The 118,859-nt window shown below is 38.6% G+C and overlaps 4 protein-coding genes across 15 annotated transcripts; 1 reads left to right on the top strand and 3 right to left on the bottom strand.

Annotated features, from left to right (window-relative positions):
* Positions 1-276: 276 nt before the first annotated feature.
* EOGT (EGF domain specific O-linked N-acetylglucosamine transferase) lies at positions 277-35,288 on the bottom strand. 7 transcript variants are annotated; one of them, XM_023619809.2, is made up of 19 exons: positions 35,132-35,270; positions 34,097-34,316; positions 33,397-33,452; positions 31,500-31,723; positions 30,278-30,378; positions 29,538-29,646; positions 27,379-27,477; positions 26,880-26,974; positions 26,431-26,535; positions 23,119-23,225; positions 19,639-19,742; positions 13,447-13,539; positions 13,022-13,093; positions 12,789-12,875; positions 12,202-12,270; positions 7,520-7,581; positions 4,764-4,883; positions 2,968-3,070; positions 278-2,405 (listed from the first exon to the last, which is right to left on the bottom strand). In XM_023619809.2, exons 4-19 carry the CDS (start codon positions 31,707-31,709, stop codon positions 2,259-2,261), a joined length of 1,683 nt encoding a protein of 560 aa, XP_023475577.1. In that variant the 5' UTR covers positions 31,710-31,723; positions 33,397-33,452; positions 34,097-34,316; positions 35,132-35,270; the 3' UTR covers positions 278-2,258.
* Positions 35,289-39,737: 4,449 nt separating this feature from the next.
* Positions 39,738-69,486, bottom strand: TMF1 (TATA element modulatory factor 1). 4 transcript variants are annotated; one of them, XM_001498669.6, is made up of 17 exons: positions 69,002-69,486; positions 65,043-66,253; positions 63,246-63,349; positions 62,469-62,595; positions 59,862-59,967; positions 54,952-55,094; positions 54,547-54,713; positions 54,092-54,248; positions 51,023-51,115; positions 50,200-50,356; positions 46,979-47,171; positions 46,376-46,445; positions 46,047-46,139; positions 45,035-45,136; positions 44,593-44,745; positions 43,317-43,442; positions 39,738-42,581 (listed from the first exon to the last, which is right to left on the bottom strand). In XM_001498669.6, the coding sequence occupies exons 1-17, from the start codon at positions 69,141-69,143 to the stop codon at positions 42,438-42,440; spliced, it is 3,288 nt and encodes a 1,095-aa protein (XP_001498719.2). In that variant the 5' UTR covers positions 69,144-69,486; the 3' UTR covers positions 39,738-42,437. The 4 variants fall into 4 exon arrangements, with proteins under 4 accessions (XP_001498719.2, XP_070094746.1, XP_014586951.2 ...); XM_070238645.1 differs by having other exon boundaries at positions 68,312-69,366; XM_014731465.3 differs by having other exon boundaries at positions 68,611-69,366.
* A 1,749-nt stretch (positions 69,487-71,235) lies between these two features.
* UBA3 (ubiquitin like modifier activating enzyme 3) lies at positions 71,236-96,626 on the bottom strand. Of its 3 annotated transcripts, none has more exons than XM_023620098.2 (18): positions 96,490-96,626; positions 93,498-93,539; positions 91,522-91,642; positions 90,104-90,184; positions 86,339-86,421; positions 83,664-83,744; positions 79,779-79,822; positions 79,362-79,426; positions 78,872-79,027; positions 77,947-78,049; positions 77,695-77,808; positions 73,988-74,041; positions 73,436-73,472; positions 73,269-73,350; positions 72,704-72,804; positions 72,517-72,580; positions 72,364-72,418; positions 71,236-72,028 (listed from the first exon to the last, which is right to left on the bottom strand). In XM_023620098.2, exons 3-18 carry the CDS (start codon positions 91,639-91,641, stop codon positions 71,940-71,942), a joined length of 1,329 nt encoding a protein of 442 aa, XP_023475866.1. In that variant the 5' UTR covers position 91,642; positions 93,498-93,539; positions 96,490-96,626; the 3' UTR covers positions 71,236-71,939. The 3 variants fall into 3 exon arrangements, with proteins under 3 accessions (XP_023475866.1, XP_023475864.1, XP_023475865.1); XM_023620096.2 differs by lacking the exon at positions 96,490-96,626 and adding an exon at positions 93,726-94,212; XM_023620097.2 differs by lacking the exons at positions 93,498-93,539; positions 96,490-96,626 and adding an exon at positions 93,726-94,225.
* Positions 96,627-98,884: 2,258 nt separating this feature from the next.
* Positions 98,885-118,458, top strand: ARL6IP5 (ADP ribosylation factor like GTPase 6 interacting protein 5). The gene is given in 3 exon segments (NM_001308942.1): positions 98,885-99,173; positions 114,233-114,450; positions 116,814-118,458. Coding segments are annotated over 3 exon segments (567 nt in total). The 5' UTR covers positions 98,885-98,997; the 3' UTR covers positions 116,987-118,458.
* The last annotated feature ends 401 nt before the right edge of the window (positions 118,459-118,859 follow it).

Below are 118,859 nucleotides of genomic sequence, written 5' to 3'. Positions count from 1 at the left end.
AAGACCTGTGATCTTGAGGGAAGTCCCTTAAACAGCATCTGACTTCCTTCACATGAAAAATAGAAACACTAATTCTTACATCATTTTTGTAAGGATTATGCAATGTAACGCTTGTGAAAGCATCATATAATAAACTGCTAAATAAACGTAAGGTATAATTTTTGCTTAAACTGAATTCTTCATCAGTGAGCTCCTTAATTTTGTAACCTAGAGCTACCAGATTGCCCAAAAAGTAAGATACACACTCAAACACAGAAATCTTCAAAATGGTCTCCTATTCAAATAAAATATAAAGATTTATTCCAAAGCCATACCCCAAATTTACAACGAAATGCATCTTTTTAAAAAAGAGCAGTCTCTACATTTTAAATTTTATAACAATTTGAAGATCTTCTTTTGCTCCCATAACAAAATCTGAAAAAAGTTAATTCCATCAAGTGTCAAATGTACTTTCTTGTTTATATAAAATGTATTCTCTTTTTAAATGCAAAGTGTTCAATATAATAGTTTTATTATGAAATTTTTCTCAATTTCCGAAATTCTATCTATAGAATCATATTTGCATACACATCTTAAAATGGGGTAAGAAGATAATTTTTTTTTCAGATAATTTTTTCAGGTATTTATACCTCTCTGACTAAAAGTGCAACATGGCCTTTATGATTCCTTCGATGTGGAATATTATCTCGGGGGTACTTAGCACTGCGCAAAGAGCAGCAGTAATCCCAGCCATCTAAAACTTAGGTTGTAATTCTTTTCAAACAATTTTAAGACCCAAATCAAAGCTATTGCTACAGTGATCCACTATTTTCTTTATAGATATTTTAATAAATATTCCTAAACTCTAGAAGACTGTTCATAATCCTCTAAAGCAGAAGTCAGCAAACTTATTCTGGAAAGGCCCAGATAATAAATATTTTAGGTTTCTCCGGCCATTCCCATTGCATGTTCTCCTTTTTTAATTTTTACACCTCTAAAATGTAAAAAAAAAGTTCTTAGCTCTGCTGTAGAAGCTTCTAGGTACTTTAAAAAATAGAAGTCCTTAGTCTCGGAATTCGACTACTCAAGTGTTAATAAAATGTAAACTTCACATTCTGCAGTAAAATAAACTCATGGTTTTTTTACCGCTAAAAAGAAAGTTCATCAACAAAAAGAAATGAATCCCATTCAAAGTGTGGGACTGCATTTTAGATATTCTTTTTAGTCAATGGCACTTTCTTATGGTTTCTTTTTCATTTTGAATTGGATCATGCACATGTATCTTAAGTTTTTGGCTTTACTTTTCTATGGGGAAAATTTCTCTTCATGCGGCTAATTGGAAGTTTGTGAACTCAAAGGTAGGACTATTTCCATGCTCGAGAGGTAGATGCACACACGTGGCATATGCAGTTACAAACACATAAGCAACGGAAACCACTGTTTGATGTATTAATGGTCTCCACAGCTAAAAAAGACTCGGTGGAGACCGGCTAGCAGGTACACAGTCCCACAGAATGTTCTAATGTGTTTTTATCATAGGTAGTTGTTACATTTTGCAAAAACATGACTTGCATATGAAATATGTGAGTATAAATTAATACAGCAGCATGGTTTCTTCAGGTTCTTGATGCAGATAACACGGAGCATCTTTTTATATCTACAAAGATACAGCAGAGAATTCAGTGGAAGTTAGTTTGGACTCTGACTAATAGAGTAAATCAGATCTGTTCACAACACTGTTTGATCCAAAACATGGTCCTATAGCTTGGTACTGAGAATCACAACTCTGTGTGTGTGTGTGTGTGTGTGTGTGTGTACGCGTGCGCACAAGTTTTCCTTTCTTACCACAAAGAGTGTTATGAACAGATTATGGCAAATAAAAGAGCTGCTGTGAATTTACTCAGAGACATCATAAATAAGTGAAGTTACAATCCCACGGGATTCTACAAAAACATTTACAAATTCTAAAGCTAAGAAAGTTGCAAACTTTGGTATCCCTAAAAAGAAAGCTCAATTACACCAGCGAGCCCATGCTCAATTTTTGAACCATAAAAAGTAAAACGTTCAGTGCAAAAATAGTATCTGGATAAATAGCAATGACACAAAAATCACATGAAACAGTTAAAGACTATAAAATACACAAGTAATATCCTGAAGGCATGTTTTGGTACAGAAAAGGTAATTTGGGGCTAGGAAATGACAGGTTGTTGACTGATTTAACTGTGAGTCTGGGTGATGGAGTATCTGAACACTCCCTTTTTGCAAAAGTTTCAACGTAGTTATAGCTCATCACGTTTTTTCTTAAATGGCCACTTTGGGTGTTGCAACACGTAGTCTGCAGCCTGAAGGACGAGGTACATAAATTCTTCTACATCAAAAGAGTAGTTGGTAAATTTTGGATGCTCCCCCAGAGTTGGGTGGTGGCCCTGCAAAAATGAACCAAAACACAAATCCATAAGTCATTGAGGACATGGTTTTCTAACAGGAAGAAAATTATTTTACTTTGGCCAAAGCAACTATTTCAAATTTATGCTCTACATCAGAGGTCGGCAAATTTTTTCAGTAAAAGGCGAAATGACATGTATCTTCAGCTCTGTGGACCACATAGTCTGTGCCACTGAAGTGCACAAGCAGCCACAGACAACACATGAACAGAGGAGTGAGACTGTGTCTCAATAAAACTTTATTTATAAAACCAAGTGGTGGGCCAAATTTGACCCACTGGTCTATAGTTTGCTGAGCCTCTCTATATGTAATTTATTAGATCTTTCTAGGCTCAAATTTCATGAAGTTGTCTTATCAACATTAAAGAGGTAGAGTGATTAATTTCCCTTTCCCCTCACTTTGCAAAGACAAAATCTAAAAACCCACTATTTCAGAGAAGAACAGTTTGTCTTTAAAGTTCAATGCTAGTTTTTCACGTTAATAATTAGACACTTTAAACCAATTAAAAAGTAAAACAAAGTGATTTTTGTCATTGAACTTTACCTTGTCTTGAGGAAAGACTTTGTTCTGCCTTCGCCAAGTGATGTAGTGGACGCCTCTGAGCCTCGCCAGGTCTAAGTAACAGCGCTCGTCTTCACAGTTGTACCTGAGGACACGAGGGCATCCACACGTGAGGCTTTGGTCTGGGGTTTTTGCCCAGTCAACAATTCTCTGGGAAAAAAATGCACCTCCCAAATATGTTCTTGCAAAAGCCTTTGTAAACAGTAAACAAGACAGAGGGAGACTATTTTCAAAATATTCTCATAACTAGACTACCTTAACTTTTAAAAACAAAATAGGAATAAGGAATGGAGGGGACTGACCTTTCCCAATAGGGCCGACTGCCTATGAACTTGATATTACCTCCTAACACCCTGGTCTTCATATGTATGGAAGTGGACTTGGGGGAGGGAAGACGTCCAAGGTCACATAGCTAACGAGTGAAGGAAGTAGAGATTGAACCCAGGTCTGTTGGACTCCAAGGCCTGAGCTTTCTCAGTTACATTTCTTTCCTTCCCACCTCTGGGAGAAACGAAGAATTGAGATAGAATCCACAATTATCTGGCTATTTCTCTAACAAAAATTTTTTTGAATGTTTTTGTAGGGTTTTGGAAGTTCAGGACAACTTTTGTCTAAACAGTCTCTCATTTAAACACTAAGTCAAGTCATTTTTAAAGTGAAACCACAAAATCAAGATATTTAGGTGTAAAGGGGCAAATCAGGTAACAGTAATTGCCACTGGTGTGTCAAGAACTAACTAAGATGGAAAAAAAAAGAACTAACTAAGATGGGCCATAGTGTCCAGAGTGGAATTATTAAGGGAGAGAAGGCCACATCTCCATAACCAACCAGCGAGTTAGACAAACACGCCAGGAAAACCATTTTCACTTTGAGGACTTTAGTGTCCCTGTGTATGGAATCTGAGAACTAGGTGAAGTGGTTGGCTTGTGTTTTGGAGCCCTGTTCTTCTCGAGACGTGTAAGTGCTCGATCTCTCTCTCTTTTTTTAAATGTAGTCGAGAACATATAACATCAAATTTACCATCTTAACCATTTTTAAGTGGACAGTCCAGTAGAAAGTACATTCTCATTGTTGTGTAACCAGTCTCCAGAACTGTTCCATCTTGCAAAACTGAAACTCTGTGCCCATTAAACAAGTCCCATTCTCCCTCCCCACAGCTCCTGGAAACCACCATTCTACTTTCTGTCTCTAAGATTTTAACTACTCTAGGTACCTTATAGAAGGAAAATCAACAGTATTTGTCCTTTTGGGAATGGCTTATTTCACTTCGTATAATGTCCTGAAGGTTCATCCATATTGTAGCATGTGTCAGAATTTCCTTCCTTTTTAAGGCTGAATAATACTCCACTGTATGTACATACCACATTTCCTTTATCCAATCATCTGTCAGTGGACATTTGGGTTGATTCCACATCTTGGCTATTGTGTATAATGCAACACACAGGTTCTCTTTAACATAATAATTACACCGATTGTAGGGAGACGCCCACAGTTTGAAAGGCACACAGGAATGAACTCAGAGTAAGGAAATCACAGATTCAAACTTCCCGAATCATGCTGAGATGGGGGACGGAGGGACAGTTTGCTCATTAAGGGCAGTGGCAGGCTCAGACATCACATTTTTAGCTTTAGGTCTTTTTTTTCTTTCTAGATGCCTATATGTTACAACTTCCCGTAATGATGAAATATTAAGCCTTCTGATGCTCTGAGTGAAAGTCTCAGCATGCATAAAAAGCATTAAAAGCTGCCTCCATGTCTAACTGTCCCCAAACACTTACAGTTCAAACACAGCAGCCCAGTCTGGAAGGAAAAGTAAATGGGTAAGTCCAGCTCCATGCATTCCAATAAATATGTCCGTGTTATGAGTGATCCTTAGCTGATCTAAAAACCCAAGCTGCCTGTGAACAGATAGAACACAAGACCGATGGGGAGAAGAAAGAAGTATTAAGTTGAGTTAGCTCATGACTCATGGTAACAATATTTATATAAGCGTCTTTCCCAATTTAAATCATATGCCACTGTGATTTTTTTGCTAATTTCAAGCCTACTCCCATAGTTAATAACTAATTACTCAATAACAACTTTTTTTTAAGTAAGCCCACCTTTTTTTCTTAACTTAAATGCACTTATTTTAAAAGAAAACTTTTATAGCTGTCTTAAGTGGAAAACCAGTAACACATGACATTAAAAAAAATCGTAAAAATAGATATAATCAAACTAAAAAGTATTATTCTAATCTAAGTAGATACCATTGCAAGGCAAAGCTCTGAGCCTGAGGCCTGCTCTCTCTTTATGAACAAGCAAAATTAGCAAGCATTAAAGAGATGTCATGATATACTAGCACCAAATTGAAAACTATTTCCTTAAGATAACAAAAGGATTTTTTTCTTAAAGAAAATAAATTCCTCCCTGTGTGATCTGGGTTATTCAATGCCATATGGGTACACCTAAAATTATCTCGGGTACCACCAGGCGATTTTTCGGTCCTTGACTATTCTACAATTTCATGCACGTTAAGATTGTGAAAGTGTTTTTTGAACTCAACACACTGAAAGATGTGCAAACTCAGAACTGAAAATCAGTGCCAAACAAAGTTCATCGAAGTGAGGCTGGGAAGAAACGCTGGAGTAAGGATAACACCCTGAATAAACATAACGGAATTAATCTCCCACTTACTGAAAGTAAAGAAAAATAAATGACCAAGATTATTTTGGATCTAAAAAGGGAAAGCAAATTCCCTCTTAATCAGCTTCTCCTCTTTAAAGAGCTTCCTGTCACAGTAGAACAGAAACCCCACCTAGAGAAAGTAAGACAATGGCACCATGTGTGTGCCCCAGTTTCTCCAGGAATGCCAACTGATACCAAGGGGAGGACGGGCATTTGGCCAGGTGAATGTACCCCCAGAGTCGTCAGTTGGGGGAAATACCTGTGGATCAGGACTCACAAATCTCCATGCTATTGTGTTACTATTGTTTTCCTCAGATTGGCAAAGTGTGAATTTATTGTCATTCTTCCATCATGTGGGAAAATCTTTTAGCTGCTGTTAATACTGTTGAATGAATTCTACTCCTAGCGACCCTGTGCACAGCAGAGCGGCACCCTGCCCAGTCTTTTTGCACCATCCTCTCACCTTCCGGTGCTGTATCAGACAATGCTCCACTGCAATTTATAGGGTTTTCATGGCCAATTTTTTCAGAAGTGAGTGGCCATGTCCTTCTTCCTAGTCTGTCTTAGTCTGGAAGCTCCACTGAACTCTGTCCGCCACGGGTGACCCTGCTGGTAATTGAAATACCAGTGGCATGGCTTCCAGCATCACAGCAACACACAGCCACCACAGTATGACAACCGACAGACGGGAAACCCCCTGTGCCCTTAGAAGCCAATCAGCGGCAGAGCCTCTGAGGTGCCCTCCCCAGTTCTTTCAGCCTGATGCCCAGCCCTTTTCTTGGTTCCCACATTTCCTCATGTATTCCTCATACATTACCATGGTATAGTGTAATTTGTAAAACGGAAATAGCTTTGCCAACACCACAAGACTGTTGGAAGAGTGAGATGAGATAAAGCAAGTAAATTACAATAGTAAGTCTCAATAGATGGATAGATGGTCGCCGTTCTTACGATTGCTATTAATTTGTATCCAGTGTCTGAGGTCCTCAAGACATGAACCATGCTGTCCTCCATAACTGGATTCCTACTGCAAAGCCTGTGACCAGCTCACGGTAGGTACCCAATAAAGATTTGTCGTATAAATGAACGAATGTAAGATGAATGAGGTGCAAAACTCCCACGCTCAGCAGTGAGGGTAAACCTATCTACATTACACACCCATATGCTGGGAAATGGGTACTTTTTAACATAGAAAAAAGCTGTTTGTAGTATTCAGTTTGGAAAACAAGACTAGGATTGTGGGTGGATGAGCAGGGGAGACAAAAGTTTTCGCCTTTCCTCTGGAACTTTTTGATGCTTCTTGACTTTTCAACCAGGAATGTGTACTACCTTCACAGCATCACTGCTCACATATCAACAAGCGTTCCCTAGACAGTAAGTGATGGGCGTAGTCTGTCTTTCTAAGCCTTTTTACTTGTACCAGAATTCTAAAAGAAATGTAAATACTTTATAAGATGTTTAGAAACCTCATATTATTCTGTGACCCTCAAACTAATCCCACATAACTAATTTCAGATCAGAAATTGAAACCTGGCAGCTGGCAGGGCAAATCAGACCTACATTTTGTTTTTTTAATCCAAAATGAGTTGCCAACTTTTAAAAATTCAGAAATTTCAAATGAAAATCTGGATTCATCACTTCTCTTGAAAAACGGGATGGTGTTGCAACATCAGGCCCCGTACAGCTGAAGAGCAACTGCCCCCTGTGCCCGGGTCCCCACCTGCCCACTTTGTTCACTGATGGTGCCTGCTTGTCGCTTCTAGATCTATAAATGCCAATCGCTCCCATTCGAAAAGTGCTGTCCCTGCCCTCTTAACTCATCCAAGCAAAAGACGACATCATCTGCCCCAGGGTGGGTATTACTTACTTGTACTTGTAATCGACAATCTGGACCTCAAACGTAGATACTGTTTTCAGTGCATTTACAAGCTGGGAAGAAAAGAGAAACATTTAGAATTTCTTTTTCTTCTTTCTCTTCTGTTTTGCTTTCCTTTGAGTTTTAAAATTTCTTATTTTTCATCAAAATATTTTTCAGGTATTTAATATCCTTCAGGTCTATTGTTTTAACCCTTAACTGAGTTCAAAGGCAGGCTCCACCCCTTGGACATTCTACTTCCCTAAAATTCCACCACACAGGGTGGTTAGGAGGCTGAAAGGAGATAATTCGTGGGAGCAAAGTGCTCAGCACAGGGACACACTAAGTGTTAGTTGTTACTGTGACCATGTGCTAGTTATTCCGTCAACTCTTAACATGCATTTGCCGGGCACCTCCTGTGTTCCAGATATTACGTTAAAGGTTTTCTTTCCATCCATCATCTCATTCCAGACAAACCACTCGTGCTTTGGACCTCATCCTCTGAAAACATTTGGCAGAAAAACATTTTCAATATTTCTACACAGAAAAACAATTATCCCTTTAGCAAACAGAAAGTAATGAGCACAATTAATCTACTATCAAAAATACAGCCATCGGGAGCCGGCCCCGTGGCCGAGTGGTTAAGTTTGTGCGCTCTGCTTCGGCGGCCCAGGGTTTCGCCGGTTCGAATCCTGGGTGCGGACATGGCACCACTCATCAGGCCATGCTGTGGCAGCATCCCACATGCCACAACTAGAAGGACCCACAACTAAAATACACAACTATGCACCGGGGGGCTTTGGGGAGAAAAAGGAAAAGTAAAATCTTTAAAAAGATAAAATAAAAAAAATACAGCCATGGTTCTCTATGTCCCTCACATTAGACCATCTTAATATAGCACTGTGAGTCACTGCTATCTAGAAACTTCTGAACTTGTAACCTGCTGCCTTGGTGCTACAACAACAGCAATGGTTACAAAAGCATCATTTTTTATGCACTTAAATTGTGCTGATTTTCTAAGTGTTTTAGGTGTATGTCAATTGATCCCCATAAAAATCATACCAAGTGAGTATTATTACTACGTCCACTTTATAAATGATACAATGGTAGGTTAGAGAAGTTGTACAACTTTCCCAGAATCTCCTAGCCGGCCAATGGCAGAGCCAAAATTAAATCAAGGTCATCTGACCCCAGAACCTGTGTTCTTGGCCAGTACACTCTACTCTCCTGCTTATAAAAACAACAGGCAGTGACCCCGCCCCCAGTTGCACATACACATGCATACACACACACACACACACAGAGTCATATAATGGAAATTTCTCCCTAGACAGCCCCTGGACTCCCATGAGTATACTGCTTATATTAAGGAGTTGAAGAAGTGAGGGTAGAAGATTAGAATTCTTTCCAGGAGAAAATTAATGAGATAGCATGAGCCCTGGTTTTGTAATGAGATGGGCCCACATAAAAGGAATTGTGTGTCTCTAAGAGTCCCTCGGCAAGCACACTCTTTTTCTAGTCACACCAGAGAGGTGGCCATATCTCTTCTGACATGATCATTCCAACCCTGAGGTTGGGTGGGATTGCACAAACCATCTTTTTTTATTTTTGGCAAGGAAGATTGTCCCTGAGCTAACATCTGTGCCAATCTTCCTCTATTTTGTATGTGGGATGCCGCCACAGCGTGGCTTGATAAGCCATGTGTAGGTCCACACCTGGGATCCGAATCCATGAACCCCGGCCCACCAAAGCAGAACATGCAAACCCAACCACTACACCATTGGGCCAGCCCAATGCCCAAACCATCATTTAATGAGGGTATCTGGGTTTTATTATCTATTCACTAATCAAGGTAGAATTGAAGGTACTTTCTTCTCTGTCTAGTAGCTGCCTTATCAAGTGATGCCAACCCTCGGGAGAAAAGCAGCCAGTTGGGTGCTCTTTGGCGTGGAGTTGGGAGCTGAATTACCAAATCCCACCTTTGGGCAACACCATTTGGGCTATCTACATGACTGGATGTAAAAACTTCCATGGCTGCACTGTAGCACCCATTGGCAATGCCCCTTTCTACTGGACTTTTTTCCAGCAGCTCGGTGCTGTTCCTTAGGCCATCCCTTCCCAATGAGATCTTTCGGTGTGAGAACAGCAGAGCGCTCTGGTTAAGAAGCAGGCTCAGGCCTTGACCACCTTGGCTCACACCCCATTACTCTGCTCACCAGCTGGGTGACCTTGGGCATGTGTTTTAACCTCTAAGCCTCAGTGTCCTTGTCTAGAACGGAGAATAATAATAAAATACCTACCACGTGAGTTTGCTGGGAACACTGGGGGACATGCATGGGAAGCACAGAGTAATACGCTTGGAACATAATTAGCATCCACTATGTGTTACCTCTACCAATATATACTATTCATCTGCCTGCTCATGAGCCTTCCCATCCATCCACCCCAACATTGCATTACTTGATATATTTTTATTTCCAGGTCTTTAAAACACACACATACAATTGCTCATTCCTTCCATCATATAGCTTACAATCAACGCCTCATTACACCATATGTTCACGTCCTCCATAATCCATATGGAAATCAAGAAGAGATGCTAATTACATAATTTTGATCAGTCTGTTAGGCATCCAAATTAATCCGTGTAAAACATTTTACCTATCAAAACCTGCCCCTGACTGCCCTCCTGCTAATTTCCCAACTCAATTGCACTGAGCTGCTCCAGCTGAAGGCCTAGGAGCTTGCACTGGATTCAACACCTTTCCTGGCCTTACCTAAGGCGACAGTAAGTATCCCAGGCTCTATCTCCAAGATACATCTTGAATCCATTTATCTTGTCATCTCTACTGTCATCACCTTCATCTACACTCTCATCGGGGCCATAGCAGCAGCTTTTAATCTCCCTGCTCCTACTCTTGCAGTCAGAGTGATTTAAAAACAAACAAATAAGTCAGTTGATGTCTCTCCCTGTGTATTCATCTTCTATTTGCCGCTATGACAAATTACCTCCAACTTCACTTCCTAAGACAACACAATTGATCCCCAGAATTCTGCAGCACAGAAGTCTGACACAGTAGACGGAGGTCTCTCTGGGATAAAATGGAGGTGTAGGCAGAGCTGCACTCCTTCTAGAGGCTCCGAGGGAGAATCCACTGCCTTGCCTTTCCAGCTTTTAGCCGCCATCTGCATTCCTTGTCTTGAGGCCCCCTTCCTCCATCTCCAAAGCCAACAACATTGCATCTCTCTGGCCCTGCTTCCACCATTATGTCTCCTTCTGTGACTCCCTTTTCTGCCTCCTCCTTCCACTTTTAAGGAAGTGCTGAACCGAGATCTGAGCCCAGCTAAGGAAAGAGCTTTCCAGGAGGAGGCAAAGATTCTCTGGTACGGTGAGCTTAAGGACCATTTGTGATTATGTTAGGGCACCTAGATAATCCAGGATAATCTCCCTATTCTAAGGCCTGCTGATCAGCCACTTTAATTCCATCTGCAACCTTAATTTCCCTTTGCCATGTAACCTAACCTATTCACAGGTTCCAAGGATAAGGGCATGCACATCTCTGAGGGGGCCACTCTTCTGCCTACCACACTCTGCCTAAAACTTCACAGTGGCTTCGCCTCGCACTGGAATAAAATCTGTCTTCTCATCAAGGTCTATGAGGATGATATGATATGTGGCCTGTCCCCATCATGCCCAACCTCTCTGATATCTTATCACCCCACCTCTCTCGCTATGCTACAGCCACATTGGTGTTCTCTCTGTTTCTAGAACACCTAAAGCTCTGGACACCAGAGGACATTTGCTCTTTCCTTGGCTAGCTTCCTCCCTGATCAGATCTCAGTGCAAGCAGCACCTCTTCAGACATCTTGCCTGACTGCCTTCCCCCTCTACTCGCATCCCTGGTCTCTATCACCTCACCCCATTTTATTTCCTTTGTAGCACCTATGGCTACCTGAAATCACCTTATTTACTGATTTGTTTACTTATTTCTTGTCTTTCTGTCTCACCTTGAGAGTGTAAGCTCCATGAGGGCAGGGACCTTACCTGTTTTGTTGTTTACTGGAGTTCCAGGGCCTAGAACATGGCCCAGCACATAACAGGGGCCGAATACATTTTTGTGGGATAAACCTTATTATTGCAAGAACATCTTCTGGCCATGCTATGGTAGGCAGGGGCCTTGCATGGTGATCTTATTGAGGTTAAATATAATTTATGAGTTAATGTTGTCGAAAGGAGTTGGGAGCCTAAATGGTGAACAATTTCTGAGACACACAGTCATAAAAAGGATGGAGACTTTTCCAACTTAACCTGCCGCTGGATGCCACAGTATTGCCACAGTCCATCAACCATCTCCCAAAAGATACTCTCACATTTCCACTGTTAATTTGTCCAGAGACAAAATGTTTGGCAGTCCATGTCAGTAAAGGCAGGACTTAGAGACAGATTTTATCTCTGTTTCCACTCTGTTGGTGCAGATGGACATTTACGGTGAGGCAAAGCTAGTTTGGCAACACGTGGTTTGATGACTTCCAGTAGAAACCCAATAAATGAGCTGGGCATAGCCACCAAACTTTTCTAAAAGCTAGTAATTCCAAATCAAAGCATTTTAATGCAATGTGAAAAAATAAAGCACATTAGTCATAGGAAGTTAAATTCAATATGATGATATTAAAAATGCATACCCAAAACTAACCTCATTTTGGTTTAGTATTTTCCGGTATTCTGTACTCCGTGCAAGAATGGTGACCCGAATTTTTCCATCCTGTAACCAAAAGGAAAAGGAAAAATATTGCTGTATATGCCAGGACACATGAATGGACACCTCAACCTAAAATGTCATTTTCACAAAGAGAAGAAACTCAGTAAGGATGCATTCATGGAACTATTCGATTTTAGCCTGATTCCTTCTCAGTTCTCTCAGGGAACAGAAATGCATCCACTTCGGTCTCAGAAGACAAAACTTGTTCATTACACTACTTTCGTTTGGCTGCTTGTGTGGATTTTTTGGCAGAGGTTGTGTGGGTTAGGTGTGAATTTGGGGGAGCATGGGGAGATACGGTGAAAGAAAGGGAAAAGAAAAAGGAAAAAGGCACATTCTTCCACTATCCATTAGCTTTTCTTTCAGAGGGTGTTGACATCTGATTTCAGATCACTCCAGATCAGAAATCATTCTCACAGAAAACCCTCTCTTCTGATTATTTCTTTTTCTGCAAAGGTGGTATTGATTTTTATTCGGGGTGAAAAGTCAAGCCCACCTCAGAACCATAATGTATCCATTACCTTGGGCCCCTCTTGTGTGATGTTCAGTCTGTGGAGTACATGCTGGGAAAATGCCCTGAATAATCCAGTATTCTGACAGCCAGATATCTAAAATAAAAACGCAAGTTCATATTACAATGAATATTTCTGCATTCCTATTTAAGACGTTCTCAAGTTCTATAGAAATGTTATTTCAAAATCGATCAAGAATAAATTCCATCAGGATGAATGTCAACAATCGATGACACACTTACCAGAGGAGTGTTATAAAACAGCCCGTACCGCATTCGAGGGAGCAACGAAAACACAGCTTCTTTAAAACATACCTAAGAAGGAAGATATTTGCAAAGATAAGAGAACATAATTTACATCCTTCACACCAAAACAGCACTTATAATTACAGAAAATAAATGTGAGCTAATCTCGATTTTGATTAAAATATTTGGAATAACAAATTATTTCACTCAAGTGAAATTCATGCTTTTGGAAAAGCTATCGGAAAAAATTTTTTCAAGCTATGTGGTTAATATCAATGAGGATTCTAGTTATAAAAAAAAGAAACTAAGAAGTCAGAAATCAATGGTAATAGCCAACAGAAATTCATATGAAATATTTATTTGATGAGCGAGTCATCTGCAATGACATTTATTTACAAACATTTCAGTCGAGTTTCCAGTACCCTTTTGGAATCGTAGGTCTTCAGATGGATAACATCATAATCAGTAAATGCTTTCCATGTGTCGGAGAACAGGTCACCATAGCCGTAGGAGCTCTGAACATGGAAATAAAGTAAGTTGGGGCGTTAAAAGGGCACAACATGGGTACAATATGGCTTTTCAAAAATGCAAGAAAATACCAGAATTCGCTTGTTAGCGTTAAGGACTAATGATCCTAAACAAGCTCCTAAAATCTACATAAGAAAAATGGATTTTCACCTTAGGCCTGAGCAAGTTACCTAATTTGATGTAATTTCATCAGAAATAATCATCACAATTATAAACTTAGTCTGCTAAAAGCGTTTTGTTTTTCGACCCCAGCCCTTTTTATTCTTGTGTCTGGAACTGTAGTTGTTGTGGGTTCTTTTCTGCGAATTTTCTGTGCAAATCACAGATACACACAACACATACATACACCACCATTTGTACACACTCTGACATGCTCAGTGAGCAAAAACCATCTGGGTAAATGGAATATGCTTTTGGAAAGAAATTTTAGAGTGAGCAAATGCCTTCAAAGTTTTAACATTAAAAAAGAATGAATGTTGGGGGCCAGACCCATGGCCAAGTGGTTGGGTTTGCGCGCTCCGCTTCGGCGGCCCAGGGTTTCGCCGGTTCAGATCCTGGGCGCGGACATGGCTCTGCTTGTCGGGCCATGCTGGGGCGGCGTCCTGCATGCCACAACTGGAAGGACTCACAACTAAAAATACACAGCTACGTACTGGGGGGCTTTGGGGAAAAAAAGGAAAAATAAAATCTTTAAAAAAAAAAAATAGAATGAATGTTATTCCATGAAATGATCTCCCCATTGACTAACGTGATAATTCTCCATTAACATTAGTAACAAGACTAATAATAATAGCACCTTGCATACTTCCTTATCCCAGGTACTATTCTAAGCACTCAATATTTTCTTTTTTTGAGGAAGATTAGCCCTGAGCTAACATTTGCTGCCAATCCTCCTCTTTTTGCTGAGGAAGACTGGCCCTGAGCTAACGTCCGGGCCCATCTTCATCTGCTTTATATGTGCGATGCCTACCACAGCATGGCTTACCAAGTGGTGCCATGTCCACACCTGAGATCTGAACTGGCGAACCCTGGGCCACCAAAGCAGAATGTGCGAACTTAACTGCTGTGCCACAGGACAGGCCCATCACTCAACATTATTAACCCATTAAACCACCCCACAAACTTAATAAGCTAGGTAATATCATTATCCCCATTTTACAGATGAGGAAACTGAGACACAAACGGAAATAATTTGCCTAAGTTATAGAGCTGGTGCGTTTGCAGGGTTAGGATTCAATCCAGTCTGTTCGGTTTCAGACTCCACACTTGTAACTTCTATACGGCGGCTGCCTCTCAGTTGGAACTAGTTCTTTCTAGTACACTTACCAAATGCATTTCGTTTTTGAAAAGTAGAAATTAATTATGTCCTCCCTCAGCTAAAGGAAGGAGATCAATTTGTTTTAAGATGGTATAACTTAGATTGAAAAATAGAAACATTTTATGCAGCCAATAGAAATGTGTATGTAGGATTACATTAAAGGTCTACAGTTGGTTATATATTATGTTCATGTATTTTTATCTTTCTAGCATTCTTTTTTCGTATTTTGAAAATTTATGTTGCACATATTAAAGTTATTTCAAAGTTATTGAGAACTGTTAGATATGGTGGTAAAAAAATTCTTTCTTTCAATGTTAGTCCAATGCCATCCTAATGAAGATCCTTGTCAACATCATAAAAAATGAAATGTCCCTGTTCTGGTTCAATAATAAATAAAGGGAATTAAAACAAGTGATTCTAGACAGTTTCTTGAGATAAAATAAGATACCTTTGAAAGGGAAATTTAATAATAAAATATAGTAATCCTGACTGATCCCTGTTCAGAGAAATCATGCATTATTCAGTAATAACCACCTCTAGAAGCTTCTTTTCCACATCCTTCAAATTCAAATAATCTGCCACAAGGGAAGGAAGGACTTCTTTCTAGTCTCATGTTGAAGAATATTTGGATATTCTTCTTTTTTATTTTGGCGAGGAAGATTGGCCCTGAGCTAACATCTGTTGCCAATCTTCCTCTTTTTGCTTGAGGAAGATTGTTGCTAAGCTAACATCTGTGCCAATCTTCCTCCATTTTGTGTGTGGGACTCTGCCACAGCACGGCTTGATGAGTGATATGTAGGTCTGCACCCAGGATCCGAACCCGCGAACCCCAGGCCGCCAAAGCAGAGTGCACAAACTTAACTACTTCACAACCAGGCTGGTTCCATGAAGAATATTTGGATATTCTTAAGGATGACATAAATTTCCTCCTGGGTATGTCTCAAATTTAAACATGCACATAACCTGTGACTTAGACATTCTCCTATAGGAATCTGTCGTACAGAAATGCTAGGATGAGTGTGTGAAGACATAAGTTTATGGAAGGGTTGTTCACAGAAGCATTTCAGTAAACAGCAAAGAACTGGAAACAAACTAAACATGAAGGGGTGAGGGCAGGAGATAAAACATGACTGAGGCATGCCCTGAATATCCTTAACGTCCCTCCAATGGAACACTATGTAACTACACAAAAATGATGACCCTAAATGTCCTGACTTGGAAAGATGGCCGTGATATAATGTTAAGGTAGCAATATGAAGGAAAGAGTATATTTTCTTTTTTTTTTTCCCCTGAGGAAGATTAGCCCTGAGCTAACATCTGCCAATCCTCCTCTTTTTGCTGAGGAAGACTGGCCCTGAGCTAACATCCGTGCCCATCTTCCTCTACTTTATATGTGAGACACCTACCACAGCATGGCTTGCCACATGGTGCCATGTCTGCACCTGGGATCCGAACCAGTGATAACCGCTGTGCCACCGGGCCAGCCCTGAGAGTGTATTTTCTATGAGGATATAAACATATCCTTATACAAACTTTATATATTATATACATATATCCTTATACAAATCCTTACATAAATTTTGCATAAGGATATATTTACATTTATTAAAATAAAGTAAGTCTTGCAAGGGACTCTCTCACACATGTTAAGGGCAGTTAGCTCTGAGGGAACTGGAACTGGAGAAGAAGAAGGAGACGTCCTCCAGGTATCATAAGCAGGTATCACTTGCATAATTAAAAATAATAAAACTATACTACTTCTCAGCATAAGAAAATGTGGAAAGCCTGCAGTAATCTCCCTTCTATTCATTCTGTTAATAAGAGCAGCCCTGCTGTGCCCAGAAATGCTCCTGCAGGAGTGGCCCTCAGTGCATCCTGGAGGTCGGTGGCCTCACTGAGGAAGCCATGTGCCTGCAGGGAGAGGCCGAACCGCTGAGCTTTGTGAGGATGAGAGGAAAGGCCTCGAGGCTTCTTTGTGGGGAGAGTTTGCAAAATGCCCCTAAGATCTGAACTTAAGCCACAGCTACCTCCCTGCTCTTCCCCTGGGCACACTGCTTGTCCAAGGCCTTCAGGACTGGCTCTGAGGCAACACCATCCCCTGTGGGGGACTCATATCCCAGTCAGCCTGGGGGTCACAGTGCTGCTTCATTCAAGGCCTTACTGGCAAAAGAGAGAAGTGAGAGGCCACACAACACCTTAACGCCATCTCCATCCAACCTACAGTATTCAGTGGGCCTGAATTCTGATGCAACCCAGCCGACTTGCCTATCTGGAGAACCTGAATGAGCAACTAGCAAAGGCGTCTCTGACCAAGAATGCAGGTTTAGGGGCAGGCCCCGTGGCATAATGGTTAAGCTAGGCACACTCCGCTTCGGCAGCCCAGGCTTCGTGGGCTTGGATCCCGGGTGCGGACCTACTCCACTTGTCAGTCATGCTGCGGCAGTGACCCACATATAAAGTGGAAGAAGATGGGCACAGATGTTAGCTCAGGGCTAATCTTCCTCGGCAAAAAAAGAAAAAAATAAGCAGATTTAAAATGGACACAGAGAGAGTAGCAAAGGGGGAAGGTCACAGCAGGGTGGCCAATCTGCTCAGCTAAATCCATCCTGCCTGTCCATGCCAGTCACAGTCAGACTGCCCTAACATCATGTGCCCAGTTGACTGAGTAACCTGGAGTCCACATGGTGGCCGTGCTTCCTATTTATCCATCCCAGCAGGCACAGAGAAGGGGAGGGTTGTAGACGTTGGTTCAATTTAACTTAGTCCACTTGAGGAGGACATGGAAAAGCATGTAACAAGATACAAGGAAGCTTCTGGAAAGTGTCTGGGAAACTTTGTGCCAACAGGTTCTGCAGGGAATTACAGGGAGGTGACAAAGCATTGTGGTTTCAGAGCACAGGTCTGCGGTCAGACTGTCTCGCCTGGCATCCTTGACTCCACCCCTCGCTGGCTGTTATCTTAGAAACCCGCCAGCTGCTCAGAGCCTCAGCTTCCTCATCAGTAAAATAAGCTAATAAAAACCCTAGTCCACGAGAGTTGTGAGCATTAAATCAGATAACAGCAGGTGTAATTTCTTAAAAAAGCACCCCAACCCTGAGTTAACCATTCGGGGCTTCTGACAGCTGGTGATTGTGGCCTAGAAGCACTTACACAAAAAGAAGAAAAGAAAGGGACTTTTGTTTCCTTTGCTCACAGCAACATTTCCAAGAAATGAAACTGTGGTGGCAGCAAAATGGGAACACATGAGGGAAACGTAAAAACACGCAAAGAAGGAAAGCAAAAGAGAGCATTAACATGCCAAGAATTAAAGGACCAATTCTCACCGTCTTCAAGTCAAACTGCAGGTCCAGGGAGCAGTGATAATGAAAACCTCTCTATGTAGCTTTACTACGAGCCTCATCTCTGTGAAAAAAGCGTCAGCAAAACCATTTCCCCTGCTGCACAAGAATTTGACCTTCAGTGAACTGTCTAGCTCTGTTCTCTGGAAACAAACACGCCAGACGTTGTGTGTGTTTCTAGGTAACATCGCTTATGATGTAAAAAGATGCTTGATGGGTAAGTTGCATCCGGACTGGGGAAGAGTACAATGGCTCTTGTAACTGGCTGTCTCTTGTGGGGATCCTGAGGGCTTGGCCAGGACAGTTGTTCCAGGAGATATCGGCCCCTGTGGGACATGAAGCACCTCTTCCTGCCCCAGGTGGATCCCATCTCCTTGCAGCTGAGCTGTCCTGTGCAGCTGCTGGAAGGACTCCCTCAGAAGAAAGGCCTGATGCTGCCCTGCCAGCCAGCTGTGGTTCATCTGCAATGTCGTTCTAAATAGACTCATGCCACGAGGGGGCCAGTGAGTATCTTGTCAGTCAGAATGTTTACTTGAACCTCAGCTAACCTCTAAGTGGGTGTTCCAACTCCCCAGTGTAGGCAGCCCTGCTCATGTATGCTATAAACCACTTGTTCTCCTTATCATTGTCATTGTCATAGTTAACATTCAGAGCACACAAGCTATGTGCCAGCCATTGTGACTGTTCACACACTATATGGTTCAGCCTGAAAATGACACTGAGGTAGATACTACAATAATTCCATTTCACAGGGGAGTGTCCTGGGGCAACTTTTGAGGTTACCCTGGCAGGTAGAGGGGTCAGATATGGGAAGAAGCAGGAAAAAGGCAGGCAAAGAAAGAGAAGGAAAAAAGACTGAGCCGAAAACAAGTAAGCAAACAGCAGGTGTAATTTGACAGATGAACTTGTGTGTGTGCTTAAGACTCGCCCTGGGTAGTGAGCTGACACACACACAATTTGGCATGAAGCAAGGAGCAAAGGGAAGCTGCACTTAAGCAGAGGAAGACAATAATTACAAGAGGCCAAACTGGAAACAGGCAAGCTCTCCCCACGTGGGTCATGTGGGGGTCACGGAGGTTGAACAAATGACCGTCTTCATATGTCTGTCTCAGAGGAACACTGAGCACAGGTCTTTGGTCTTTGGAGCTCCACCTGCCCAAAGAGGGGAAGAAGTCTTTCACTGCCTCATTCTAAACTTAAAAGAACTAAGGTATATGCATACATATGTATCTGCCCATATGTATACATGCATGAAAATGCATATACCCAGATATATTTACAGCTATCTGCATATGTATGCCTGTATGTGTGTATGTCTGTGTATATTTAAATGTGAGGGTCTTAGAAAATTCCATTTCACCACATTAGAGTCACATGTTTATTGAGCAAGGCCAAGACAGAGCTGAAGCACAGAGCACGTTCTTACTTACGGTGTCCCACATCACGATGTGCACATCGGTACTGAATGAATTATTAACGTGCTGAGTAATATACAGATTGATAAAATCACAGAAGTGGTGATACATGTTAACACCTAGTATTGGAAAAAAGGAAAACTATGTTAATTAACCCCAAAGAAAAAATAATTAATTTTTATTCTACCCTATATTTATAGTTTGGTGGACTTTTAGCTGAAATAAATGGGGAAAAGAAAGTAAGGGTTTTTCCAAACACAAAATAATCTATACACAGGTAGTCCTCAATTTACAGATTGATTGGGTTCAAAAATTCACTTTAAAATTAGTTATTTAGAAATTAAGTATGTATTTTCCCATATACGCTAAGTAACAAATGATCATTAAGTTCCCAGAAAAGAAAATAACAGAAGTCTATTTAGCTCAAAATGGGGTAGAACTAAAGGGCCATGAAGACTAATCTTATTTTTTATGATCATTTATTTTTTAAAATCAATTAAGCAACACCTGTTCATCACAGAAGTATTGGCAATGATGACAACTATTAACCTTTTGGTATTTCTCATTCCTGTCTTTTTTCTCTACTTAACCACTACTTATAACATTACTTCTTGGGAAAATATTAACCAACTATCATTTAAAAGAAGTGAATGTCTCATGTTCTAATTAAAGGAGTATGAACTTCGGAGTCAGAGGAACCGGGTTGAATCCCCGCTCAGCCATTCATGAGCAAGGTCCTCAGATAAGTTCATAAAGTCCCTAAGCTTCTCTAGTAGAAATAGGGAATCATTATAATTAGGTACAAGTTTTGTAAGGAGAAATCCAAAGATAATGTACCTAAAATCACCCAGCCCAGTGCCTGGGACATAGTGAAACCTTTATGAAGACTACCTGGGTCCTGCTGGGTCAAACAGAGCAAAGGGGAGTGCAGGAGCTGCTGTTTGTAATTTCCTAAATCCGTCACTGAAACGACACAGAACATGTGCGCGCTCTCTCTCTCCCTCTCTCTCTCTGTCTCCTCTCCCTCTCCCCTTAGGTATGCAGGACCCAGCAGCCAACCTGGAAATTTGCAAATCTAAATGGGATGAAATTCCAAGGGACATTTAAAACATGCACTTTAAGAGAGGGAAAATGTTAATTAAAAGAAAAACAGCGACTCTCAAAAAAAAAGCAGAAATCATAAAATATTCTGAGTGCATTCCCACAGTGAATAATAACACTGTGCACCAGAAAACCAGAGTGAGGGGCCGGCCCGGTGGGGAAGTGGTTAAGGTCGCACGTTCTGCTTCTCGGTGGCCCGGGGTTCGCTGGTTCGGATCCCGGGTGCGGACATGACACCACTTGGCACGCCATGCTGTGGTAGGCATCCCACATATAAAGTAGAGGGAGATGGGCACGGATGTTAGCTCAGGACCAGGCTTCCTCAGCAAAAAGAGGAAGACTGGCAGTAGTTAGCTCAGGGCTAATCTTCCTCAAAAAAAAAAAAAAGAAAAAGAAAGAAAACCAGAGTGAAAAACACTGAGTTGATGTAAGTCATTATGCTGTACACCTCAAACGGATACAGTGCTGTATGTCAATTATATCTCAATGAAACGGAAAGAAAGAAAAAAGAAAAAAATACTCAGTTCTTTTTAGACTGGTATCTTAGATTGATGTGTGTAGGGGCTCCTTTTTTTTTTTTTTTTTTTTTTAAGATTTTTTTTTATTTTTTCCTTTTTCTCCCCAAAGCCCCCAGTACATAGTTGTATATTCTTCGTTGTGGGTTCTTCTAGTTGTGGTATGTGGGATGCTGCCTCAGCGTGGTTTGATGAGCAGTGCCATGTCCGCGCCCAGGATTCGAACCAACGAAACACTGGACCGCCTGCAGCGGAGCGCGCAAACTTAACCACTCGGCCATGGGGCCAGCCCCCTGTAGGGGCTCCTTTTTACACATAGAAAATTCTTGGCAGCGAGCATATTTTGAAAAGAATAAGAAAAAGAAAGATCAGTGACAACACATCCCCTTTTCCCAGGTTAGCACCCAACACACATAGCTCTCTCATGTATCACTCAGCAAGTTTATAACATCTGTTGAGGAACGCGGCATGCACAAAACAAAGGTTGGGGTACGAGGATTTATAAATGGGGGGTAAACGCAGGCTCCATCCTCAAGAAAAGTGGCTCCTAGTGAGTCTTGTTCTGTAGAATGCTCATTCCCTCAAGGAAAGAGTTAACATGAAAAGGAAAACTGGATGACAGCATAATTTAGAAGAAAAAGGAGAGTTATGAATATAGGAACGAAATGGCACATGTCTACGCTAGCCTATTATTCCTACTTTACATACTTTATTGCATAAGTATCCACATAAATTTACCAGTTCACACGTATTCAAGTGTTTTACAGGCAGATCACAGGGTTTTCTTTGCCCCTTTTTAATTTGCATATTTTAAAAATGAGTCAGGACCTCGAACATAGCATTTTTACTTGCTCTTATTTCAAAAACCTAAACTTGTCTGACTTCTGAACCTAATACTTTGTAATATAAGAATTATGACTTCAGAAGGCAGAGCACATTAAAAATATGATCAATAAATTATAGTAATTCTGAAATATTCGTGACAGAGGGCTCTCCATATTTCATTGGCAGCCCAGCCTCTCATGAATTTTGATATAGTCTGGCACAGTAATCTTCAACTCTTATAATGAGAGAGGGAATGTGGCACAATTCATGTTTCTCCTCTCCAGGGCAACTGGTTCACAAAGTTAAAGCTATGCTTGCAAGTTGAGAGTTAGAAGCTATAGCCATAAATGGAAAAAAATTTTAATTTTAATTTTTTTCCAAGAATATACCTCAGTGCTAACTTTCAGATGAATTTTAAGCTCACTTTAGTCATGGAAACAATACCAGAAAGTTTGCCAGACGAGGTCATGGGCATTCCCTTCCTTCCCACAGTATACACAAGACTTTTACTTTTAAAGAATTTCTGTTGAAGCACAATCTAACTCAGGAGATTAGAGAAACCAGATGGGGTAAATTTAATTATAAAAGGTGTACATATACCTTCTTCTCTCATCTTTTGACTTTTTTTTTTTTTTTTGAGGAAGACTGACCCTGACTAACATCCGTGCCCATCTTCCTCTACTTTATATGTGGGACGCCTGCCACAGAATGGCTTGATGAGCGGTGTGTAGGTCCGCACCTGGGATCCGAACTGGTGAACCCCGGGCTGCCAAAGCGGAACGTGCGTACTTAACCACTGCACCACCGGGCTGGCCCCTCATCTTTTGATTTTGATTGAGTCCTCTGACAGAAATGCACCGGTTTCTTCTACAATACCAAAGGCATTAAATAATGGGAAGTTCAAACCAGTCCACTTCTTCAGAAGAAAGCAAATCCACTGTTTAATGTCGTACTGCTTCCCAAAAAGTCATAGGAAATCACTACATACATATATCAAAAATGAAACAAAGCCTCACTATTGAATAAATAAATAATAGACAAATAAACTTCTCACCTGCATCCAATTTCATGAAGTAGGTTGGCTTTTCAATAACAATGTCACATTTAGCATCTTCTATAGGTCTGAAGGGGAGCTGCGTGTAGCTTTGCAGCTCAGCAAACCTGGAATCATGAATTGGGAGAGGCTTTCAAAGTGAGCCTCCTGGACTTCCTACTGCAACATTGTAACTTTGGGTCTCTTCATTAGGGGGACTTGACTTCTAGAACATGCTCTTATGAAGACATATGGAACTTCCCCAAATTACTAACATTTATATAACTTGATATCGATTTTAATGTTGAGACAAGAAACAAAAATGATTTTACGTTTCAGCCTAATGTGAAAGATAAACCAAGAACTTTCCAGATAAAGAAGAAATTTATACACTGAGTTGGCTGAATAATGTACCAGTAAAGTGGGAAGATTCAAAAAGGTTTCCTACAGTTTGACAAGGCTGAGAAGCGACAATGACCCACAAATCTCTTGTGATGGACTTCTTGGATTCTGAGAAAGATGGCATCCCAAAAATTACCCAGTGCCTCAGAAAGACAGCAGACAGCCAAGCTTCCCGGAGAAAGGAAAAGTCTTTTTCTCAGAAACATCTTTGCACAGTTTTCTTCCATATTCAAGAAGACCACCACAAGCACGTGACAAGAGATATGTAGAGTTAACCTAAAGATCATTGGTAACTCTTCATCTTTGAGACCACATGTGATATAAAACAAATATTAAATAGATACCTGTGAAACACACACAACGCTGAAATACTGTGGTGGTTTCAAAAATATGTCCACAAATTCTTTGATACTTCTCTCTTCAAGAGGTAAAGTTGAATTCCCTCCCCTTGAGTGTGGGCTCAACTTAGGGATTCACTTCTAATGAAGAGGATGCAGCAGAAGTGATGATGTCTTACTTCTGGGATAAGGGGATAGAAAGACTAGGCCTCCATCTTGGAGCATGCTCTCTCTCTCTCTCTCTCTCTCTCTCTCTCTTTCTCTCAGACCATGTGCTCTTGGAGAAGCCAGCTGCATGCTGTGAACAGCACTAGGCAGAAGCCTGTGTAGCAAAGACATGACACCTCTGGCCAATAACCAGAGAGAAACTCAAACTTACAACAACATGAGTGAGCTTAGAAGCAGAATCTCCAGGCCCAGTTGAGCCTAGAGATGACTACAGCCCTTGTCAATGCTGAACTGCAACCTCATGAGAGACTCTGAGCCAGAACCACCCAGCTAAGCTGCTTCCCATCCTGACTGTCGAGAAACTTTGTGAGACAAAAAATATTTGTTGTCTTATCCTGCTAAGTTTTGGAATAATTAGTTAATTAGCAATAGATAATGAATACATATATACTCTGAGGAATATTTTTGTAGTAATTTGTTACGCAGCTATAAATAACTAATACAAATACACCCTAGGGAACTACCAGGTGGAATCGGATATCAAAATGTACTGGGAATCACAAGTGCCCACTGGAATACAGGAAATCCTACTACAGAACTCCATTAAGTCAAGGAAGATGCCGCACTGCAGACTGTAAAATGCCATACAAATGGATGCTAGATTATTATTCTGAAGGATCTGTTTAGCAGTAATGTTTGATCTGAAAAATTAACATTATTTAAGACTATCCTATGTGGCTTGTGATCCTGTGATTTATAATAAAAAATATATATTTGGTCTTTGTCCCCATTCCTGGCACAGAGTTCCTAAAACCCTTAGAATTTCCAAAGTGATGGGAGCCATAAAGGTGTCTTTTCTTATGTTAATGAGGTGACATTTGGACCACCTCTAAGGTTGGGGGCTGGTTGCCAGGAAAATCAACCATGTGATTAGAGGGTTGGAACTTTCAGTCACACCCCTTTACCTCCAGGGAGGAGAGAGGGGCTGGAGGTTAACTCAATCGACGTTGGCCAATGACTTAATCAATCATACCTACGTAATGCAGCCTCCATAAAAACCTAAAAGGGGGGGTTCGGAGAGCTTCCAGGTTGGGGAACACATGGAGATTTGGGGAGAGTGGCCCACCTAGACAGGTCATGGAAACTCTGCACCATTTCCCTACACCTCACCCTATGCATCTTTTCCATCTCTATCCTTTTATAATAAACCAATGATCTAGTAAGTAAAATATTTCTCAAAGTTCTGTGAGCCACTCTAACAAATTAATCAAATCCAAGGAGGGAGTCTGAAATGGGGTTAGGGGGCAATCTTGGTGGATTGGGGCAATCTCCAGGTAGACAGTGTCAGAATTGAGTTGAATTGTAGGACACCCAGCTAGTGTCAGAGAATTGCTTGGTGGTGTGGGAAAACCCCACACACACATTGGAACCGGGTGCCCAGAACCTTAGACTACAAAGGGGTAGCACGAGAGTTTCTTTGAGATGATAGAAGAGTTCCATATCAGGATTGTGGTAGTGTTACATGAACCTAAACATGTGATATAATTTCACAGAATTAGAATTTCATAGAACACAGAATTCCATAGAATTTCATGTATTATCAAAAAAAAATGAGAGCATACAAGCACTGGTGAAATCCCAATGTGTTTAGTTAATAATAATGTACCAGTGTCAATTTCCTGGTTTGGGTCACTGTGCTATGGTTACGCAAGATGTCATCAAGAGAGGAAGCTGGGGTAAGGGAACAATGGGCACTCCCAGTACTATGTTTAAACTTCTGTGAGTCTAAAATTATTTTGAAATAAAAAGTTTTTTAAAGTACCCTAAATCCTTAATTTCTAGAGATGGTCAATTTCTTGATAGACCATTGAACTAGTTCAATATGAAAAATGTTTTAAATCAAAATGTGTTCCCCAATTTATATAAAGTTCAAAAAGTTGATCGATGGTGGTGAAAGTCAGCGTGAAGATGGGGGTTGTCAGTGGGAGAGAGCCTGGGGTGCTGGTGATGGTCTGTTTTGGACCTGGGTAAGAATTACACAAGTAGGTTCGCTTTTTTAGAAACCAAACTATACACTTCTCTATATGCTTGTTATGTACTTCAATAAATGTGCATTTCTTTTAAAAATTTGTTCCCTAAGACACATGTAGCAATTATGAGGAGTGAACAAAAATTCATTTTTTAACTGCTTTTTTCTTTCTTAGCAAATGGTAAGTACTATATAATATATCCTAATATTTTATAAATGTATATTTAATTCAGATACAACTGACAGATTCACTCTGTAGCCACCACTCCCCGGAAGCTCGTGCCAAAACATCTACAAATGAAGCAACATTTCTCATTTGAAAGTTGCTACCAAAATCTTCAAGTGCCAGACATAAAGGCAAATATTTTAGAAACATATTTTTAAAAAAGATCTTACCAAGACTGCAGAGGGCTCTTGCGCTGACCTTCAGACATCAACGTACGAATATCAAGTTTACAGTGTCCTCCAATTTCGCCACTCTGGAAAAAATCTTCCTTAAATCTGATAGAAAACAAAAAATTAAGTTGAGTTCAGAAAATTTTTTCATGACTCAAGCACATGGGTTGTAACTAAGGTGGTTTACCAACTTCCAAAGCCAGTTTTTCATTAGAATTTAACTCGTTATAATAGAATATTTCAAATGTATACAAAAGTACCAGAATGGTATAGGAAACTGATGGACCCATAATCCAGCTTCCCAATAATCAACTTATGGCCAATGTAGGTCTTCCATCCCCCACCCCTTCCCCAACCTCATCACCATATTATTATGAAGCAAATCCAAAGCACACCCCTGGACCTGAAAATATTTCTCCATTAGATTTTAACATCAACCACTTAAGTACCTGTCGTGGTTTCTCTGGATGTTTCTTAAATCCAGATAGAGATTGGCTGCTCTGCAATACTGAAGATAACGGGAACATACCAGACTTGAGTCATTCTGAAAGAAGGTTGAGAAAAAAGAAAGAAAGAACTCCAAATATTAACATTTCAAGGACACCCCCAGACTTGCTAGACATGTTGACAGCATGTACACCTTCAGGTCCAAACCACACAATGTGAAGAGGAAAGCTCCCCAAACACTTCTCCTGTTTAAGGATTTCCTCCTCCCAGAAGACTGGCCAAGCATAGTTTTGCCAATTGGCACACTTTTAGGTTACTGTGAAGAAGTCCCAAATGTTCTATATATACTTTTATCTGCTCTGGATTTTATTTATAGATTTAAATACCATTTTATTATTTTTCCCATAACTCCCAATGAATACAAGGCCTTAATCTTGACCTGCATGGGGTTCTGAAATCCGGAGTTGATAATTGATCAGACTCTGATAGCACAAAACTTACCAAGGGAGATCTCGGCCAGGAAAGCATTCCACAAACCACCTTGGGAGAGGTGTGCACAGTGGGGTTGTGGCTCTTTCCCTGCCCTTCCCACAGGAACAGCTAGACTCCAGCCAAAGTATGCAACATACGAAACAACGTCTATTAGAGGCACTGTGCAGCAGTGCTAGAACTTGCTAGAACTGCTTAAAGTTTGATTACGTGACATCCTCCAAAAGCACTAGAGAGCATATATTCAGTTTTTTAATGCAAGTGAATTTAAAAACCTTTTTTTTAATTTTCTAGATTGCCTGGAGATAATGGAGACTCCTAAGATGTCAGAGACTTGGCCAGGGTTCAAGAACATTGGGAAATAATAGGCTTTGACAATAAGTACTGACAACTCCACAGACCTTTAAAAACTACTACTGAGCCCTCTGCTGGGAGCCAGGCCCTGCACTGAGCATTTCTATATGCAGAATCTCATCTCAACCTTACTACGAGCTATGAAACAGGCACAGCTTGAGAGCAGAAGAAATTGAAACATGGAAAGTTTGGGTGCCCTGTCCGAGAATCAGGATTTGAACCCTGCAGGGTGGAGCCTGCTCTTCTACTGACTACTCCAAAACTGCCTCTTGGCAACGTGTTCATCTTACCCACTGAGTGCCAGGTGGTATGGTTGAAGACACACAGAAAAGATCTGCATTTTAAATCTAGATGTCTAATTCTACATGGCAGCTGTGTGGTCTTGGGGAAGTTGCTAAACTTCTCTCAGGACCCTGTTTTCTTCTCTGGTCAAGTGGCATCATTAATACCTGCCCTGCCCATCTGCTATAATGCTTATGAGAATCAAACCAGCTAACATATACAAAAGCTTTTCGCAAATTGTAAAGTCCTAAACAAACATAGAGCAGTATGGTGGGGGTGTTTCATCTGTCCCAAACTACTCACGAGGGAATTTATAAAGATGCAATTTATCAGTTTATCTTCTGAACCCTTGTACACTGATGGTGGGAATGAAAACCGGTGCAGCCACTATGGAAAACACTATGGAGATTCCTCCAAAAATTAAAAATAGAGGGGCCAGCCCAGTGGCACAGCGGTTAAGTTCACACATTCTACTTCGGCGGCCCGGGGTTCACCAGTTTGGATCCTGGGTGCAGACATGGCACTGCTTGGCAAGCCATGCTGTGGTAGGTGTCCCATGTATAAAGTAGAGGAAGATGGGCACGGATGTTAGCTCAGAGGCACTCTTCCTCAGCAAAAAAGAGGAGGATTGGCAGCAGATGTTAGCTCAGGGCTAATCTTCCTCAAAAAAAAAAATTTTAAAATAGAACTACCATATGATCCAGCTATTCCACTCCTGGGTATTTATCCAAAGAACATGAAAACACCAATTCAAAAAGATATATGTCCCCTACATTCATTGCAGCATTTTTCACAACAGCCAAGACTTGGAAACAACCTAAGAGCCATTGACAGATGAATGGATAAAGAAGATGTGGTAGAAATACACAATAGACTACTACACAACCATAAAAAAAGACAAATCTTGCCATTTGTGACAATACGGACGGACCTTGAGGGTATTATGCTAAGCGAAATAAGTCAGACAGAGAAAGTCAAGTACTGTATGATTTCACTCATATGCAGAAGACAAAACAACAACAAACATATAGATAAAGAGAAGAGACTGGTGGTTACCAGAAGGGAGAGAGGGAAGGGGGCGGGCAAAAGGGGTAAAGGGGAACACGTATCCAGTGATGGACAGGAACTAGACTTTGGGTGGTGAACGTGACGTAGTCTATACAGAAGTTGAAATATAACGATGTATACCTGAAATTTATGTAATTTAATAAACCAATGTTACCTCGATAAAAAAAATAAAAGATGCAATTTATCAATTTATCTTCTTTAGCATATGTCAGAGGGAAAAATTCTAAACCTCGTAATATTTTTAACAACCTCAAAATATGACCATCTGATATATGTGTGAAAACAAGGACATGGCTTCCAAATGAAACAGAACAACTTGGTTTGGGAAGTTAAAGTTTTAAGCCAGTAAAACATGAGAGTGAGGGATTCCTTTCAGAGTGCCATCTATCTTGTTTTCACACTACGATCTAAACACTGTGAGTATTTTGAAATAAACGCACTCATTTACTAAGGGACTAAACACCCACCACTTCCTCAGGCCGGCAGAGCACGCGCAGTTCCCCCAGCCGCTCTCCGGCGTATCCAAAGTCAGCTTGTTTCCAGAATATGTCCTGGGCTGATTCAAGAGTGTCCGTCCTATTTGCAAACAAAATGATTCTGTGATTTTTTTCTTTTTACTTTTTCAGGACCTTGAATTTTCTTTCTAAACATTAAACTGCTAGAAGTCTGTCGTTGCTTTAATGTTTTTAAAGTAAACTATCATAATTTTCCTAAAACTATCCTCACTAAATGAAGTTACCAAAATAAGTTATTTATAGACTTACTCCCTCACAATAAAAATATACAATGGAAATGTACGAAGTTGGGATCATCTGGAACTGAAGACAATGAAATAACTACAGTTAATTACTGTATTTTCTTTACCCCATTAACGTTGCATGTACTGGAAATACTAATTATACTGAACTCTCCCCTCCAGAATGAAGAGGAAACCATCAATTTATCTTCTTAGTGTTTGTTGGGGGAAAATATTTTCTGTGATCCATACTGTCTTCTCCCTCTGGCAGAGGAAATGACAGATATTTCTGTCCCGGAGGTGACGGACGGGGGAGGTTAGTCAAGTTGAATTCATGACTGTGTAAGTAAATTAATAACTGAAGGAATTCCTGTCTAAAACCCAAAGAGTCTAGCTGGGACCTGGGGCATCAGCATACACGGCAGAGAAAGCTGACTTAAAGGGGAGAAGGGAGTCCATCTAGAAACTTACCATCCCATGTCGACATAGGTGCAAACAGGATAACCAAACCTGAACTCTGGTTTGCAGGATTTCTCATAACCCCAGCAGTACTTTAGATTTTCTAAGTGTTTCTAGAACATAAAACATGTACATTTAGACTGGTCTCTCTTCTTCCGACATTTAGAGAGGACTTAGATTTTTCCATGAAGAAAACAATTCCTTATAGAACTTTCATTTTCACATTTTACAATAGGTATTCATGTAATAAAAATAAAGAGAGTAAATTCTAAGAATAGCATCTCAAGGCTCTTAACAATTATCTTCAATCATCACCCCCCTGCCATGTCTGTCCCCTCACCAAAATTTGAGGCTTTACCTAGATAGACTACCAAAGACCACTTGAATTGGAATTTCTGGAAGTAGTTAATGCCTTTCTCAGTAGGCAAACTGATTCTAAAATCAGTCCCTAAAGAGTCAGATAAAATGGAATTTCTATCACCAAAAGAATCTTGGCTAAATTGAAGGGATCAGGAACTTTACTCATCAATCAAGATCAGCAGAGACCCCACAAGACAGTGACAGCTCTGCGGCCCTTGGAGGACACAGCAGCTGCTATTGGCCAGTGAGGTTAGAGGGCCCTTCAGCAAGGCCCAGGAGCAGCACTGGTCTGTTCCCAGGTCTGCTTCTCCATACGCTTCCTGTGCCAGCACCATGGGAAAGGAAGTGTCACACAATGCCTGGCTTTGATCTCTAAGGCCTCCCTAGACGTCTTAACAGGCTCCAATTTGAGGCCTTTCCAACAACTCCAAAACAGAAGGAAGGCCACAGGAACAGTCTTAATCACAGGGAGACAGAGGCGGAGGTGTTGTTACTGAAATTAAGTGCTAAGAGACCCTCTTCAGTGCCGTTTAAGAAAGAAGAGGTGTGACATTCTTTAGTTACCTTTAACTAGATATTCTTTTCTGTATAAAATCTAATTTGCTTCATTTACAGAGTATACAGATAATATTGGCCGCCTATTTATTTTACTAGTGATTTAGATTTTAAATGTCACTCTTGTGAGTGGGACATAATTTGAAGCAAAGTTTAGTCACTTAGAAGCGTTAGATGAAATACAATGATTGACTCCCGGTTACAACCAACAGATCAAATTCTATTTCCAGGTTCAAGTCACAGAACAGAACTAGTAAGCCAGCCTAAATGGCACCCTTTTAAAAATAAACAAATATTATTTCTTCAAATAATAACTTACCTTATAAGGACAGTGCGAGTCTTTCTTACAGACCGTGGCAATATGCCCATTATTGTGCAGAAAGAAGGGAATGTGCTCTTCGGGCAGGCGGATGCTGGCATAGTTAAACAGAGGTTCACCTGGAATGCCATCAGCCTCGGGGGAAGCCTCAGCTTGGCCACTCAGTGGGATGTCATGAAGTAATACTCCAAAGACAAGCAGCATTAACATAGCAACCTCCAAACCTAGAGATCAAATTGAAAACATCTTCGTTAACACAGAGCCTTTAAAAGTCAAAGGGTTCAAGGGCCAAGTATAATAGCAACAAATTTTGTTGCATCACCGAGTAATGTTCCTTTATTTAACCAATATTTATTGTGCATGTGTTATAAGCCAGGCACTGTGTTGGGAACCAGGTATACAGGGGTGAACCAAACAAGAAACCCCTGCTCTCATGGAGCTTATAACCTAGTGCAAGAGACATAAAAGAAACAATCAAATAAATAGACAACTTCAGATGATGACAAGAGCCGTGAATCAAATAAATCAGGGGCTGCCAAACTTTTTCTGGAAAGGGCCAGGCAGCAAATATTTTTGGCTTTTCAGGCCACACCGTCTCTGTGGCAACAACTCAACAGTGCCTTTGTCAGGAAAGAAGCCACAGCCTCTGCTAAAGGAATGGGGTGGCTGTGTTCTAAAAAACTAAATGGGAGGAGAGCCTTGAAATGACCCAGTTTGCTGATACCTGAATTAAAGTAAGGTAATATGATAGACAATATAGTACGGTGGTTAAGAATATGGACCTTAAAGCTAGACTCCTTAGGTTTGAATATAGCTGCAGCTTCCTAAGCTGTATGACCTTGAGAAAGTCATTTAACCTTTCTGTGCCTCCGCTTTTCCATCTGTAAAATGGGAATCATAATAAACCTTCCTCATAAGCCTGTTGTGAGTTAAATATTGATAAAGTGTTTAGATGTACCTGGCACATTAAATGCTATGTAAGTATATATTAAATAAATGTTTAAAGCTATGTGGGATGGGGTGGCGGTTGGGGTTGCTAAATAATAACATTTGAGCTGAGACTTGAATGATAAGGAGTGGGGAAAACATGCCAGGGAGAGAGAAGACGTGCGATGGCTCGGAGCAAGTGCGTATCTGCTGAATAAAAACTAATAATCACAATCAGTCTGTGAGTGTAAACTATGTGCTAGATACTCTTCAAAGAACCAGCGATGATGCAGTGAACGTGCAGTCGAGAACTAAACTGTGCCTTTGTGAAGCTTACATTCTGGTGGGTATAATAACAACCTATGATAATAATAACTAAGACTTAGAAAACTCCAAAAGTGAAACCCAGGCAGTGTGCCTCAGAGACGGTGCCCTTAAATTCCCCCCGTCCTGCCTTAGTCTTGTGAAAGGAGATAACGGCCATGGCTGTTACTGCATTTCTAACTCACTCCACAAGGATTAAATCTTAGACAGGATTTCTCCTAGAGATCACAGAAAATAATCATGCCTTTCTGGATTCACCTTAGTGGTATCTTTGCTCTATTCAAAAAAAAGAAAAAAAGTGCTCCCTCCCCTGGCTGACAGAACCATATTACACATTCGCTGTCACTGGGGCAAACTGGAAAACCCAGCTTTCAAAATCAGTCTTCGTTGACTATGGGCCATGACAACGAGGCCTTTAGAAATAGACTGCTACGTGTGAGAAGAAATCCTTTTCCCCTCTAGAGTGGTAAATATAGTTACTCTTCTTTTAGGTGGCTCTGAAGAATATATTATCTGTTGTAAAGGTGATCCAAATTAATATTTTTAGTTAGGACTTTAAGCCAACAGTGAGTTGATAGCAATTTTACAAAACTTAAAAATACATATTAATAGTAACAGTGACGCTCCTTAGACTGAAAATACTTACCTCTTTAATCCTCAGAACCACCCAGAAGCTGTTGTGAGGCTTCAGGCATTTACAACCTGTCAGAAATGAAACATATTACCTTAAAAGGATGCTACAGTAGACTAACATCCAGGTGATATTTTGAACTAAAGGAACTATTAAGGGAGAAAATAATTTAATGAGATAACATGTAAGCAGGGGGCCTGGCATTTATCGAGATCACGCCTACGCAGAAGGCGAAGCACGTGCTCATCTTTGCCTTAATGAATACTATACTGCTAAAAGTTACAGGACCACCCACAACGTGGTCACTTAGACTAGATTCCAAGGGTGAGCAGGAAGGAGACGGTCCTCTTTATACAAGCATCAGCCGGTATGGCCAACCCGACACTTCGCAGGTAAAGCATTCCCCGGAGCCAACGACTTGCCCTGAGCCCACTGTAGCAAACCTGCTCACCGAATCCCAGGGCTCCCTGGGCCTCACTCCTACCTGAGCCTGAAGGTTCTCCAGGCAGGAACTCTCCTTTGCTCATCCTTCCCAGTTATAAAGTCATTACTATGATCCAGCCCTAACCTCTGGTTATCCAAGTCTATTGTCCGCGACTGAGCTCTAGCCAGAACCAAACCCAGCGATCCATGGAGAAGGAGTAACGCTTAGGTCGTGGGAAAAAGCTAAAGACTGAGATCAGAAACTTGGCTTTGGCGGAGGGCAAGTACGCACTTGCATAAGCTAGGTGGAGGTGGCTGCTGGTGCACGAAAGCACAGCCCCGGGGCGGGCAGAAAGCCTTTCCGGGGCTGAGTCCTCTCGCTAGGCCCCGCAGGGATGGGTGGGTGCTCTTCTCCAGCAGATGGAAGCTGGAGCGGCGGAGCTACTTTTTCTTTCAGCTCCAAACAGCGGGCTCCCTCCACGTCTGTATTCCTTGACTGGATTTCCACAGGCCTACAAAGAGGGAAGGAAAAAGGGGAGAGCCTGAAGATGATGAGAGGTGAAAGCCCGAGGCTGATAGGGACCACAGCGCGTGAGACGGGGCAATGCTCTGCGACAGAGCTTGGAAAGTTTAAAGGCAGTGGACAGACGAAAAGTCAAACGCATCTGAGACTCACACCGGCTCGTAAACGGCTGGCCCCCACGAGTGCGTAGGTCTCAAGCTCAGGACAAGGCAGGGGGTGAGAAAGGGCTGGGTTGCCCCAGACGCCGAGGTGGAGTCACTAGCCATCTGCTAAAACGTCAGTCCGGGACCAGGGCGCCAGGGCAAGGGGCGCGCGCCCCTGTGCAGCCACGATGCCGTGTGGGGGTCTCCAGCCCAGGCGCCGCCGGGGCTGCTTCGGGGGTGCAGAGATCCTCGGCGACCGCTCGCCACCCGGCCCCGCACCCCGCCCCAGGTCCCCGCCGCGCCTGTGGGGAGAGCGGCTCCGCCCCGGCCTGGGAAACCGGTCAATGGGGCGCCGGCCGGGAACCGGCATCCTGCCCTGCGCCCGGCGGGCTCCCGGGAGCCCTGCGCGCCGCTGCAGCCCGGTGGAGGAGCCGAGAGCCCGGGGCCCGGGAGTGCCAGGGCCGGCTTCCCGACGCCCTCCTCCCCGGCCCGCAGGCGACGGGAAGGCGCTGGAGGATCCTGGAGAGACTACAGCCCGCCGGGGAGCCGCGCCGGGAGCGGGCAGAGCGCCTCCCGCGCGCCCGGGCGGGAAGGCGCGCCGAGTGCAGACCCGGCGGGAAGGCGCGGGCGAAGGCTCCGCGGATCGCCCGGCGAGTCCCACCTGGAGCCTGGGGAGCCGGGGCTACCGAGGAACAGCAGATGGCTTCGCTCGGGAGAAGAGTCGTCATAACCGGCTCCTGCCGCTCACCGGAAACCTCCGGCGCCGGCGCCGGGCCAGGGGGCGCCAGGGAGCAGCCGGGCCACCTTGGCCAGCCTGCGCGGGGAGGCGGGCCCGAGCCCCGCGAGGGGGCGGTCCCGGCGGGAGCCGGGTGACACCGGGCAGGGTAGGGACTCCGCGCGCGGGGCGGGACGCGGGGCCCGCAGGGAGGGGGCTGGGAGGGCCCTGTGCTTCTCCCTGGGCTCTGCCGCCAAGGTCACTGTCAGAACCTGGGAGCCGGCTACCTAAGCAGAGCTAGACAGATGGTGCAGATTCTCTGGAGTCCTCGCACATTGTATAGTAGTATCCTGGCTCTCTCCGTACCGTGCTCTCCCGAAACTCACCAAGTTCGAATGCTACCCTGTGGAGTTTGATTTTTATCGTTTTATTATTTTATGATTATTTGAATTATAATTGCTTATTTTTATTTTCTCAGGATTATTTGAACGCGTATCTCCCACACTGTCTTCTACTCTTGGCACCGTTGGTCCTGCTGTGCTGTCTAGTACAGAGCACAGTCGAGTTGATCATTAAATATTGATTCAACTTGAACTGGTTAAAGGAAGGTCGATACCATCAAAATAAATTTATGCTCAGACATATAAAGTCACCAGATTAAGTAGCATGATCATAAGGAAACACAACGTTTGCTTCCAAAGGCTTACATGCTTTTTAAATAATAATTCTTAAGATACTGTTAGGAGAACTGTTACAAGTTCCAGAGGTAACCTGCTAAATTAAGAATATTATCTAGATTTTTTTTGCGAATAATAACAAAAACCACATACAGTATTTAACATATGCCAAGCATTATTCTAAAGTACTTTACAGTCCTAACTTACTCTTTATGTAAAAGATTTTGCCTCTAAGGCAAGCAAGTACTGCTCTGTTATTGCATACTTTGCCCACCCCATACCAATAAGGACAGTAATTTTTAAAAGTGCGTTATCAGCTTACTTGCCACCATCCTATTTTTGTCACGCACAGGAAATGTAGCTTTCCTGTTAATTCAAAATGAATGGTGGTCATTTAACATAAATTTTTAAACAAACTGGTTTGCCACTGAGTGGTGTGCAGTAAAGATATACATATGGTACATATATAGCCTAATACATGAGAAAGGCTCCTAAAAATAGGTTAGTCTTATTGCAAGGACATACAAGCCAATTAAATTGGTGTGACATGCACATGGTGCTATTTTAAATGGCTACATATTAACTTATGGTCATTCAGACTCAGAGGAAACAAGATAAGGGGCTTTAAGAACATGAGATTTGGTTCTCATACTGCCAACAGCCATTCTCAACACAGAATTCCCCCCCAAATATAAATCAATGTTAAAACTTAATTTTAAATTTTCTTCAAATTGACATTACAGTAAACTCGAAAGTCTACTAATAGGAGACTACTTGAATCGACGATGGTATATCCACACAATTTAGAACAATGCAGGTGTAAAAAAGAATTGAGAAATATCTCTATACACCACAGGATGTATCACTGAGTGGAAAAAGCACAGTGAAAAAGGATATGTAATATTCTATCATTTATTTAGGAAAGGAGATATGTATATAGTTGTTTATGCGCTCCACTTTGGCAGCCCAGGGTTCACTGGTTCAGATCCCAGATGCAGAGCTACACAGCACTTATCAGGCTATGCTGTGGCGGGCATCCCACATATAAAATAGAGGAAGATGGGCACAGATGTTAGCTCAGGGCCCATCTTCCTCAAAAAAAAAAAAAAAAAAAAAAGCCAAGAAACGATAAACGCTGTAGCAAGAAGCACCCCCTGTGCCCAGATTATGATCTCTGCAAACCATTTCCCATTAAAAGGAACACAAGCTCCACAGAAAAATGGATAATCTTAGATATGGGGCAAGAAATGTACAGGGAGAACCTGAAAGATCTCACATGAGGAAGCAGGGAAGCAATCAAAGGTGATGAGGGTTATAGCAAAAGGACTCAGAAGCAGGTAGGGAATGAGTACAAAGGGTTAAGGGGAGCACTTATATGGTGATGGACAAATAATAATGTACAAGTGAAATTTCACAATATTCTAAACTATTATGACATCAATTGGAAAAAAATCGCCACCAAAGGAAAAAGAAAAAAGACTCAGGGACCAATTTGAAAGGCTGCCTCTGGCCAAAGACAGGATAATTTAAAGCATCAATAAAGGTAACTGTAATGGATTGAGGACAAATATATTTAAATATCATATTCAAGAAGATCCAACCAACCAACCAAATACACGAGCCCAAACCCTTATGTTCATCTCTCATGACAGAAGGGAACCGACTCTTACTGTGAAAACTAGTAAATAAAGGAAAAGAATCAAGTGTATTTATCCTGTCTTTCCTCTATGAATTAGGATGCAAGTAACCAAATAGTTGATGAGGTAAAGTTACTTTTTACAGAAACAGTCCATACTTAAATATGATAATCAAACCGTATGTCTGAAATTTGCTTCACAATAGTCAGTGTAGGTTGGGAGGAAGCACAAATGAGATATGAATGAAACAAAGTAGACCAAGTGTGGAACACTATTAAAGAACATCTGTTAATGAGTATATGGGGATTCATATTCTTTTCTCTTTTGTGCACGTTCGAAATTTTGTATAGTCATAATTTTTACATTGCATTCCAAGTTTGTTAAATGTGTTGTAAGTTTGTTGCTCATACACTGCCGTTTTGGATAGCCACAAAGAACGTTAGAAAAATACTGAACTATCAGCAGACGGTAGTTTATTGGTTCTCTGATACATGCAACTGCTTAACTATAATTCAAAGGTACTGAAGTTTTAAGCAAATAAATTTTACTAAAGTTGATTTTATGCTACAGTTGATCTATGTGAGTATGATTTTACAGAAAAGCAGTAAGAGAAGCACCACCATATAGTTAATGGTTCAGAGCATGGACTCTGGAGCCAAACTCCATCAATCAGAATTCCAGCTTTGCCACTTACTTGCCCTACGACATTGAGCAAGTTACTTAACCTTTCTTCATTTTAAAAATGGAGATGATGGTATCAACTTTAACAGGCTGATTTGGAGATAAAGTGCAATTCTGTTTCCAAAATTCTTGGGACCATTTGTGTTCCTGAATTTTTTTTTATAGAATAGGGTATGCACACCATTCATTACCTAACACCCTCCTTGTACCCTGGGTCAGCATCCCATAATCTCACCCAGTATTTCTGTAGCAAAAAGTTTGAGTACTCTAAGTAAGATAAAGTCTGTAAATAGCCATGTCAGTGCAGGTCAGGCTTTACCACTAAAGCAGATGTGACAGCAAACTTATAAAAAAGCTATTTGGTTTTCAGAGCTTTCTAGATTTCAGAAGAGTAGATAAGAGATTATGATCCTATAAAAATGATTTCCTTACACAGTAACAAAATAAGCAATGTGTTTCCTACTACCAATATGACCACAGACTTTTGAGGAACATGTATTTTTAAAAATTAAGATAGTAATTTCAAAAGAGGGGCTGGCCTCGTGGCCAAGTGGTTAACTTTGTGTGCTCCACAGCGGCGGCCCAGGGGTTTCGCCGGTTCGGATCCTGGGCGCAGACATGGTGCCGCTCATCAGGCCATACTGAGGTGGCGTCCCACATGCCACAACTGGAGGGACCCACAACCAAGAATATACAACTATGTACTGGGGGGCTTTGGGTAGAAAAATGAAAAAAAAAAAATAAAATCTTTAAAGAATAAATAAATAAATAAAATCTGTAATTTCAAAAGAAACAAATGGGCATGGCATTGTATACAACAGAAAGGAACATCTCTATCTACCAGGCTCTGCCCACCACTACCTGTAAAAGCAAGAAGACAGTTTCATATTTAGCAAGCAGAAAAACCTCTCATTACTGTCTTGCTTAATATTGCAGATTCTAAAATTAAATTTAGCTTACTTGGGAATGGGGCAATATGAAGAATAAACACTGGACAGCACTAAGAGTAAATTCTCTTCATCACAATTGTGGGTTACTGAAGCATTTTGGTTTTGTTTGTTTTGAGAAAAAGTAAGTATTAAGAAGAAAGTTATTTAATTTTCATTCCATCTTCTTCAACGATCCTGACGTGCAAAAAAGTAAAATGGATATGTGTAAGGCAATAGCTTAAAAGTACTTTAAAGGATCAAAGTTGCAGAGTTCAATAGTACAAGCAATATGAACTCAAGAATAGAGGTAACCTTTTATCTGTTATTTGAATAGAAATATAGGCTTTTAGAAGAATATCTTGATACTATTTAAGATTTTTAAAAGATACAAGTCATCCTGTAATTACAGTTAGTTACAGTAAGTAAATTCTTAAAAACATATCTTCATTAGGAAAACTACGCTTAACACTAATACTACTCAATAATATAACTCAGAAAATTGGGGCTTATCCTCATTTTCTTAAAATATGAATTCTAAAGTTAAACAAGTTATATTATCTTCATAAAACAATACTACCTTCATTCATTGGTATTGACCACTCTAAACTGTTAAAAATGAAATACATTATTACTATTTTAAAATCTTTATTCAAATCAGATCCATGCTTATTATTTACATTATCTTTCATTTAGAATTAAAATATTATAATATCAATCTGTAGTTTAAATCATACTTTTAGTCTTTTACAAAATATGAAATTAAAGTTGTTATAGTTTAAAACTGAATAGAATAGGGGAAATTAGATTTTTTAGAAATTGAAAATGAAAAATTATGATATACTAGGACATAAAAGTATATATACTCAATAACTAGTAGTAAAACAAGATAAAATATCTACAGTTATTTTCTCTTTTTTCTTGTGGCTATTTTCTAAATACTATAAATCATACACTTTTAATAAGCACTTGAATAAAACTTTCAATTAATAAATCAAATGCCAATTTAGGAATCATGAGAAAAAAATTTTCCTCAACATTCTTTTCACTTATTTAACTACAAAAACTCATGTTTCCCGAGGTCAGAAATTATTCATATTTAGAATATCTTAAAGCACAATATAGACACATTTGATACATTCCCATATGCTAAACATCATACAACTGGAAGTTCTCAAAAAAAGAGGCAAAGGAAAAGAAGGAAATAGTAGTCTCAATTTAGCTTCCTAAGAGTTGGAAGGACACCTATAGTCTGTGCTTAATTGCCACATATAAAACAACAATGTTCACACCTCTTTTACTTTTATATTCTTAAAATTGTTATGATTTGTAGTATTTGCCTGTTTTCTTTCAAGAATGGAAACATCTAACTGCAAACAATTTTCTTATGCATTAAAATACAAATATTATCTTACTAGAATTTGGATAGAGGAGTTTTAATGACAGAGCAAAATACAGCAACCAATATTCAATAGGTACTCTGCTACTTGGAGTTTTTCAAAGAAACTGATTCAGTACACCTTCTCAATATAAATATAAATGTATTGAGAGATCTAAGTGTATAATAATCATACTAAGATCAATATATGATTATTAATTTGAGAATAAAGAATAACATGGTAATATACAGGCTGAGACTTAAATAGCTGCTTGTCATTTTTAAATTAAATAAATTGAAAACACTTTAAAATCTTAAGTTGAATTGATTTTATTCATGTTGATAAGGATTAAGAGAAGAGAATGTTTAGTATTATTAAATTGAAAGGTATATGAGTTTTATTTCAATCTTTTCTCCACAATTGAAGGCTTTTTTTCCCTCACTAATGTATATTTTAAAAGAAAAATTTCATAATTCCTAAACCTCTAGTTTTCTGATTCTGTATATTTTTTATTGCTATCAGTCTTGTCATTCCCTGTCAGCCCCTGAATATTAAGAAAAAAAAATCAAGATGACAAAAAGTTATTACATTGCTTTTTACCACTAAAGTACAGAAAATTAGTTTTATGAACCTGGCTCACATTGAAAGAATATTTATTAATGCTACAAATCAGAGATCCAATGACAGAAATACTGTCTGAAATACAAAAAGAACAAAAATGAGGTCACTTGAATTGCCCTGAAAAGCATTCCAAATTCATTAACATGGCTTACTTACAGCAATATTTCAAAGTTCTAGTGTTTAAAATTTAACTAAATTTATTTGGAAGAAAAGGCAGCCAAATGACTTTCAGTAATAAAATGTATCAAAATATTTCACAAGTCTAAAACACAGCCCAGTTAACTTTTGAACAAACATTTGGAAGAAGGCATAGCTATTTTTTTCAAGTTATTCCACACTATTTTTGTGTTTAAAGGTTCAAGAAAAAAATAAAATGATCAACTACACAGAATTGCAAAATGCCAAATTTAAATTAACTCTATCCTTTCTCTATTTTGTTACGGATATTCTGTAATAGCAAACATTCATTTTTAAATATAAAGCCAAAAATAAGGCTTTACAAAATGTGAACAATTTTTAGAGAAAATCATATTAATAATTTTATTACTTTTGACTCATTTTATAAGGTAGTAAAACAATACCTCTTCAAAATCACTTAAATGTTAGTGATACCATCACAAAACTGTTTTAAGTCAACTTTTTCCACTATCCAATTATGCCTTCATAACTTTGAATAGCTACAGCTTTCGAGATAGTACCAAAATTTGTGGAATCTGGGGGAAATAAGTTTTCAGATCACAAAAATTTTAAAGTTTAAATTATTCGTCTTTTAAACTTCAGACAATGTCAGTGTGACTTCTACTTTAAAAGAAAAAAATTAGTTCAAACTGTAATAACTGCAGGTTTAATAATTTTTTTACTTGATCCCTTAATGTCCATTTTCATGAGTAGTAATTAGAGATTTAATTGTGGAAGATTTCAAAGTTTCAATATGTTAATATCACTCTTTAAATGTTTTCGATATATACAAACACATACAAATTATAGATACAATTAGTTATATATCTACAATACATATATGAACATCATTCTCCTTCCCTAACCATATTGATATGAGGATAAAGTAATAAATCTCTGTGCTATTTAAGGCAAAAAAAAAGAAGGATGCTTTAAAAAATAAATCTTTAAAGAATAGTCTCAAAAATAAAGTTCAAATATTGCACAAAATAATTTAACTTCAAATATTACTATATACTATAAAACAATTTTTTTTCAATTTTTGAACTCTACAGTAAATTCCACTTTCTAATTCTATAAAAGAATTTATTGGAAGTCTGCATTTAGATATTAAATGTTTACATTCAGTTTGATAGGAATGTCATTTTCAGAAGTTAACTGAGCCTTTGTCTTAAAAGTTCATCTATTTGAGTCTTATACATATTTTTTACATCTTCAAGATCTAATCGAAGTTCTTCTGCCTCTTCTGCTTTTTCTCCATACATCTGCAGAATAGTGTTGTATCTTTGATCCAAATCCTACAAAAGACATTTGTTACAATTTTTTAGATAACTATACAGAACATCTTTAATTATTTATTTCATAAATGAGTCACCAGTAAACACACGACAATCTAAATAAAAGTATATAGTCATATCTTATAAAAATTAAACTCATAATCCAGTCTTTTGGAATAAATAGCAAGTAAAAGAATTAAAAACAAAAACAGCTGCTATCAATCTTACTATATTTCTCCACTAAATCTACAATTCTCCCCATATTTAATCTATCTTTTCTCCCACTAATTTAAGTACATTAGACCAAATTTCAGTATTTTTGGTTCATTGTGGTTTAAGTACTACCTGGCATTTACCCCAGAGGAAAAGCCAAAAGAAAATATATTCTCATTTATGGCTTAGCAGTGACTCATAATACCAAACTCGCCAATTGTGATGATACATACAACATAAATGAAAAAAATACTACTAAAGTTATGCAAAGTGCAGATTATAAATGAGCCTTGGCCAAATAAAATCTAGTTATTTTCCTATACTGGGACTAAACATGATTGTGAAAAACATTTTGAATGTGTAATGTCACAGGCAAGACAAAAGATTTACCTTTAAAGTTCTTTACTCAAACATTAATACTCTTTAATTTTCAAAGAAATCATTAAAATATACACATGTGCATTTTATATAAACTAAAAATATGAGATTTAATGTAACTGGATTAAAATTCCTTAGACTCATCCTTAAGTGAAGAATACTTACTCTCAGCTGAGTTCGAAGTTTGGGTATCTCCTTCACTTTCTCTTCAAGTTCATCATTTTGATTTGTTAATTTAACTAGCTCTTCAGCCATTATTGAGCGAGTTTTTTCTAGATTGCTGATTTCTAGCTGAGAAACATAACCAGAAAGTAATTTAAGTCAAAATATATCTTGTTTAATATTCCCACTAATATAAACATAATGTATTATTTTTGAAGAAATAGATATGTCAACATATAAAGTAAAATGAAATAGTGACCAAAAAAAGTTCCAGTTTTCCTCAGAGGTATACCATTCAAAGGTTTACTACATAAGAGATAAAGAATAAAGAAAATCCAATCATCTGTTTGAAATACCCAACCTTCTATTTTTCTCTAATTTTGGAAACAGCATAAACTTCAGTTATTCTAAATTACTACAAAAACTCAGAGAAATAAAAACATACTTTAATGTAGCCCCAACTGTGTAGGTCAGATCGATAGAATCTATCGTCACTACCAGAAAGTTAATTTGGGGCCTCAAGTATAGCATACTGGGCTACACAAACATAACAGATACTAAGATTATTCTGATCTATTTTTTTCCCATTCAAGGATGTCTTCTTTAATAGAGTAATATTTTCAACTAACAAAAATCATATAATGGGAATAGAAGAAGAAAGTTTTACCTCTGAGTGTATCAACTTTAACACTGAAAATAGGTAAAATGCTTTAACATTTCTGTTTTAAGTTTTTAAAAAGCAAGGGAGGATGAGAGGATGCTCCCTCCCCACTCACGATGCTGCCTTTCATGTGCAGGATGTTGCAATTCTAACCTCTCTCATCACCTTTACTCATTCCTCACAGCGGGAGCTGGAGCAACTCATCTAAGTGGTAAGACTGGGAAGAAGAAGATGGGTGTGCTCAGCTCAGCAATCTACCTTTTTTTCTGTTTGGAAAAATCTGCCTGCAAGGAGTTCTCTGCTCCTCCATGCGTCTAAGTCTTACCTGGGCATGCTACAAGACAGGGGGAGGCATACTCCAGCCCAGCATTTCCTGACAGAGCAGGGAAGTGCCTAATTCTGGCAGTCTGTCGGCAGGCTCATTTGGCTCTCATCCTTGACTAATTTCTCCAACTAGCCTTTATCCTTAATATATGTGATACATTTTGGGCTTCACATGCCACTATTACATTTCATTTTTCAATTTGCTCAGAATTCAGGTGGACATAAAGGGTGCTACTTTTATTGGGCCTCAAAATTTCATTTACTTCTAAATAGCACGTTTAATTTTTCCAATACCTGTAAATGGGTAATTTCTCCTTCCCTTAGCTTTAGCTGAGACTGTAGATTTTCAATAATGCTTGATCCTGCTCCCATCCTTACAGCATCATATAGATTGCTTCCATTTGCCGATAAAGACATTGGTCCAAATGAATGATCATGAGGCTCATCCTAAGTTAATTAAAGAAAGCACATACAGTTCTTCAGTTATTATAGATTGTGTTCCATCATAAGGTTCAAACAAAATGGTTCTGTCAATTCTTGCTTTAAAATGTCTATGACTTTCTTAAAGGAAGAAAATCATCCATATTTCCTCACTGCAATTAGTACTCCTTCACAAACATGCAGATGAATTGCCTAAAAATGGCAAGGTCATGGTGAGAGTCAAACTGCTATCTGCATATTTCCTTTATCATTATTCACTTTAAAGACTGAACACATGTAAGAAATAAAACATCACCTGAGACATGAAAGATGTCTGTAGCCCTGCCATATCAACTCCACTTATTGAACTCGAGCGTGACATTGTGGGAGTGCTAGAAACAGAAAATGGTTTCCGTTCCTTCGAGAGTTAAAAAAAAATTCAGTTCAGATTAAAGAGTAAAATAGATTAAAACAGGGATAAACAGAAAAAGCAGGAAACTTTCCTAGGACTAACAACAACAAAGACTCATTCTAATTTCCCCATAAAATGTTACTGATATGATTTCTGAAGTCTTATCAAAGGCACAATATTTAAAAATTTACATGTGTAAATAGACTTGGTCAAATCATCTCAGGACCTATTTATATTTTAACAACATAATGTGGTTTATTTTTAATGGAATGAGAATGTTTTTGTCGAAACAATTATATGAACTGCTTCATATTATACAACATATCACCAATTAAACCTATTTCTTTAGAATCAGATTACCAATGAGTTTTGCAAACCATAAAGGTTCTGGCTTATCCATTTTATTTTTAGTGTATTTTTTTTAATGCCAAATAAATTCAAAAGGTAATTCCAATTTACACATAGGTAGTTTTAAAACATTTAATATATTTAATAACTACCAAGTACACTCCAATCTTTTAAACACAGGAAACTCGCTTTAGAAAAATTACCTTCATTAACCAGAAAGAAAGTGAAGAAATCAGTTTTACTCCTAAGGTGCCTATGGGCCAAATGAGGTGCATTAGTTTCAGTGAGAGACCACAAAATTCATTTAACAAGGGGCGAGAGTTTCTATAATTCAAATCCTTTTTCTATAATTCGAATCCTAGAAATCACAGATGTCTTTGGATAAACTCAAATTACTTCAGATCCACCTGGGCAGGACACTGATCACACTACCAGAATTCATCACTGTACTGATTATAGACATAAGAAATGGTATTTATAAAGTATAGCCAAAATTACAAAACAGTCAATGATTAATCACAATAGGTACTAAGTAGTTACCCCAAAAACAAAACACAAAATTCAGTACCTTTTCTTTTATTGCTTCTTGAGTGAAAATTGCTTTCTTCCTTTCTTGTTCAACTTTCATTTTTTCCATTTCTAACTGACTATTCAACAGTGTCTAATGGAGAGAGAGACAGTTAGATGATTTCTGTGATAATAATTCATGCCATCGTTAATAAGTCAATCTCAAAGTTAGGAGCGTAAAGTATAGACTCCTATTTGTTTTACTACTGAAGACCAAGTTTCAAAAGCAGTAACATCACCCATTTCATCTTGTTTTCTCTCTAGTTCGCTATCACCCCCAACCATTCTCTAATGGAAGCCCTAAAAAGTGAACAAACACTAATAAAATACCTTTTCTTTCCTTGTCTCTTCAAGCGTTCTTACATATTCATCTTTTAGGTTTTCTAATTCAATCTGGTACCTATGAAGCCAGGGATAATGAAACAAAACAAAAAAGATGAAGTGAGTACAGACTATTAAAAACTAGCTACATCATTAAGCCTCGTTACATATATATACATATATTACAAATATAATTTCAGATAGATGGATTTTATGGATTGTGGTTTCCAAAGAACCCAGACATTTATTTAGAAAGACCGGAACACTGCGAAAACCCCCCATAATATAAAAATAACTCAAACGAGTGAGGTCTCCAAACTATCTTGTGGTTACATATTCCTTTAAAAAAATCTGATTAAAGATATGAATCCTTTCCCTGGAAAATGCAAATATATATAAAACATGCCACACAATTTCAGGAGCCTATGTAAGGTTCAATGAATCCCAGTACCCTCTTGCTATAATATCCTATTACTGATGACTGATTTTAAACACTAAAAGTATTTATTTTTAGTTCTCAGTGCTATGAAGCTAAAAGCCAACAATATATTTTTTTAAATGCTTTAAAAATGTCATGAAACTACCAAGAATAAAATCAAGAAACATGCTCACCTATGATTTTCATCCTCCAGTTTTCTTAGCCTATTTTTCTCTGATTCTAGCTGGGCCTGGCATCTACTGTTTTCCTGTCTTAAGAGAGAATTCTGTGACTCCATGGAAGACATCTGAATTTTGCTGGCAAGGAGTTCTTCTGTAGCCGCACGTTCTCTTTCTACTGCTGCTGCCAACAAGGTCTGGGATTCACCTGATTGTAGAATAAAAAAGAAAAATCATATTTACACATACCCAAGAGACCAAGATACCAAGTGGATTCTTACTTTGAACTTTTAAGGCTGCAAGTAGCCACACTTAAAACTGGTAACTACTTATTGCCTAAGGTGGGAGTGCCTACAGAGACAAAAGAACCAGTCTTAATCTATACCTGCTTTATCATTTTTTTCCCAAAATATTTTAATTTGAAAGTGGAGTCATGTATTAAGAAAGTAGTGGATTAACATGATGCTTGAACAACTGGACGTCCATAGAAAAAAAAAAACCCAAAGCCAAAAATGAACCTCAAACTAAACTTCACATCATATATGAAAATTAACTTAAAATGGATCATAAACTAAGTGTAAAACAAAACTATAAAACTTTCAGGAAAAAAACATAGGAGAAATCTTCACGATCCACGAGTAGGCAAAAAATATTTACGTTTGATGCTCAAAGGATGACCTATGTAAAGAAAAATGGATAAATCGAACTTCTTCAAAATTTTAAACTTTTGCCCTAAATGAAGAGGATGCAAAGACAAGCTACAGATTAGAAGACAATAAATGCAAACCACATATCTAAGACTAGTATCTAGAGTATATAAAGAAGACTCAAATTCAACAGCGAAAATACAAACAATCCAATTAGAAAATGGGCAACAGATGAGAGAAGATATTTTACTGGTGAGGATGTAGAAATGAAAAATAAGCCCATGAAATGATGTCAACACCATTAAGCATTAAGAAAATGCAAATTAAAATCACAATGAGCTATTACTACACATCTGTCTGAAGGACTAAAAGAAAAAATGGGGACAACACAAAATGCTGGCAAAGATGTGCACAAACTGCATTACGCTCATACATACTGCCACTTTGGAAAACAGCTTGGCAGTTTCTTGAAAAACTAAATATGCAATTACCCTTACAACCCAGCAATTGAACACCTGGGCATTTATTCAGAGAAATGAAAACTTATGTTCACACTAAAACCTGTACATGAACGTTCAGAGCAGCTTTATCTGAACAGCCAAAATCTAGAATCAGCCCAGACACCCTTCATCAGGTAGATGGTTAAACAAACCATGGGAAAACACACAGCAATAAAAAGACTAAATCACTGATACACAGAGTAACGTGAATGAGTCTCCAGGGAATTGTGCTGAGTTAAAAATGCAAATCTCAAACGTCATATCTTATACAATTCTATATATATAATATTTTGAAATGCCAAAATTTTAGAAATAGAGGACAGATTAGTGGTTGCCAGGAATTTGGGGTAAGGAGGGAGGGTATGAGGGTAGTAAGCGTGGTTACAAAAGGGCAACGTGAGGAATCTTGACTGTAATGATGGATATATAAACCTACAAAAGTGGTAAAATTATATAGGACTTAATACACACACAGAAACACACATAAATGAATACCAGAAAAACAGGTGAAATCTGAATAAAATAAGTAGATTGTATCAATGTCATTGTCCTAGTTGTCATGTTATACTATGATTTTGCAAAATGTTAACATTTGGGGATATTGGGTAAAGTGTGCAAGAGACCTCTCTGTATTATTTCTAATAACTGCACTGAATCTAAACTATCTCAGTAAAAAACTTGTAGTAAAAAAAAGATGAGTGGAGAAGATTCTGAAATTTAACCAAGGTAAGAATGCTCATATTTTTCTCCCTACCAAAGTAGACATAATAACATCTCTATTTTACATTTTATACTCTATTCCATACTGTATCAGTGCTCCTATTAACAGCATTATATGGTATGCTTGTCCTGTAGCTTTGCCTGTATTCCAGCATAATACCACATATCCTCGAGGGTATGTAGACTCCAGTCTAAAAACCACAAAAACAATGGCTTCTAGTTTTCACTTATTGCTAAATAAATATTTTGTTTTAGAAGGTGTCATTTTCAGATGTCTCCTATTTCATAATAAATTAATCTCAAAAAGTTATCATAGATAAATGACAGACCTAAAACTTATACCAACAAATTAAACAATATATAAAAGTTCACCCAGTTCAGTGATCTTTTTTTTTTTAAACTGATGAATCTTTTTCCAGACAAAATCTTATGTGGAACTCAAATAACAAAAGATAGAGGAAGGAGGCACTAGCTCTATGAAAGCAGTCTGGAGAGAGCCCAGGACTTTATTTATTGAGCTTCCTTCCCACCACGACAGCTGGCCCTAAGACATCTACTGAATACTTTTTGAAAGCCACTAATCTAGTTCACCCCTTTTAATTTACAGGGAGTAGTCCAGAAAAGGTAAGTGACATGTTCCAGACTGTTTGGCTGGTTAAAAACAAAGGAAAATAAAACATTAAACCCAGAGTCCATGTCTCCTGACACCCCTTCAGGTTTGCGTCTATCACTACACCATGATGTCTCTCTAGTTAGTTTTAGGCATAGAATGGACATATGAATTTTTCATGAATTTGCTAGCTTCTAGGATGTCTACGATACACATATATTACCTGTCCGTACTTGAATAAACATCTTGGAAGAATAATTTTCCTTTTATTAACAGCACAGAAGGGCAACCTGGACCGTTTCTGTTAAGAAGCAGAATATGGACTCTTAAGACTCTATAATATCTGTCTACCAGAATTTGATCTTGATTCTCCTTACACTTATCTCTGTTCTTGGAATTCTGCCACTGACTAGAGTCATATCTGACCTCTACTTCCTACACTATTACAGACAAGCTAGAAAGGGGTTAGATTTGGCCACAGACAAGGAAAAAATTGAGTGCAGTGGTCTGTGAAAATGAATGACAGATGACAGAAGTATTTTAGATAGTATCTGACACATTGTGTGAGGGAAAACAAATGCTTTGAAAGTCACAAAATATTAGGAAACAAATGTAAAAGAGGAGAAGAGGTAAAAATTTACAAGTTAGACACAAAATATAACTATTGGATCAAGTGAATTTCAATCTCATACTATTATCCTAATTCTACAAACAAGACGGATGGCTTCTGCATCGAACATAAGAACTTAAAGCAGTTACCAAGCCTATCAGAAAGATTCTTCTCTAACTTCTCCCATGATGATGTCTGGGACCCCAGAGTTGCTTGCAAATTTTCTATCTGTCGAAGCAATGGTCTTGTTGTTGTTGAAACATTTTGACTCAGTTCTTGGTTTCGATTCTCTGCTTCCTGGAGTCTCTGAATCACAAAATTCTTAAGTGATTACCACTGACGACAATAAAAACACTAGCAAACAAACTTCATGAGAGAGTTCTGGAAAAAATTATTTCTTCAAGATAGAATTGTTTGTCTTTTTACTATTTTCTAATTATTCAATCCCTAAGTTAGAGTTAAGATGCATAACAGAGTATCTAAATAAGTGCTTCTTTATAAAGCATTTCTAAGATAAAGATATCTTTTCTAAGATGAAGTTCCTTTCTAATCCAAATATTTCTAAGCATTTATAAAGACAGAAAGATCAATCTGAGTTGTATTTTCTCTCCCGTATCCTGTGCATGTTCACTGACTGAAAATTAATAGGGTAGTGCCACAAAAACTAGGCACTGATTATCTGCCCCACAGTAATCAAAGACTGATAATAATTGATAAACCAGCAACTACAAATGAGAAAACAATACTGAATATGCAATAAATCATGATAAAATTATTTTCTAAAAACCTCAGGGATTTTCTTGTATATTTTTAAGGTACCCAGTCTGATTTTATTCACACAAGCTACAAAAATACAGCAAATGCTAAGTATGGTAGTAATCCTCTCAATTCCATGAACATAACCCCACTGAGTCATTTTTATTTCTAGGAAACCATATCTTGGATTTGTGTTTAGGAAAACTGTGACAGTACCTGCTGGAGTTCACTGATCTCATGGCGTAAATAATCCTCTTTTCTGGCAGCTGCTTGTTCTGCACGTTGCAGTGCCAGCCTAAGGTCCCCCACCTGTATGATGAGAACCGATACACCATCACAAACAATAATAAAACATTATCCATAACCTCTTGCTACCTACATATTTTGTGTCGTGTTGACTTACTGTTCACCTATAATATTCTACATTATCCAAAGCGCTTTTACATGTGCTAACCATCCATCTAGCAATTCTAAAACTACGTATATTCAATACCTATTTAGGAAAGCACTGTTAGGCAAAAAAAAAAAAAAAAAAAAAAAAAAAAAGCATATAAATACATACAAGGCACAGCCACTGCCATACAATATAGAAGGAGAGACAATGCACCCATATATGTTTGCAGTGTAAGGCAGAAGGTGATAGGAGCTATTTGAGCTATAAAAACTAGGTGCTATGCTCACACACAGCTGCACACACTGTAAACTGCTATAGCCTTTTTGGAAAACATTATGGGAACATGTTGAATGAATCATCAAACTTTTTACACCCTTCCACCTGGTCACCCTAGTCCTGAGAATCGACTATGGAAGCAGATCTATAAATACACAAAGATGTTCCCTACACCGTTAGGTAGACTAGCAAAAACAAACTTTTTAAATATCCATCGGTAGTAATTTATTTTTGCAAATGTTGATACAACATGAATATACTCATTAAAAATTATTATGAATATAGGGCCAGTCCCATGGCCAAGTGGTTGAGTCCACGTGTGCTCTGCTTCAGCGGCACAGGGTTTCACTAGTTTGGATCCTGGGTGTGGACCTAGCACTGCTCATCAAGCCATGCTGAGGTGGTGTCCCACATAGAAGAACTAGAAGGACCTACAACTAGAATATACAACTATGTACTGGCTGGCTTTGGGAAGAAGAAGAAAAGAAAAAAAAAACGATTGGCAACAGATTTTAGCTCAGGGCCAATCTTAAAAAAAACAATTATGATGAATACAAAAAAAACGTAAAAATTTATGATTTAATCTTAAACAAAAAAACTGTGAAATAACATGTATGATATCAACTATAAAAATTATGTACATGGAGATAAGGACAAGAAGGTAATACAGAAAATTGACAGTACTCATAAAAGATGATGATTTTATGAGTGGCAGCCCCATACACTCTACCTCTCATTCCTCCAATTTTTCTTTATTATTTTTCTAGTATTTCTAATTTAAAATATTGAGATTTTTATCTATCACAGTCATAGAGTAGCAGAAACACAAGGGGGTTATGGACCATGGCATGATTTACAACAGCATTATATTAGAAACAACCCAAATATCCATCAATAAGAACTGACTGGATAAACAATGGTACATTCATACAATGAAGTACTATAAAACTATAAAAAGGAATTTTTTAAAAAGCTCTATGTTCTATTATGGAGTGATCACCAGGACATTTTATTAAATAAATAAACAAGCTATAAAACAGTATAAATGGTAAACTATATTTTATGTAAAAAGGATGAGGAAGATACAAATAAATATGGTTTTAAGTGTACGTGTGTATATGTATGTGTGTGGAGGTATATAAGTAAATGTATAGATATTTATATGCTCTTGCATTTACAAACAGAAACACTGAAAAAATAAACCAAACTCTAATAAAATGGTTACCTATGGGCAAAGAAAGGGAATGAGGAGGGGCTAAGTTGGAAGCAAATGTGTTCTCAATATATTTTGCCATATAGCTCTCACTTTGCAATCGTTTAAATATTCTACATATTCATGGAAAGTTAAATCAAAAGTACATTGGGGTCAATGAGGAAAGATAATCTTTTCAACAAATAGTGCTGAGACACTTGAACATCCACATGCAAAACACCTAAATGTGAGAGCTAAGATTATAAAACTTTTAGAAGGAAACAGGTGAAAACCTGCGTGAGCTTGGATTAGGCAATGGTTTCTTAAACATGATGCCCAAAGCACAAGGAAGAAAAAAAAATAGACAAACTGGATTTCAACAAAATTTTAAAACTTTTGTGCATCAAAGGAGACTATCAAGAAAGTGAAAGACAACCTACAGAATGGGAGAAAATATCTGAAAATCCTACATCTGATAAGGGTCTACTATGCAGAACATATAAAGTATTCTTATAACTCAAAAACAAAAAGACGACCCAATTAAAATATGGGCAAAGGATTTGAACATTGTAATAAATTTCTCCAAAGAAGATACACAAACGGCCATAGAATAACCACCTAAAAAGATGCTCAACATCATTAGTCATTAAGGAAACATAAATCAACACCACAATCAGATACCACTTCACACCCACTAAAAAGGCTACAATGAAAAAAAAATACACAATAGCAAATATCGGCAAGAATGCGGAGAAAATTAAACGCTCATATATTGCTGGTGGGAACATAAAACAGTGCAGCTATTTCAGAAAAGTTTGGCATTTCCTCAAAAAGTTAAAGATAGGATTACTATATAAGCTAAGGATATATATCTTAAGAGAATTTAAAATATATGTTCACACAAAAACTTGTATATCAATATTTATTTATAGCAGTCTTATTCACAGTAACCAAGAAGTGAAAATAACCCAAATATCCATCAACTGATGATTTTGTAAAACAAAGCCTGACAAATTTTGCTCTTCCTCCTTCACCTGAGGTCCACAGACTCCCACAGATGTTATGAATGAACTCAGGAGTTACATGGATTCTCCTGCAATTATGTGCAACGTTTATCTGCCTATGTGCATTTCTCTAGTAAGAGGGTCCTTAGCTTTCATAATATTCTCAAATAAGTCTGAAATTCACAAAAAATTAAGCAATATTGGTATAATATAAGCATCACTTTAACAACAAATTAAAAAAACAAACGATTAAGTTTGGCACAATCCAGTACTCTTAGAAAAATGCCCAACAGGATTATAAATGAAATAAAACACATGTACCACTACATAAGCTTTGAATCAAACTAACTAATGGATTCTTTAATCTGCAGAAGTACAAAGATTTAAAAGACCAACTTAATTCATCACCCATTGCTTACTTGAATTGCTAATGTTTCTTGCTGCTGACGGGCTTCTTCTTGGGCTTTCTCTAGTGCTGCAGAAAGTTCTTCTTTAGCTTTCATTTCACGACTTAGAGCAGCTTCCTGTGCCTCACTATCCTTTGCAGCATTGGCTTTGTGGAGATCAGTAAGTTCTCTTAAAAAAACCAGATTGATCATTTTTATTTAAAATAATCTACATTTAATTACACACCCAAGTTAATGAAGTTTCTAAGATTTCCATGAGATCTACAGAATAAGGGAGAATTCACTACATAATAAACACTGACTGCAGCAATGACGCTCTCTATTGAACTTGCTTTGACCAGTTACAAGTCCATATATAGCTAAGTTTATAAATCTTGTTAGTGATCAGACAATAGAAAAAGTATTTCTTCAACATCTTGCTCTGATATTTGATTTTAAATGGGTTGCATATTTATTCATTCTCTTACTTGTAGGCACTATCAAGAGCAGCCTGAATACTTCGGTTCTTTTCTTCAAGTTCATCCATGTCTACTTGAAGTCGGCCAAGATCTTTCTCTTGGCGTTCTACCACAGAATTTAGTTTTTTAATATTTTCTCTATGTTGTTTCTCAACCTCTTCTTTGCCATCAAGCACCTATATTACAAAAACAGTCAAAAGTATTTTCCAATAAATAACAACATGGTAAATAATTGTATTCCAGGAATCTCAAGTGTTATAATGAAGAAAAATCTTAACATTCGCTGATTAAATTGTTTGAAAAATTCTTCCCACATGATGTATCCCATTAAATTATTCCAAATGCTTTATAAACCATGGTCAACTGTTCACATAGGAAGTAATAACATATACATAGAGAATGGTTAATATTCACCTGTTTTAAATGTTGCAACTCTTCTTCTAGCTCTTTAACTTTTTTGTTCAGTTTTGCGATAATATTTTCATTTTCTTTGTCTTTAGCCCTTAATTTCTTAATGATGTTAGAATTCTGCAGCTGCTGTTTTGAAAGTTTTTCTCCTGACAACGGCAAAAAAGTACAAGTTCAAATAATGATGATTCCCTAAGACCTGAATGGAATGTTTTATTTAACTAGTGCCATAAAAGGAAAGAATATTTTTAAAATCACAATACTCTAACTCCCAATGTGACAAATGATTTGGACAAGAATCATCATGAATGCTAAAATTACTAGGTGGAAGAGTGATGGGGAACAGGATATTTACAGTTTTAAAAAATCACTCCCACATACTATAAACCACAAAGGGAAAGTACTTTTACAATGAAAAAATCCGGCAGTTGCCACCTTAACCAAACAGTCAGTTTTGGCATTGCCAATTGTGGTACAGCCTGACACTATGTGTCTACTGACGTGATGGAGTGGTAGGTACACAAAATCAGCTATGATATTTCTTACTAAAAATTTGATCTGAATCTCATCTAAAGAAAGTGACAAATTCCTAAACATGGGGCATTCTGTAGGACAACTGGCCTGGAGTCTATGAAGTCTTCAATATCATGAAGGAGAGAGTACTATCCTAGATTGGTGACAGACTAAAAGAATATAATGGCCAAATACAATGTACAAACTATGACTAGATCTTGGTGCAGGATAAATGATCTGGTACAAAGGTCATTTTGAGAGACACCTGGGATAAAAGATAAAATATATGCTGGATTACTTTTCTGAATTCATGCCAATTTTCTTAAGTTGGATTATGATGTCATGCTTGTGAAGGAAAATGTACTTGCCCTTGTGAGATGCACACTTAAGAATTTAGGAGTAGACTTCAGATTTAATGCAATCTGTCTTAAAATCCCCATAGAATTTTTCACAAAAATAGAAAAATCAATCCTAAAATTCATATGGAATCACAAAAGACCTCAAATAGCCACAGCAATCTTGAGCAAGAAGAACAAAGCTGGAGGTGTCACATTTCCTAATTTTGAAACATATTACCATGCTACAGTAATGAAAACATTAGGGTACTGGCATAAAAAGAGACATATAGACCAATGGAACAAAATAAACAGCCTAGAAATAAATCCACACATTTACGGTCAACTGATCGTCAACAAAGATGCCAAGAACACACAATGGGGAAAGGAAATCCTCATCAATACATAATGTTGGGAAAACTGGATATCCATATTCAGAAGAATGAAACTGGACCCTATCACACACCAACACAAAAATCAACTCAAAATAGATTAAAGAGTTAAATGTAAGACCTGAAACTGTAAAACTACCAGAAGAAAACATAGGGAAAAAGCTTTTTGACATTGGTCTTGGCCATGATTTTTTTGGATATGATCCCAGAAGCACATAAAAGCAAAAACAGACAAGTGGTATTGCATAAAACTAGAGAACTACTGCACAGCAAAGGAAACAATCAACAGAGTGAAGATACAACCTATGGAATGGAAGAAAATATCTGTAAGCCGTATATCTGATAAGGGATTAACATCCAAAATGTATAAGGAACTCATACAACTCAACAGCAAAAAAAACAAATAAGCTGATTAAAAATGGGCAACCCACAACTAAAAAGAAATACACAACTATGTACTGGGGGGATTTGGGGAGAAAAAGCAGAAAAAAAAAGGGCAAAAGACGTAAAGAGATATTTCTCAAAAGAAGACAGAGAAATGGTCAACAGGTATATGAAAAGATGCGCAACATCACTAATCATCAGGGAAACGCAAATCAAAACTACGATGAGATATCACCTCACCTGTGAGGACACCTATTATCAAAAAGACAAATGCTAAGTATTGGGGAGAATGTGGGGAAAAGGGAACCCTTGCACATTATTGGTGGGAATGTGGACTGGTACAGCCACTATGGAAAACAGTATGAAGATTCCTCAAAAAATTAAAAATAGAACTACCACATGATCCAGCAATCCCACTTCTGAGTATATATCCAAAGGAAACAAAATCACTCTCTCAAAGAAATATCTGCAATCCCATGTTCGTTGCAGCACTATTCACAATAGCCAAGATATGGAAATAACCTAACAGTCTGGTTGATGATGGACGAATGGATCAAGCAAATCTGGTATATAAAGAATATATATAAAATGTAATACTATTCCATCTTAAAAAAAGGGGGGGGGCCAGCCCCATGGCTGAGTGGTTAAGTTTGCGCGCTCCACTGCGGCGGCCCAGGGTTTCGCTGGTTCGAATCCTGGGCGAAGATATGGCACCGCTCGTCAGGCCATGCTGAGGCAGCATCTCACATGCCACAACAGGAAGGACCCACAACTAAGAATATCCAACTATGTATCACGGGGTTTGGGGAGAAAAAGGAAAAAAATTTTTTTAAATCTTTAAAAAAAAAAAGGGAATCCTGCCACTTGCGACAATATGGATGAACCTGAAGGATGAAAGGGCCAGACACACATAGTACACGATCTCACTTATACGTGGAACCTAAAAAAGTTGAACTCATAGAAGCAGAGAGCAGAATGGTGGTTACCAGGGGCTGAGGGGTAGGCAATATCGGGGGATGTTGGTCAAACAGTACAAAGTTTCAGTTACGCTGGATAAATAAGTTCTTAAGATCTAATATACAGCATGGTGACTAAGGACACTAATTCTGTGCTATACACTTGAAATCTGCCAAGAGAATAGACCTTAAGTGTCCTCGTCACAAAAAAAAAGCGAACTACATGAAAAGATGGATATGTTAATTAGGATGATCATGGTAATCAATGCACAATGTAAATGTGTATCAAAAAATCACATTGTACACCTTAAAGACATACAATTTTTATTTGTCAATTATAGCTCAATAAAGCCAGGAAAAAAATTAGGAGTAGAATGTTATGATATCTGTCACCTACTTTCAAATGGTTTGGCAAAAGAGTACTGTGTGTGTACGAGTATACATGTACATAAAGATTTGCAGGACGTGTGGCAAGACGTTAACAGGCGATGAATCTAGGTAACGAAGTAATCAGTTACTCATGGTAGTGTGCTTTCAGCTTGAGTCTTTCAGCTTTTCAGCTGTGAGTTGAAAAATACTTCTGGGGGATTAGAAAGCCATATGTAAACATTCTCATATGAAATAGTTCTACTTTCTCTATAAAAAAGTTCATTAGGTAAAAAAAAATCAGCCCACTCCCTAACTGAATTACTAAATTCCAAAATAGTGACATTTGATATTAATCTTTTAAATAACTTTTTAAAATTATGAAACCACGCACTTCAGCCTTCCCCTCAGTCTTTAATATTGTAACATAAGGCAGTTACTTCAAGATGTCTTGAGATAACGATTACGTGTTTTATCAACTCTTCCTTCATTCTTCTGTATTAGGGCTTAGACTGTGTTTTATAATGATCTATATACCTATATTTCCCTCTCACTAAACTGTAATCTCCTAAGGGACAAGGAGTGTGTTGTATTTATTATTGAACCAAACACAATATCTGACATAATAACTGTTAAACATTAGGCTGAATAAATGAAAAAGAAAAGTTGGGTAAAACTAACTTTTTCACATGAAATGATTGCTTCCAATTGTTCTCACTTACTCTGGAAATTCAATTAAGTTCCATGATTTAAGCACAGAAATGTTCATTCCACCACTATTTGTAATATTAACATTTTAGAAATAAGTGTACAACATTAGGGAAACAAAACAAATTATGGTATACTCATATAATTGACTTTAATACAGTCATTAATAATGGTATCAAAGTACTTAAAGGCACAGGAAAATGTATAAAAAGGAAAATTACAAATTAGATAAATCACGTTAATTATTTTTTTGAATGTGTTTAAAAAAGGCATAAAAAGGGACTAGAAGAAATTCATAGTTCCTTATAAAACTGGATTATGATCTATTTTTTCTTTCTTTGTACACTTTCTATAACCAAAAATTTCTGTAAATAGAAAGTATTATTCCTTTAACTATAAAAACTGCAATTAAGAAAAGAAAAAGTGGGCCAGCCCAGTGGCACAGCAGTTAAGTTCCCACATTTCGCTTCTCAGCGGCCTGGGGTTCGCTGGTTTGGATCCCAGGTGCAGACATGGCACCGCTTGGCAAGCCATGCTGTGGTGGGTGTCCCACATATAAAGTAGAGGAAGATGGGCACGATGTTAGCTCAGGGCCAGGCTTCCTCAGCAAAAAGAAGAGGATTGGCAGCAGTTAGCTCAGGGATAATCTTCCTCAAAAAAAAAAAAAGAAAGAAAATAAAAATAAAAATTCCCTTAACCACCCTTCCCAAAACCTCCTGCTTTGCTAGCATATTATATAAAGAAATTAATTCAGTGCCCATTTGTAATGATTTATCTCATGAAGGATCTTTAGTTTCCACAATCTTGATAATTATAAATCTTTTCATAAAGTGCTTAATAATTGAAAAATTAAGACAAAAATACAAAGAAAAATTCACTATCAAATGCCAGAACAATACCATATAGCACCCAAGCCAGAGATTCAGATACTATATAAACTCCAGAATTATAACTTTGAAATATCTTGGTTTAAATGACAGGCTCCAAGACCTGTTACAAGCACTCCTAGGGAAGTACAAACTTCTGTTTTTCAGAGGTTTTTTTCACCTCCTTAGAAACAAAAAGCTACATACATATATCTCTGCCTTATACATCTTACTAGTCCCTATTCTTCCATAAATTGTCATCTATCATTTCTGAGGTTTAAGTCCAAAGCTTTCTTGCTTCTGGTATTTTTTACTACAAAACAGCAGCTAGTCATGTGGCAAGTACTTTTCCCGTTCTTACAATATTTTTCATAATCAACGGAATACTTTACGTACCTTCTTCCATTAACCCTTGGATCTGCTCATCTTTCTCTTTCAAAAGGTCTGCAGTTTCACTACTATTTAATCTAGTGGCAAGTTCTTCTTTCATATTTTTGATTTCCTAATTAAGAAAAAAATTGCAAATTCCAAACGAATTACTTCCATTCTAGGCATGTTTTTGAAGTTTTTTCCATATTCAAAGAAGTCATCAATAATCACATTCTTGGTAAGAACCCCTAAGTTTTGTTCAGTTAACCTGAGTTTATTACTTTGGTTAATTAAGACCAAGTAAACAGCTCTGAAAACAACATATAATACCTGAATTCAGATATAAACAGGTTTTAATATGGAAGCACAAATGAGAATACCCTTCTTCACTAACACTACATATGTATTCTACAAGTTAAGCACTCTATTTGGAACGACATTTCAAACACTGCATGTCTTCCTTTGTCACTGCATTTCTTTCTCTCATCTAAAACTCACTGCACTTACTAGTGTGTTGTGACATGAGAGGGAAAACATGACTATAAGGTTCAATCTACTTTAATAAAGCAGAGATTCAACAGAAACAAGTCAAGATAGTTTGTCTTTTAAAACTGCAATGGAGAAGTACGGTGATGTGAAAACTCTCTTATGACTTAAAATTTGGTTTGAAGCAATGCTCTAAAACCAAACAATAGCTGAAAACAACTAACATTTATTAAGTATTTAAACCATGCTTTGTATCCACTATCATTTAATCCTCACAATAATCCTATGAGGGAGGCACTTGTATTATTCAACTACATGAAGAAGCAAACTAAAAAAGACTGAGTAAACTTTGAAGGTCAGAGAGCTAGTAAGAGGTAGATTTATGACTTGAACCTAGGTCGGTAAATTCCCAAAGCCCGTGCTCTGAACCGTCCACAACAATGCCGTCCATTTTCCAACTGTCAAACTTTGATCCATCCGTTAGCGTCCACTAAGAACAGCATGTCCTCCACGAAACCTTCCTCAACTCCCCAGGTCAGAATTCCTCCTCTATGATACCATTCCAAACGCTTATTCATCTCTCTCTAAAACTTATTTCATTCTGCCTAGTACTATATAGTTGTTGACATTATCTGTCTTTCATCACTAGAAAAGCAAATTCTTCACTTAAGGCAATTCAACTCACCTTTGAATTTCCTATGGATCCTAAGAGGGGGTGCATAAATGGCAGTATACATAAAATGTGTCATATGTATTAAAACTTAGAGTTTAAGTCTTTCCACCTTTAATTAATGGTTTGGATCTATTTTATATCTACAGTTCAAAGTGCACTACAGAAAAGAAAGATTACTTAAAATCTAATTTCTTGATTAGACTGGTCCAGATGGAATACAGCAGGGACAGGAAGAGGTAAGTTGGTTACGTAGTCTCAGGTTATTGTTAGTGTCTGAAACGAGCTAGTGGAGGGCCAGCCTTGTGACCAAGTGGTTAAGTTGGCACACTCCGCTGTGGCAGTCCAGTGTTTCGTCAGTTTGAATCCTGGGCGGGGACGTGGCACCGCTCCTCAAGCCATGCTGATGCGGCGTCCCACATGCCACAACTAGAAGGACCTACAACTAAGAATATACAACTATGTACTGGGAGGCTTTGGGGAGAAAAAGGAAAAAAATAAAAAAATCTTTGAAACAAGCTAGCTAATTAAAGCAACCAAGCAGATGGCAGTATATGATACATTTCTTTTGTGTAAGAGTATACACAGAAATTAGAAATATTAACATTAACATTGGTCAAGAAAGGGGAAAGCAACCTAACTGAGAAGGGAAAATGCTGGCAAGTGTCATTACTAATAATTGGAATACAAGCAATAATTACTAACCTTAGTTGGTTACCAACTTCTGAAACAGCCAACTATTCCAAATTATAAGAATTAGAACAATGGTTTCCAACCAGGAGTGATTTTGCTCCCAAGGGCAAAGGGGACATCTGGCAATGTCTAGAAACATTTTCAATTACAACTGTTGGGGGACTGGAGTGGAATATGGGGAGGAGAGGGTGATACTGGCATCTTGTAGGTAGGGGCCTAGGATGCTGGTAAACATCCTACAATATAGCAGACAGCCCCACACAACATAAAATTATTCAGGCCAAAATGTCAATCATGCTGAGGTTAAGAAATCCTGCATTAGAATAAGTCAACACTATGCCTCCCAAGAGGGAGTCACTAACCATTAGAAATTTTTATTTTAAAATTCCTTTGACTTGAAGAAGTATATATAATATTTTGAAGTGGGAGGAAAATAACAAATGAGAGCAATGATAAATTTTAAAATTTATATAGAATCACTTAGATTTAAGTGCTATTTATTTTGATGGAATTATCATTTATAAAAATTATAACGATCCTTGCTATGTATCTTGCAAGGACTTACACATAAATTATACAAACAAGTATTTGTTTGGATTTCTTTAAATTAGCAAAAATCTATAATTCTCAAGATAATGAAAAATCTACAATCTAAGTTTTAATATACTATATAGTATCCTTTTAATGTTACTTACCTTTTCTCCATTACCAAAATACTATGAATGCATTCCTCAAAAATCTATGTCTCTATAGAGTTTAATTAATATTATTTAAACTTCCATTACCTTTTTAGCAGCATCTCTCTCTTTGCAGGCTAGCTGAACTTTCTTTTCTGCTTCTGCAATTCTCTGAGTAAACTCAACTTTCAAGGAAGAAATGCTGCTGCTTTCTTCTTTCACTCTGAACATTTCACTAAATTTAAAATAATATTGAGACTGAGGATATTTGTTTATTTATTCCCAAGTTAACAAGGTGAGTTCAGTTTGCAAAAGGAAAATAACACTGTCTTCAACACACACCTTACTAAAATACATTAGTTTTAGCCCTGTTAACTTTTAAGAGAAAAATTATCTGCTTAATTTAGTTTAAAACAGCTCAAAGAAAACCCGTTTGAAAATGAAAACGTCACCAACAGTTGATATACAGAAATAAGAAAAAAGTAAGTAAAATTTTTCATTTTTTAATCTTTTTGTGTCACATTTTACCAACCACCTCCTTAAAGCAAAGCAATACTTAGTATTTTTTAACTATAACATCACAGTTTTCTTTAAATACATGTTTTAAATCTCTAATACTAAAAGATTATTAATAATAAACGGAAAAAGGTTTTTTGTGCTTTTCTTTGCAAAACACCTCTCTTCAATGCCAAAGGTAACATGGTAAAGATAATCTGAGGAGAGAAGTAATCTCTAAGATTAGAATTGAAATGCTATATATTTTTCAATAATTATAAACAAGTTAAATTATAAAACATTTTAATTTCAACAATATCTTTAAATAAAAACACAGTATATGGGCATCTACAAAATGTGTAAAATTATTCACATTTGTAAAATACTTACTCTTTCAGATTGTCATAAGCTTCTTCTAGAAGTGCTTTTTCTTTACTAAGAGATAATAGCTGAGCCTCCCTTTTATCCAGTTTCTCATTCAGAAATTCAACTGTCTGGATAAGGAGAACACACAAAAGTCAAACATTTAACTTTAAGAGACCATTTTTACATGCAGGTGATGAGTTATAAAGGTAATCTAATCACTATAGTAAATAAAACAGATTTATCTCATTAAAAAAACTAAAAACAATTTGGGAACACAGTGGTTACAGAACAACAAGAACTCGTACAGAGCTAGAGAGCTGGTAGGAGAGTATAAATTGGTACAACCACATAACTGGTGGGAGTATAAATTAATAAAACCACTTTGGAAAACAATTACGAAATATCTAGTTGAAGATCTACATACCATTTAATGTAGAAAATTCTACTTTTAGGTATACCTTAGAGGAGAAAACTCTTGCATAAGTGTACTAGGTAACAGCAAAAATCTAGGAACAGTGTGCATGTGCATCAAAACAGGAAGGGACACAGACGCAATCAAAAAAGATCAAAGAGGAGCTTCAAAGCCTCTAGTGATGTTCCCTATCTTAGCTGGATAGTGGCTATACAAGTGTCTGTTTTTCCACATTATTCTTTAACACAAACATGTAACATGTAACTTCAGTATGATATACTGCATTTAAAAAATAATTTTAGAAAAATCTATAGGCATATAATTAAAAAATCTCTAGAATATATCAGTATAAAGCTAAATTAAAAGGAATGCTTAGAATATCTCATTTCTTAGGTTCTGCTGAAGCAGTGATCAACTTGTGAATGAGGGGAGGAATGGTGCCTAAAAAAAACCTAAAGTCTTACCTGAGTTAGGTCTAAATTAATTTAGAAATGACTTACCTTCCAGAAGGTATACCATAACTTTAGCATGGCATTTTGTTTGTGAATAATATTAAACCTAGGTAACAGAATCTGGCACTTTTTTTTATGTTAAATAATTCAACACATGGCACTTACAGGACATTTCTTCAAGACATCCTATATCTCAGAGGAGTCTAGTAAAGATGCCAGATCCAACTCAATTTCTATATCTAAAAATCATAGGGAAAAGCCATAAGTGTGACTTAATGTTAACGAATTTACACCATTTTTCTTTTATAGGTATTAAGGAGAAGCAATTTGTCAGTCGTAAGCAATGCCTTTGTTCCTTGGACATTTCCCTTTCTTACTCCTGTAAAACACCTATCAATAGAAAATATCAAAAATAACATAAAAGAGAAAACAAACTGAAGCAATTAATAACAACAGAAAAACATCAATTATTAATCTGAAAACTAAATTTTTCATTTAAGATTTGCTGCAAATAATGTGAACGTGCAAAAATTTTTTTGCTATTAAGAAAAACCATATAATATTTAGATTTGTTTTAGCACATTTATCTGCAAAGGAGTCGAAGATATATCTTAACATAAGAAGACGGTCCTTTGCAAAGTGACAAACTAATGAGCATAGCATAAGAGAATTTTAAGGTCATAAGGACTCAACAGTAAAGACATAAGATGGAAACTTTTTTATGCTCTATTAAAATATCAACTTATTCTACCATAGTTGCCCTAGAGAAATTTCAAACACATTAGTATCAATAATTATTCAAGTTTAAGGTCCTGAATGTCACACTTACATGGCAAAATGCCTACCAATTTTAACAGTACAAATCATTATGCATTACTGAATATTTAATAAACAAATGGTTTAATCTCTGAAAAGCATATCCAAAACTCCCACTCCCCTTCTATTTTCTAGAGTTACCTTGCAAACATCTTCTTTCTCAGAAAGTGCTTCTGGCTGACTTTCAGCAGCTTCGCCCTCCTCAGCCACCTTGTCTAAGAGAGTATGTCCTTCATTTATTGGTGTAGAAGAAACCAAGATATCAGGCTGTTCACAGTTAACAGGAGTTGCACTTCGTCCACTTTCTTCCATTTCTGTGTCCTCAGTGGGTATAATTAACGTTTCATTTACTTCTTCTTCAGATTTTCCTTCAACAGATTCAACTATCTTATTCTTTGGAGTTGAAGGATTAACTATAATAGGTACTAAAGCATATCCCTTGCCTGACAATTCATCATCTGAATTGATTTCGCTTACACTACGGCTATCTAATGACTGTACACTAAATGAGTCTATTCTTTCAAAAGCATCAGATGAGCAGCAACTCTCAGTGAGTTTCTGGAAATCATCTAAACGATTATATTCAGGACAAGCAGATGCTGAGAGAAGCTGAAAAGATGTCTGCATTAAGTGAAGACTTGATTTTGAATCTGTAGTCTCTTGTCTCGAACTTGCTGAGCTCTCACTTATTACACTTTCATGATCTAAAACTTCAATATCACTGGTGGTAGAAGTACCTGATGAGAAGGTACTAACAGGAGGAGAAGGTGTATTGCTCTGTCTGTCTTCGTGCTTTTGTTCCTTAGGTTCCAAAGCCATGTCCTTTGTTTCTGCTGTGAGAGACTGTGTGGACATATTAGATATATTTTCCCTAGTGGTTTTCACAGTAATTACACTTTCAGATACTTTCAAAGGTACAGTTGACACCTTTGTATCACATTCTTTATTAACAGCTTCTTCATGCTTGCCTTCTGTTTTAGGTGATGGAGTACCTACTGCCAGAGTTTCCTTCAATACAACACAGGGAGAAGAGTCTTTTACTTTTGACTCAGTTGTTTCAGTTGTTCTTGACTGTCCAGTGTGCAAGGATTCCTGTAAGGTACTTTTCACTTCTTCTTCTGGTCGTTGAGATTTGGCTGGTGGTTTTGATACCACTGGACCCTTCTGAATGGTCTGGACATCCGTTGGAGAGAGAAAGGCACTGAAGAAATTTTCAGATTCATCTACCACTGTTCTCCGAACTGGCTTTGTAATTGCTTTAGGAGAGGCTACCGGTTGACTCTGAGGTTCAGTGCTTGATTTTAATCCCCAGGTTGAACTATCCCATCCTCCACTGACAGGGGGACTTATTCCTTTGATAAAAAATTATTAAAAAAGATAAAATCACATACATACGACATTAATATTATAATCATTATTATAAGGCAATATAAATATAAATTTAAAAAAAAAGAAAACCTATGGAAAACCACCCATAACCTGCACCTGTTAAACTCCTTCCTTACTACATAATTTAGTTCACGGTTAACTTTGGGCCTTAAAGAAGAAAACTGATATGGATCTGCCCAAGAGGAACTAAAAGCAAAGATAAAAGACAAGACTGGGCCTGGCCTACTAGAAGCAAGTATATTACTCCCTCCCACAACAAATTAAGAAAGTAATGGCATATGTTAGATACCCACACTAAGTCCAAGATACATATGACGCATCTCACATTAACGGGCAGTATCCTCATTTATAGGTCATGTGCAGTTATGGCAAATTGACCCCACCTTCTATTCAGTTAGTTTCATACTAATTTTATTCTTGTAACATCAATAATAAAACATAGTTATGAGCTAGACAAAGGGTAGCACTCAAAACTGAACCCAAGATCCTGGTGACAAATGTCCTTTTCCAAAGATCTGATTAAACTGATGAGAACAGTAACTTCTAGAGGACAAATTCATTTTCATCCACTTAATGACAAGTTCATTCTCCAAGTCCCACTCTCCAAACCTACTCTATGAGAAAGTTTTGTTCTCTTCCTAAATTCCAAATTATGTCAGCAATTAGTAGAAGGTCAATACGAATTTCAGAAATGTGCACATTTTTAGAATTGCTGCTTTTTGGTATAGATGCTAGGATTTTTTTAAGAACACTAAGGAGAAAACATCTTCTGAGTAAAAATAGGTAATTATATCAGTCATAGAAATACACACTACTAAAACCCCCAATGATAAAAAAAAAAAAGCATATTTGTTAAAATATTTAAAGCATTTATTTTTAAAAAATTCTTCCTTTTCTAAATTCAAATGTGGCTGAACACAAATCCTACACAATTAGAAGTAGGGGGTGGGTGCCCAGCCCGGTGAAACAGTGGTTAAGTTCACCGGCTCTGCTTGGGTGGCCTGGGGTTCGTGGTTCAGATCCCAGGCGCCCACCTACACACGGCTCACCAAGCCACACTGTGGCAGCATCCCACATACAAAATAGAGGAAGACTGGCAGAGATGTTAGCTCAGGGACAATCTTCCTCAAGCAAAAAGAGGAAGACTGGCAACACTGGCAACGATGTTAGCTCAGGGCCAATCTTTCTCACCAAAGAATTTTTTAAAATAAAAAAAAAAGAAGCTGGTGGGAAAAGCACAAGTGCCTAAAAGGTCCTAAAACTATCAAGCCCTATATTAAAGTCTATCCTTTAATACAATTTCAGAGGTATATAGGAAATTTCAGGTTGAGGACACAGTTTTATATCCATCCATTCAGTACACGAAAACAATGAGAAGAGGAGAAAAACAAAATTAAAGAGGAAAATGTAACAAGATTAGGTCTGCTGATTAGTTTAAGTCATCTTAACAACAGAAGTCAGATATGCCTCTTGAAGAATGTTTTATATAAATCCCAGGATTATCTGATATTTACTTAAATTACTCCATTCTGAACACTGCTCATCTCTGAGTGACAGCAGTGTAAAAAACAGATGATCAACAAACATTATAGCATTTCACTAAAATCTGAGTCAATTCTGTATAACTTATTCTTAAAAATGAATTATATAGCACCATTCCAGCCCCAGGTTTCATAGAACAAGTATCCTTATACTTAAGTTACATTCTGTCTCCTCCAAAGTGTGGGAGACATACAAAAAAGGAGGTTGAGCTACTCCAAAAAGTTCATGTAATAGCTTGTAAAAAGTAAGAGAGGCATAACACACACACACACACACACACACGGACCAAAATATCTTAAAATGAGGGACCTTAAATATAGGTCCTGACTTTTCAACGATGTAAAATCAAAAACAAACCAGAAAGGAGTCCTCAAGAAAACTTACTCCTTTTCACAGACGTTCACACCCCTAAAACTTGCAAAGCTTTACCCCACACACCAAAATGCTAAACTGTTCCTTAGGCTTAGGGCCAAAAGTACCTGAAGATCCCTGAAAAATGAAGCTCGACCAATCTGACAAACAGAGACGTAGCTACTGGAAATAAAATGAGATGCAACCCCAAAATCTTGGGCCACAGTTTCCACGAGTAACATCTCCAGCATATTCTACCCCTGGCGCGCTGAGTGGCCTAAAGGAAGTTACTTAGCCTTTCTGAGCCTCGATTTCCTCTCCAGGAAAACACGGATAGCAACGAAGGAAGCTCGAGGAGCTATTTTGAAGATGAGAAAGCCATAAAAAAGCACATTAAGGAGCTCGCAAGCACGAAGTGCTCACTCACTGTGAGCGACTGTTCTTCTGTCCCTGTTGATTAACTTCAGATCTTGGCTCTGAACAGCGCCCAAAGTGCGCAGCAATTCGAGTTTCGGGAAGGCTGTGTTTGGAGCTGCGTCGGGGGAGGGCTTGGGGACAAGACAACAAATCAAGTCCCTGTGAGTCGAGGCCGGCAGGATCCGCATCCAGGGCCACAGGCAGAGAGGACCGTGAGGCTGATTTTAACCCAGGAAAAGAACAAAGTCCCCCTTGGAGACAAAAGCAGCGCCTGAGGCCGGGCTGGGGAGCAGTGACTTCCCGGAACCCTCCGCGAGGACGGCGCCCTCGCGACCCGCTTCACCTGCCTGCCTCCGGGGACACGCCTGCGCGGCCCCGGGCCCCGCTCCCCTGCCCCTTACCCGGCTCTCCATAGGGAATGGTCTCGGCCCAGGCGCTAGGCTCCTCATCCTGGATGTCCAGCACCCTGTCGATGGACTTCTGGGCCTGGGACAGGGCCTGCTTAGCGAAGCTGGAGAGCTGGGAGGCGTTGAACCAACTCATCTCCCCTTCTCAGCCGGCACTGGCGGCGGCAGCACCCAGCGGGAAGGCCGAGGGCCAGGCCGACCGGCCTCAGGCCCGGGGAAGGGTGTAGCGGAACGGCCTCGCTCCCTTCTCTACTCGCCTAGCCCTGTCAGTGGGAGGCCATGACCCCAACAGGCTTCCCCGGGTCCGGGAGGTTACCCTCAGCCCCTTCCGCACAGCTGAGACGAAGGGCCCAGACTGCGCATGCGCGAGCTTCTTCCACGTACACAACCACCGAATCCGGGAGCCCAGAGTTCCGTGGGTAGACGGAAGAACAGAAGAGGGACGTTGACGTCATATCCGGGAGCCCAGGGTTGCCATTAGTTACTCAAGAACGCGGAACGGTTTCTATTGACACTGATTCCAAGCTTAGCGCTGGCATTCTCAGCCACGGGAGAAACTATGGCTACCAGCCAAGGCTGACTCTTCCAGGAGAAATAAGCGACTTTTCATGTGGATCCCCTCCTAGAAAATAACTCACATACTAAGAGGTAGCACCTTGCCAGTAAAAAGTGCAAACAAAGGGGAGTTTGGGTCTCGCATCCTCTTACTGCTTTGTCTCAAATATTTAATCAGTTGTATTAACTTGGCCTAAAGGAGGAACCCTAGGTTTAGGTTTCTCTAAAACTACGGAACATTTTATAAAAGACCTGATTCAGCCCACCTGATGGAAGTAAAAAGCTGTCTTCCAAAATGAGTTACAAGTTAGAACAAGGGTACAGAAGGCGCAATCTCCCCCTCACAACACAGGTCCACTCTCGGCCCCAATCAAAACCAACCTGGGAAGCACTGTAACTATTAATCTATTAATGTGTATTGTGCATATTATTTAAAATACAACTTTTTCGGCATGCACTTTTCAAACATTTAGCTATACGTAGAAATCAAATTGGCCTTCCTAATCTAATCAATAGTTATGTTTGGTTTGGCTCCCATAATGTTAAAGATAAAATTCTACCAACATTTAAAAGGCTAATTTCATATAAAAATCCAGATTTTCAGCTGATTTTGAAAAATACGAATACGAACATGGCACAGTCAGCTGGAAGGGTTGCCCCTTTTGACAAGTAATTTTCACTCCAGTTTGCCACAGACCTCACTAATCATACTACCTCCTCTTATTACATCCTCCCTGCTGCAGTTATTTACTTTACCTGCCTGTCCCCTATATTTGAGTATTTTACTCCACTGCAAGTAACTTTGCCATAGAAGAATTATTTTTCTTTCAAAATCAGATTTAAACTCTGCCCTTGAGAAGTTATGATCTTCCAGGAATTTTATTTAACTTCAGTAAAAATTTGCATGTTGAAACTCTTACAATTTAGTAACCTACAGGTAGTACTAAATAACTTGGTAACTTCAAACAGCTTAGCAAAGTACTGAGGAGGAGGTTTGAGGCAGATTAGGGTTGGAATCCCTGTTCCAAGACTTCTAGTTGTACTCTTTTGAGTAAATTACCTTAACTTTCTAAAACTATTCACCTCTCAGATGGAGATACTCACAAGGCTACTCTACAGCACCTGTATAAAGCAGGTGCTAAATTTTAGTTCCTGCATGTTCAAAAATTTAAACTGAATTTGTAACTTTTTAAATAAAGCGTATAAATTTATCCCATATGATTTTATAATGAAACAAGTTATTTGTCAATATGGAGCTAGAAAGAATAACAATACATGAAAATTTAACCCAGTGACATGTAACCACAAAGCTTTTGAGTAGAAAACTGCCATTTAAGTCAAAAACAAAAAGTGAGAACATGTATTGCATTTTCCCATACTGAGACACTAAAACTCATTTTTCAGTACTTCTTAATTTTGTTTTAAGCCTTAGTTATTTAGGGAAGAAAACAAAAGGCACTGTAAGAGACCCTAGTATAAAAATATAGTTATTCCATTTCATTACATTATGTTGAACAAATTAAATTAAATCAGTATTTACTGTGTCAAAAGCATTAATTCAGGGTCCATAAAAATTTTGTATTAGTAATTCTGCTACACATTTAAAAACTATTCCTACATTACTACAGAACTTACTATCTTTAATATACTCGTAAAAATGTCAGTGAGAAAAGTAGACAATATATGATTTTATTAATAAATAGCACAAAAGCATCAGTGATAACTGTTTAAACATTAAATTTTTTTAAACATCTATGTCTTGGCTTTCATGTTGTGCATATTGGCCTCTATGGCACTGTAGTAAACACATGAAAATATTTCCCATTTCCATGCACAGGTATTCAGCTATAACACCATTTACAAATTATTATGGACAAGGTAATCTCTGCAATAATTAATACTCATTTGGACAGCCACAATTAAATGAATATTAAATCAAGCAAGAAATAGGCTATGTTCAATATGCTCTAGATGTCAGGTTGTAATATTTAATGTTATTTAAAACTTAATTTTCTTTAAAGGGACATCTTTTGTATATGTGGGTGTTCAAATGAAAACTGAGAAATGCATTCTTTGACCATAATAACAAAATTCACACACAAAAGGGTGTTTGCCACCTCCTCTAAAAGAAGCAATACATTTGCTTATCATCTCTCTCCAGGCATCCTTTCCCATATTATTAATGAAAATGCTTACAAGCACCAACCCCAAAATTCTGTCTTCAAGGGAAAGTTATAAAGTTAAAAAAGAGTGGCTCATTTATATAAAAAAAAGTCAAATTTCAGCAACACTAATGCTAAAAATGACATCAATTAAACCTCTTAGCATCCACAAAGTATAATATTTCCATGAGTTTTCTATTATGTGCATATTTATTTTAAGAAGTAAAATGAAGTTTGAACAGTACAGTCTGTGGTGTGGTGACATCAGCAACTGCCAGTTCTTGCCCATCAACGAGTCCCAATTCTAAAATAGAAAAAGTATAATTAACCCAAGCAAAAAAATCTCAACAAAAAGGGTAACAACACACACATATAGAAACTATAGAGTATTATGGCCTAGACAAATATCAAAATCCAGTTCTCTTTAGTCAAGGTAATATTATATGTGATTTCTTAGAGATATCTCAATATTCTACTAAAAGAGTAATTAATTCTATTATTGTTTCTAAGATATAAGTAACTATGGTGATATCATCATTCAAAGGCATTAAGAGTAAAGCCAGAATAAGTATTTATTACTATTACCAAAAAAAAGAAGAAGAAGAAGAAATTGATTAGTAAATATACTCATTTAAATACCTTTCAATGTCTTGGAGAGATTGGGCCTTGTTCGTTCTTCAATAGAGGTTACTGACTAGAAAACAAAATTATTTTAGTGTAAAGCATATTAAATGAAAATAAACTTTTAATATAATTTTGTGGGAAAAAAAATAAAAACCGAACACTGATCACCTGTAAGTAAAGTGTTCTATTTTTTCCCTCTAATGTGGCTGTGATGGCTGGAGATTTCATCTGCCTAAATATAATTATGATTAAAAAATATATCAAAGATTACTTCTTAAAAAAATAATTCCAGTTTTTAAAGTTTTAAAATCACAAAAATTATTTTTACAACATAACAAAAGTCCAAAACACTTACAGTGAAGCACTATTGGTTAGATAATCCAAAACTTCCTGCAGTTTAGCTGATGGAGAAAACTGAATATTTTGAGGAAGCTGGCTACAAGCTGGGCAGTTTTCCTACATATATAAAACACAAAAAAGCACAGTGGCACATGAACCAGTTATAGTCTCTTGATAACAATGAGGCAAAGATCAAGTTGTTTTATAAACATGCATACTTCCTATGAACAAATGTTTATGCTTTAAAGCCTGCTTTTCAGAATAGGCCATTTTTCCTAAATTATTTTGCTAGATAGTATTTATTTCAGGCTATATTACAAAAGATATATAGTTATAGGGTTCTAGAAGTTAGAAAATACTCAGGGTGTGAGCAATTTCATTCATATTTCTAACCACTAATTAATATTTAAAAATCAAAGTATGGGGGGTGGGGGGAGGGCACAAAGGGTGAAGGGGTGTACCTACAACATGACTAACAATAATGTACAACTGAAATTTCACAAGGTTGTAAACTATCATAACCTTAAAAAAAATCAAAGTATGCATGATCAAAAATTTTTTATTAGTATACTACTACTAACCTTTCTCTCTGCTTCAAATGTGTATGTGTACAGTCCATCTACATCATTGAATACCAAGTAATTATTAAGGGGAATATATGCACTGTAATGAAAAAATGTTCATTTTTATACAGTTGAGCCAGATCAAAACACAGATTTACATACATATTAAAAATGAAACCCATTACCTTGTGGCTATTTTAAAAACCTCAGTGGCACACACAGCTGAAGAGGGGAGAAAATAAAGGTGCTTTAACTCAATGAAAATTAGACATTTAAAATTAGAAGTTTCTTTAAAAAAGTCAGTTATAAATCAGAATGGATAAATTTACAAGGCTACTGATTAAAATATATATAAAAATATATATACACACATTTAAAAAACTGAGAGAGTAACAATTTTATATTTGTTTTGTTTAAGCCAAGTGAAAGAGCAACATTACATTTTTCTTCCTCTTCTTAATTAGCAGCCTGTTATACTGATTAAAAAGAAATGGTACTAAAGTGTCCCCTAACTCCAGAGCACTTTATTAATGACATAATGTAAGACAAAGTATATAAAGGTCCAATGATTTGGTCTTTTTTGGACAGCCTAATTACACCACCCACCCAAAAAAAGACTTCAAATTCCTACAACATCAGTTTTCTGAGCACAAGTAGCTACAGAAATGTCAATTTAGATACTGAATCAAAAACTAAAGAAAAGAAAAGGAAATCAAGCATTGGCCATTGTACCTCACCTGCAATGACTGCATTTGTGGAAGCTACTGCAGGAATGATTCGTTTCACTACCCCTGAAAAAATATATTGATTGAAATATGGTTATTTCTTTTAAAAAATAAGTATCTTAAATTAGCCAATGATTAAATAATTTTTCCATAACTTGATTTTTCAGGCTTTTAAGTCAGAAAACAGACCTAAGTTTAACCAAGAAAAAAATCTTTTCTCACATTCCCATCTTTCTGTGGCATGTTCAGAATCTTCAACAAGTTACAACAGCAAAGAAAAGTAAACTCTTCACTAAGCTTCGTATAAAGATGAGAGTAATACAATAATAATAGCTAACAGAGTGTTTATTGTGTTCCAGGCACAATGTGAAGATTAAATAAGATATTACTGAATTTTCCCAACATCCTTATGTTAGTCGTCTTAGTCTGATTTTAAAGATAAGGAAAACGAGGGTTAGAGAAATTCAATGACACCCACAGCTATACACCTAGTAAGTGATGGGGGCGGTACATAAACCCAGATCTGCCACAAAGTGCGTGTCTTAACTGATGCATACTATACTATACTCAATAAGGTTTGAGTAAAGTATGAAGAATAAGAGTCACCTAATTTTTCCTCATATAATAGTTTCAGCCATTCGATTCCCAAAATTTACAACAAACAGAAAAAGTGCCCCTCATCAACTTTGTTTCACTCTATATTTGGACTACACAAAATATTAAACATAGTTGTCTATTTCTACTCCACTTTTTTCATAAATAATCCATTTTATAACTATATTTAAATTATTAGTTTTAGAAAACAAAAACTTCAGAGAAAAGTAGCATATTATCTTGGAGTGTGAGGGAGCACTGAAAGAAGTGCTTCCAAGACTTTAGGTGTAGACAGGTCAAAGACTTCAGAAAAAGGCAAACATCTAAGAAGACATGTAAGGAAGACAGTTAATAAGTTTGGAAAGGCTGTTTTAAAAAGTTAATTCCAACCATATGATTACGTGTAATTTCAGAGAAGGGGAAATAGGGAGAAGCCAACCTCCTGATGGTTAAACTGGAAGCTCTCCAGTGAACCAGGCATAGCAGAATGTACTGAAAGGAGGAACAGGTAGTCACAGTGAGGAGGGTAAGAGACGCTACCGATAAGAGCACTGCCAAAGTGATAAAGACCTCCCCGCCCCCTCCCCGCCTCAAGAAAGCTGGACTTCACTTCCAATTCTGCTCCTCTACTCCTTGTCAAGCCCCTCAATCATCAGACTGAAAAGTACATACCAAGCCCTGCTAAAAGGTATGGAAGGATGAACGAAACTACATATTAAGAACGAATTTACAGTTCCTGATCAGGACAAACTGAATTCATTTGTTAATCCAAATAATTACCAAATGTGCACTATACGCCCAAGAATGTTCTGGGTCTGAAGAATAGCAGGGGAAAAAAATCTGCTCTTACAGAGCTTTCATTCCAGTGGTGGAGATAACACTCAAGTAAATAGATAGGAAAATTTCAGATACTGAAGAAAGTAAAACAGGATATGTGTTAGAGTTGACAGTGGTGGAGATAGTACATAAGACTGGATGGTTAAGGAAGACCTCCCCTGGGAGGTGATAATTTAAGCTGAAATCTAAACTATGAGAAAGACCCAGCCATGCAATGACCCGGGGAAAGAGCATTTCTGAAGAGTAGACACCAAAGGCAAAGGCCCCAGAGCAAGGATGTATGAGAGTGTAAGCATGAAATATTCTTTGCATTAAAAAAATGAGGCTACTATTAGTTCTGAGCAATTATAAAAAGGTAAAATAGTGAATGACTCAGAAGCATTTTCAGTTGAATGATCAGGAAAACAGATTGATTCTGAGAGATAAGCAGCCAGCCTCGAGAGGACCCAAGGAAGAGCATTCCAGGCATAAGGATCAGCAGTATTAGAGCTCAAAGTGGCAATGAGTTTGGTGTGTTCCAGGAGCACAAAGCAGGTCAGGACAGGGGGAGAGCAGGGAGCAACAAGGAGGGTGTAAGAATGGAATTTTCAAAAGACTTTACTAGAACATCAGTAAATATAAGGAAATAATCACAGAAGAGAAATGGCAGGTTTTCAAAAAGAACACAAAGCTCTTTCTGGTGAACCTGGTGATGATCTTGGGCAAAATTCTAGAAAGGATGAACTGTGAGTACCTAGATTAGGAAGCTTTGATCACTAAGATTGAACATTACGATTGTTTACTGAGATACGCCATGCTGGACTAGCCTCATTTAGTTACGATGACTAGCTTAGCAATCCAGGGAAATGTGGGAGATAGTGCATCCAGGCTTCACTAGAGCAGCTGGAAAGGTCTTTCCTGATATTCTTGTGAACAAGACAAAGAAATATGAAGTACTCAAGAAGGTCTGATCAACAGAATGAGATAAACCTAAAAGGACCTGACCAGAACTGTATTCAGATGTCTGTTCTCAGCCAGTTCAGTCTTGCTAAAATTTTTAATTAATTATTTGGAAATGAGATAAAGGATATGATTATCAAAACAACAGGTGAAACAAAGCTAGGGAGAACAGATAAGTTGGCAGGCATAAAAGAATACATATACATAAAGGGAGAACAGCAGGTTGAATTTAAGAATAAATGTGTTAGGATCTATACAGTCACATGCCACATGAGGACGTTTCAGTCCATGATGGAACATAGATATACAACAGTGGTCCCATAAGATTAGTACTACGTAGCCTAGGAGTGGAGTAGTACACATCATCTAGGTTTGCATAAGTATACTTTATATTTGAACAATGATGAAATCGCCTAATGATGTGTTTCTCAGAATGTATCCCCATCATTACGTGATACGTCTGTACTTGGGTATTAAAAAAACAAACTATAACTCCAAAAAATTGCCAAATCTATAATAGGGAGATGTGGCTCAGCAATTGCATATGTGGAGAAAACTTCCAGATTTCAATGGACAGTAATCTCCAAGAATCAAAGGTATAGCATCAACGTAAACAACAAGCAAACAAACAACAAAAAACCCTGCTCTCCTCTAAGTCTGCATCAATTATCAGAAGTCTATTACCTAAAATAAGACCAATCCTAGAATGCTACATTCTACCCTAGGTAGTTAAGTGAAACATGAATAACTGGAATACAATCAGAGAAAACCAACATGATAACTTAAAGTCATGCAACATGTCAAGGGTTAAAGAAACGAGGAAGGCTGAAGGTAGTGATAGAGATTTGGAGGGAATGCGATCACTCTTCTCAATAGGTTAAGGGCTATTACTCAAAAGGGAATTAGATTTATATATGGCGTACCCTGGGACAATACTCAGACCAAACTAAAGATGGGGACTGCTGCTCAATATATAGAATAATTGTCTTAACGCTTTTGTCCAAATGTGAAATATATTGTCTCAGGAAGTGATAAACTCCTCTTCAGTGAACAATAAAGTGAATGGTTCTATTTGGATGACTCAGGGCCTCTTACAATCCTAAGTAAATAAGATTCAATGATTTTATTAAATTCCTCCTGGCCAAGAAGTAGTATGGATTCTATTGAACTCAGCTCCCTCCTACCAAATTTGGGGTACCTGGAAACTATTATTTCCATGGTACCTTTACTGAACCTCAAATGGATGGTACTAGCTGAAATTACTTGTCAATTATTTCTTCCAAAGCATCCTCAACCCTTAATAAACACATCATCCTAAGATCATAATTCATGACAATTCACTAACTTACCTTGAGTGAGTCTATACGTAACACCCCTAATATTATATTGTGATGCTCTCTCTAGGGATTTTTGGAAAATCCACTGAATATGATCAGGATCATCTCCATCTAATGGAACCCCTTCTGTTAAGGAAAAAAAAAGAGAGGAGGACAGAAATATGTAAACATAAATCAACTTGCTTTTAATGTAACTGTCCAAATAAATAATATAGACAAATATATATCTTATGGAATTCTGAATTATGAAATTAGGTTTGTTACCTCCAAAAGGCTGCTCCTTAGGCCACTGCAATATCCTTACATACTCAATACAGTGTTCTGGTAGCCTGGGCATAGATGCAATGGTGCACATGGGAAAATTAACCTAAAACCATAGTATGCTTTTTTTAGTGGATTTTAAATAATGAATTATTTTTAAATGTAACTTGTAGTTAAGATCTAATTTGTAAGTTTCTAAAAGTTCATCTCAGCCTTCTGCTTATAGAAAGAAAACATTTTATACTATTAATAATGCTTCTAAAAGTAACAGAGAGCACCTGAGTCACTTCACTTAGGTTGATCTGCCTATACAAATAGGTTTGCTGTACATCTACAAGGTATGTAAATGTAAGCTTTGTGAGACAATGAGAAAAGTGCTGAATAAATTCTCAAACATGAGCACTGTTATGTTTACCTGACATTTAATCTGAAGGGATAAAATAAAACAAAACAAAAGCAAATTCAGAGTTGAACTGCAAGTAAATACTCATAAAATTATTTACATTTATAAATCAAAATCCCAACTGCCTTTTTTAAAGTGAGTATATAGACTAAAGACCCCCATTTTTGAAAAGTTCATTCTCACTCCTGGTATCTTTATTTCCCTAAAACAACCGCAGGCACAAACCAAAGAAAATAGATTATAGCTCTATCCCAACATATAGCTTTGCAATCGATCCCTTAACCCCTACTCTCCAAATAAAAAATACAAATGAATTATGAAAACAGAGTAGGATCAAAACTATGATATTCAGTCTGCACCTTTCCTCAAATAGAGAATTTCATATTTTATCATCTTCCTTCTTAGCAAGATTTCTAAAATATGGTTACCCCTAATTAAAAATCCTAAATATTGACTAGACTTAATAATTCAACTCTAATTCCACCCTACGATACTATCAGACAATGCAGTTGCTTTTTGGATTACCTGTGGTGGATACAGTTCCAGTGTGCATTCAATACAAGCAGTCATTCCCGGCAAAATCACTCGGGCATTTCCTTTAAAACCTTCTGTCCCCCCATCTATCAAAGGGACAATGGAGCTTGGATCTAATGCACCATCTTCATAATTTAGAAGAGATATCTAGGAAAAGTATTTGAAGGATTTAACAGAAGACGGGGATAAAAATTCACAAAAAGAAGCATGCTGCCAAGTAATTAATCCAATCAATCACATTACTGAGTACTAATATATCAAATCAAGAGATCATGATATTAGCAATTTATGTCCTCACCTGAAAATTGATGACTGGCAATAAACAAGAAGTACATCTACTTAATTTAAAATTAAATAAACTCTTACTTTTTTCAAAATTCTAATTTTTCAATTCTAAATTTCAATTTTTCAATTCTAATTTCAGTATGTTAAGAGCAACAGTAAGAACTTCAGAGAACCATAACAACACTAAAGTCTTTACCAGCATGCCATTTATCCATCTTCTGGCTATGATAGAATCCAGTCCACACACAATTATATGAAATTCTACAAGAAAAAAAAAAATCCAAGTTTAGTTTTTAAAAATGCCGTTGCACAAAATAATTCACTTTCTAAGACACAACAAAAAAATCCCACTTTTTATTATAATACAAACACACAAAGCTACTAATCCTTGAGTAATTCTTACTCAAGACAGCATATAAAAATGCAGCTAACAGTATCAACAAAGAATTAAAACAGTGGCATTCTCCTTCCAATCAGTCAACAACCTTACTGAACAGCCAACACCCAGAGATGAAAGCAGATGAATAGCCTTCACATAGCTAGCAATCTTCAGATAGCTAGCAAATAAAAACAGCAAAAATTTAGTGAGAAGTTAATTTCAGGTATAACTTACGTCGATAGAAAGTATCATTAAAATCCTGAATCTTGTTGAAATGTCTGAATATAAGTAAAGGAACTTAAGCTGCTAAGTTTTGTAAAGTTAATTTAACAATACCATAAAGGAACAAATTATAAATGTATATTTAACACAAGAAATACATCATCAATGTTCAAAGCAGTGGAATTCAAGGAATCTGACAAAGTGAACATAATCCTACTTCCTGACAAAACCTCTTGTCTAAACACTCCTCCCCTAAATACTTCGTTTCTCTCATCCCTGAACTCTTGTTATATTTATGTCTCTCTTATACTCTTCCTCTCCTCCAGTTTTTACACAAAACCATAAGCCCTGAGAAAGCAGAATGTGTGTCCTCAGTCAGCAGCACCAATCAGGGAGACAATAAACATTTGTTTACTCAAGGGAACAAGCACATTAGAGTTCCCATTTAGCTGGGTGATTTTAAGAGTTACTGTACGAATTAAGACAGTTGTGTCCCTTAAATTTATATAACGTTATATGTCAAATATATTCCATTAAAAAAACAGGTATGTCCAATAGCTTCAGCAGGTGCTAATAAGTATTTTTGGCTGGGGGGATGAGTCCTTTCTTCCTCTCTCATTTAAGTCAGTTTTCCAAGTCTCTCTTTTTACCCAACCAAACCCTATCAACAGTCTTCCCCTGCCTGGACGCTGCAAAGGGAACCCCCTTCATAACTGGTTGTGGGTGTGCAATCATAACACTTAACCTTTTTTTTTTTTTTTTTTTTTGAGGAAGATTAGCCCTGAGCTAACATCTGCCGCCAATCCTTCTCTTTTTGCTGAGGAAGACTGGACCTGAGCTAACATCCATGCCCATCTTCCTCTACTTTTTTATACGTAGGACGCTTGCCACAGCATGGCTTGACAAGTGGTGCGTAGGTCCACATCCAGGATCCGAAACGGTGAACCCCAGGCCGCCAAAGCAGAACGTGCGAACTTAACCACTGAGCCACCCGGCCAGCCCCCAGCACTTAAACATTTTAACATCACATGTGCAAAAAAATTTTTTCAATTTTTCTAATGGAGCAATTTTATGCTTAATAATAAATAAACTATACTTCTCAAAAATTACAATCCATTATATATTTTTAAAAAGCAAAATGGAGAAAAGAGGGTCAGTATATGCTTGCCCTAGATTTTTCATTCTGGCCTACAAATAAAACTATGAAAAATAAATCCAGTTCTAGCCCTCACCCAGTCAGACCTCTCTTTGTTTTGAATGCTAGGCAAACAGGAGGCATAAGCTGGAGCTAGGACAGCGAGGTCAAGAGAACCAAAGCAAACATTGGAGCAACAGCAATGGGGACCCAGGAAGCAGACCAAGAAATCCCATCTCCTGGGTTTCTTTAAAATACCCAGTTTCCCAGATCTAAATAATGGGGATAGACAGAGTATGCATACTTCTTTTTGCTTTTTTTCCTTTCACCCTATAAGGGCCTGTATTTGTATTTTTAAACTTTTTATTTTAAAATAATAAAGATTCACAGGAAGTTGCAGATATACAGAGGTCCCATTTGTCTTTCACCCAGTTTCCCCCAGTGGTTATATCTCGTAACTACAGTACAATCTCAAAGCCGTGAAAATGACATTGGTACAGGGTGTGTATCATTCTGTCACTTCAACACAATAAAGATACACAACTATTCCATCACCATGAAGCTCTGCCCCGTTACCCCTCTGTAGTGAGACCTATTCTGCCCCCGATCCCCAAGGCCCAATCCCAAGCAATCATCAATTTGTTCTCCATCTCTATAATTTTGCCCTTTGAACAATGTTATATAAATCAAAAGCATACAATATATGACCTTTTGAGATTGGCATTTTTCATTCAGCATAATGCCCTTGATATCCACTCAAGTTGTGGCACATTTCACTAGTTAGTTCCTTTTTATTGCTCAGTATTATTCCATGGTACGACTGTACCACACTTTTAAGAATTTACCTATGGATGAATATTTTGGTTGTTTCCAATTTTTTGGCTACTGCAAATAGAGTTGCTATAAACATTTGAGAACAAGTTTTTATGTAGACGTACGTATTTGTTTTTCTGGAATAAACGTCCAAGAATGAAACTGCTGAGTTGTACGGAAAGTATATGTTCATATTTTTAAAACACAGCCAAACTGTTTTCCAGATGGCTATGCCATTTTCCTTTTCCCACCAGCATTGTATGAGTGACCCAGTTTGTCTGTATCTTTGCCAGCATTTGATACTGTTACTATTTTTTATTCTAGCTATTCTGATAGGTGTGTAGTAATAATGTCATTGTGCTCACAATTTGAATTTCTTACAGTGATGCTGAACATCTTTTCATGTGCTTTTTTGCTATCTTTTTTAGTGAAATGGCCCTTCATACTGTCCATTTTCTAATTGCATTGTTCTTTTACTATTTAGCATTCTTTATATATTCTAGATATGAGTCCTTTGTCAGATACCTGCTTCATAAGCATTTTCCAGTCTGTAGCTTGTCCTTTCATTCTCTTAAAAGGGCCTTCACAGAACAAAATTCTTTAATTTTGGAGAAGTTCAATTTATGACTTTTTTCTTTTCTGGAACACGCTTTTGATGTGCTCAAAGGACTATTCACCAAGCCCAAGATCCCAAAGATCTTCTCCTGTTATCTTTAATCTAGTTTTACATTTTATCTACAGTTTTACATTTTATACTTAAACTTATGATCCATTTTGAGTTAACTTTTCTAATTTTGAGGTTTTAGGTTGAGATTCATTTTTTTTGCCAACCGATATCCACTGAGTCCACCACAATTTGTTAAAGAGATTATCCTTCCTCCATTGAATTGTTTTGCAGCTTTGTCAAATATCAATTGGTCATACTTACATGCAGGTATTTCTGGTTTCTCTATTCTGTTCTACTGATCTATCTCTCTGCCAACACCACAGTCTTGATTATTGTCACTATATAATAAGTCATGAAATTATTCTTTTAGAGAATTGTTTTAGGTGTTCCTTTGCCTTTCTACATAAATTCTAGAAGAATCCTGTCTCTATCAACAAAAAATTTTGCAAGGATTTTGATAGAAATTGTGTTAAACTTATACACAACTTTGGGAAGAAGTGACATCTTTACTACACTGAATCATCCAATTCTTGAACACAGAATATCCTTCCATTTATTTAGATCTTCTTTGATTTCTTTCATCAGTATTTTGCAGTATTCAGCATACAAGTATTTATTTTGTTAGACTCACACCTAAGTATTTCTATTTTTGAGTGGATGTAAATAGCACTGTATCTCAAACTTCAGTTTCTATATGTTCACTCCTAGTAGAGAGAAATACAACTGATTTTTGTATGCTGATTTTGTATTCCGTGGGATTTCCTACATAGCAAATCCCATCTCCTGAATTTCTATAAAATACTAAAAGTTCTCCAGATCTAAAGGTATGGGAATCAACACTGTGAATACTCCTTTTTCAAAATATGTTTCTTATAAAAATAAATTTACTCTGACCCATCTTCCATTTGGATAAAATACATTGACTATTTTCTCTGTCTGCTACTGTAGAGAGACACAAAGATTAACTGGATCCAGCCTATGAACTTCTAGTCTAGTAAAGGAGATATGCAATTAAAACTGAAATTAAGAGCAATAATACAAAATAAATGATGGCACTGGCTACATAAGCTTAATTTAAAAATTAGGGCAAAAAAATTATATAAGCTTAAAGAAGATTGGCAGGATATAAAGCAAAATGTTATCAGCAGATATCTCAGTAATAAGCTTACTGCTGCTGCTTTTTTTCTTTTTGCTTATCTGTATTCTCTATGCTAAACATCTCTCTTAAAGAAAAAAAACAAAAGCTTTAGGAAGTTAAGTAATTTTTTTGTCAAAAGGATACGGAACTACATTGCAATTAGGAACTCTGTCATTTAGAAATTCTGCAGCAACTTCAGCCTTAGGTCTTCCAACATCTTTAGGCCTACAGGAAAAATTATATTTAAATTATCATTCATGATATAAATCTAGATGATCTACATAATTTACTTTAAAACATTAAAATATCCATGGTGAGTTTATTTAGAGGATGTTTGGAAGGAATATGTTTATTTAAGTAGTTTTGATGAATAGTCATTCAACACTAAATGTCAACCCTTGGCTGATGTTCAAAATTAAGTATTTACGAGTATTGACAAGTCTAATTAAGAATTTCCTAAGTGAAAATATCAACAGTGCTTTTTTGTTGTTGTTAGGTAAAGCATAATAACGGCATGTTTCCTGGCTATTTCTCACTGTGGCATTTCCCAAAGTAAAAAATTACCCCAGACCCAGAGCATCCCAAGTATCTGCCCTGAACCCCAGAACCTTAGGGTATTACTGTGCAGGTCTTGGCTGAAATAGACACAAGGTTCATTCTGGGGATGCAAGAACCTTCATTTTCCCCCTTCTTCCCATGTGTGCTGATTAAGTAGTAAATTTTGTGTCCCCTAAGAAGCTATAACACCATGTTGTTGAAGAAGGAATAATTCCAAAGGCATTATCTAAAATCGCAAATATTACCAATATTTTCAAGAAGCTAAAAATGCAAGGCCTCAAAAAGTCACTCGTGGAGAATAACCATAGCTGTAGGTAGGAAAGGACATGAATTCTCTCTTATAATCTCAGTACACATGGTATTTTCTTTCCCATTATTTCCTCATTCTCCTCACAGAAATAAATCACTCCCTAGTGTATACATAGTATGTGCTTCATTACTACCTTCTCACAACATATTTTTGGTTAGATACATAGGTCTATCATACGCACTAGACTATGAACACCTGGAAGAAAGTGACCGTATTCTTATCGGTTTGTATTCTTCCATATGTAAGCACAGAGTAAGCACTTCAAAATAAATGAAAATAAAAAATCAATGTGTTTAGCAGAAAATTTACTTTATTTAAAATTGGAATTTTAAAGAAAAATACTTTAACATGTGAATTTTCTTCTCTCCAATAAAGCAGCGTGCTTTTTTGATTCAAAACTGCTGCTAAGAGTTTTATTCTGACTTTGTCTTAAGTTTCAATAGAAAAGACTCTAGCATAAGTCAAGGAATTTGATTTCAGTATCACTTTCACCTACTCTGGACAGAAGTCTTTAGGTATGTAAAGGGAATGAAGCAGACTTTCAAGACTCTTTTAAAATGAGGATTATATGCTATCCCAGTAGATCCCAAATAAAAGAACTCCTAGATGGTTTCTGTGGGGACTGCTAATTTACCATTCCAGGATTAGGGGTCAGACTGTTCCTCCAAAAAACTGCACTTTGAATAAAATGGCCTTTCACACACATCATCTATGCAGGACACCTTGACCTAATTACTTAACCTTGAAAACAAGTACCTACCCTGAGGGTTGCTCTGAGATTAAATGAGATGATATAGATAAAGAGCCTAGAAATGCTTAATACATCTTAAGCATTCAACAAACTTAAATAATCACTATGATCTTCAATCATTATTTTAGCAGCAAATTAAAGGGCGTGGCCTATTATCAATAACCAAACAATTCAATGGTGTCTTTTTCAGAGCTTCCATACACTAAGATTGTCAGACTGGAAAGTGCCCACAAACTTTCCTATAGAGAAATTTCAAGGGTTAAAAAATAAACAAACAACTAAAGTTTAAAAGTTAAAGGCAGAGTTCACACTGCAATTACAACACTTCATTAACTTAATTTAGTTTAACCCATCCTTCAATCTCTTTAAGATCTTCCACAAGGATAAAATAGAGGTTTTACACCTATACAAAATTTAATTTGATCTTTTCTGCTAACCTAACCTTATGCTGCATACCTAGGATTATTTGAGCACTTTCTGTCAGTACTCTAATCACTAAGAGAGAGAGGAAAAAAAGTCCTTATTGCTCCACAGCTATAACTCTTTGACTAACAAACAGACACTTCTATCTAAGCCACTCAAACTTCTAAATGCTACATACTAAAATTCACTCATGAACCTCTCTTCTCATCTGCAATATATATGGCCTACTTCCAGTTTTTAAAGTCAGTTCCAACAAACCATTCCTAGATGCTTTCTGTATTTCATGTATGTTTAAGGTAATTATCCCTCTTTGTTCCATTTCAATTGCTCTTGGGTTTCCCTCCCCGCCTTAATTCTTAACTCTCCATTTTCCTTCCCTGTCTATAAAAAGTTCAAACTCTTTTACAACTTCGTTGCCTCAGAGTCACCATTCAAACCATGGCTCATAGGTCGCCACCAATGTATCTCACTAGGGCCTGATATTCCAGCTACTATTCTCTTATTACAGGAGGAAGAGAGCTGCACTCCACGTCTTCAGGGCACAATCACTCCAAAACCACATAAGCCTTTTGGAAATTTCTTTAAAAAACCAAAAGCATAATTGCTTACAAAACTACTTCCACCAGAATGCTCAAAATTTTACCTGAAATGGGAGTGGTAGTTATTTTTTTAATAAAATTAGTGTTATCCTCTCAGTAGTTTTTAAAAATTATTAAACTGCAATTTACTCAAATTCAAATGATTATCAGGATTTTAAACTAAGATATTAAAACTTACCTAAATAAAAACTGCCTATTTAGATTGGAAACATCTATAGTGTCCATGTCTATAACATGAATCTGTCTAAAACCAGACAATGCCTGTGGGAATAAAAAAAATCCAATTAAGAAGTTTCCTCACATTTGAAACTTTAAGATTTGTTCTCAATGTAGTCCTAAATCTACAAATTCTCAATAATAAATTCTGCATAATCATATTCAATCATTAAAGAGTCTTACAAGATATGTAAAATTCAAAGTTCTCGTAAAAGTAAAAAACATGTAACTACTCAGTTTTAAATAGTCTTTAACCAAAAGAGAACATTTCAGTATTTCTACAGTTGTTCTATAATGCCATAAACACATCTATAAATTTTGTTGCTTTGCTGTTGCTGCTAGATATTTTAATTTTACTAGTCTTACTAATTAACTATATTTGCTATTCTTTTTCAGAATATGTTAAAAGCAATTTCTACAAGTTTTATTTTAGTTTATATAACATTAAGTATGTCAAAATTCAGAAATAACTATTATAAGATACACTTATAAACATACATATGTAGACTGCACATGCAAAAGGGGAGTATCTTAAAAGTACTGAGTCAAGAACAGGCAATCAAAAAAGCCAGAGAAAAGCAACACACTGTTGTGTTTCCGTGATAATGCCATACATTCTAACAATACAACCACTACTCAAATTTACCAGCGGAACCAAAAGACTGAAAAAAATAAGCCTCAATAATTAATCATGCTTTTCTGGTCTTGGTCAGTTTACTTAAAAGTGATCAAATTAAATCACTTGCCAATAATTTCTCCATTTTTCTGCTCCTCTTTTCTAGCAAGAGACGCTAAAACGAGTTGTCCATACTTGCTTTCTCAAATTCCTCTCTTGCACCTACACTAAACAAGTTTTCGCTCTAAACAAACTCCACTGAAAACTGCACTTGTCAAGGTCACCAGTGACCTTCATGTTGCTACCTCCAGTGACCAATTCTCAGTCTCTCTGACCTCACCCAACTGAAGTATTTGGTAGGGTGTGGATCATTTCCTCCTTCTTAGAACACATTCTTCACTTCGTCTCCATACTCAGGACAATCTGAACACTTCTTTAAAATTGGTTTCCAGTTCACCACACTCAGGAGTTTCCCCTCCTACTTTACTGGCCAGAATATAGAGTGCCTCTGTGCTTAGTTCTGGTGACCTTACACAATCCTGTGAGATAAGGCATCATCTAACAGACATCTCAAACTTAACAGTTTCAGAAACCAAAGTCCATCATCCTCGCTCACCAACACCCCCAAATCTGTTCTTTTCTCAGTCTCCCTCATTTCAGTGAACACTAACTCCATCTTTCCAGTTGCTCAGGGCAAAAACCTTGCTGTGTCATCCTTGACTCCTTTCTTTTTCTAATGTCCCACAACCAATCCATTAGCAAATCCTGTTGACTCCATCTTCAAAACAGATCCAGAATCTGACCACCTCTCCCCACCTCCAATGCTACCACCCTGTTCCAAGTCACTGTCATCTCTTGCCCAGACAACTGCAACAACCTTCTAACTAGCTTCTCAGCTTCCTCCTCTGTTCCTCCTTTAGTCTCTTCTCAATACATCAGCTACCATGATGATCCAGGTTAAAAATCAGATCAAGTCAACTCATCTGCTTAAATCTCTCCAGCGACGTCCTGACTTGAAATAAAAGGCAAAGTTTTTACACTAGCCTCTAAAGCCTTTTGTAACATTCACTCCAAGCCCCTCCATCTCCCATTACCTCTCTGATATCCTCTCAGAAAACGTTTCCCCTTACCCACTTCTGCTTTAGCTATAATGATTTCCTTGCTGTCCTGGAACTGAACAGTCATGCTCCCACCTCAAAGCTTGTGCACCTGCTGTTCCGTCTGCCTAGAATGTTCTTGCTCACCTCTTTGTTCAAACAGCAACTTTCTGTAAACTCTTTCCCTTCCCACCAGGCTACCTATCTTCCATCCTTCCTTTCTCCATAGCATTTATTCCCATATGACATATGATGTATTTTACTTGTCCTTTTCCTTTCACTAAAATGTGAGCCCCACAAACACAAACACCTGTCTGTATTGTTCAATGCTGTATGTTTAGCATCTAAAATGGTGCCTGGCATATGGGGGAGGAGATTCAACAAATATTTGCTCAATGTAATTATATTATATCCATATAATTCAATAATATTAATGTCATATTCTTTTTTTTACAATGAGCCTTTGGGGGGCTTAAAACCAATTTAAAAAACATGTATATCTCTTATGTACTTATGTCTGAAATAACAAGTGGTAAAATTGAAAACTCTTAGCTTTTTTCTTTTGTCTAAGAGGTTATTATAATCCAATAAATAAATAACAAGGCCACTCCTAAAGTTGGTTGATGACTACTCCTCTGATCTAATCTCCAATTACTTTACATTTAAAATTAGTCTATATCACATTTGCCAATAACAGCTTCAAAATGGAAAAAGTTAAGCATTAGGGAATTTGCGCATACAATGCCTACCCAAACCACTAACCATCCTCCATGAATCCTTCCCTTCTAGAACTCTTTGGTTTTCACAGTGCAAGAGTATTTATGTTTAATAAGGTATTGTCATTTTGATAACCCATCAAAGAGTATAGAGTATACCATACATACTGCTACTTATTTTGTGTGAGACTTGTCTTCCCAATGAAACTTCAAATACACTAAGGACAAGGACCATACCCTATAATCCCCAAAGAAGTGCCACCCACTAAACAGCATGAAGCATATTCAACTTTTGCAGTTTCACTAGGGGTGACATTAGTGTTTACTAGCAAAATTAATGTGTCTGTTTATATTTAAACTTTAGTCCCATGGCTGACTTTTTAGGTCCTTTATCTGACTCTCTTACCTGCCTCATTTTCTAAGGAGTCTACTTTAGCATTTCCACACACCAGTGAGAAGGCTGGCATACAAATCAATTCTTCTCCTATCCATTTTTGTTAAATAAACTGATACAGACTTATAGAAACTACTTGGTTATCAGAAGTCAATTAAACTAACTAAGTCACAAATTATGTGTTTCCAACCAGTATATGGAAACAGCTTCACTAAATAACACCCTCACTTAAGATGATATTCATTAAAAACAAATGGACGAAAAAAAAGAAGAAAAAGGTTTAGCTCTCCCCAATTTTATGGGTCTACTACCATATGGTCATCAAAAATTACTGTCTGATTAGGTCATATAATGACCTAATGGTTCAGTGAAAAGAAACTTGATTAAGAATTGGTGACCTGGATTAGATTCCAGGCACATCACTATAACCCAGAAAAACTTGGGCAAGTCATTTAACATCTCTGAACCTCAGTGCTTCCCCTTACATAAAATGAGACGATGTCCTAGCCACCTAACTGGGTTATTTTGAGGAACAAAAGAAACAACAAATTATTTGAAATTACAAGTTAAAATATGTGTTGCCAGTTTTGTTATTTACTTCACTGAAATTAATGGGCATTCTGTAAGAGGAGGTACAAAGATCTGTTTGATAAAGAGCAGAGAAGAAAGCAGGAGTAAAAATTTCTATGAATGACTTTATAGTTAAGGACTTTAAGTTTAAAAAGTTTCAAAGTTACATCATCATTTTAAACCCCTTCTGGAATTTGACCCGCTAAACTTATCTAACAAAGGCTCAGGAGAAAAGGTTAACAATCATAATAAACAAATTTCCTGGTATGACAGAAAAGGAAAAAGGTTAATTATCACAAAGAAGAAAAAAATACATATTTTGTATATATATTACCAGATTTTTCAGGAGCTCACATCCTAAGCCGCCAGCTCCAATGACTAGAACTTTACATGTGTCTAACAAAAATTGGAGAGACTGTAAAGAATGAAAGGCATATTAAAATCTGGATGATAAAAACCAGTAAGTACCATCAATAAAGCAACAAATCATAAAATAGTTTCTGATGTTTCCACGAAAAATGCAATCAAGGATAAAGAGTTGACTTTATAATTAATAAATTATTTTAAATTTATGAACAAGGTAGAACCAGAAATTCTATAACCCTAGTGATTTCAGAGTTTCAATTTTAATGTTCTTAAATTGACTTTTATTAAACGGCTATTTCTAACAAGAAAACTATGCCTACTTAAGCGTTATCTTTTGTTTTTTTAACTTTGAAAGGGGATGGAAAGCATCAAATTCAGTTATTTAACTGACTTCCTAAAAATAAAAAAGTGTAAAAATCTTAAGAGAGGATCGAGCAGTGCACAAGGTGTTTAATGGTCTTAAAAAAGAAACTAAGAATAATAGTTGCTTTTGAATACAGTGAGTGAAACTTACACAACATGAGATGATAGGAAGAATAGATAAAACTCTTAGAAAATTGCATATCAGCAGAAATACAATTTGAAACAATCATTTAACAGAAGTATCTTAAATTATCAGGGGAAAAAAATTCAGAATCACAAGAAAATATGCTGGATTATCCACAGAAAAGCACAATACTGTCAATTCTGTCCAAGATTAAAGGAGAGAAAAGTTATTTAGATGAGAAACACTGGGTCAAACCCAAGAATTTGCATCTTAATTTTAGGAATAGCACAATATTTCTATTTCAAAACAATCTCTCTGTATAAACACAAAAGGACATAAAAATTTATTATAAAGAATCCTTTTTCTACCTTGTAATAAAAAACAAGTTGTATCTAATTGCACACTTACTTTAGGTCAGACATTACCAGTCTAAAATTCTATTCCTCTAATATACCGTAGTCACATAATTTTTAACATGCAATTAAGTATATTCAATTCCAAGTAAAGATGCTCATTTCAACTAAATTTTAAAATTTAAACAAGCACATCTATATTCCTATCAAAATTAATTTCTCATATCAGGGCTAAAACGGGGAGGGTGTCTCAGAAATTATTTTAAACTGAAATTTTAAGTGAAGTATAACATAATTTTAAATGAGGTTATCAAGTTATTTTACTCTTGAGAAATTTCAACATATTACATGAGAAATGTGAAAAATAATGACTCAAATATTAGTCATTCAAATAAAATCAGCTGCAAATATTCAATGTAGTATTTCAATATAACTTATACAAATGTATTAGTATTTTATTATAAGAGCAAATTAAAAAGGAAGCATTTTATTATTTTTGAAACATAAAACTACTAGAGGAGTTATTTAAAAATAAATGTTTCTCACTTCAGTGCTCGGTTCGAAATCAGGGTGTGTGAAGGGTCCAGATCGCTCGAGGAACTTCTTTACATGGTTCCAGCGACCTTCCCAGTCTCCAGTGTCCCCACACCCACCATCAACAGCCATTCTGCACAGAACACAGTAAATTCAGCTGCAAAGATCAGTATGAAAAAGCCACACCTACAACTATTATGGTTTCCCCAAATGAAAAGGTAACCACACCAGACCTGATCAAATAAAAAGGGAGTTATTCAATGCGGTTATGCTCATGCTTTTAATTTTTTTCCTTAGCTATCATATAGTTTATTTAAAGTTAAGAATTGCACTTGTTCGATGAAATAAATCAGTTCACCTGTTTTTGGGTTCCTAAAGCAACCCAAGATCAAACTTGGGATATTGGTTAATGGGTAAGAAAGGGGCTTTTCTACATTCGGAATTTACCAAAGATCACTGTAAACTTGTCCAATCTGTTCCTTCAATACACTTGGGCCAGGAAATGTCAGTTCCAAGAAAAAAAAAGGAAACCCTCCACGTTCAGAATTGTGATGCTTCACATCTAATACAACGCACATGTCCTTTCCAAGTTTGAAAGGTGTGAGTTAAAGATCATTTTTGATGAGAGGAACTCTCACACATTTTTCTCTGGAAAGAGAGGTCCCAATTTTCAAGAGAATCTCTTAATACTATGAGGTGGTTTGGCTTGCCACTAAACACAAAATAAGTTTCAGGTTACAACTTTGCCAAAAAAGGCATTGCCATCTAGAAATCTTTTAGCACATAGAAGAGGGACTCCTCTAACAAAATACATGTATTTTCTACTCCATGCAAGATTCATGTTTGGTTGTGATTATTTTTAATTTTCAAATTTCCTATAACCCCACAATTTCTACCTTCAAATATATCAGTAATATCCAATTTTGACAAAAAGAGATCAAGAAGTATTGCCTAGCAATGAAGACCATAGGTTTTGATGCACAACTGGGTTTGGATCCACAGTTAATAGCACTGTGACCTTGAGCAGATTACTTAACGGCCATAAACCCCATCTGTACGTTGTCTGTAGCTATTTCTTAAGGTCAGAATGAGGATAAGGAGATAATCCACGCAGAGGCCTTAGTGCAATACCTGGCATATAGTAAGCATTTGAACTTCAACTGTCACTTTAAGCAGAAGCGGAAATGAAAGATAGAGAGGAACGTGAAATTAAGCCTGTCATTCTAGTTCTCTTGAAACTGAAATTTAACTTTTTGAGGGACATACCTAAAGGCTTTAAAGCTCGGCTACCAAGAATTGGCACAGAAATTACTACCTCACCACACCCACTGCAAGAGTACTTTCTTCCCCTCCCATTTAGGGAGGAGGAAAAAGGATGTGGTGCCGGCCAGCTTGGAAAACACTGTTTAAATCTGTCTCACCAGCACAAAATAAGCATCTGATAAGAAATAGTGTGTGTAATAAATGGGGAAAATAAGCTCTTTGGGGTTAACCCTCTGCTTTGAGCCAATTATTCTGCAAAAATGATTGCAGTGCTTAGGGCAATACCTGATGCAGAAAGTTCTCATAAAAAGTTTGCAATTAATTACTACTGTCTCAGCTTTTACGAAGGGCCAAAAGCGGCCTATTGTCCGTTTCACGTGTTTGAGCAAGATTCCCTTTCCACAAGGTCACGGCTCTGACAATTTGGGATGGAGGAAGAGGGGATGCAAGGGTCCTTCCGCGAGACCTTTCGGTCAAGCACTCCGGCGGGCCCTGCGGGACCTGCTGCGGTGCACCCGAGCCCGGCGCCCGCCCGAGACAGAGCCCGGGAGCGGCCCGCCGGGGCCCTGGGCTGCGGGACGGGGGTCAGGGGATGAGGCGGCGCGGCCTGCGCTCCGGGTGCCCCCCTCCCAGCCCCCCGGGCCCGCTGCGGCTGGTCCCCCAGGCCTGGGGTGGGGGGAGGCGGGGGTCCCCGGAGAGGGCCCCGGCCTCCCAGCAGCACTAACTTCTCAGCCAGCAGCTCCTCTATTCTCCTTCTTTTCTTCTCCCTAAAAGAAAGAGAGAATAAAAGAAGGGTCAACATCACGCTACACATTGGGCGCCGCGAGGGGATGGGGGGCGAGGGGACGGGGCGGGGGGTGGGGGGACCCCCGGCTGGCGGCGGCGACCGCCCACCGCCGCGCTCTCTCACAACCCAGCCCAGCCGGGCGCGCTTGCAGAGCCCGAGTACTTACGGCTCCTCGCCATCCGCCATATTGTTCTCCGCCTCTTCCCAGGTGTCCCCGCGGCGGGCCGGACGGAGGGGGGCGGGGCCGGCGGGCTGGGCGGGGAGGAGGGGGCGGGGTCTGCGGGGAGGAGGGGTTAGGGCCGGGCGGGGCGGAGAGGATAGGCTAGGGCCGGCAAGGCGGGGCGGCGGGCTCCGATGGGAGGAAGCCGGGCCAGCAGGAGGGCGGGCGAGGGCGGAGGCCGGCGAGGAGGGGCGGGGCCTGCGGGGAGGAGGGATTGGGGCCGGGCGGGGCGGAGAGGATAGGCTAGGGCCGGCAAGGCGGGGCGGCGGGCTCCGATGGGAGGAAGCCTGGCCAGCAGGAGGGCGGGCGAGGGCCGAGGCCGGCGAGGAGGGGCGGGGCCTGCGGGGAGGAGGGATTGGGGCCGGGCGGGGCGGAGAGGATAGGCTAGGGCCAGCAGGAGGGCGGGCGAGGGCGGAGGCCCGCAGGGAGGGGCGGGGCCGGCGGGGAGGGCCGGGGCCCGCGGGGAGGGGCGGGGCCGCCGGGGCCGCCGGGGCTGGCTGCTCTGAGGCTGTCATGGGCCTGACGTCTTTGCGTGTGTATTAATTACAATCTTGATTAACTACATTTAATTAAGTTTTATCCAGTGTATAATATTGTTATACTGCGTGAAAATATAGACGTAATACATTATATGTTTATACAATTTATATTTAATAATTATATAAAATCCTATATTCTATTAAAAAACTCCTTGGAACAGCTACCCTAACATTCCAGAGCTTCCCTCTGAGGCAAAGCATCGGGGGAATTTTCACTTTCAACTTTTCAGTATGGTTCCAACATCTTTGCATAAAGGTATGCACTTTAAGAATAAAATTTATCTAAGTCAGTTTATGGGGGTGGGATGGAGAAATTTTCTTTCTTTGTGATTATCAATATTAATATTTGTGTCATCACATCATTCTGTCAGTTAAGAAATTAAGCGGAAATGGAACTAAATTGAAAAAACATTTTTTCTGGGAAAAAGTGTATATTTAGATAAATAGAAGAAAAGTATAAAGAAAAAAAGCACAAAAATTAAAGTTAGAAACTCATAATCTCATCACCTAAAGATAAATGGTGATAAAATTTTGGACTATTTTCTCCTAGAATCAGAAATAGGGAGATAGATAGATACATAGATGTGTGTGTGTGTGTGTGTCTGGATGGCTGGATACAGAAAAATAATCATGTTCAAAATATATAGAGAGAGATATTTCCTTCTTAGAGTGGTACAAGAATGATATTTAGAGTCAGAAAAAAAGTTTCAGTTCTTAACTCTCCACTTATTAACTATGAGACCTTGGGCACTTCTATGTCTTCATTTGTAAACTGAGGATAGTAATATTCACCTTGTAAAATTGTTTGAGAGTTAAATGAAATCCACAGTGATTCTCAAAATATAGTCCCTGATCACCTAGTTTAGCCTCATTTGGGAACTTTGTTACAAAGGCAAATTTTCAGGCCCCACCCTCAATCTTCTGCAAAGCCCTGTATGATTCTGTGCAAAATAAAGCTTAAGAACCACTGAAACGGGGTACATAAAGCCTGATGAGTACTCACTAAATGTAGCTGCTGTTAATAAATTATGATATTTAATATCCTCTTTGTCCTTTATTATCCCCTAGTCGGGTTCAATTCAATGGCATTCATTGAGCTGAAAATCAGTGCCAGGCAGTAAGTGGGGGATCACAGTCCACTGTCCAGAGTAGGAGATACACCAGCCTCATTCACAGGTCACATGTCTCAACATCAACCCAGAACCACTTTTTCTTGCCCCAACTGCTCCACAGATGGAAACCCCTGCGGTTAAACCCTAGCTTTTCAAAACAGGCTCCTGTGGGCCCCCAGCAGTGCTACTTTCAGGAGACTTTTTGATTATTGTCAGCAAGCACCTCAGCCCCCTCAGATGGTAAAAATCAACAGGCAACTTGGAGATCACCTAGTCCAAACCTACCCATTTTACAGGGAGGAAACTGAGGCACAGGGGTGGGATGCGGCTGGCCCATGAAGAGGTCTGCAATGGCATCTGGCCCTTCATCTGCGTGCCTTGGCACTAACAACCTGACTCACTGTAGTGGTATTTTGATAGATGACACCAGGCTCTCCCACTGGCTCAGACTGACCCATTAGAAATAGCCACCTGCCCTTGCCAGTAATGAAAGTAACAGAGACGTGCAAGGGAAACCTGCAACAGGTTTATTTCATTTCAAATGGAACATATCATAAACTATTAGACTATCCACCATGGTTTATGTACAGACGGATAAATATTCAGGGTAGTCCTATCTAGAAGCACAAATCTGGATATAAGAGCCTCAGGAAGGCCTCTACATTGAGTTGTCGCTGCCCCGCCCTTCCTCCCCCCCCCATGAAAAGTGACAAAGAGCTGCTATTAATAGCATTTCAAACGGTGACTGAAATAAAGTAAGGATTCCATATGTGTTCATTTTTATTTAAAATGATTTTTCGACAAAAGTAGAAATGTGTAGTGAAAAAAAAGTCTCCTGTAATACAACTGGAGAGAGAAGCACGCCTAATATTTTGGGAGAGAAGAAGAAGGGGATCATGCTAAATAACAGCTCTGTCTGGCTTTTTCATTTATTTGTTTAAACCTCTTTGGAGGTTTAAACAAATAAATAAAAATACACTGAACAAATGTTTACTGGATATCAATTGCCTATGACCAACGAGGAATCATATTATTACTAACACGCACTTGACAACTTACGATCATGCAGTACTGAGCAAATGGAAGGTAAAAGTTCTTGGTCACAGCTCCTAATGCTCGTTGATCTCTCCAACAGGTGTGGGGTCCTACTGGGGCTCCTCCGCTGGTCTTGACCGAGATGATTTACTCAGCTTGCCCAGGGTGCTGCTTCTTGAAATTCTTAAGCCCCAGGGAATTCTTCTACACCCTCTGACTTCCTGTAACTCAGCACCAAGGCCTGGCACGTCCTCTATCTAGCTCTCCTCTTGCTGTCTTGTATTTAAGTTAGTATTTCCACTGCATCACAAGATCCTTGAAGGCAGAGCAAGGCTGCATTCTTCTCACCTTTTTTTGTCTCCCACAATGCTTTCATAGAGCCTTGAAAAGATTCAAAATATCTGTTAGCATCATTCTGAAACTTTTCAACCTTTTTTCCCCTAGCAAGTCTATCCAGATACAACCACAAAAATAAAATTGCAACAAGATAGAGAAAAATCAGTGCATGTTCATTATAAAAGCATAAAAAACAAATCAGGTTAAAGCACTATTAATACCATACAGATGAATCATGGCCCGTACTATTATTAATAACAATAACAATAATATCTAACTGTGAGCAATTACTATACACTAAGCACTTCCCATCCACTTTTTTGTCTTCACCTGTGTGGCAAATGTTCTTATTACACCCACTTTACACGTGAAAAAACTGAGACTAGAGGAGATTAAGTAATTTCTCCAAAGTTCCCTGCATTTTTAATGAAGGAGCTAGGACTTTAATTTTGCTCTCTCTGACTTTAAACCTTCCCATTTTTCTGGAATCAAGAAAATGTGAGAGGTTAGGAACATTTTCACATTTTAAACCTTATTCAAAAAGCATCATCTAGGCTGTGTCTTAGCACCGATTCAATTCAGTCACCCAACTTTCCTGAACACCAGTGGCAGGAGTAATTCCTTAGAGTCATTGTAAGTTCCTGAACTGCCTTCTGAATCATCAGGAAAGTCAAATTATGTCTTCTAGACTTTGCATTAGGTATATTTTTTTATTTTTAGGTATGCTTTTTTTCTTGGTGAGGAAGATTGGCTCTGAGCTAACATCTGTTGCCAATCCTCCTCTTTTTTTCTTTTTTTCTCCCCAAAGCCCTGGGACGTAGTTGTATATCCCAGTTGTGGGTCCTTCCACTTCTTCTATGTGGGAAGCCACCTCAGCATGGCTTAACAAGCAGTGCTAAGTCCCTGCCCGGGATCCAAACCAGTGAACCCTGGGCCACCAAAGCAGAGCCCACAAACTTAACCACTATGCCACTGGGTCGGCCCCAGTATTAGGAATGTTTTATTGCTTTCCAATTTTTTGAAAATTGGTATGAGGAGAGTAAATTCAGTTTTTTAAAAACAGCACCACTTGCAGATTTAGAGACTGTTGTCTTAGACACTAGCATTGTGGAATTCTGCCTACCACACTATGCAGTGAGTCAAAATACTTTTTTCTCTTGCATTTGAGATACAGGGAGGTTTACTGTACCAACCAGCCCCTTAACTGAAAAAAAGATGATCCTTTTGGAACCCTTAGAAGAGAATTTACAACTAATACATCTCTTGACAGTTCTTTGGGCTGAGATACAAAACTATCACATTACCTATTAACATACTGTGCTCCCTTAGTGAAAGTTGTCCCCAAATATTAGGATAAAACTGAGAAAGCCCTTTTGGAGTAGAATCCGTGTTTCTGCCCAGAAAATACGGGGTGCAGAACAATTAGTTCCCTGCAGACCATTGTTTCCTTTCGAATGTAAACATCCCAGCCCAGGGCTAAAGTAACGAGAGTGCCCACTTTATCAGAATGGCACAGTAGTTCAATAATTTTACCCTGGGGAGAATAGAGATGGAGAACAGGAAGAGAAGTGAAAGAATAAATCAGCCCTTCCGTTCTACCCATCCTGCTTTCCTATTTTGCCAATCTGATTTCACTCATAGTGACTCATGGTGAAGCAGAGAAAACAGGAGAATTGCATTCAGATGTGCAGGGGTTAGTAACTACTTAGTTTTCAAAACCAGCTCATCCTCCAGTAACACTATAGTTGCCTTCCATTCCATTTCACTTAGACTGGCATCTGAACAGCTGCAAAAAATCTCCCTGAAGTCCAGAACACATTCCTAGGTTAAACCCTCAAAAGGGGTATTTTAAAGGAGGCTGTTTGTATTCGGACTGCCAGGGAAGACATTGCCACCTCACTTCAGACAGGGGATTTCCGCTGGTTTCTTTTTGTCATTTCATCTCCGTTTTGCACTCTGCCCCTTGCTCTGTCGCGGGGCCCCAGTTTTCCTGTAATCAACCACTTAGAGCCAATCAAGAAGTAAAGAAGAGAAAAACGCCCGCCCGCTCCCAATTTCCTTTGCTCCGCTGCCCGCCAACCGCAGAGCGGACAGAGCCGGAGCTGCTGTCATCTCTAACCTAGCTCAGCTGATCGGTTGCCGCCGCCGCCGCCGCCAGATTCCAGAGGCAAAGAACAAGAAGCTGAGAGACGAGACATGGACGTGAGTATCGCCCCTCTCCGCGCCTGGGACGACTTCTTCCCGGGTTCTGACCGCTTCGCCCGGCCGGACTTCAGGGACATTTCCAAATGGAACAACCGCGTGGTGAGCAACCTGCTCTATTATCAGACCAACTACCTGGTGGTGGCTGCCATGATGATTTCCGTCGTGGGGTAAGTGGGGTCCCTCTCTGGGGCACTGATCGGGGGTAACACGGAGGGAGCTCTGTGTGCAAGATTTCGGGATGCGGAAACGCTCTCCACGCCTGGCGCCTGCCCTGGCAACCACAAGCGGTCTAACCAGTGGAAACTTGTTCTCAGGGCGAGGCCAGCAATCTAGGGGTCCCCTTTGCCTTTCCGCTCCCCGCGCTGAGACGTGAGGGGATCCCTAGGGATGAGGAAATTTTGCCAACCTCGGGCAAGAAAAATGACATTTTTTTCTGTGCTCGGATTAGGCTGTTGCTGGGGGAGATAGTTACAGCGCTCCAGTTTTTTTTAAAAAAAATAAGAACGAGGAAAGTAGTGTAACCTTATCCCGGGGCTGGCTGGGGCGGGCGCCGCCCTGGGAGGCTTGGGGCGGCTGGGTGTGGATCCGGACTCTGCCCTTTGGGGGTGTTAGTGTAAAAAGGGCATCTAAGAGGCGACGCGCTTTGTCGGTTTTTCCACCTAGTACCTGCCGCACTGTACAGAAAAGCTGAGCTTGGGAGCAAGAGGGTGGGTGTTCCCAGGTGGCGCATCTCCCAGTGTGAGGTGAAGGTTGTCTTGACTCTAGGGACGGGGTCCTCTTGCTCTTTCTTCCAGGAGTTGCCAGGCGTGATCGCTTCACTTCCTAGCCTGTGGTCTCAGTGTGTTAAAGGCCTTTTCGATACCTCATCCTAAAATAAGAAGTGTCCTGTGTTATATACGATTTTCCATACGTGCACCTGCTCTGCTGGCAACCACCTTTTCTTGTAGTTCACCCTTTAGGAAATGCTTCTCTCACGTTTGCAAGATGGGGTGGTGATATTCTAGACCCTGCTGAACCTGTGCATCTGTAAAGAAAAAGCCACCCTCCGATTTTATAAAGGAACTCACTTGCCATTAAGAAGTGTCTGACATTTCTATTTCAGAACAAATACAGAGGGAAAGAGCAAGCTGGCCTGGGAAAAGGGGGAGAAATCCAAACTTGGAGGGTGTGGGAAAGGGCAGAGGGTGGTTTCTTAAGTCGGTTTGCCATTCTTTGGCTTATTTATTGAGTCGCTTCTCTGTGCCAAGCTCAGAGCACACCGAGATCAATCAGACATGAACTCTGGCCCAAGGACACTTGGCCGTTGTTGAGGAGCTATACGACCAAATACACAGCACAGAGGAGAGTTCACAGTTTCTCAGTGTGGTTCAGAGTAGTCACCCCCATGCAGAAGTGGACGCTTGTTTGTGTAATTCAGTAGACAATCCTACAGATCCTCATTATGTGTTGCTTAAGGAATTACAAACCCTGAGAATGGCTTGGTGTGCGGAGGGCATGGGCTCCGAGCCGACTCTGAATTAGAGCGGCAGCCAAGTTAAAATTAGTTGGGGTAGGACAGGCCTGGGGCCTGAGGCGGCTGCTTCCCAATACCTTCATGCTTGAGGCTCATTTCCCAGAATGCTAAAAAATTTCTTTAAAACAAAATAAGTAGTAAACAGGATTGCATCTGTTGTTTTGCTTTCTTTTTCTTCCCTCTCTGTAAAGAAGCCAGCAAGGCATCTCCTCTGGTGATCTAGTTATTGGAGTTTTATTTTTTTTGAGAGAACTACGAAATCTTAGATGTGAGGCAAGGTTTGACACATACCAATCAAATGTACAGAAAAAGCCCTTGCTTTTCAAAGAGGTGCACCCCTCCCCAGACCACACACCAGCTCGGGCAGGCTTGCCCGCCTTGATAGAATCCATTTTTCACTGTGAAGGTCAGGGGCCAGCCCCTTGACTAAATATAGCTCTTTCATTATGGTGTCTTAGCCCACTAACTCAGGTGGTTTGGGGATGTTGGCTTTTCCCATTCCCATTTTCAAAAAAGAGATGTTGGTGTGGCAGTGAAATTTTTGAAGGTAAAAGTGAAAAATAGCCATGTTTATTTTTTCTTATTCTTATATTTAAAAACTTACAGAAGATACAGGCCAGTAGTAAGTTGTTTTGAAAATTGTGTAGTAAAATGTGAGATTTCCTTTGTGCCCTGGTAAAAATTTGGTTTATGACCTTCAACTCTTTTCTGTGCATCTACAAACACACACAGTCTGTAGTTTTTCCACAAATTGCTCTTTTCTTTCTTTATAATCTAATAATAATAATAAAAGGAAACATTTATTGAGTGCTTTGGGTGCCAGGTACTTGCTAAGTAATTTACCTGCATTACCTCATACAACCCAATGAGATGAGACATTATTATTTTTATTATTGTTGTTATTATTAAACCTGAGGCTCAGAGAGGTTAAATGACTTGCTCAAAGTCACAGACCCAGGCTTGTGCTCTTGACTTCTATGCATCTTTCTATGAGTCATGGGGTTTAGAATTATAGTCTCTTAAAGGTGGAAGAAACTAAATATCTTCAGGGCCAGGGAGCTTAGTTGATTCTGGAAAATTTCTCATTCTACAGAGAACTCTCTTTTGGTGATGTCGGTAGATGGCTGAGTCAGAGCAGTGCTGGTCTCTGTTTATCTGGATTCTCTAAAGGCATCTGATAGTTTCTCCTGCTATCTTGGTGAAGTGTGTGTGAAAATGTGGCCTGGGTGTTAACTGGGAAAGGACTGTGTTCCAAGGGAGTTCTTCAATGGTTCAGTCCCCTGCTGGTGGGGAGGGGCCTCCAGGGCATTGTTGGAGGGCTCTAGCCTCAACTCAATGCTCTGGTGTTGAAAACGGGCTTGGGGAAGGATAGAGAGCCTGCTCTTCAAGATTGCAGCAAGGGAGAGGAAAGACCAAACCGATATAATCCAGCTCCAAAAAGACCAGAACGGGCTGCCTGTACCACGATGGAGATTAAGAGGGATTAGGATAGAGATAAATCTGTGTATGAGGGCCTGATTGGGCAGCGCCTGGTAATTCACTTTTTTCATTCTTTTTAAAAAGCATCATTTACCAGGCGCATGATTTCCACCCAGTAGGTCTACTATGCCTCTTAGATTAACTCTGAGTAATTCTCTTAATAGCCCTTGCGGAAGACAGTTGCCATATCTCCTGACTGTTCAAGCAGTGGTTAAGAGTTTACCACCATCAAAACCAGATTAAGTAAATTTTGAATCCCAGCTACAGTCACTAGCTATGTGACCTTGGGCAAGTCACTTGAACCACCCCACGCCTCAGCTTCCTCATCTGTAAAATGAGACTAATTTTTTTTTTTTTGAGGAAGACTAGCCCTGAGCTAACTACTGCCAGTCCTCCTCTTTTTTGCTGGGGAAGCCTGGCCCTGAGCTAACATCCGTGCCCATCTTCCTCTACTTTATGTGTGAGATGCCTGCCAAAGCATGGCGTGCCAAGCGGTGCCATGTCCGCACCTGGGATCCGAACCGGCAAACCCCGGGATGCTGAGAAGCGGAACATGTGAACTTAACCGCTGTGCCACTGGGCTGGCCCCTCAAAAATGAGACTAATTATAGTACCTGCCTTATAGGGCCTCTGTGAGAATTATCTGAGTTAATAGAGACAAGTCTCTTAGAACAGTGTCCAGCTCCTAGGTTTTGCTCCACAAATCTTACTTATTATTTTTATCATTGTTGGTATATCATAGAGATTACTGAGAAACATATACAGCATCTTTATCCGTCCACCCAAACTGCAGTCCCCAACTTACTCATCTACTCCTACTTCTCCTACAAGACTCAGCTTTGGTACCACCTCTTTGAGGAAACTTCTCCCTTTGCCCCTTACTCCCTTGTGTTGATACACCTGTGCCTGTAACTTTCTTAAACTTACTCCATGGGCTTTTAAATTGTCTGTTCACTCGTCTCCACTCTGCACTGTGGACTCCTTGAGGCCAGAGACTGTGGGTTTTGTTTGTGATTATTTTTTCTTCTTCTTGTTGTGGTTATCATTATTTTTATTCTCTGTATCCCTCAGCCCTACTGTATAGCAGGAGCCTAGTTCGTGAGTGCAAGGAGTAAATAAATGAACCTCAACATGATGACGGGGCAACAAACCTACTTAAAGGAACAAATTATTTTGAAGCACATAGTGTTATGCCAGCACATAACAACAACATGCTGCTAAATTGATTCCTACTGGGTCATTGCTGATGGCACTTGCTACATGTTGGTTAGAATTACTATAGTGTGAAAATTCAATTTAAAAAAGTTGAGGGGTCTGCCCTGTGGCCGAGTGGCTAAGTTCACGCGCTCCGCTTCCCCGGCCCGGGGTTTCACCAGTTTGGATCCGGGGCGCAGACATGGCACGGCTCATCAAGCCATGCTGAGGTGGCGTCCCACAAAGCACAACTGGAGGCACTCACAACTAGAATATACAACTATGTACTGGGAGGGCTTTGGGGAGAGGAAGAAGAAGAAAAAAATAAATTAAATTAAAAAGTTTATAATTCAGACTCTTCGCTGATTCATATTGTCCTTGTAGAATTTTGTTGAAATTCTCTCCTGCAAGGTTTCTTATATAAGGTTAGCGCTATTATTTTGGATTGCATAATTCTTTGTTGTAGGGGGGCTGTCCTGTGTATGCAGGATGTTTAGCACCATCTCTGCTCTCCACTCACTGAATGCCAGTAGCACCCTCCCCTTTAGTTGTGACAAGCAAAATGTCTCTAGACATTCCCAAATGTCCCCTGGGGGTCAAAATTACCCCTGATTGAGAACTACTGCTCTACTACCAAGAAAATCATGATGACTCCTCATGTCATCTTCAGTAAATGCAAGTTGCTTTATAACAAGATACTTAAACAGAGTTCTTGCAATTACATAGCAAAGCAATTTGACTTTAGCTCCTGGCTCCTAACTTTTTAAACATAAGAATGGCGTAGAGGGGCTGGCCCAGTGGTGCAGCAGTTAAGTTCACACGTTCTGCTTTAGCAGCCCAGGGTTTGCCAGTTTGGATCCTAGGTGTGGACCTATGCACTGCTTGTCAAGCCATGCTGTGGCAGGTGTCCCACATAAAATAGAGGAAGATGGGCATAGATGTTATTCAGGGCCAGTCTTCCTCAGCAAAAAGAGGAGAATTGGCAGCAGATGTTAGCTCAGGGCTAATCCTCCTCCTCAAAAAAAAGAGAATGGAGTGGATTCGAAGCTTTACACAGCTTTGATCATTATCCTTAATTTATTAAATTTGTTATGGTATCCTTCTTTTATGATTCTGCCTGGAAGACGCTACTGAACCCACAGACTCAGTCTTTTTATTTTTTGACAGAATTCTGGCATTTGTTTTTTATTAGCTTTCTGCTCAAAAGTTCACTTGCTGTGGAGTTCCACTGCTACAGAGTAGGAATTAAATGACTTAATTAGTATAAAACACATTAAGGCCTGGCAAATGATAACACTCAAACATTAGCTGCTATTATTACATTAAATCCTAGGTTACAGGCATATTTAAAATTCTGACAACTTGTGTGTTCTTTTAGGCATAAGTATTAGATGATGGATACACTTTAGTGGTTTTGTCATAATTGCAACTTGTGTTTCTTATCAAACTTTGCTTCCCTTGAAGATTCGAGTTTCCTTTTAAGATTCAGGCATCACTTCAGAAGAGACAGAATGACTTGAAATGAAGAGCATGAATAACAAGTTGGGGAATGTGTGTTTTGCTGAAAATGGCTTTGTGTCCTTTAAATCAAGAAAGGAAATATGTCTAAGATTAAAGAGGACATGACTTCCCTTCCCCATCTTTGACACGGGACATCCGGCACTGGATACTCTTTTTACATCGCATACAGCAGTGGAAGTCTCTGCCTCTATCTTCAAAGTAAAAAGCAGAGTCACCTAATTGCGCTTGGAATTTAAGTTCTAAGCATGTGATACGTTCTAGTTGTGGACGGGAATTTCTGCATGCTTAACAGAATCCAAAAGATTTGAGCCGGAGAAATCTATCCAAAGTGTGGGCCGTGGAACAGTAGCATCTTTCGCCCTGGGAGTTCATTAGAAATGCAGAATCTCAGGCCCCATCCGAGACCTGCTGGGTGAGAATCTGCATCCTAACAGCACTCCTGATGATTCACAGGCACATTAAAATGTGAGAAGCACTGATCTGGTCTGGTTCAAAAGAAACACTAAGAAAATTTAAATAAATACACCTATATGCCTAGGTTTTACCTTTAGAGATTCTAAATATATAGTTCTTGGCTGGGTCCAGGCACCTATATTTTTTTTCTTAACTCCCCAAGTGATTCTGATATATATCCCCAAGTTGAAGTTGAGAAGTACTGATCCCCTCAAACCCCCCAACTTTCACAAACGGAAAGGCTTGAGGTCATGTGGCTGTTTAGAACCGAAGCTGCTGATGGTCGCTTGTTTTATTGATAGGAAGTGAACTACTTTTTCCATTAAGCCATCGCAAATGTTCTGAAGTTCCTAATTAACCCCATTCAACAGAATACCTGACTCTCACAGCATTTATGTGATTATGCTTGACTTATTCTCACAAATTCCTCCATGCCATCAGAACTCCTATTTTCTGGCTTGGCTTCAGAAGCACCAACCACACAGAGAATTCATGAAGATATAAATGCCCCTGCTGTGTCTCCAGGCAGAAAGGCACATTTATTCTCAACTGTGTACATTTGTGCCTCTCCTTTAAGACGGCAAACTGTAGCTGCTGAATGAATGAGCTCATATTTTCTTAGCTAATGTACCACAGCACCATGTGGCCTGGGGAGGTGTTACCAGAAGGTGGAAACTAGAGTTGGCACTTTGTGCTTTGAGTTACTTGAGATGGTAAGGCATTTCTGGAAGGCTGGTAATTTTGTTTGAAAAGAGCATTACTGTAATCTTTTCAAAATGAGTGAGGTCCTGTAGTGTATTCTAGACCTGTGGCTACCAGCATCCGATATTAAGAAGTGGTCAGATTGTTTGTACCTTTTAATGCTGCCAGATGAAAAAACAAGTTTCCAGGTAGTAGAGAGAAAAAAAACTGAGAAATCCCTGGGATGCTCTGGATGGGAAGGTATTACAACATTTGCAGATGGAATTAATTGTAGTCTATTTATGCTAAAACCTAGTGGAAATATTTTTGAGATTCATCGGTTTCAACACTAATTCTGCAACATTAATTTTGTTTGTGTTCTTCATTCATTCACTCCACAAAGAGTAGGAAGCACTTCCCACCTTCTCAGGCACTGTGCTAGGAGATGCTGTAGAGAATGAGACAGCTGCCTTCATGGAGTTTAGGGTCTAGAGGGCCAGCAAGACAACACTGAATACATAGTAATTAATTTTTATACAAGTATGGCAAGTGTACAGAAACATACACCTACATAAACACATGTCGTTTTCAACCTGACTTACCAGGTCTCCCCTGTACCTTATGATTCCAAATTCCAAAACTCTCAGGTGTTAAAAATGGAAGAGGCACTTAGTTTGTGGACAGGGGAAAGGGTTATTAAATTTCACGCATCCTCACCCGCAGCTCAGGTGCCTTCCACTCAGTTGAACAAATATTCACAGAGCTCCTGCTACCTGCCAGACCTGTGTCGGTCCTGAGGATACAGGCAGGCAGACAACTCCACCTGGCCTTCCCAAAGCCTCCCAGAATTAATCTCTTCCTGCCCTCCCACAACCCCTTGACTTGCACTTGAGGCAGAGCGCTTGGCCTGCTGGCATATGTCTTTCCCTGGTGGGTTGTGCATTTCTTCTGAGTACAAAACTTTAAGAGGTCTATCAACACTCAAAATTTTAATCTCAAAATTCTTCATCTCATAAGGATTGTCTTCTGTTAAATCATCTTCCGACGCTATTTATGTAACCTGTTCTTCTTGACTGCTCCTCCTCACACACTTTTTAAAAAAATGTTCCCTGCCACTGTCAGCCTGGGGTTGCTAGTTTCTGTCCCGTTTCCATATGTAAGGATTTACAATGATTCTGGGTAAGTGTGCAAATAAATGAGCATATTTGGGTTCCTGGCCACTTTCTTAGAGGGCAGAAGCTCTCAATCAACTTATTAGGGGCAGGGTATTCTGCATAGGAAATCTAATTGAAGATGAACTTGACCTAACTTGGAAATTTCTTATTTTCCTTTTGGACAAATGAATTCTACCCTGTATCACTCAGCTTCAGAATACTTACCCATAACATCCTCCTCTGTCTCTTTTAATGAGCTTGGCCTCTCGTTTCAGGGAACACTTCCATGCCTCTGATCTGAAACAAAACTTGCAGGCTGCCTCTCCATTCTGCAATCATTTACCATAAATTGATAGGATTGCCTGGCCTTCCCCTGCCCCCAGCATTCGCTAATGGAGATACCTGGAAGGCAGAAAGCACTTCTGAAGTGGAAAACTGGGGCTTGGTTCCTACTTCTACCAATCTGCGTCATGTCCCATCAGTGCTGGTTCCTTCTGGTCTCTGAGGAACAAAAGGGAATGTGGAAATTGAGTGTTAGCAGAAGGTAAACAGACAAGAAACTGCTGATAGGAAAGGAGTTTATGTGTTACCAGGCTCATTAGCATTTGTCCAACCTGTTTTTTCTCCACAGGTTTGTAAGAACTTGCCATGTGATAACAATTTTATTTGCTTTACTAAAAGCATTCAGAAAGAACAGTTTGTAAACAACCATCTTTCCACTTTACTTCCAAAACATGATTTTTTGTGAGGGTAACCATGGGTTCCTAATTGTTGGAGGCAATGAAGAGTATACAGGAGGGTTTTGTTTTGTTTGTTGGTTTGTTTTTGCTGAGGAAGACTTGCCCCGAGCTAACATCTGTTGCCAATCTTCCTCTTTTTGCTTGAGGAAGATTGCCCTGAGCGAAGATCTGTGCCAGTTTTCCTCTATTTTGTGTGTGGGTCACCACCACAGCACGGCCACTGATGAGTGGTGTAGGTCTGCTCCTGGGAACTGAACCCAGGCCACTGAAGTGAAGCACACCGAACTTAACCACTAGCCCACGGACTGGCCCCCAGGAGGGTTCATTATACCATTCTCTCTGCCATTGTATTTGTTAGGAATTTTCCAGAATAAAAAGTTTAAGAAGGATTTGTTGCAGTCTAATCAGAGCCTTATACGCTGACTGTTATTTGAAGCTCCATCCCTGTGGGAAGTGTGAGATATGTGGCTTCTAATCCAGATCCAACTTGTTGTTTATTAAAAATAAAACAAGCAATTAGTTTATAAATGCAAAAGAAAACATGGAGGTTCATAAGGTATGTCTTCCTATGAATACTTTTAACATACCAATGGCTGCTGAGTCAGTGGATCATTCGGATGTGAGTATTTAGTTCGATGGTGCCAAGTACTCAAGGTGCAATCAATATTCAGTACACAGTGAGTATGCAATAAATATTGTGGGCCCTCCTCATTCATTTGGTTAGGCAAATCTCAAGGTTAGGGTACCATGACCTTTCTGTGACAAAAGAGACACGCTCCCATCCCACCTTAACTGTTTGTGATCTTTAGGCTCAGGAGACACTGATCACATTTACTCAAAACCGACTTGTCCATTTACATTTATACTTTACAGTGATAAACAGTTCTTGCCAGGACAGAAGTTGTGTTGGGAAACCAAAATAAGCACAGAAGATTCTTGGGGCTGTCTGAGGAATCAAAGAGCAAGAGGGGCCTACGTAGACAGATCTGCAGGAGCATGAATCTCTCTCTGTCCCACCCACTCTCCCTCCTGGCTCCCAGCATGCAATAGCAACAAAACATACAACATTCCTCCTTCCAGCAAGCTCAAGTGCCTTTCACCGCAAGGATCATATCACAATAATCATCCATTACGCTCGCATTGGAGTTTAGATATTTTTCCTACTTTTGGTTTCTCATTTGTTCCTTTCATCACAACTTTGTGAAGGCACAAAGACAGGGACTATTTCTCCAGTAATATTTGTGTACAATGAGAATAGTGATCTGTGCAAGATCGGTCTCATGTCACTTAATTTGTGGCCATAGAAAGTTGCTGGGCTTATTTAAATAATGTGAAAATGTGCTAGCTTTGTTCTTTCTTTTAACAAATATTTATTGAATACCTGCTCTGTGTCAGGCACTGTGCTCCGTGTTAGGGGAAAAAAAGTCACGTCCCTGTCCTGATACAGCTTAATCTCTAGTGGGGGACAGAGACATTCAGCCAATTCTCATTCAAATAAATGTAAAACTGCCACTGTGATAAGTTCTATCAAGAAGAGGCATATAGTGCTATGACCTGGTCAGAGAGATGGAGGAAAAGCTGATTAAACTGAGATTTGAAGGAGGTAAGAGTGGGTCAGGCAGAAAGAATGGCTTGTGCACATACCTATGATGGCCAGAGGCAAGATGAGTTCTAGAGATAGAAGCCCCAGCAGATGGAGGGGAAAATCTGGAGGATGAGGTATGAGAGAGCTGGCCCGCAGGGCTGTTGCTAGCCCTTAAGGCTCCTTCCTACTAATTATTAAAAGCACTCCTTACCCTTCGCAGATGCAGCTTAAGCCAAATCACAGGCTTGGCAAGTGAAGTGTGGCCTGGATTTCAGGCCCCACTTACCCCCTCCACCAGGCCTTGTCCCAGGTGCAAACTACCCAACGGTATGCAGAGGCAAGAAAATGGATGGGTGGATTCGGATCTGCAGTAATCTCTCTGGCTGCTTAGGGACCACAGAAAAACATTACCAAGTTAGAGAAGTCCACTGTGAGTAAATTGTTCCCCCCTTTCTTGGTGAGTCAGGCTTGCTCAGGAACCAAAGTGCAAAAATAACTTTTTGGTTTAGAAAATTGGAACTCAGTGCAAAGCCGCTTCTACTGCTCAGGAAATATTTCGCTGCCTATTTGGTTCTTGTTGGCACTGCAGCATGACAGGAGTCACAAATGTGCTCTTGAGTTGATCTGAGGATCTCTCTTTTGGTGAACTTTTGTCACCAAACTCTGCAATTGGTGGCCTTGGGACAAACTTATTAACTTCTCTATTCCTTAGCTTGTTTATATGTAGAATGAAGTGAGTTTTCAAAATTTCCCCCAGCTCTAAATTTCTGTGATTGGCCAAGGTTTTTTTTTTTCCCTTCAGCAGCTTGTGCTGAAACTATAGATATAGCTAGCTGAATCACGTTGGCAAGTTTCAGACTTGTGTCCACATCCACTAATGGCCACCTTCCTTCAGAAAGAAATGAGAATGCTGAAGAATTTCCCAGGATGACCCTTAGTTGCTTACCCCACCTGGAAGAACGAGGTTGCTTAGAATGGTTGTAGGAAAGAAGTTCCTGAAGCTGGTTAACAACACAGAATGGGTTATACTGTGAATTGCTGTCACAATTACATCAATGGCACCCTTTTTTCTCCCTCTGGATCCCTCTGAATACATTTCTTCATTTCTCTGGGCCTCAGTTTATTCGTCTGTGTAATGAGACTGAACTGATAAATCTTTGAAGACTCTGCTACAGGATTCCGTGATGAGATTCTAAAGCTTTTTACAACCGCCAATGATTCCACTAGAATTTTTAACTATTACATTTATTTATTTATTTGAATGGAATATATATGTATGTATGTATGTATTTTTATCTCACAATAGAAAAACATACTTAATGTTTTTGATTTGTAAGATTAGGTCCTATTTCCACCAAGGGCAGAAAATCACATTTTCTCACTCTCTCTCTCTCCCTCTCCATCTCTTCTCTCTCTCTCTCCCTCTTTCCCTCGTTCCTCTCTCCCCTTCTCCCTTCCCTCTGCCTTCCTGCCTCCTTTCCTCCCTCTCTCATTCAAGGACTATCAGTAAATGAAACTCCACCCATCTAAGGCCAATGGCAATTGTCCATTTGAAAGCTGCAGTGGCATATTTATGAAAGTTTTGTCCAAAAGGTTCTTGGGCTTTATTGTGACTGGCATGACTAAGAGCCCAGCTGTTGAATAAAAGCTTTACTCATCTCGGATAAGAACTGGACTCACTGGAAAAGAAATTCATCTGGGGAGGGTGGTGTGAGTGTTTTATTTTACTCCAAGTGCACGTAGATGCCAGGGCATTAAAGTGGTGTGCATTTTACCATTTCTTAGAATGGAATTGCCCTTAAGCAGAATAAGGAAGAAAATCATATCTACTCGGAGTAACTGTTCATTTTTTCCAGCTTGGAAACTTGGTGACTTTCTAATTATAGACAGTGGCTGGGTGTGTTGTAAGCTAAAACCAGTTCTATAGGACTCTTTGCTCTGTTCTTTTCCCTTGAACATGAGCAACAGGAACAGGTGAAAAGCAAATTTGGAATTGCTCGGGTCAGGCCTGGATTTTTCATTGTTCCTTGTCCTGGGCTTTTTTTAGATATTCAACCTAGATGTCTACTTTACTTATCCAGAGGAAAATAGGAAAAGCTTGGCGTGCATTTTATTATACCTCACTTCGTGGTTTATTATTTTAATAGATATTCTAGAAAGAACTGAGTAGGAGCCCTTTGACACTGCTGCCAGCCAGCCATCTCCCATTTGCAGCTATGCAATGAAGTTTCCTTAAACTTGAACCCTCCACTCTAGTTCTTTGAGTTAATGTTGATCTTTGCTTTTCTTTATAGCTCAGAAATATTTGGGTGAGTTCTAGGTCAATGTCAAAGCTATGTAAAAGGATTTATTACAGGCACCTTGCCCTGATTTCATTTGTTAATATTTAAATATCAATTTTTTTATTCAACTAATACATGACTGTTGAAAAAAATGTGAAAATAGAAATAAGCAAATGGGAATAAACTACCCATGATCCTACTACCCAGTATAACTACTATAGTCTTTTGGTATAATTTCTTTCAGATTCTTTTTGGTGCTAGGAATGAGATTTACTAATCTGTGGGAGTTTCTGGGCCTCTCCACTCAGTCTCCCCACCTCCACCTTCTAAGGAGGATTTGGTTTTGCCCTGTCCTATTCATCCATTCCCCAGGCCTATATGGAAATTTTTATCTTGCCCAGATCAATTTTGAGGTTAAATCAGAAGACAGGGTATAACCCAGATAAAATTTTTAAAAGGAAAAGAAAAAAAGTACAGAGAGACTAAGTAGATCCAGATATAAGTAACTGAGAGAGGAGGAGGACAGACTGAATAGCACGTGTGCTGGGTATTGGGAAAGCTTGAGTGATGGGGTGTGCCCGTTGGCTGCAGGAGGATCTGGGGAACGGGCAGGGAACTAAGGTTTGGGTGGGAAAAGGAATGTGCACTGCTTCAGTTCAACTAGTGAATTGAAATTGCATTAATGTTATTGGAGAGATGATGGAAGTAAAGGTGGACTGTTGTAGTTGGCCTGTGGCAAGTCTGGGTTGTAGGGCTGGGGAACAGTTGTTTTTATATTTTCTTTTTTTATATGTTCATTTTATTTCTGATTACAAAACAATATACGAATTATAAAATTTCTACTTCTGAGTTATATAATACATATGACAAATCCACATAACAGAGAGAATGTATTATAATTGCTCTTACCTACTCAATATATTATTAGTGTCTTCCCATATTATTAAATATGTACTTCAACTTTGTAAAAATATCTGTGAATACCTCCATCTAGTAAATAGTGGGCCATATATGTTATTTTTAAAAATTTTTAATCATAAGTACCACTTGTGAATATTTTTACAACTCAGTCTTTGCCTTTTTATTTCCTTGGACTTTATTCTGAGGAGGGGATTCGTTGCCCCAAAGACTATAAACATTTGCAAGAGTTTTAAATGAAATGGCAGCTTATTGTTGTAGGGTTTAATTTTAAATGATGTGCTACTACTCTTACCACTGTTTAATTACATGCATTTTTACAGACATTTTAAACTTTTTCAAAGAAGTTTATATCCCTGATTTCACCCATTAAGGTATGTAGTACTTTCACTCCTATTTGAAACTATTTTGAATAGCTTTTGTGTTTCCGGAGGCAGAATCAGAGCTAAAATTTAGAGATTTTTAAAAAAGAATCGTGGTTATCCTAAACATGAATCCCAGTATGAGTATGAATCCATCATGTGTTCTATTTCAGAGAAATAAACTCTTGGCATCATGAGTGAAATGCTCATTAGGCTCTTGTGAAGGTAAAAAGTAACTCATTGTACTTGCTGACTGCAAATGTCTTGTTAAGGGTTTAGTATACACAGCAGGTAGGGGTGGGGGGCTACCAGGCCCAGTCATTGTCACTTATAAAATACTTGTCTAAATTTCCTCTTCATAATGTCTGTCCTCTATTATCAATAGAAGTGTAACCTTTGGCTCGTAACAATGAATCTGGCGGCTCTGTGCTTGGGAATCTCAGTTGATAACCCCTCCCCTAATGATACTCTGGGCCCTTCTAAGGAATTATCATGGGCTGTCTATGCCAGGAGTCATAAACTCAAATGCCTCCATGGGCCAGGCAGGTTATGTAAGAGAGCAATGCAGGCCAACTATCAGAAAAACAACAATTAATGGCAACTGACTGGGGGCCTGTGTGTCAGAGATGCAGTAGATAGTGTTGGGGTCTGGGGCTGAAAGGAGAGCATTTGTTGTATGTGAATGAGAAGGCGCTTCAGCCAGTTGTTGACATGTGGGAAAGTGGGTCTAGTGTTAGATTTTCTTGTTTCCAGGAGAAGCAAGAAATCCTAAGTTTTATGGATTTTTTTAACACATTGAAATTCAAATACAAGTTTTTAAAAACATTGTACAGGCCAAACGAAAATGTGACTGTAGACTCAATGATCTGGCCCGTGGAGGCCACTGTGTGACCTCTACTCTACATTCATTTGTCATGGCAATTTCGATGAAGGTTGAAATAAGTCCTTAGAGCTCAGAAAATACCACCTAATGTGTGCTAGAGCCCAGGATGTATGAAAGCTAAATGCAGCGCCCCCCAAACAAGGGGGTCTCTTTTAAATTTTAAAAGTCTTTTAAAATCATGAGCCTCTAATGAGATGGACTGGCAAGTTTGGTGGGAGTCAAACTGCCTGGGTGTGAATTTTAACTCCACCATTTTCTCACCTCTGTGCCTCAGTTTCTTCATTTGAGAAATGAATTAATAGTTATCTACCTCATCAGGTTTAAGGATTAAATGAGACAATTTAGATAAAATGCTTAGTAAGTATGCAACACTTGCTTTTCCTCCTCCTCCCCTTCCTCATCTTCCTCTTCCTGCTCCTACTCTTGTTGACCTAGCCTCCCTCTTTTTTTTCATATTCCAGGTTCCTGAGCCCCTTCAACATGATCCTTGGAGGAATTGTGGTGGTGCTGGTGTTCACAGGGTTTGTGTGGGCAGCCCACAATAAAGACATCCTCCGCCGGATGAAGAAGCGGTATCCCACGACATTTGTGATGGTGGTCATGCTGGCCAGCTATTTCCTCATATCTATGTTCGGTGGAGTCATGGTCTTTGTGTTTGGCATCACTTTTCCTTTGTTGCGTAAGTGAACCTGAGTCTTCCTTTTCTCATATCATAAAAAATGTAGGCACGATTGTTCAATGGGAATTATATAACCTGTTTCTTATGTGTGTTGGCATGACTGCAAAATTATCAGAATTTTCTGAAACAGCAGAAAGGCCTAATAGTCCATTAATTCCACAAATATGTATTGGGCACACACTCTATGCCAGACACTCTTTGAGGACACAACAGTTAACAAAAGAAATACAAATCCCAAGTCATACAACAAGAAAGTTCCATAGCCCTGCACTGGACTCCAGATTTGTCTGATATTAGAGTCTGTTCTCAATCTTTGTGTCACTCATACTGTCCTGACACAGGAATGAACATATTTCATTTGGCACCAAACTATTTACTCTCTACTTACTCAGAAAATCTTAATTAGTGTCAACAGTTTTATAAGTCTATAGAAATATTGGCCCAGAAGATGGCATAACAAGTATTCCAGTTCTGGTGAAGGGAACTAGATGCTTTCTAAATTTTAAATGCGTTGCTTACTGAGATCTCAAACACTTGAAGCCTGAAATAAAGGACAGATAAAATTCCAGTCTCATCATCAGAAATCTAATTAAAATTCTAGTGTATTATACCACAGGAACATCCCTTTAACTTTAACAGCATTTCACATGTGCATTTATTCCATTAAATAGAATCAATTGCTTGATTTGGGTTTTGTTAGATTAAGCCCAGAATATTTATGGATGAATCCCGCACCTTATTGGACAAAATGTTTGAATCGGCAAATTCAGACTTTTTGAAATATTCTTCTGATTTTCCTTATGTGCTAGAGGCTTGGAATTTCAATAATTCTGCTTAAACACACAGCTTGTTTTTTTTTTTTCTTTTAAAGATTGGCACCTGAGCTAACAACCGTTGTCAATCTTTTTTTTTTTTTCCTTTCTGCTTTTTCTCCACAAATCCCCCCAGTATGTAGTTGTATATTTTAGTTGTGGGTCCTTCTAGTTGTTGTACGTGGGATGCTGCCTCAGCATGGCCTGATGAGTGGTACCATGTCCGTGCTCAGGATCCAAACCAGAAAAACCCCGGGCCACTGTAGCGGAGCGCACGAACTTAACCACTCGGCCACAGGGCGGCCCCACACAGCTTGTTCACCTGAGTACCTTTCCACATCAGAGCCTGAGACAGGCCAGCGTAATGAAATGTGTTCTAGGTAGAGAGTCAGAGCTCCTGATTTCTAATCCTAGACCTACTGGAAACCAGCAATGTGATTTGGACCAGTTATCCAAATGGGCTGTAGCTCACTAATCTATAAAATAAGAAAATGAGACAAGATCAATCCCAACTTTGATGATTATGAGAATCATCCAGGATGCTTATTAAAAATACAAATTTCCCAGCTACATCCCTTGGAGATCTTGATTCTGTGGGTCGACAGTGGTGCCCAAAGAAGCTATATTTTTAGAAAGTTCCTCAAATGTTTCTAATGGCCAGTCTGGGTTGGGAGCTTCCAGATGGAACGCACATCAGTGTTTCTCAAAATGAAGGTCCAAGATCACCTATATCAGAATCTTCCAGAGTGATTATTGAAATTTTATGGTCTAGAGCCCTACTTCAGTCTTAACAGTCTGAATTTGGGGTGATGGAGACCCAAAATTTTCCTGTTTAACAGGTTCTGCGGGTGATTTGTACGTACACAGAAGTTTGAAAATTGCTGGTGTCCGTCATCTGGAACGCCTGCATAAAATACACATCCCCAGGCCTATCCCTTAAGCTTTGGTTCAGGAGGTCCAGCAGAGGGGCTTGGGAATCTGTTTCTTAATAAACAAGCAGGTAATTCTTAATGATGAAGCAAATCTGGGAAACGCTAGGGTATGTCGGTAAAACCTTTAGTTTTTATTTATAAATCTGTCTCCAACACTTTGGAAAACTGCCTCTTAGGGACCTCCTAATTGGACTTCACCCTCACGCTTCCCACAGGGAACAAAATACAGGAAATCCCTGAATTGAGCATGAGTTCTTTCCTGGGAAACTTTGTATAAATCGACTTTGATGTAGGTTGGAACCATGTTGATTTTCAGGGCATTTAAGTAGGTGAAAGGTAACGATATCAGTGTGGGAGGAAAAGAGTGTGGCTGCCAGACTATGGCCCTTCCTGCTGAATACGTTTTCCTTCACACATGGAGAAAACTTTATGTATGACTTGTCAAAAAGCTTTCTATAAAGTCCAAGGATCTATTTGAGGGCTTGGATCCCTTAGAGAGCCAGATCAGACTATTGCTAGCTGAGGCAGTATACTGAAGGTGTGAGGAGAGGGAGTGTGATGTGACTGTGGGGAAAGATAACTGATGCTCTAGTGCTAACAGTGTTTCACTTCTCTGTAGTGATGTTTATCCATGCGTCGCTGAGACTTCGGAACCTCAAGAACAAACTGGAGAATAAAATGGAGGGAATAGGTTTGAAGAAGACGCCAATGGGCATTGTCCTGGATGCTCTAGAACAGCAGGAAGAAAACATCAACAAACTCACTGACTATATCAGTAAAGTGAAGGAATAAATAGAGCTGAGCTGGTGATAGGGTTGCAGCAGAAATCGAGTTGAAGTTGCAGTTTGCCCTTGTCCAGACCTACTTGCCATTTGTATTTTTGAAATAGGAGGTGCATGTACCATCCACCTATCTATGGCAGCATGCACATATAGGCTAAACTGTTAACATCTCTGATGTTGTAAGAGAGAAGGCTTCCGAAACCAAAAGAAGCCATCCTCCTATTATGTCTGAAGTCTCAAGTGTGTTTATGAAAACTGATAGAAAATGGATCACACTTATTTCTTTTGGGGAATAAAAGAAAAAAAAATGAATTATGGCCTGTACAGCAACAATACTGTTATCTTACAGGAAAAAATGTAATTATAAAGTATCAAAGCCATGTGAGTACGTGAAAAGACTGTTAAAGTAGATGATGTCATGCATTAGCCTGTTTTAAGCCCCAGGATCCTCCTCCAAAACTATTCTCTAGGATTATAATATGTGGGGTATAAAGTAGTTTGGTTTTCATTATTATTCTTTTCAAATCAAAGATGATCTCTATCACTTTGCCACCTGTTTGACGTGCAGTGGAAACTGGATAAACCAGTTGTTTATATTTTGTTTACAAATATAAAGATAGCTGTTTAGGAGAATATTTTGTTAAAATTTTGTAAATTTTTGAAATGCTAGTGATGTGTTTTCACTAGCAAGTATTTGTTGCAAACTAAATGTCTCCTTTAAGGAGGTTACAGCTATGTGACCTGTATTATTCTTGGCAGTCTTGTTAAAAAACAAAAAAACAAAATAAAAGAAAACTTGAGTTCTGTTTATATTGCACATTTTTTGTTGTTGTAATGAGAAAAAGGTGTCCAAGATAATGTTTCCCATATTTCTTTCTTTGTTTAGTTTTTAACTGGAACATTTAGAAAGAGGTAAATGAATGTGCATTTTATTAATTCCTTAGGGGCACAAAGAGAACAATGATGGCTGATCTTTTGAAATCTGAAAAGCATCTTTAGATGACCAAGCAAAAAGACTTTTAAAATAGGAATGAAAATGGGAGTGATCCCCGGCTTCTGCAGTTCATAAAAATTTTAGAGAGCTATTGTTACAACCCCATGTTTTTATAGATAGACATTAGAATTAAGATAGCATGAATTTATATATTCTGTTACTTTCTTCCTTTTATTTCCCATGTGTTCGGAAATAGATTTTACAACATGTTTTGCTTGCCAATTGAGTGATTTCATAGATGAATAGAAAATATGTAGGTTTCCCTAACCTTGAATTATGAAGACAATGGGAGCACTACTTACTGAAGAGACTCTGTGGATCGGAGAATAAGAAGCAACAGCATATGCTGCTCCTGATTTTTCTTGCATTTGAATTTCTCAGCCAACCTGAAGTCTTTCTCTCTAGCACAGTGATGTCACTTTGACTTCACAGACATGGTCTAGAATTTGTACCCTTACCCAAATATGAAGAATAAAATTTATCAGAGGTTTTTTTGTGAGACTTTATTTAATGCACATCTGGGTTAACTGTCTGAGAAACTCTGTGACAACCCTAGAAATGATGAGGATGCATTATACGGTAAACACCCAGCTTGTGTTTCAAATACTGTTTAATAAAACTTTAATACTTTATTCATCTCCAGCCAGAATAAAATTGAATTCCAATGGGATCCTATTTTAACCCTGACATGGGTTTATATACATTTTAGCCCCTTACATTTTCTACATGGTGAATTCTGAAGACTAAATGCAATAAATTTGGAGAAAGTGACAACGTGAGTAAAAAATATACTCATTATAATTACCCATGGTTAGTGGTCAATTCTGGAAGGATAATAGAAAACTGTAGCATGTAAATGCTATAAATTATTACATTTTAAAAACAAATT

This window comes from Equus caballus, chromosome 16 (assembly GCF_041296265.1).
Source record: "Equus caballus isolate H_3958 breed thoroughbred chromosome 16, TB-T2T, whole genome shotgun sequence".
Classification (NCBI taxonomy): Eukaryota; Metazoa; Chordata; class Mammalia; order Perissodactyla; family Equidae; genus Equus; species Equus caballus.
Note: the sequence above shows the minus strand (reverse complement) of the source record. Positions and strands in the feature narration are given on the sequence as shown.

Excerpts from the sequence above, each read along its gene's own strand:
- UBA3 (XM_023620096.2), bottom strand. The coding sequence starts at position 93,745 with ATGGCGGATGGCGAGGAGCC. Across the intron at positions 77,809-77,946 it reads TAAGGAGCAGCCTTTTGGAG|AAGGGGTTCCATTAGATGGA; the intron begins GTAACAAACCTA and ends TTTCCTTAACAG. Across the intron at positions 72,419-72,516 it reads ATAGAACACTTTACTTACAG|TCAGTAACCTCTATTGAAGA; the intron begins GTGATCAGTGTT and ends TTTGTTTTCTAG.
- TMF1 (XM_014731465.3), bottom strand. The coding sequence starts at position 68,788 with ATGCGGATCCTGCCGGCCTCGACTCACAGGGACTTGATTTGTTGTCTT. Across the intron at positions 54,714-54,951 it reads AGTTGCAACATTTAAAACAG|GTGCTTGATGGCAAAGAAGA; the intron begins GTGAATATTAAC and ends TTTGTAATATAG. Across the intron at positions 42,582-43,316 it reads AACTTCGAACTCAGCTGAGA|GATTTGGATCAAAGATACAA; the intron begins GTAAGTATTCTT and ends TGTCTTTTGTAG.
- EOGT (XM_023619809.2), bottom strand. The coding sequence starts at position 31,709 with ATGTTAATGCTGCTTGTCTTTGGAGTATTACTTCATGACATCCCACTG. Across the intron at positions 27,478-29,537 it reads TCTGCCGGCCTGAGGAAGTG|CTGTTCCTGTGGGAAGGGCA; the intron begins GTGGGTGTTTAG and ends GCTGGAGTCTAG. Across the intron at positions 4,884-7,519 it reads ATTGTCGATTACAAGTACAA|GCAGCTTGGGTTTTTAGATC; the intron begins GTAAGTAATACC and ends ATCTGTTCACAG.